The 144,179-nt window shown below is 38.7% G+C and overlaps 1 protein-coding gene across 7 annotated transcripts; it reads left to right on the plus strand.

The window, feature by feature from the left end:
• The first annotated feature begins 10,409 nt into the window (after positions 1 to 10,409).
• cdk5rap1 (CDK5 regulatory subunit associated protein 1) lies at positions 10,410 to 87,340 on the plus strand. 7 transcript variants are annotated; one of them, XM_081358256.1, is made up of 14 exons: positions 10,410 to 10,877; positions 13,581 to 13,684; positions 13,847 to 13,881; positions 13,974 to 14,074; positions 23,747 to 23,957; positions 35,114 to 35,234; positions 35,339 to 35,572; positions 46,192 to 46,289; positions 52,269 to 52,324; positions 56,620 to 56,750; positions 63,009 to 63,158; positions 65,875 to 66,015; positions 66,287 to 66,339; positions 86,019 to 87,340. In XM_081358256.1, the coding sequence occupies exons 1-13, from the start codon at positions 10,607 to 10,609 to the stop codon at positions 66,314 to 66,316; spliced, it is 1,683 nt and encodes a 560-aa protein (XP_081214382.1). In that variant the 5' UTR covers positions 10,410 to 10,606; the 3' UTR covers positions 66,317 to 66,339; positions 86,019 to 87,340. The 7 variants fall into 7 exon arrangements, with proteins under 7 accessions (XP_081214382.1, XP_081214383.1, XP_081214379.1 ...); XM_081358257.1 differs by having other exon boundaries at positions 56,620 to 56,705; XM_081358253.1 differs by lacking the exon at positions 66,287 to 66,339.
• The last annotated feature ends 56,839 nt before the right edge of the window (positions 87,341 to 144,179 follow it).

The raw sequence follows: 144,179 nt of genomic DNA on the forward strand, positions 1-144,179 counted from the left end.
GTGCCGTGTCAGTTTAGCGGAAGTCGGATGACAAAATGCGGAAGCGCGAAGTATTAAAAGTGGGCGGGGCGGAATAAGGTGAATTTTCCGTTATTACAGTTAACTACGCGAAGTGATATGGAACTGTAATGCGGTCAAGACCTGCCTGGAACTACTTTAGCCGTGCGTTTCCCTGAAAATAATGCACACCTTAGAACGTTCGTCAACCAATCAGATTCAAGCATTCAACGGCCCTGTAGTATAAGTAAGGAATAATGGACGACAGGCCGTTGAATTATTAGAAAAATAATGCACACCTGACCCGAGGTGCATTACCACCTCGGGTGTGCATTATTTTTCTAATAATTCAACGGCCTGAAGTCAATTATTCCGCTTATACTACAGTTACCACACCTCGAAACACTGTTCAGATTATGTATTTCAAGACGTTTGTAATTAAACGTGATTTGCAATGATTTTGTCATTAAAACGCTCTTGTATGTAGGACTAATTTCTTACGCATCTAATCCAATGCCTCCGTTGCTAATTCCAAAACGTCATTTTAGAGTTAGTAACGGAGGTTTGAGCCACTGATAGCAGCAGGGCAGGACTTAGGCCCCGTCCACACTACTGCGTTTTTGTTTAAAAACGGAGACCTTTTGCTACGTTTGCACCTCCCGTCCACACTAAAACGGCAAAAACGGAGACCCAAAACGGAGAAGTTTAGAAACGCTGCCGACCCGTTTTTCGTTTTGAATCTCCGGAGGGCGTTTTAGTGTGGACGGGTCAAAACGGAGGACTTTAGAAACGATGACGTACTATAGAGCTCACGTTCGGCTCTATGATTGGGTGTCATCAGTCATGGCGTATATCTTTGCTAGCAGCTGTTGTCCAAGTAAATTCTGCATTTAACAATGCTATAACTGCCTACATGCGCCGGAGGCAAGCTATTATTCGAGCGATCTGAGACAATTCCTGTGTGCAGCGGCGGTATCGACCGTTCATTGAGCGTCGGTTTTGGGTTAACCCGGGAAGAACCAGCGCATGGTGGGATAATTTTATCAATGAAGTTGTGTTTACATCGGCACGCGCATGCCCAGTGTTGGTGAATGGTCACGTGATCCGCGTTTTCAGTCGTTTTAATGTGGACGGAGATCAATTCTAAAACGCAGCTAAAACGCTGGTGTGGACGGAGATCGTATTCGTTTTAATTCTCCGTTTCTAAACGAAAACGCAGTAGTGTGGACGGGGCCTCAGGGTGGTGGGGGCCCCTGGGCTTGAGTCACTTTCGGGCCCTACCTTCTATACATTACTTTAAATAGAACAAAATGATACATACACAAGCTATGTATTAGAGCTACACAATTCTGGATAAACTGAGAATAAAAATAGAGATCACGATTCTGAACAAACAACTAAACAAAATAACATAATTTATGTTAATTGCTGAAGTCTATTAAAAATGTTTAATTAATCTGAATTATAAAAAAAAAAAACTTGGGTTTGAATGAATGATTCAATTCATCAATCAAATGCACTTGTTTCATAGATGAATCAGCATTTTTGAACGAATCTCCTGAATGAACGATTCAATGACAAATGTTTTTTAAAGTCATTTGTCGCCATCGGATGGCGTAACAATATAATCGATCCAATCGATCCAATTTGAAGTGCAAAGCTACTTTCAAAAGGTGACTGGTACCATAGACAGTGTTACATGTTAAAAAAACGTAATAATTTATTTATATGACCACTGATTGAAGCTTGAAAAAGTTTTCTTCCAATAAATAAATAATGATTAAAAAAGTTCAAAGTGATCATAAGTTTATTGCAATGTACAAATGTCTTGGTCAGAATGAGGATAAAACACTATTTACCTGGAAAACATATGTTTTGATCGTGGCATTTCTTTGAGATTTAGAATCCAGTATTCCTATAGGCTAATTATTGTTTAATTATTGTTTCTTTTACGAATTTAATAAAGAACTCTCGTATTCTGTCCAAACGATCCATCCATGTAGGCTACTTTTGTGTCCATTCATTTTTCCTTTTTTAACCCGTAATTGAAAAACGAAAAATGAACGGTTGTTGTCTTTTTAAAACAACTTTTTGTTGTCTTTTTTTGTTGAACACCAACATTTTAATTTGGCTACACCAACTGCTGCGCAAAAAAGTAAATATCGACGAATTTTCAGATTTTTGTTTATGACTTTTTGCTCCTTTATTAAACATTTAAAATATTCACAAATTAATATGGAAAACATGTCGATTTTACTGGTTTTCAAAGGCCAAATTAGAACTTGGAATTGATGTTTTTCCCGCAGTGCTGAATGAGAAGAGCCATTAATATTATTAATAAACCATTGCTTTGGCTAAAATCACATCTCCATCTCCGCTGTTAAGCAGATGCGCCTTTAGAGAGAAATGCACATTTCATACGGAGTAGCCTAATCAGAAGGTATTAGCTTTCGATTCGAATTTGTTCGTTTTAAAGTAGACATTTCAAGCTTTAGCCTACATAGGCTATATTTTGTTTCAGTTCTCGCGCTCACGGAGATCATGAACGTGCGTCTGATTGTTTTATTTTATTTTACAAAAGCACAGCGTTTTCTTGTTATTGTGAGTTTACACAAATACAAGTACCGGTAGTTGGGAATAATGTATTATTATTTTCTGTATGACCAGAAATTATAGAGTATTTTAAGTTGTTTCCACTGTTGATAGGAAAATGCAAGTGTTCGCGGCCGCGCCTCCGTGCCATGCAGTGCGCGCTCCACACTCAGCTTTGTTCCTTTTTTGCATAAAAGCGTCTTCTAAATATAGCCTATTAAATGTTATAATTAAATAATATAAAAATATTATTATTTGCGTAGCTATACATGGACCTCAAACACACCGCGTCTTCTAACTCAGGTGACTGTAAATGCGCAAAAACTGTTTCCATTGCAGTTTTGCGAAATATTCCTTTTTCAAATTGCCTGAAAAACCACCTCATGCGAGCGTAATTTTTTTTTTTTGCGAAAAACTGGAGTTTTTGCGAAATTGACGTGTTTCCATTGTGCTTATTTTCAATTCGCAATTTCAATTCAATTTGAAGGGTAATGGAAACGCGGCTACTGTCTAATGCAGACAGGTTTTTCAACGGTTCGGCAGTAATAGGCACTACGTAACTGCCAATAACCAATCAGCAAACCTCAAGATGACTGACATTTAATTTAGTTAATTAAATTAAAATTTTCATTGCAGGGCAGGGCCAGGTAACAATGCTAGACCAATCAACAAACTTTAAATGAAAAATTAAATGACTGACATATTATTGAAAAAAATCAAACGGCTCCGGTGGGAAGAAAACCGGAAGTGTCGCCTTTAATCATAGGAGAGTCGTGAATGCGATGGCGTATTGTCGTGTTTAATGATGTTTTGTCAATTCTAAAACTGTACATACATTTCTTTCATACTTTAGACTATATACAGTGAAATTCATTTATAAATAAAATATTTTTTTTATATTATTCAGAAAGTAAAAAAAGAAGCAGGAATGAACTATATAAATATCCTATATTGGATATTAACATCCAAAAGTGTAAATCGCGGCAGCAGCTTTAAGTTGGTAGTCCAAAGCCATTGTTGTTTATCTTTACTTCCGGGGTTTTTCCCACCGGAGCCTCACTTTCGATTTCAAAATGGCGGCTGCGTGAAATCAGCGTATTGGGCGGGGCCCATGGGCTTGAGCCCAGTCAAGCCCAATGGTAAGTCCGGTGTGGAATATTTTTGCCTTCGCTCTACAGACCGGCGCTTTCGGTATGTCGATCGGGGCAGGCCCAGGGGTCATCGTGCCAAATTTTCTATAAAACTCCCACCCACCCATTAAATGAATGCATTTGCCACAGTGGTTTCGCGAACACCGCTTGGAAAGGGCCGATCGACTAGGGGGAGACATTTTCCATCTCGCCACGGCCCCCTGGAGCGGGCGGAAAAGTTTGGTGTTTAAAAAAGTTTCATTCTCGTTAATTAAACCACCCCTACTGTACTAAGCACACTCGACTGAACACATCACACTCATTTTCAAGTCATTTTAGTGCTTGATGTGCATAAAAAATGCAGTGTCCGTGAAACCATTATTTTGCATCCTCTGAATAGGTTGGATCTGGGACATTTATGTGTTTTTGCTCTCCCGTCATGTGTGATATCAATTCTCGTTAATTAAACCACCCCCACTGTACTAAGCACGCTCAACTGAACACATCACACTAATTTTCAAGTCATTTCAGTGTTTAATTTGCATAAAAATGAGTGTCCTCGAAACCACTATTTGGCGGCAAAATAGTTTTTAAGCTCAGCTTTCGAAATATTTTGATGAAACCTGTTTATCAGCACTCAGCGGGCTCCCCTGAGTCCGTAGCACCAAGTGTCATCCCAAAATTCCACTGTCCGTGAAACCACTATTTTGCACAGTGTAACAAATGCTACCTGGGATCTCCATATCTCAGCTCTGGAAGGCTCTAGAGCCTCCAATCTTGCACTCCTGTCTGCGCATCAGCACCCTCTATCCGAATCCAAGGTTTCAAGAAGATCCAAGAAACTTTATTTTTCGACCCAAAAAAAACGACAGGGGTAGGTAGGCCTTATAGTTTTTTTGGGTCGAAAAATAAAGTTTCTCGGATCTTCTTGAAACCTTGGATTCTGATAGAGGGCGATGAGGCGTAGAGATGAGTGCAAGTCCTGGCTCTCTACACCTCTCCTGAGCTGAGATATGGAGATCCCTTTTTAAATATGTACAAATAACTTTTTAACATATACTTTTCTGGTAACAGGGCTGACACAATGAGCGTGTCCCTGTCTTTCAGATATTACATGAACTCAAAGAAAAGAAGAGAACACTTGTCTTCTACTACCATCAACTTCATGAAAGGCAGATGATGCAAGGAGAAGTAGAAAAATCATACTGAGGGACATGCCATTTTCAACATTTCTGCAAGATGCTGTGCACAAAAATGTGATTAAAATCCTTTAAAAACAAAAGAAACAGAAATTAATTTATTCTTATATTATTAGACATATTATGGAAACTAAATTATAAAATATTTTATTTGTTTTATGGTTTATTAAGATTTACAGAGCTTTTTTTTCTAAGGGAAACAAAATGGCACGTTTACGTATAATGACCCAACTTTGATAGGACTCATTAGATCAGGGTTCACCAATCTCGGTCCTGGAGGGCCGCTGTCCTGCAGAGTTTAGCTCCAACCATCTCCAACACACCTGTTTGAAAGTTTCTAGTATGCCTAGTGAGACCTTGATTAGCTGGTTCAGGTGTGTTTAATTGGGGTTGGAGCTAAACTCTGCAGGACAGCGGCCCTCCAGGACCGAGATTGGTGAACCCTGCATTAGATATTGCTTGATGCTGCAATATTTTTTTTTACCTACAAGAGTCTCCTAGGATCGAAGGAATGGGTGGATATTCCGGAGCAACTTGGCATTTCTGACTGACCATTTGCCATCTTGGTTTGGAGGGGGAAAAAAATCGAAGCACAACGGCTTGCCACTTGGTTTAAATATATAGGATGATGCACCAGGGTGGGTCCACTGAAGAGGATGATGTGCAACTATGCCATCAAAACCCGTGCAAATTTAAGAAATTTTTTTTTTAATAGCTGTCCACTGTAGTGACCACTATGCATGAAAGGGTTAATCCATATAAAACAGCGATTAATCTTGCAAAGTACGTTTTGGTGTTACTGCTATCATTACGTTAGTAATTCATTAAGTTAACTAAAAAGTGTCGCTATGTTGTGAGAAGGTATTCCTTTGCAGAGATCCCAACCGTAACTAAGCATTTAACAAACAGAAAAAAGTGACATCTCATTACCAGATGTTCTCCAGTCCTAAAAGTAAAACAAAAACACAAACAATCTGTATTTAAAAGATCTTTTAGAAAGTCATGGACTCTTTTGAGCCTTTGTCAGTGATACTCTGAAATACTTCCCATCCCATACATGAAAAAAATACATGCCATGTTGGTGATATCATATCATATCATATATATATATATATATATATATATATATATATATATATAAATATTCTTACATAGGCTATATAAAATAAAATGACACAACCCTGTCTCTTTTTGTTAAATTTCAGTTTTATTGATCAATAATAGCAATTATGAAAGTTTAAGTAGCCATACAAGTCAAGAAATAAAGTAATTAAACGATTCAGTCAAACATAAGTCAGCAGGCTACAACGTTAAAGATAAAAAGCCTAAATAATTTAACGTTATATAAAGTTATGAAACTAAAACTTTGCCCTCAGCCAAAACGATTTGCCAGGGAACAAAATATAGATTAATGATTTCAAAGATCGTCCCACAAGACGAATTATATCTCATGTTTAACCACTCCACTAGACTAGAGAGCAGCAGCAGCTCTAGCCGAGGTAAGGCTGTTCCAAGCGGGATACATGAGCGCTGAGCAACCGGTGATCCCTTGGATCTCACATCTCCGAAAACGTCAGATCAAATTTTTAAATAGGCGCTATCTGTATAAACAAACAACATATTTGAGCTTTAAACAACTACATTATCGACTGAAAAACTCTTAAAACTACATTTCGTGACACAATAACAGTAGTATTTTTTAAATTTCGCGGTCTTTCTCCTGCTATTGACGCAACTTGAGATTTTAAATATTAGCTATAGAATATACACGATTTACATATACAATATAAAATTTAATTCAATCTTACCTTGCATATAGCAGCGGGATTTAGCATTCTACATAAAGCTACCACATAATAACACTTAAACAGCTCACGTTAGCTACAAGTTATCGCGAGAACAGATTTAGATCAGGCATACTACTGGCATACTAATGGGGTCCTCAGCCCGGACCCATTTCTTCAGCCGGACCCGATTGTTCATCACACCCATAGACAGTAAAAGAAATGGACACAGCGACCCCATTGGAACTCAATTGAGACAAGTGAAGCCCGTTTTCAGCGATTTCTTAGCACTTCCTTTCCTGACGCGCAGACTCAAACCGAGCAAAGCGTTACACGGACCACGTGAGCAACCCGTCTGTCTTCTAGTAGCTGTGCCAAGAGAAATCTGAATCATTCCCTTCCGAATCTTGCAGAGACGGAGAGTGTGATTAGGAGCTGTCCATGAGCTTGGAGCAGGAGAAACTTTTGCTAAGTATTCTAATTATATTGTCATTTTGCCTCCACGTCTCCCCGATTGCCCGCGAGCTTCTCCTCCCGTCCATACGGTAATCTCTCTAGTGTGCGACAGAGAGTCGCGTGGTTATGACGCAATCGTTAGCCTACTTTTACAAAAACTGCTTCTACGGGGCCATAACATAAGCTACAAGGTAATGGAGCATTTTATACATTGTCGTGTTTCTTTAGAAATAAAAAATGGACAAATGGAGTCTTCAAACGCCTCAGATGTAAAGTTATTCACTGTCAAAGTGACGCCAAAATGAATGGAAGTCAATGGGATTGCTAACGCAAGTGAAGTTCTGCTACAAGATGGCGGCACCCGGTCGACTTCAACTTCCGGTCGACTTCCTTCCCGCTTGATCACACCGGCCTTGGATAGCAGACTAATGCTGGGGACACACGACTAGCTGACACATTCTCTGACTGTTTTCATCGACTGCAGCAGATTTTAAACACCGACTTTGAACACAGACTGAACGCGCTGAACACGCGTTTGGGCATGATCAGTATCAAATTACATTCATAACCGGCCTTAAAGTGTGTCCCCAGTTATTAATGCAGTTATTAGAGAGAGAGATGTTGCCATAATGAGACAGAAAAGCATGTGCGTTAATATTATTATTTATTTTTTAATTAAATTCCTTTTAATTAATTCAAATTCATTCTTTTTTTATATTATTGACAGATGACAGACTAGCCAAATAAATGAAACACAAAGCCCTTTTAACAAGTAGGCCTATCAATAATTATTTATTTGTTATATTATCTGCAATAATAATCCGTGCTGCAGGATTATCGATTTATTTAGCCTATATTCAGTTTAATTTTCTATTGATTATAGATTGGACTGTATACTTTATTTATTCAAATTAAACTGCATGTTTCCATTGATTGTGAAGCTAGACATTGAAAATTCCAGATCAAGCGCATGCGGCTAAATGCTTTTTCTTGTTATGAATTGTATCCTATTTTCCGTTATTACCGTTAACTACGCGAAGTGATATGGAACTGTAATGCGGTCAAGCCCTGCCTGGAACTACTTTAGCTGTGCGTTTCCCTGAAAATAATGCACACCTTAGAAAGTTCGTCAACCAATCAGATTCAAGCATTCAACGGCCCTTTAGTATAAATTTGTTTATAGTTCTGACCCTATTTTTACATTTTAATCCAAATTTATGTAAGCTGTATAAATTCATGCTCAATAAACTGCCCGGAATGTCAGCAGAGACCATGACAACTAGAAGCACCCTAGAGACAGATCAGTGAGACAGACAGTGAAGATCTCGTCGACATGACAGCCATCGGCACAGATCCTCGGCAAAGACCACGAGAACCAAACAAGTCCTCTGCACAGACACCTATAGCTTTGACTCCTCCCCACCATATGCCGGCGTGATGTATCCCAATCTTTAAGCAAAAGGAACTGGATGAAATATTCTGAATGATACCAATCCTCAATCTGAGTTGTGATGCAGCCTGGAATCATAATCACAACATTTTGGTTCGTCTGGCCAGAGAACTGGCCCCCCGACTGAGTTTTTCTCCATTTCTGTCACTGAATGTGTTTGGGTTCCTTGCCACTGTCACCTCTGGCTTGCTTAGTTGGGGACACTTAATGTTCAGCAATATTATTGATTTGGCTGAGCTGGGAGATGACATCAGTGTTTTCTACAGAGCTGAATTGAACTAATTTTATATTTGATGAACTTTACACAGTCCTTGAACTGAATGAACACCAAACTGGCCTCAGCTGATGAATGACACTGTTTTCTTTTTAGACCTGCTTTACAGCAGAATTGAATTCTGTTTGCATCATTGAATAATTATTTTTCTGTGTATGTAAAGCTGCTTTGAAACAATCTGTATTGTATAAGCACTATATGGGTGACTTGATTTGACTACAGTCAAATGCCTTATAAAAGTCAAGGAACAAATAATGGCACCTTCTTCAATAAAATCAGAATAATCCATCATATCCAATACAAGACAAATATAATTTGAGATATGTGTCTACAATAAAACCTGATTCTGCTGAAATAATATCTTCCAGACAGGGTTTACAACTTTTTGCAAATAGAGAAGTTAACAATTTATAGTCAGAATTTTGTAGAAAGAATGGATGCCCATTTTCAATGTAAAGATTATTTTTGGCTTAACTCAACTGCCCATGGTATTAGCCATCACTATTATATAAAAAAAAATCTAAATAATAATAATAAAAAATAGAGAATCTGGAAGTTTTTAGAGAGAGGCTCTAATATTATTTATGTTATCTTACATTAGTAAAAAAAATAACTCAAGCAACTATATGGTATTATTTTGCTGATACTATAGCCTGGCTCTTATTTTGAAATATTTCAGTGGTGTCGCCATATTTACATCGTGCTACCAGACATTATTCTTTGGTGCTACACATGCCAGTCAATCGACATTTACTTTTATTCAGTTGAGTTTTCTCTGCTTCTCACCACATTTGTTCGATTAATTTGGTATAAATCGTAGTGATGGTGAAATGAAGCTTTGGGAAGCACCGGACTGTCGTAAAATGGTTCATTACTCGAAGCTTTTCAACACGTTGCACACTAACGACATCTTGTGGTCAAAAGGTGGAAAAGCTGCCTTTCTGTCCCAGAAGACCAATCCATATTTATTTTTCATGTAATAAATCACTTTGTGATCTGTAAACCACAAAGCAATAAAATTAATAGGCTACTCATAATTCATGTGTTAAGTGTTGATGTAGTTCTTACGCAATGTATGAACAAACAACTCTTTGAATGAATTTATGAAGAAAAAAATGTATAAATGGGACAAATGAACTTGAACAGAAACAATTCGTATGAATCTGCTTTGATCAACAAATGCAGCCTTATTCACATAAATTTTAGCCTCAGTCCTAATCGTATGACTTAATAGGAAAGGCGCATGTAGGCATATATAGTCAAAATAAAATAAAATGAATGTGGAATGGTGAAGTGCTTGCAAACTGGGGAGGTGACATTTTATTGTGTGGGTAATTTAAGAAATTAAAGATTTTTATTAAGGAACAGGACTTGTTCAACGGTGTGAGGGCTAAGTCTGTTTCTTTTTGTATTTACTACTAACCGAAGAGCATTACACTCAAAACCTGCTCAAGGGGTTCACGCTATTTTTGAATCTGAATATGAAGCAGTCACGTGACTGTGTGTGGAAACGAAGCTTCGGACGTCATAGATCACGTGGTTATGGCAAAACGAATCAAGCTACGATACACTGCTTCAACGTGAGATGTTTCGTTTTTTGATACAAGCTTCGAAGCCTCGGTGCCGAACGTCACATCACTAATAAGTCGTTTATTTTAGCGTCAAGGGTCAGTGATACGTTTGCCGTTTTTTAGCTGTTAAGTGTGTTCATAAGTGAGTGAGACATGAACAGAAGCAGCAGCAGCAGTTTCAGACTCTTTAGATTTGCCCTTATGAAATGTTTGTCTCGACGCCTTTACAGATACACATATCACCGATATTATTGCTCTGAATCTTCTACTACCAGTCAAAGCAGAGTAGTGCAGCTAAAGAGTAAACTGGCAAGTGGTCCCAGTTTTCAGGACTTCATCAAGAATTCTGACAAGAGCCATTATGACTGCAATGAGGAATATGAGTACTACATTACTGAGGACACAACAGCACATTCACAGAAAGGTATGGATTTTAAAAAAAAAACTAAAAATTATAAATCGACAGATTCTACTATTCTATACTCTTTGGTATAGTGTCTGATGGATAAATGATATACAAAACTCATTTTTAGTTATTGTCTTATTTATGCTTTGCTATAGAAATAATTATTAGATCACAGCAATAAAAAGCCATCATGGAAGTATACAGTAATAAAGTACTTGCAAATCATTTGCAAACTACTATTTTATTTAATTCATAATTAATATATTGTAGTCTCTACACTTAATATAGTCCTATTAATAGGATATATATATAATTTATTCAATGTCATGCGAACAAGAGGTATTACATATTCACATTATTACATTAAAAAATAGAAATAAAAAATAGAAAAATTACATAAAATCCAGTACGTTCAAAGCATTACATGTTTTCAGGGTTTTTGTTTTTTGCTTGTTCCAAAAGATGGAACTTTAAAGCCATTTTAAAATATGAAAAATTTGGTTTGCATTGAGCCCACTTCATTTTATATATGGTATTTTCCTAATAAAATAAATAACTGTATAATATGTTGTTCTTTACATACCAAATTGTCATTCTGGGTACAAAAAAGCACATCAAATACACACATTTCTATCATACACTTCAGTTTTCTACTAATAAAAGTTTCTAAATCTTTCCAAAATAATCTTGAGTAGATACAGTGAAAAAAACAGATGCAAAATAGTTTTTTTTTTTTCTAGTGCACTGTGCACAACATTCACAGGTAAATTAAATATTAAGCTTAAATCTTTCCAAAACATGCTTAGCAGGATCAATTCTGTGAAGTAAAACACTTGTTATTAACACAAAACTTATTTGGCAATTTCCATGCTTTGACCCAAGAGATACCAAATAAAGAAGACCAAAAGAATCTTGCTGCAAGAAAATACACAGAACAAAGAGCATTTCTTAAATCCTTATTGCTACATTTTTTTTCTGATAAGTCAACGGCCCGTCGTCAATTATTTTCCTTGACCTAATTTAAAGTGAGAACTATTTAATCCTAATAACCAGTTAACAATTCCTTTACTACAAGCTAATTAAACAATAATAATTGAATCAGGGTTCCAGACTGCGACCAAAATGGTCGCATATGCGACCATTTTTTGAGAATGTGCGAGTTAAAATTTTATGTGGTCGCATTTGTGCGAGTGCATGGTCATGTAGGCCTAGCCTACTACTCAGTTATTCACGCATGAATTTTCCTGCATTGAACTTGTTTTAGCGCCGCCAAAGTGAATTTTTGTCCTGCCAAAGTCTTAATTGATCAGTGAGTAATGTAGATGAACTGCTGCGCTTGTGACAGGGCGCATGTTTAACTGAAAGAACGAGCAGAGAGAGAGAGAGAGAGACCTGGTCACGCGCGCACTCTCTCTCTCTCTTCGGAGCCAGGCGAAAGTGTAAACAAGACTTCACCGTCTCCAAACTAAGCGCTGTCTTGCTCTCTCTCCCTCGCACATATTAATCAAAATAAATCAACACGGTGGTAAAAGGTCGGAAGACCAAAGTTTCATGTGGAGCAATCTGAGTTTTTTTCCCCTGAATTAACGCTGGGTGTGAATTGTGCTAAATAAGTTGCCTTATCTTCTCTGAAAAGCGTTCCGGACATTCAGCTGACATAAAACTACACTTTAATTAAACGAAAAAAACTATCCAGTGATGAAATGTTTTCTGTGTTGACACAAATCTTGGATGTCCATGTCCTAACTGCTGGGATAATCACACAACGCGCATGACACGTCCAATTCGCGAACTAATGACTCCTTTGAACCGATTCATTTTAATGAATGGTTAAAACAACTGATCTTTCCAACAGTGAACTCAGGAGACGTCTGAATCGGTGTATAACTAATCAGTAACACTTTACAATAAGGTTCTATTTATTACATAAATTACATAAAAAGTACAGTTTGCTTACTCAAGCTTAAGCTTTAAAATAAATAAAACCACTTGTTTTTTTGAAAAGCATATGACTAAATTTTTCCACACAGTGCTATCAAGAATCGATACGAGAATCTTTAAAGAATCTGATCGATAAGCAGAATCGTCAGTGGCATTGATATTGATAAAAATGTGAAGACAGTAAAATTATAATCAAACATTAAAGAACATACATGTTTTTTTAATAGTATTTTTTGAGAGTTAAAAGATTAAAACATTTTGCTAACATGAGGTCTTGTGTCACTGTCAGTCTTTTTACATCAGTGCAAAACTAGTGTATGCAGATTAAGACCACTGTTCATCAGCATGCATTGATTAATCCCATGGCATGTAGCAAAAAAAAAAAAAAAAAAAAAAGGTGCGACCAAATCATATGCTGGTGCGACCAACTGAGAAAGTTGGTAGCACCAGTGCAACCAGTGGAAAAGTTAGTCTGGAGCCCTGATTTGTGTTAATTACAGTTACAATGAAGAACTCACTATTTGTATATAGCCTATTAATATATTAACAATGTAGAGACTATATTATGTATTAACTATTAATTATCGAGAAGCTAATAGTTTGTTCATTTGATGTACTTTATCACTGTAATACTTTATTAAAGACTATTACAGATTCAGAAGAAATATCAGTTTCATTAATCAGTAGTTATTATGTGTAATTTTGTCACATTACACTAATTTAGAAGTCTAAATTCTTTCTTAGAGAATATTTATGCTACACATGTGAAATGCCTTACAGTGTATTTTGAGACATATGGCTGTCAGATGAATGTCAGCGACACTGAAACTGCTTGGTCCATTCTTCAGAAAGCAGGATATTCTCGGACACATGAGCTTTCAGAGGTACCGCAAACTTTCCCTAATAAAAATTCACTATGGAAACACATCTGTTGAAACTATGATTACTATGGTCAATTTTTGTAAGGAGTGTAATAAAGTCAGAATTGCAGAATATGGTTAATTGCATCGAGGCTTTAATGTTGTTCATCTGTTATTCTTGTACAGGCAGATGTGGTACTACTTGTCACTTGCTCCATAAGGTAAGAAAGACTGCTTTTTAAAGCAAAGAATGAGTATAATAAGTGCAATTTGCTTTCAGATTTAGGGTTTAATGGTTTTTTTTTTTTTACAGAGAAAAGGCAGAGCAAACCATTTGGAATCGACTAAAACATCTCACTGCTTTAAAGAAGAGGTGTCAGAAACACAAGACTTCGCTAAAAATAGGTGTTCTAGGTAACTATTATAATGGTTCCACTTTATTTTCTTCTAAAAAGCTGTGTGAAGTGTGAATGTGCATGCACAGGGCTCAACAGAAAGAAGCAGTCCAGAATTTTACCATGGCAATATGTTAGGAATTAAAATGTAAATAAAAATGATACTTTTTAGCTTTTTTTACTTTTTATTTAAATAAATGTTCAGCAAAGATATACAGTATTTACTAGCGTTCTAAATCGAATGTTTTGTCACAATACTATATAACATCGATTTTCCTAGCCAGCAATATGATATTTGCAGATACCTTAAAATATGCCACGATATGATTACAATTCAGGGATGGCCTGTCATTGTCTAATCTGTGCCGCCACGGTTTCATAATGAACTGAAAATATTTTAAAACTTCTCATAATAACAGCAGAGTTTTTCCTGGCTTAAAAAAGGTCTTTGGTTGTGGCTGTAGAACACGGTCATCCACACACACAGTACACAGCTTATTTATATATATAGCCTATATGTGAGAGTGACCCGTGCTGGCAAAAGGAGTCGGAATGTGCACATGCTAATTACGAGCTTCAGGCAAAACAAGTGATAAATATAATTTTTGGTCGAATTTGAAGTTTTCACAAAAATGTGTCTAGTGATCCCCATGCTCCAGATAGCAATTAAACATCTAAAAGTATCTTTATTTGTAAGTTTTAGGAGTACCTTTTCCTTGTCCGTGAAATTTGCCATTTTACTCTGCTCGCTTTTCGATGACTGGCGCTTCCTCTCAGCACAAATTTGGTATCGTTTTAAAGCGCAGGATTCCAGTTTTGTGAATATTCATAGCACATTCTCGATGGCATGATTCTGAACCAAGGGAATGTGATTTTCAAATTCATGCGGATGTAAACAAAGCGATCTTACTCGAGCTGACTGATAGATCCGAAGCGTGTGCACAAAGACCTCTCAGACAGTGCGCGATCCCGATATACACATAGCCTACACAGAATTACAGTATTTCAAAAAATCTGTTTTTGCGAGTATTTGTGCAAACATTATCGGTTTTGTCTTAAGTGAACGTTTGGTTAACTGTTTGGGGGAAAACATCCGATATCTAACATTATATTAGTATCTCACAAAAGTGAGTACACCCCTCACATTTCAGCAAACATTTTAGTATATCTTCTCAACGGACAATACAATAGAAATTAAACTTGGATAGATTTTAGAGTAGTCAATGTGTAGCAGTATATATGTACTGTCCTCTGAAAATAGCTCAACATACAGCCATTATTGTCAAAATAGCTGGCAACAAAAGTGAGTACACCCTAAGTGAAAATGTCAAAACTGTGTCCAGTGTCAATATTTTGAGTGAGCACCATTGTTATCTAACCTTAATCCTCCTGGCCATGGATTTCACCAGAGCTGCACAGGTTGTTGCTGGGACCCTCTTCCACTCCTCCATAATGACATCACGGAGTCTTAGACACATGGCGCCCTTCCACCTTCCGCTTGAGGATGCCCCACAGGTGCTCAATAGGGTTCAGGTCTGGAGACATACTTGGCCACTCCATCACCTTCAACTTCAGCTTCCTCAGCAAGGCAGTTGTCATCTTGGCGGTTTGTTTGGGGTCGTTATCATGCCGTTCGGCCCAGTTTCTGAAGGGAGGGCATCATGTTCTGCTTCAGAATGTCACAGTACATGTTGGAATCCATGTTTCCCCTTAATGAAGCGCATCTCCCCAGTACCAGCACTCATGCAGCCCCAGACCATGCTACCAACACCATGCTCGACTGTAGGCAAGACACAATTTTCTTGGTACTCCTCACCAGGGCGTCGCCACACATGCTGGACACCATCTGAACCAAACAAGTTTATCTTAGTCTCATCAGGCCACAGGGCATGGTTCCAGTAATTCATGCTCTTGGACAGGTTGCTTTCAGCAAACTGTTTGCGGGCTTTCTTGTGAGCCAGCTTCAGAAGAGGCTTCCTTCTGGGACGACGGCCATGCAAACCGACTTGTTGCATTGTGCAGTGTATGGTCTGAGCACTGACAAGCTGACCTTCTGCTTCTGCAACCTCTAAAGCAATGCTGGCAGGATTCATGCATCTGTTTTTTGAAGCCAGCTTCTGCACCTGACGCACAGCACGAGGACTCAACTTCTTTGATTGACCCTTGCAAGGCCTGTTATGAGTGGAACCCATCTTGGAAAACCTCTATATGACCCTGTCCTGTACTGTAACTCAGTTTCAGGGTGTTACCAATCTTCTTATAGCCTTGGCCATCTTTGTGGAGAACAACAATTCTAATTCACAAATCCTTAGAGAGTTCTTTGCCATAAGGTGCCATGTTGAACATCCAGTGGTCAGTATGAGAGATTTGTACTCAAAGCACAAATTTTAACTGCTCAAATACAAGATACACACATTTGTATGGTCCTGTCAAGCAGACAAAAACATGAAAATGATGAATAGGACATGTGGTAACCTTTGCATGGTTAAACGACATACAGCTATTTTCACTTAGGGTGTACTCACTTTTGTTGCCACCTATTTTGACAATAATGGCTGCATGTTCAGTTATTTTCAGAGGACAGTAAATATATACTGCTATACAAGCAACACATTGACTACTCTAAAATCTATCCGAGTTTCATTTCTATAGTATTGTCCCTTGAGAAGACATACTAAAATGTTTGCTGAAATGTGAGGGGTGTACTCACTTTTGTCATTCTAATATGCTGATTTATGATCAATGTTGGAAACAGTTGTGCTGCTTAATATTTTTTTATAACCTGAGATACTTTTTTCAGGATTATTTGACGAATAAAAAGTTAAAAAGAACTGTATTTATTTAGAATAGAAATCTTTTGTAACAATATACACTACCGTTCAAAAGTTTGGGAACAATAACTATTTTTTTTTTAAGAAATTAGTACTTTAATTCAACAAGAATGTGTTAAATTGATAAAAGGTGATGGTAACGATTTATATTGTTAGAAATGTTTTTATTTTGAATAAATGCTGTTTTCATGAATAAATGCTGTTAACGTTTTACTCATCAATGAATCCTGAAAAAAGTATTCCAAAAAAATATATTAAACAGCACAACTGTTTCCATCATTGATAATAACTGAGTATCAAATCATCATATGAATGATTTCTGAAGGATCATAAGACACCAAAGACTGGAGTACTTGCTGATGAAAATTCAGCTTTGCATCACAAAAATAAATTACATTTTAAAGTATATTAAAAAAGAGAACCATTATTTTAAATTGTAATAATATTTCATAATATTACTGTTTTTTTTTTTTTTTTTTTTTTTTTTTATAACTGCAGGCTTGATGAGCATAAGAGACTTCTTGCAAAAGCATTAAAAATAGTAGTGTTTCCAAACTTTTGACTGGAACTGTATATATATATATATATATATATATATATATATATATTATAGTTGACAAAGGTCCAACTGAAGGTTACAACAACTGATTGACAAGACAACAAATTAAGACAACTAATTTTTAAACTAATATTTAATACAACAATAATTCCAGTGGTTTGTTTTTCTCCTTTTAGCGGTACAGTACGTCTTATGGGTCTCCAGTAGGTCACAGAATGCAAGAAACTTATGATAGGTTGAGTGTAATGGTAAGCATTATTATGTGCCGCCCTGTAGCAGCAACAGAAATGTACCCAATGTGAATCTATATGACCTGTAGCCTGTCTTTAAACCACATCAATTATGTACATTTTATTTGTGCTGGTCAAGTCACGAGTCAACCAAGTCAAGACAAGTCACCTTTATTTATATAGTGCTTTTTACAATGCAGATTGTTTCAAAGCAGCTTTACAGTGATAACAGGAAAATAATGCAACAAAGTTTGTTTCTAGAAGAAAATAGCATCATATCTAGCTTAAGTCAGTTCAGTGATGGTTAATTTTTGTTATAAAAAAGTTATTAATTTAGTTAATTTATATACAGTATACAGGGGCGGCCTTAAGCATCTGGGGGCCCGTTTCAATAACTAATATGGGGCCCTGCCCACATAAAATGTAAACATGAGCAGAAAAAGCAAGGATTCTTGTTGGTTTGCATCATTTTTTTTATTACGCGCACTTTCAGCTTCATGAACAGGCACCACTGGCATATGTACGTTTAATTTCCTATTCAAATTATTTCCCTGCTAAAAAAAAACAACGTTTTAACCTTACGGAAAAAAGGCAAAGTATAAACACATAAACTACTGGTATTTATTTACTTCAGATCACCGTTCGCGGGGGCGGTAAACGTCGCCATGGTAACCGCGGCGCGACTCAAGTTCGACCAATCAGAGACATCAGTGTTTTGCTTAGAATTATGGGTAGTGTAGTATTTCTCCAGAAGATCGCAAATAACAAGGTTGATTTTTATACTTTGTGGCTTTTATAGGAGCAGAAACTTTCGTTTCACAGCCTCGTAGCTCGTGGTCAATCTAACTTGGATGGTTTAGGGGTCTCCAACCTTTTTTAGCTACTTTTTAAAAATGAAAGTGGCCGAGATATATGCAATAATTAAATCTCTTAAATAATGTCTCATAACTCTCATATTAACAACTATGCTAACTGTTTTAGACCTAAACGAGTTATTGTAGGCCTATATATGTCACCCTTAATTGACATATAAAAAAAATTATTATACTGTAAAAACACAATTATTGTTGATTTTATAGTGCATCATAACTAGAGATGAAATGGTATGAAAATGTAATTTCATGATTATAGTGACCAAAATGAGCATGGTTATCACATAATCCTGTTCAAAAAGTACTAATACTACACAGTAAAATCAATTCACCAAGTTTTATGTCGAAAACCAGCAAATAACAAATAAACTTACCATCAATATGCACTTTTTGTTTGCATAAACATTAAAATAGTAACATTAAAAATGATGGCCAAATTTGAAAGGAGTGTCTTGCAACATGTTATCTACTAACATGTACAAGTTCAAATAAAGTTTTGACAAAAAAGTTTTTATAAAAAGATAAACCTCGCATATTTCAGCCTTTAAATCATTTTTATAAAAACAATGATTCAAAAAAGACAAAATACTGACATTTACAATGCACATTAGCTTATCTTTTATTATTAATAGTAAAATTCGGTCCGATTTTCCCATGGCGTCTGTCGTTGCTACCATGCGCTCTCCACAACGACAGAGAAGTTTTAATAGCTAATGGATTTCCACTACCGATAAACGCTTGCTGTAGCTCTGCTAGAAGATTTATTTACGGAGAAGAAAAAAACACCCGTAGTTTGGGATGCACCCCCATCCTTCAAATTGACTCGTTGCGCCTGGAAAAAATGAGCGCGTCGCTTCAATTATTTGAAATAGCGAACTTGAGCGCGCAAAAGACGCGATATGTGAACGGCCCTTGGCGAGCTACCTCCAATCAGGCCACGATCTACTCTCGCGAGCGACGTGTTGGAGACCACTTTAGACATTATGTCTGAAAATAAATATCCTAGGGAGAAAATGAATGGGATTTTCCTGTTCTGTTAGGGGCCCCCTTGGAGGGCGGGGCCCATTTCAATTGAAACGGGTGAAACATAGGTAAGGCCGCCTCTGACAGTATATAGCCACTCTTGAGAAAACCGTGATGTCATCGTCCAGCTCAGTTCAGTTCTCATGTAATGGTGTCAATGCAGGCAGATCAATAATCTTATTGAATATTAAATGTCCCCAACTAAGCTGGCCAAAAGCCAAGGCAACAGTGGCAAGGAACCAAAACTCCATCAGGTGACAGAATGGAGAAAAAAACCTTGGGAGAAACAGGCTCAGTCAGGGTGCCAGTTCTCCTCTGACCAACAAACAAACAGTGTATGATTATGATTCAGCCAGCATTACAGGTTACAAGTCAGATTGGATCAGAAAATTCAGAATATTTATCCAGTTCCATCTGGTTGAAGATCGGATTCATCACGCCTGTATGGAGACGAGTTTGTTGAGGAACAGTGCCGATGGCTGTCGTGTCGATGAGGCCTTCACAGGGGACAGTCTAGTTGACACAATCTCTGCTGACACTTCAGGGATGCGTTGTGGTCTTGTCTAGGCGCAGGTCCACCATCTGATCTGATCTCCGGTCCAGATATGAAGTGTGTTCCATGTTGTGAGTGTTAAACTCATGGCGGAGTTCCACACATAAATCACTCTTTCATGTAAGCTCTGCATGTGTTGTTACATATTAAGTATTGTTACAGTTACAGTATCGTTACATGCTTTGTGCAATAACTTGTTAAATAATGTGATATTCAATATGCGATACGATAATGCCGTCTGTTGGGGAGATGGGGCAGAGCCCCACCAAAATATTCATCCAAACATAGACCTCTATATGCAAAGAGTTAATAATAAATAATAAATGTGTTCAGCATTCTGCAACAAATATTTTTCGTTTTTTTCTAAACTATTTTAAGTCTTAAAGTGAGCAGGATATATTTAAATGAAGCGCATAGATTCGGCAGGCATGTATTTATGATACTAAGCAAGCAGCTGGTCTCGGAGCTCTCCCTAGCTCTACAATGACCCACACATTTTCAATGTAAATCTGTGGTGAAAAGTGGAACTGCAGCATGCTTTCATAGAGAGCCATTGGGGCAGATTTCTGGCTGCCCTGCTTATTTTCATGTGACCTTACGTAAACCTTGCTCCAGAACAAGACTCTATCAGTCCACTTCTGCTATGTGTCTGCATCAGGTTCGTAACTAGTTGGCATGTCTGTAATGCGATCGATTGCTCCTGTTTGCCTTGCTGCTGGTTTCATCCTTTTCCTTTTCCTATTTAGCACCTAAACTCTGGAACAATCTTCCTAACATTGTCCGGGAAGCAGACACACTCTGTCAGTTTAAATCTAGACTAAAAACACATCTATTTAACCTGGCATACACATAGAAAATTTTACATTCCTATTATTCAAATCAGTTAAATGATTATTAGGCTACATAAATTAGGTCAGCCGGAAACGGGAACACTTCCTTTAACACTCGATGTACTCGTTACATCAAAAGAAGAATGCCATCTACGCTAATGTTAGTCTTTATGCTTATTTTGAGGTTTACTGTAATCAGCCGGATTCGGGCCCTTATACAGATCAGATGGGGGACCTGCGCCTAGACACGACCACAACGCATGATGTAGTTAGCCGGATCCAGGCCGTATCCAGATCAGATGGTGGACCTACGCCTAGACATGACCACAACTCATGATGTAGTCAGTCGGATCCGGGCCGTATCCAGATCAGATGGAGGACCTGCACCTAGACACGACCACAACGCATCCCTGATGTGTCAGCAGAAATTGTGTCAACTAGACTCTAAACCCGTCTTCATACCGGCGTGATGACTCCGATCTTCAACCAGATGGAACTGGATAATATTCTGATTTTTCCAATCCAATCTGACTTCTGACCTGTAATGCTGCATGAATCATAATCATACACTGTTCGTTCGTTGGCCTAAGGAGAACTGGCCCCTCGACTGAGCCTGTTTCTCCCAAGGTTTTTTTCTCCATTCTGTCACCCGATGGAGTTTTGGTTCCTTGCCACTGTCGCCTTTTTTCCCCTTTGTTGCCATTGGCTTTTGGCTTGCTTAGTTGGGGACATTACATTTAACATTTAATATTCAACAATATTATTGATCTGCCTGCATTGACACCATTATATGAGAACTGAACTGAGCTGGACGATGACATCACGGTTTTCTCCAGAGTGGCTGGAACTAAATTAGAACTAAATTAATAACTTTTTTACAACAAAAATGAAACGTCACTACATTTACTTAAACTGGACTGTGACTCTATTTGCTTCTGGAAACAAACTTTGTTGCATTATTTTCCTGTTATCACTGTAAAGCTGCTTTGAAACAATCTGTATTGGAGAAAGCGATATATAAATAAATGTGACTTGACTTGACTCTGTTCTTCCTATGTGGAGTAGCATGTCAAATTAATGAAAGTATAAACCCTTTAGTTTAAACGTGCTCATGTAAATAGCTTTTATGTACAGTAGTTCTGTTGTGTTTGTTTTATGTTTGCTCTAAGAATAGACATGACTTTGTTTTCTTCACTGGAATTCTTAATTTACAACATTCTAAAACAACATTCGGATGCAATAAATAATACATTAAGGCAAATCTAGATGGCATTCTATGCGTTTGTCGTGTGTACGAAAGTCTGCCAGTCATCATTAGAGCGCCACCCTCAGGCTGAATAACGCAAGGACATAAGAATTCTGCCAAAAGTATGTCTGATGTACTCAGCGATTAGAATATAAAGCTTACAAAATGTGTATCATAAACTTGCACGAAGACCCACTATCTGCCCTACCTAAATTTATGTCCAGGAGCCGCTACTGTTTAAATGTATAAAATCTATTTAAATTATATTTAAATATAATTAGTAACTGAAAATGATATAACTAATAGGCCTATGTACTGTATGTTTCACATTCTTTTTGGGAAAAGAAGAATCACTACAACTTCTGAAAGTGAACAGCAGTGTTTTAGCATTACATAAAAAGTAATGTCACAAATCTGACCATGTCATTTTAACTTCAATGTAAGAAAAAAAAAAAGAAAAGAAAAAAAAAAAATATATATATATATGCTCAACTTTAAAAATAAAAACTCTTTGCTCAAATTGGTAATATATAGTTATATCAACCTGAAAACAACATCAAAAACACCTGAAAATAGGGGTGGACAATTGGTTATTTTTTTAGTTATTTTAATTTATAATTGCTATTAAAAATAAGAACAAAGAGGCAAATTACAGACAATAGGACAAATACAATAAAACAAAGATAAAAATAAAATAAACAGTGCTTTTTAGATTTTCAGGTAGGCCTACATTAGATTTATATAACAGTAGCATTCAAGTAAGAAATAATACAGAAAATGAATAATCATACATTGATTCATAGTTTTTTTTCCCCAAAAGTTTTCTAGTTAAGAGCAGTGAGTAATTTTCTATTTTTCTTTTTTGTTTAACAGGCAGCTATACTGTATTAAACTGCTTTCACTTTAAAACCTAATTCACGGATCCTACTGAGACGTATACAATTTCTTTCCCAACTGTTCATGTTCACTTAAGACATAACCACCTGTTCTCGCCAAGACATTTAGACAAAACTATGTGTATATTTGACCGTTTGAGTGCAAGAAGCCACAAAAGAACTGAATTTGTGATTGCATGCTGTCCGAGAGGCGGCTTGTTTGTGCACGCGCTGCGGTAAAGCTTTGACTTTTGACTGTAGATTTGCGATATTTGATATATCATGCTGCCCTAGTTAGTCATATTTTTCATGTGTTGGTGGTAGTACTCATGCTCCGGCCGCATTGTGGGGAAAGTACAAACACTTTTATATTACTGTACTGATAAAACATGGTCAAGTTTAAATATAGTTTTATCCAATGTCAAATTAAATATAGTTTCAGTTTTAAGACCCTGTGTTCTATTACATTCTATTCCGCCACCCTATTGACTCAGGGACAATGTTATGTGTATACGCACCTTCACTTTTTCTTATGTTTTCGCAGAAGCTCTACATTTGCATAAACTGAATTGTCAGCAGAAATGCAGTACTGTCCCAGATTGGGCAAGTTCCATCAACTGGCCATTCTTCTTGTCAAGTCCTAATATATATATATCTTCTGTCCTGCTGTAGGTTGCATGGCGGAAAGACTGAAGTTTGAATTACTTGAGCGGGAGAAGTTGGTGGATGTTCTGGCAGGGCCAGACTCGTACAGAGATCTGCCCCGGTTATTATCTCTTGCTCACGGAGGCCAGAGGGCCAGCAATGTGTTGTTATCATTAGAGGAGACTTATGCTGACGTCATGCCTGTCCATCGGACTCTGGAGGGGCACAGCGCTTATGTGTGAGTAATGCAGTATATGAGAAATGGCATCTTATGATGAAGACTAATGTATTTTCAAAAGTTAGATTAGATTTAAATTAGTTAAATTAGATTTCATGTTGGCTTAGGAGTTTTTAAATTTTTTTATCTATCTCTTTAAATTTAATAATTGTAGATGTATTTGAATGTGTAAATACACACAGATTATAGTAGATGCATCAAGTAAAGCCGCAGCCATCAGTCTGAGTACTTCCTGAGAACTCTTAAGGCAGAAACTTCTCGGCTAGAAATGAATGGAGGTATAAGTTACAAACTGTGAGCGCCCCTGTGAAATGCGAGCTTGCATCACAAGGCCCAGTTCTACTCTCTGTTTTTCTTGTTTTTTAGGATGAGAAGCAGAAGATGAGATGGTATAATCTCTCTCACTATAATCTCTACACTCTCTGAATGGACCATGATCAGTCGATCATCCAGTTTCATTCAGCGCAAGCGCTCCACCCATGTAGAGGGGAGATACCATGAATGAATGAATGAATGAAACATTCCATGAATGTTTACACAGTTTGTTCATATGAAGGGCCTGTAGTGTCTGCTAGAGGTCTGCAAGCCCGTCGGGCCCGACGGGGACCCGACACGCTAAGCCTATTCGGGCCGGGCTCGGGCCATTTATTTTTTTTTTTACAGATCGGGCTCGGGTCAGACTCGGGCTTATTTAGCTTCTCTCCTTTCATTGTGCCCATAATATATGTGCAGAGCACACGTCACATAATGTGTATGAAATATTGTTGTATTTATTATATTATAAATATTATTAGAGCCCGACCGATATATCGGCAGGCCGATATTATCGGCCGATATTAGGCATTTTCAAAACTATCGGTATCGGCATTTATAACGGCCGATAAATTAATATTTCAAAAATAAAATAAAAACGGACGAAACACCCTTCAACCATGTTATGAGTGTTGCCGTTGTATAGTTTGTCCACCAGAGGGCACTCTACACCGTCCCTGTTGGCAACACTCGTGTATAACGCGCCACACATTCAGCAACCTGTTGATCCAGCCAGAGTCGGGCAGAGAGAACCGCGAGTGAGATCAGCGGTGAAGTGTGTTCATGGTGAGTTGGTCACGACTCACGAGACATACATTGCTTGAATAACAATTAAAAGAACATCCCTATCAGTTCTCTTAACTCAAATAAGGATGACAAAATTCAGGGTTCTCAAGTTTTATCAAAAGCTTGGAGTGAGATCACATGCGGTTAGGGGAGGAGCCCTAATGGAGCCCCGCCCCCACCTGACCCCGCCCCCCAATTTTACCCATTGTTCATAATTAACCAGGACAAATTGAAAATATAACAATTGGTAAATCTGATAAATGACAGAGAAATTCATCACATCAAATATAGCCTACTCTTTAATGTTATATTTATAATATCAAAATTACAAATAAGTTACGCAAATTACAAAAATATAACAAATTGCTGCATATAGTTTGAACAGTGTCTAGTTAAAATGGTATAATGATTTGTGTGGTGGGACATTGAGAACAAATAACATATTAGAGTATTATGTTGTGTGTGTGTGTGTGTGTGTGTGTGTGTGTGCACACTGGAGTACACACTCCAGCTTATGAAATGTGTTTTGTGTTGTAAGTGTTGGAAAAATACAAATGGCAATTAATATGTTTTGACAGGATATAAAATATTAGAGCACTCTGCTTTAATACATAGCCTTAATGTAACTAGAAAGACTATTAATACAGTATAATATATAATTTAAAATAAAATAAATAATTTAAATTTATTTAAAATAAAATAAAGAAATACATTTTCATTCCTTCCCATACCCACTAACATTTCCCTTAGTTTCAGATAACGTAAGCTAGCCAAACTGAGCCAAAGCTTCTGGCCTGGTTGCAGAGTAGTTGTAGAGTTTTTGACTGCATCACTAATAATGTATACGATGGGCTATATATTAAATGTTCTAGCCTAAAAATGTTAGACGAGCTTTCTTCCAACTTACTTTCTCCATCATTCACGACGTGTGTTCGCCGTGTTCGCGCGATGTTGTTGGTTATCTACAGAGGTGGAAAGTAACGAATTACATTTACTCGCGTTACTGTAATTGAGTAGTTTTTTTGTGTATTTCTACTTTTTTAAGTAGTTTTTAAAATCTGTAATTTTACTTTTACTTAAGTATGTTTTGTTTAAAGTATTGTAATTCGCTACATTTTAAAACGTATCCGTTACTGAGTAAAAAAAAAAATCATTATTAAAAAAAATGAACTAGCCTACAGCACGCGCGCTCGTGCTCAGCATTGATTGATTGAAGGGCGGGAGAACAGACACGCAAAAACCACAAAAAATATGGAGACGGACAACACAGATTCTTTACACACACACGTGGCGAACCCCAGGTAAGTATGGGGATACTTTGGATATAGAAAAACGAACGCGTGGTTGTCCTCGAGGCTCGAGCATAGCCTATTCATTTTGCAAAAATTGTGGACGCAAATTGGCTGCAAAAGAAGGAAACCCATAGAACGTGTTCGGGAACACCATCCCTGCGTGCAGATTAAGATATGTCCCGTTTATAATTTAAGGTCGAAGGATTTCTGTGATGCAGAGGGAATCCCGGAGTTTCATTATTATCATGAAAATGGAATTTAGCCTACAATAACGCAGACGTCACGTAAAACACATGAAAGTAAAGCTGTACAATAAATCAAATTGCGACATGGTCTGTAGTCTATATATTAAAGCACAAGAGACTGCTATATAAATGTATAATCTGCGTGTCTGTGTGAATCAGTGCGAATGAGACGAGCCGTTTCGTCTACTACATACTCAAGTACGCGACGCGCTAATAGTGTTTTCAGCAGCTCACAAACAATATGAGAACATGAAAACATGAACATCTCCAGAGCTGCTCTGAGAGAATGACCTTTGAGAAAAACCTTGTCAAATAGCCTACACTCTGAAACAGGACTTCATTACAACCCATCAAAATAAAAGTTTGGTCTAACTGCGAAGAAATGATGACATAACTGTTGTGGGCCTACAATAGAATGTACTTCTCATAATAATATTAACAACAACAATAATAATACAGATTATTTAAACATTATTTAAGGATTTTTGTCCATGGTTTAATTGAGTAAATCTGTTTTGCAGCACTTTGCCAAAAAATAAAAGGATAAAAAAATGTGTTAAACTTTTATTTGATAAACCACCGTTTTGGATAATATATTTGTTTTAAATCATAAAAACAAAAAGGATTTTTCTGAATTAAATACATTTCATAGAAGTCTTGTTCTTGAACATTTTAATAAATTATTAATGATAAAGAAGTTGTTAAATGAGTAGTTCACATTAAAATGAAAATTACCCCATGATTTATCAGCCCTGAAACCATCCTAGGTGCAGGCTATTTAACTTTCTTCTTTGTTCTTTCAGACGAATACAATCAGAGTTATATTAATAAACACTCTGATGCTTCTGAGCTTTATAATGGCAGTGGATTGCAACCATCAGTTTAAAGCTCAAAAAAGTACACCATACGCAGTCTACTTACACCTTAAACGCAACTCATGACGTCAGAAGTAGTGCGTCCTGGCGTAGCATAAATATCAGCAGTACGTCGCATTACTCGCATAAGTTGCGCTTTAGATTTAAGTCGAATACATATGTTCGTTTGGCCGGAAACTAGTTATTTTACTTCATAAAGATTTAAATATGAATATCTTTCTTACACAAACTCAACGTTTTGTTTCAGAAGGCCTTTATTAACCCCCCGTTGCCATGTGGAGCACTTTTATGATGGATGGATGGATGCACTTTTATGAGCTTCAAACTGATGGTTGCAATCCACAGCCATTATCAAGCTAGGAAGCGTCAGGGTGTTTATTAATATCAGAGGCTTCCTTCACCTCTGTACAGATAAAACATTATCTAAATGATTCCAGTTCGCATGGAAATTTTTTTTTGTATTATGCAGGTCAGACAAGTAATTTGGTGAGGTCAATTTGTAAAGAAAGACTACTCGCATGCACACATTCAAATGCACATACCTATAGATTAAACACGTAATACGCATGTGAACGCCGTCAGCGTTTTCACAGATTCACATTTTTGAAGTTTAGACAGAGATGATAGCGTTTTTCAAAAATTTTCAAAGCTTGCACCTTGTAACCTATTTCAAGGTTCACATTCTCGAGCTCCAAACACTGTTGTCGTGCAAATGAACGGCCAGAACACATTAAAGTTTTCTGTTTTCTGTTAAAGCGGTGTCGTGTTAGCGGCCCCTAAGTTAATAACTAATGTGCTTTTCGCAACGAATCAATCAAAAATGAATGAATCAAAAACTAACTTTAGCTGGACAATAACTTTATTCTAGAGCGGCTGTAAAGCCAAAACACTCTCTGTTACTGTAATCTCCTATTATCTCTGTAAAGCTGCTTTGAAACAATCTATATTGTTAAAGCGCTGTATAAATGAAGGAGACTTGACTTAATATAATTCTGATTGTATTCGTCTGAAAGAAGAATGTCATATACATGACTTGAGGGTGAGTAAATCATGGGCTGGTTTCATTTTAAAGTTAACTACTCCTTTAATCAAATTCATAATCATTTATTGAAATTAGTTGATTAGACATGTTTTATTGAAATTTTAATAAACAAAACAAATGTTTCCAAAAATACTGTTTTCATCTCATTTACTGTAACTGTCATTTTAACTGATGATAATAATAACCCTAATTTAATAATACAGTTTTTATATTTAATAATTGTTTAATACCATTATATTAGTCGGTTATCATACTGTGAAAATCTCATACCTTTACAACCCTACTCGGGGGACTCCCCAACCCACCCCCGCTGTTAAAAAAGTAACTCAGTTACTTTTACTCTGAGTACATTTTAAATGAGCTACTTTTTACTTTTACTTGAGTAGATTTTTCGACCGGTACTTTTACTTGTACTTAAGTAAAAAAAAATTGTAGTAATAGTACTTTTACTTGAGTAAAATATTTTATTACTCTTTCCACCTCTGGTTATCTAGTAACGAACGTACGGTGGCCGAGAATGTTCCGTCAACTTCCGTGTGTTCGCGCGCCTATTAACGAACGCAATCTGGCCGAGATACGTGCTGGCGGCAGGAAACTTCACTTTGTGTGCCCGCGCCTCATATACAACGTTATATAAAAAGCTTGCAGGACAACTTGGTTGGCATTGCCTTTTCAGCGTGAGAAATACACGGTGTGGCGTGTGAGCGTGTGAACTGGTTGAATTGCGTGTGTCTCACGGCCAATGCGTGAGACTTGAGAACCCTGCAAAATTCGTGACTCATGTCCAGTTTTGCTGCGGTTAAATAAGCCGAGAGTGAAGCGGAACAACGCGACGTAGGCTATATTCACATAAAATGTTAACACTGCAGTTCACAAAAGTTCATAATGTGCATGTGCTTTAATGCTTTGTCGGTTAAACATTTAATTTTAAATGCTGATGCGCTGTTCTAACGAGTGCGTTTCTCAGCGCGTACATGTGAAGCTCACATGCACTAAAAGCCTTTCTAGTACCAGCGGCGCCTGGATACTGGACTAAGTTATCTTTCGAGTATTATTGTGCTAGTACTGTTAAATACACACAAGATTTACATAAACAATGTCGGTTGTCCGCTTGTCAAATGTGTGTACATTAGACGTGTCATGCTCAGCTCTTAAACAGACAGTAGCAATTGTAAACACATTGCCGCTTGTACTTAAAGGGATAGTTCACCCAATAATAAAAATGATCTCATTATTTACAGGCACTCTAATGTTGTTCCAACTGTATTAATTTCCTTCTAATATTTTTCTAATATTAATAGTTTTAAGAATGTGGAACAGTAGCTGGTTCCCATTGACTTCCAAAGGAGAAAAATATACTATTGAAGTCACTGGGGTACATCAACTGTTTGGTTACCCACATTCATCCAAATAACTTATTTTCAACAGAAGAAAAAAAACAACTTGAGAGAGTAAATTATGACAATTTGAATTTGTTGTCAATTTGAATGTGAAATTGTTGTTTTTGTTCAAAGGACTAAACGTTTAGTCTTAAAAAAAAAATCTTAAGTTTGTATTTTTATACATTTTATTTATCAGAACTTTAATATATTTTGATGTTCCTCTGTTCTGTTGTGACAATACAAGAAACAAGTTTCTTTTTAAAATGCATTATCATATTATTTTAGTTAAAACTCATAAATAACTACAAATAACTAATGTTAGGGAAATTTGTTAATGTTTTGTTGCGCGTTTCTGAAAAAAAAAAAAAAAAAAATCGTCCGATTTTAAAACCAACAAATATTTGTACCGGTATCAGCCTTCAAAATCCTTTATCAGTCGGGCTCTAGTACCCATCAAAAGTTTGTACACACCAATTGTAATGTGTGTCCAAACTTACTGTAATATAATACACATAAATAATATTGCTACTGTATTATAATATACATAATATAATATAATAATATCGGCCGATATATCGGTATCTGGCTTTTTTTTTATCGGTATCGGCATCGGCGCCCAAAAATCCATATCGGTCGGGCTCTAAATATTATACATCGCCTAAGCAACACAAACGCAATACGCATACGCACGCATACGCACGCGTCACTCACGTGCATTAACATGTGACAGTTGACCATGCAGAGGATCAGGGAGATTATTATTATTTAACATTAGCCAGTTGGCGAAGAGTTCTTCATTTTTGAACATTGTTCTTCAGTTACTTAAAAGCAAAGAAAGGTAGGCCGTTTATTTACTTATTTTTGCGATTGGATCCCGTAGCGCTGTATTCTCTACTGCATGCTTATGCTTCTCTCTAATGGACAGTCTGTTCAATATTTGTGGGCATGATGTTTCAGGCTAATAATAAAAGTTTACCTTTTAGTAGCGTGTGACGTGCATGTGTTTGCGTGTAGCAGAGACAGCGCGCATCAGAGAACGCGCATCAAAGAGCGCACCAGAGAGAGCTTAAAGTGATTTTGATGTTGGTCTCTTCTCGTGTCGGGTCGGGTTCGGGCTGAAAAAATTGCAGCCGTTGTCGGGCTGGGGCCGGGTAGGGCTTGAACACCACGGGCCAGGGCTGGGTTAGGGCTGGAGTTTTTGGCCCGTGCAGGGCTCTAGTGTCCGCCTCACTTCGGCTGGGTACCGGACCTAGTTGAAACACCAGTCATCTAGCTGGTAGGGGGCCAAGACGGCGTCTTGAACACCACCCTATTACAGTCAAGCAAGGCTGGACTAATGAAATGCAGAGCGTGGAATAATAAGCAACAAGCTACATTTAACCAGCTCTTACGATAAGAAAGCACAGAACTGGGTAAAAATAAAATGCAATTTGAAAAAAAAAAAAAACATTAAGAATGTCATTTTTGTTAAACTGTTAATAAATTGCTGTTAAATTGTACAAGTTATTACGCATGCTTTTTGATTAATAACATTTCATAGGTGTGATTGGCAAAGGACAAAAAAGCAGGAAAATATACGGCGCAACAACCATGACGCGGTCGCGGCGACAGAAATTGACACGTTTTCACAGGTACCCACACGTCCAAAATTCTTAGCACACTTTAGATAACCTTCCGCAACGAGTGCAGGCTCTTTGGTGGAGCTCTGCTTTGAATGAAGCTCCATCGTGACAAATGAATGAACTACTTGCGGAGTGACATGAAGACATGAATCAGAGGCACAAAAAAAGTTGACAGCGGTGAGCGGTCATTATGTTTACCAATACCCGACCCGTGCCTTGCGCGATCACGTGCACCCCAACTAAAAAAAAGCGGATTTGCATGATTTACAAGAGCATCTTTTTCAGATCGGAAAAGCCGGATTTATCCTGAAGAATCACTCCCCTGACATTTAATTTAACCATCCAGAAAAATTTTAATGGGGGAAAAATACGGTGGAAAAAATACGGAATCCAGACAAATTTAAACGGGAAAAACGGAATTAACTCGCATTAAACTAGGCATCTTGTAAAGTGTGCTTATCCTTAAGGTTAGCTACATTAACAGTTTAGGTTTTTTTTTTTTCTCTGCACATTAATGTTACTATCTCTGCTATAACATTATCTGTTCATAAAATTGGTATCGAAAAAAGTATTGTTCAGGAACCTGTATCGAATTTTTTTTGAACGATACCCAGCCCTAGTCAGATATAGGGAGACATACAAAATGTGCTGGGCTGGTGGTACTCCAGCACAGGTTTGAGAACCACTGGTTTAGAAGATATATTTTAATAAGTGTATGGAGCCATGGCTACAAAATGAATGGGCTTATATCTTCTAAACGATTTGACTAATTAAAATTATTTTGATAACGTTTTGCCATAAGTGTCTAAAGATGATACATGCAAAATTTCATGTGAATCAGTCAAGTGCTTTAGGAGCATTTAGAAAAATAAATTTTTGCCAACTCAAAATGGCCTACAGACTACAACATGTTGTAATAATGTTGTCCACTAGAGGGAACCAGTGGATAAGACCTCTATTTTTTCCCATCAGTTTGAATGTATGAATCCAAATCTCACAGAACTTCATACACATGGACAACAAGACATTCTGAGTAAGCATGCAGTTTCATGAGTTTGATGAACTTCTGATGCTTGGTGTGCTAATGGCAATTTTTAAAATATTAGCCATTTATATCAATGGGATTCAGGATATGATGGCCACAATACTAATATTGTCCACCAGAGGGAGCTACAGGATAACAAATCATTTTAGATTTCATAGTTTAAATCTGCAGTCTGTAACTTTTGGTGCTCTAGCGGTTAATAAACAGAACTGCATGTGTCTTGCAGAATAACATTGTAGCCGTTTATCGTTTAGCCGTTAACAGAGCTACTTATCTCTGTTTATGTCAATGATGAGTCACGCAGGTACTGGGCTACTCCACAGTGGTACGACCCCAACCAGTCTAAAATAGTCAGAATATAAATGCTTATTATAGGTGTACTGTAGTGATTCAGGCTAAGACAAAAACACTGTTTGGAAAATGGATTCATGATGTACTCACTTATTATATACATTTTTTTACAGTTTGAACACAAAAAAAGTTATGGACTGCAGTTATAAAGTCTGTGTAAATGGTTCAATAGATTGACTTGTAGTTAAAAAAATGCATATAAATTCATTATAGCTTCATAAAATTTAATAAAGCCCAATATAACCAGCTTGCAAAAAAGAAAAGAAAAAAAAAACCTGTGTAATGCATATAGGTCATTCAATGTTCAAATAACTTTTATTGTCAAGTCACCTTTATTTATATAGCGTTTTTTACAATGCATATTGTTTCAAAGCAGCTTTACAGTAGGAAAATAACAGGAAAATAATGCAATAAAGTTTGTTTCAGCTGTACAGCAGATTTAGAAGAAAATAGTGTTGTAGTCCAGCTTAAATATTGTCAAAATTCATCTTTGTTTTTGTTCTTACTTTCCCCTGTGTGAAGTTCATGTTTACTTGGTTGTCATTTCTGAGTATGCCCTTGTTTGTTGACATAGTTTCTGATTAGTTAATTGATAAGTTTCACCTGTGTCTAGTTTAGTGCCTGATTTTGTATTTATACCTCGTTTAGTTCAATTATTTGGTGTTGCCTATTGAATTTTGGTGTGTAGTTTTTTTTTATTTTATTGCATTGAGTAAAAGGAGTGCTGCATTTTTATCCAAGCATCATGATTTCCTCTCTTCTGTCATTGACCTGTGTCATTTATATATCCTAATAATATTGAAAATATATGTCAAGTAAACAGACATGACTAATTGTATTGCTGTCAATTTAAAATGAAGACCATTTTATTTGTTATATCCATTAATCCATTCATCTATTCCGCAAACCGATCTTGAGTCCATCCCAACATCTCGGGCAAGAGACAGAAATATATTAAATTATTAAAATCATTTTTGCAGACTGAAATACACTATATTGCACATGAACTTTAATGACATCCCATTCTTAATCTGTAGGGTTTAATATGGAGTTGGCCCACCCTTTGCAGCTATAACAGCTTCAGCTCTTCTGGAAAGGCTTTCCACAAGGTTAAAGAGTGTGTTTATGGGAATTTTTGACCATTCTTCTAGAAGTGTGTTTTTGAGGTCAGGGACTGATGTTGGACAAGAAAGCCTGGCTCTGCTCTAACTCATCCCAGAGGTGTTCTATCGTGTTGAGGTCAGGACTCTGTGCAGTCCAGTCAAGTTCCTCCACACCAAACTCGCTCATCCATGTCTATGGACCTTGCTTTGTGCACTGGTGCGCAGTCATGTTGGAACAGGAAGGGGCCATCCCCAAACTGTTCCCACAAAGTTGGGAGCATGAAATTGTCCAAAATATCTTGGTATGCTGAAGCATCAAGTGTTCCTTTCACTGGAACTAAGGGGCCAAGCCCAACCCCTGAAAAACAACCCCACACCATAATCCCCCCTTCACAAAACTTTACACTTGGCACAATGCAGTCAGGCAAGTACAGTTCTCCTGGCAACCGCCAAACCCAGACTTGTCCATCGGATTGCCAGACAGAGAAGCGTGATTCTACACTCCAGAGAACACAATTTCACTGTTCTAGAGTCCAGTGGCGGTGAGCTTTATACCACTGCATCCAAGCTTTGCATTGCACTTGGTGATGTAAGGCTTGGAGGCAGCTGCTTGGCCATGAAAACCCATTCCATGAAGCACGAAGTTTGGAGGTCTGTAGCTATTGACCTCAGCATGCGCTGACCCCGCTCTGTGATTTTATGTGGCCTACCACTTAGTGGCTGAGTTGCTGTTGTTCCCAATTGCTTCCACTTTGTTATAATACCACTAACAGTTGATTGTGGGATATTTAGTAGTGAGGAAATCTCACGAATGGACTTAATGCACAGGTGGCAACCTATCACAGTACCACGCTTGAATTCACTGAGCTCCTGAGAGCGACCTATTCTTTCACAAATGTTTGCAGAAGCAGTCTGCAACCTAGGTGCTTGATTTTATACAACTGTGGCCATGGAAGTGATTGGAATACTTGAATTCAATGACTTGGAGGGGTGTCCCTATACTTTTGGCAATTTAGTGTTAGTTCCCACATCAGACATAAGTAAATATAATACAAATCACATACAGCAATGACAATCTCACATATTGGGTTGGTTTTGCAGGTCCATCATGCGTGGCTGTGATAACATGTGTAGTTACTGTATAGTGCCTTTCACTCGTGGCAGAGAGAGGAGCAGACCCCTGTCTTCCATCGTGGAGGAGGTCCGCATGCTTTCAGATCAGGTAGAATGGTAGTTTGCAATATGTATGTAATAAACCTACACCAAAAGCTCATTACTGTTTTCATATATTTGATGGTGAGATAATGTTTGTTTGTGTGTGTGTAGGGGGTGAAGGAGGTAACCCTCCTGGGTCAGAATGTGAACAGCTATAGAGACCTATCTGAAGAACAGTTAATCTGTTCTAAGGGCAATACTAAGCTCAGCCGAGGATTCAAGACAGTGTACCGCACAAAACAGGGAGGCCTCCGCTTTGCAGACCTTCTGGACAGAGTGTCCCTCATCGATCCAGATATGAGGATACGCTTCACCTCACCACATCCTAAAGACTTCCCTGATGAGGTAGGTACCATGAAGTTACAGTACTTTCGAGTCAGGAATTCAATCTGCTTTTTTGTTATTATTTTCGACAATTCTACTTAGGTGTGATTTGTTGCTTTTTTTTTGACACAGTCAGGTCCCAGTAAAACCCTACAGGTTTTTCCTCAAAGAATGGGGGGTGAACCTCGACTCAGCCCCTCTACGGTGGTCCAGGTGCATGCCCCACTTTAGAACATTTTGTGCATTTTAGAATTAAATACCGTATTTTCCGGACTGTAAGTCGCACTTTTTTTCATAGTTTGGCTGGTCCTGCGACTTATAGTCAGGTGCAACTTATATATCAAAATTAATTCATACTGACTGACATGAACCAAGAGAAAACATTACCGTCTACAGCCGCGAGAGTACTCTATGCTGCTCCTGTAGCCTACCCCGGAAAAAATTAACTGAAAACAACTGAAAAACTATTCACTGAAACATTAACCTAAAGACAACTGAGAAAGCCTGAACACAAACAAAGTGCCCCCAAAAAGAAAAAAATCTCCATGTTTTCGGTGCTGATGCGGTGGTGACGCGTTCATGTAACATGTAAGGGTGGCGCTGCCAATAAAGCACCTAAAAGCTGTCACAAAGAACCGGTAAAATGAATGATTATGAATATGTCAAATATAACAAGGAGACATTTTAATTGTTTACTAATAAACAAGTGTTTTCTGTGTCAGTGTCGGCTGCAAAGATGAAGTTGACGATGCTGTCTCGCGATATTCGCCGTAGTGAACGCGCCAGAGAGAAATGCACATTTCATACGGATTACATAAGCAGAGAACTCATACGGATTACATAAGCAGAGAACAGTCTGTTTTCTTTCGTTTTGAATTGTTCTGTTTAAAAGTAGACATTTCAAGCTTTCTATAGATATATTTCTCAGGTCTGTGAGGCAAATAAGCTACCTCATACGCTGAGTTTCGGTTAATTTATGAGACTAGCTCCAGTTCACGAGCCGGCGCCTCCGTGTCATGATTATCTATTTTCTACTATATTATCTTATTTATTAAATCCAGGCAATTGGTTGATGAAACATTGATTAAAATTAAGATACAGTTAATACAAAACGAAATTAAATTTAAAGACAGGCTTTGTGCTTTCTGTTTGAGGTCTCTGTGAAAGTTTTAAAGCAGTATTTTAGTGCCGCTTTCAGAGCGCTCACGTCCGTAACGGATAACTTTCCCGTCCGTAACACTGTTTTTTTTGTGAAATAAATTTCTAAATAAATGCGACTTATAGTCCAGTGCGACTTGTATGTTTTTTTCCACTTCATGACGCATTTTTTGACTGATACGACTTATACTCCAGAGCGACTTATAATCCGGATAATACGGTACATAATTCTAGGCACATTGGAAGGAAATTAAGCTCCAACCTAGTTTCTGTGACAACAGGATTACAAACACTTCTCATTATAAATCTAGCGAAATTCTGTAATCATTTGTCCACAAAAATGTTATGCACAAAATGAATGCACATGTAAAAATAAAGCGTAACTGGCATTCTGTTTCCGAATGCATGTTAAACTCACAGCACAAGCAGAGATGGATTTCCCTGCATTCACTGTGAACTGAGTCGCAAAATAATTGCAGTTAGAATTGCTAGAGTGTGACTATTGTATTGCAATAATTAGCACTTCAATGTCAATATGGTCTGAAAACTAGTTTGCACAAATTTGTAATTAAAAGTTTAATAACAGTAATGATTTATGGTCACATATGGTCGTGTATATATATAAGATTTGTACCACTGAATGTTGATAAGGGAAGAAGGAGGCGGGAATGCTTTAATAAATAAACATAAAACGAAAGTAAAAGCGTCAGCCCCTCACGGACAACTGCACACACATAAACAAAACATAACATAAATGTCCAGGCCTGGTCATCTCTCATTCTTTACTGCCGTTGCTCCTCCTTTTATGCTTCAGTAGATCCTCCATGAGATAGGAGGCTGGTGCGGCATGCAGGTGACGCTCATTATCAATCGCCACCGCCCTGCTTGCCACAGAAATGGTAAAACATGAACAGTTAATTGTACCCACCATGCATATAGAATGTTACGTGAGGAAAAAGAGAAGTAAAGAAAGTGAAGCTTTATAAAAGAGAAGAGGGAAAGAAAGATGACATCGAGGATGTCTGGCTTGTGGCCTTTAACCCAGCTGTCCAGGAAGACAGAGCTCAGGCAGAAAAAGAGAAAGTCCAGGAGCAGAGCCCCAAGAAATAAGCCACAGAAAAAAAGACAGGGCATCAGTTTTTTTATTTTCCCATGCGACTAATTTCTAATAGTCAATACTAAAGGTGTGACAATTAGCAGACCCCTGAAGAATATACATCTTGGCCTAAAGACCTTGATCATTAGCAGCATCTCTGGGCCTTCAGGAATTCCAAATGAACCTTTTGGTAAAGAAGAGGGGGTTGAAACAGGAAAGCCAATCTCTTTGTTAATTTTCAACCCTACACTGTATTTTCCTTATTTTAGACATTACTGCTTGCTTTCAAAGCCACGGCTTCACTTTAGTTGTCCGGTCTGGGCAGCATGCTGTCCTGAAGCTAACCAGTCCAACCTCAAGGTATAATATAATATAATATAATATAATATAATATAATATAATATAATATAATATAATATAACATAATATAATATAATTGAAGTATTTGAACTGATATAATATAAAAATCAGTTTAAATGCTTACATTTGTTTTAATATTATATATTATTATAATATGAAAACAAACGGAAGCATTTAACAGATCTAATAGCTAATAGCAGATCTCATGAACGTGATTTCTTTTATAGTTATCTAAACATCCCTGACATACACTCACACACAACAATTTAAACTGACGTATGAAACTGAGGTATTTTGAATTTGCATGATGCACCTGTGGTGGGTGTGTAACTGTAAAAGTTTTATAACTGTGCTATGCCCATCTTCCTTGATCTTCCACCACTTAATCTTTGTGTTTCGCGTTGCCTCTCGTATTGAGCTAATTGGTCCACAAACTTTAAAGTACTCCTACAGCGACTGATTTGGCTCACTGCCGCTCATATGCGCTCATATCATTCTCTTGCTATGAATCCTGTAAACCTAGGGTGACCAGACGTCCCGAAAAATTCGGGACAGTCCCGAAATCTAAGCTGTTGTCCCGAATCCCGAATCCGGCCCTAATTGTCCCGAAAATTATACTAAAGCAAATTCTTGAGTAGTTATTGTCTGATAAAACATTAAAAACTGTCCGTGGAGGTTGAGTCGTCCTGCAGCCAGCCCCCGCCGGCTGCTTATTGGCTGCAGCATATTTTTCTTTTTCTTTTTTTGAAGTTCAACAAAGATACCGTAGGCGCGAATTAAAATGCATTGATAAGCGAGCGCGAGTTGCCGCAACCGCGAGGACAGTGAATGTGCAGGCAGCCAGTAAAGGAGTGATTGATTGGTCGCGGCACTGTGTGCAAAAAAAAAAACTTCGGCCTAATGTCTGATGTTGGGTTACACAAAGCAAATCATCTACACAATTATTTAGTTTTCTTATTTAATGACCGACAATTTCGTCATAATAATAATTTTGGCATAAGGCTTATTAGCGTTAGACTTTAGCCTGAAATGTCTGATTTACGCACTGTTACAACAGTCTTTTTTTTTTTTGGTCACAATGACATTTGAGTTCATGATTTTAATATTGTTTTTTTGTGGCAGACTAAATATTAATGACAAACTGTTATTGATCTTTGAATAAAAATATGTTTGGTTCAGGTTTGAAAATTCATTTTATTATAGGCTATGTAGTCTAATATCATAGTAGGACTACCCCAAAACCTCCCCAAACAACGACCCCCCCCCCCCCCCCCCCCCCCCCCCCCATGCAGACAGCTAAGAGGGAGCACAAATTTTTGCCCTTGTTGAGATTTGCCAGATTTACTAAACAGAGAAAATTTGCGTAAGACTGCAATCCCATAAATGCACCGGTTCCAGTTCTGCGGGTGATCTAAAGACAATGCGCTATTTACATGCAGCCAGCTCCGTTTTTTTCTTATGACCAATGCAATCTACCTGTCACTGCCTACGTTTACATGCAAAATAAACCGTTAGTAATCAGTCCGAGTATTGTGTATTGTCACAGTACTCCAACTGATTACACAGTAATCAGTTGACGGCTCAATCAGACTGAAAAGCCTTCATGTAAACACCTTAATAGATCCGATTGAGCTCGATCCGAATGAAATTTTGTCGGATTAAAAGGGGCGGTTTATTCCTTTTCTAACCCGATCGAGAGAACATGTAAACACTTGATCTGATTGAAAACCGAAACTGAAAGGACTGTTGTTCCTGTTGAATAAAGTGTCATATAAATGAGTGTCCCATCATCCTAAAATTCTCCTTTCACTCAGCGTCTGTGAAGTGAAGCATGACAATGTCCCACCAGTCCTTGTTTCGGATTTCATCCACAGACGACTGGTTTTGGGCGCAGGGAGGGGAAGTTTTACTGCGTGATAAATATAAGCAGCACGTCAAACCGGTTAATATGCTCATTTACTCCAAATTATGAACAGAAATGGATAAATATTAAGTCTGCTGTTTAAAACAAATAAAGAACCAATGTAAGAGAATAGTTTGTATGCGCAACAGCTGGAAACTGTATATTCGTCCAGTGTGCGCATGTCAAAAATATATATTCAGATTTGAAGCTTGTGACATATAAATGCGCACATCAACCCGACCACATATTTAGCGTTCATGTAAACACTACATTCAGATTCATCAATCGGAATAAATTCAGTTCGATTGAAACCAAAGTTGTGTATGTAAACGTAGCCACTGACACACCAGGCTTTCCCTCCACACACACACACACAGCGTGTGATTTTTCTTTTTTTTCTTTTCCCAAACCAGTTCAGCAGAAATCCCGCCCTGCAGCCGATTCTAAAGATTTCATTGGTCATGTCAATCACTGTACTGATTGCCTACACCAAACACTGATCCCTAAACCTACCACTGTACCTATGAAATAAGCTGCAGGGCGGGATTTCCGCTGAACTGGTTTGGGTGAAAAAATCACATGCACACACTCTCCCCAGACTAATCACTTGCACCTGCAGCTCATTGCCATACTCATCAGCACTACCACAAAAGCTCCTCTCACTCCTCACTCAGTGTGTTGTCACCAGTATGGATCTCAGGCTGTTACCCTGCTCGATATCTGCTGCTAAAGCAACTTACCTGTTTCCCTGTTATCTTGGATATACTTGGATATACTCATCTCCAGCGATCTCCTTACCTGTACTCCTTGTCTCCAGCGATCTCCTGTGTAATCCTCCTTAATCCATCATTAACAGAACCAAGTGTGCTGCACAAGTCCTGAAAAGTGAAGCCAAAGCGTCTCGATCGCCCTCAGGTGGTTGGTCCCAGTGTAGGTCATAAACACCGCCCTCCACGTAGTCTAATGGGACGTGAGGCAAACTAAACAATCAAATTACACTTAAAATTATTTTTTTTCAAAGATGTTTTCTGTCATTTTATGTAGTTTTTATCACACTGATGTTTTCGTTTTTTTAATAAGTTTGGTTGTAGTTAGTTATTTGATGCTATAAAAACGGGAGTGTGACGTCATGTTTGACAGCTGTGATTAGCAGCTTCTCTGAGCGAAGTAGTCAGTGACACCAGAGCTGCCAACTCTCACGCATTCACCGTGAGACTCGCGCAATTGACACTTTTCACACGCTCTCATGCCACACATCCATTTTGTCACGCACAGAAGAATCGCGAAGCAAAGAGGACACGGAGACCGACAGACTAGACAGAGCAGGTTACTTATGATATAAAAAAAATTCAGCTCTCAGATTCTGTCAATTTTATTACGAAATTCAAACAATAAATACCGTTTTGCCGCTTGTAAATTTGACGTGACAGATCCCTAACGGCACGTGAACCGAGCCTTTCTACTAGCTAATAGTAAATAAACACGATTGAACAATGTTAAAAGAAACAGTACAACTTACCGAAATGTATATTCATCATACATAATATCGATCAATCAGTGTTTTTCATCCGCGGAAAGGGTCAATAAAACAGCTGGAGAACAATTATGTCACATAACATTTACCTCAGGAAAGCCATTTGATGACCATAATATAGGCTATAGCACGTTAGTTGGCTAGAAAAAAAGAGCTATAGAGAGTATTTTGCTAAATATGTGTACTATATTACATATTTATTATATTTTTACTTATATCATTAAATAAAGTTGTTATTATAATAAAAAACGCATTATATTTAATTTGAGTTATTTTTAACCTTAATACTGCCAGCTGATAGGGCTCTCTGTATTGTTTACAGCATTAGGTGAGATTTATTTTTTTTTTCTTGAGAAAAATTAACTAATATTTATCCAAATTAGTCAATATTAAATCAAATCACAAAAATTAAACTGAATTGAAATTAAAATTGTAATTGAAATTGTACCATATAAACATTGTAACATGTTGTCACTAAACCTAATAAAATTCAGTTTAGTTACAAAAATGTGTAAGATAATTTAGTAATTCTGACAGATCAATTTAGCTCAACGGAATTATTAATTAATTTATAGGGAATTCGAAAGAATCACTTATTACAACCAAGCAAATGACTCGTTCGCGGTTCATTTGAACTGGCTGTAACTATCAGCTCTGCAATATATAAATATCCAAACTATAGTGAAACACTATAGTTAGCAAGGTAACTTAGATCAGCAGTTTAAGACATTAAATTCGTAAGCATATAACACAAGTAACACTTCTCTTTAAAAATACAAACAAGACTTTATTGATTATTCTGACTAACACATAAACTAATATCTAACACAAACACACGCACACACACATTCATACGAGTTGCAGAAAGGAAGAGAGTGAGGAAAGAGTGAGATGATGAGTGAGATGATGAAATCTCAAGATTCTATATGCACTTATAAGACATGACCTGAACAAACCATCAAACATTAATTTAACCTTTCTATCGTTTCGTAGGTTATTAAATCTATATCAAATACACCAGTTCAGCTTAAGAGCCTGGAGGTTACTTGCTCGTTTTGCGTTCCTTTTTGGGAATTCCTTTGGTCTGCGTCAAAGGGGGTTTCCCGAGTTCGTTCGTTGGCTGGTGTCCCCGTGCTTGGATAGATGTCTGTGGCGGCCACTCACGTGGTGTGGATGGCGGATGGATGGAAAGTCTTTGTTGAAGCTGGCTTTGCAGAAGAAACGTGGACCGAAATCTTGCCGCAAAACTTAACTTAGAACCGAGACTCACAACAGAAAAGAAAGGAAACTAAGAAAAGAAAGGAAATTGAGACGAGAGTAGATGATGGCTTGAATGAAGTTGTTTAACCCATGTTCTTCTGATCTTGATTTGGGTTCTTTCGTCTGCGTGTTTACATGGTTACTAGTCTCTCTGGTCTCTTCTCCCTTCGCGCACTTTTTCTAACCTTGTTGAGAACTCTTCTAAAACTTTGTTCGGGTCTAAGATTTTAAACTCACATGTTTGTCCGGCCTCCTGGATCAGTTCTGACCAATTAGACACTGTCTTTATTTAGGAGGTGACGTTCTCTTCACTTCTTATCATAAATCAAGCTTATCTGTGCTCTCCTTACTCTCTAAGCTCTAGCAGAGAGGACAGAGGCCACAGTTTAGACATTATTACTATTATAAGAATACGAAACATTTTACACAGATTTCAATCAAGCCATCTTTTGAATTAAGAACATGCGATCATGCTGACAGGAAGCACGACACACTTTCATTCACACACCTAATAGTTATAACAATTACATGAATTATATGGCATCTAAGCATATTAGATACACACATATATTGTAGAAACAACATAGAATTATGTAGTTGCATGATGTTTGATTATAAGTCCACTGAAAATTGTTCTTGACTGATTTTGTGTATAGTTATAGGTAAAAGCTCAGTTCTGTGGTTTGAAAAGATTTTACACCCTGAGGTCATTCAGAGGTCCTTAAGAAGAAGATGGTCTGTTTTGTATCTCTGTCGTGGGGGTCCAGCAACTTCTGCTGTTATCTTGATCGAGCACCAAGCTGTGTCATCTCTGAACCAATCAGACTTTCCAACACTATCAAACGCTGACAACATTTTTCTTTTAGTTGGGCTCATCTCTTTGAAGCTTGAATAGCCATAAAGTTCTTAGCTGGGGTTTTTCGTTGGTTAGCATAGACTGGCTGGAGCCTGATTTTATGGCCCTGGACTGGTAATTTGGGGTCTGGAATGTTGGGTTCTGTGTGGAATTATGTTTGAACAAATCACCTGGAAGATTCTTTTGTGTATGATTCGCACTCAATCCTACAAATGTTTTGACAATCACAATACACTTGTTGTGATGCAAGATTATTTTTTTACATCCCCCCCCCTCCCCACCAACAGACTTTTTGGGGGATTTTCAGGAGATTGGAGCTTCAACTTTAATTTGTACATTTCCATAACTGTTTATTTCACACTAACATAATGAGATGTTCTGCAGTACATCTGTACTAACTGTTTCTGCGGGAGTGTGGGCGGGGTCTTGATACCTTGACTCCACTTCACGCTCACTACTGCGCAGACTCGGGTCCCGTGTTCACTACTGCACAGAATCAGGTCCCAAATCAGCGTAAGATGTCAGCACCATATTGGGACATTGGGACTTCACCTTTATTTATTTTTTTTTACAATTGAAGAGAGTGAAGGTGCACCGTCCATCTATGAAGTACAGAAACCCTGAACCGCAACAAAAAAATAAATAAAAAAAATTCGAGATTAAAGTTGAAACATTTCGAGAATAAAGTCGAAATATTTCGAGAATAAAGTAGAAACATTTCGAGAATAAAGTCTTCCGTAGAAGTTGCGTGTGTGCTTGCCATTATTTCACATTGCCACACAGGCATTCATGCGTGTGCGTGTGTGTGTGTCAGTGTGTGTGTGTGTAAACTGGATCTACACAAAATAATAGCTTTTTACTTTTATCTTGGCTTTCAACAAAAGGAAAATCTACAGGTCTACCAACATGGCATTAGGCTATAGGACATTATATACTGCGCCGGAATAGATTTTAGCCTACAGGCGAAAACACTTTTCAGACTGGATCAAGATAGCCAGCTTTATGAATGAATGAATGCATGAATGAGGCATTTATATAGCGCTTTCATATGTCTACTACACTTATATTTGTATTTATACACATATTTCATATGTAGGCCAACACTTAAAAGCGCTTTACAATCATTTCAGGGAATCTCTCCTCAACCACCACCAATGGTTATTATACTTGAGGAAATCACGGGATCCGGCCAAATGATTGGATAGGATGCACATAAAATGTATCCAGAACGTATTTACGGTGAAGAGGGAAACAGTGCGGTTACTGTTAATTGTTCTCGACCCAGATAGAGTTGCCTATTATAGACGAGCACGAAAACACGTCAAAAACACTGCCACATAAAGTTTCGACCAGATTGTGAACCTACTCCGGCGGAGTCTGTGTGCTCGTCTATAGGCAACGCCATGGTAATGCATGTTGGTAGATTGGCACCTGTCGAATTTTCTTTTTGTTGAAAGCCCAGATAAAAGTAAAAAGCTACTATTTTGTGTAGATCCATGTCCTAGGCAGTTCGACTTTTCCTCTTCCTTCTCCGAGGAAGCGCATTTCTTTACACACACACACACACACACACACACACACACACACACACACACACACACACACACACACACACACACAAAATTTCAGAATTGGAAACACGCCCTATGCACCAGTGGACGCGCGCCATTATGAATGCACACACACGCAACTTCTGCAGAAGACTGTATTGTGGTAATGTTTCGACTTTATTCTCGAAATGTTTCGACTTTATTCTCGAAATGTTTCGACTTTAATCTCGAAATGTTTCGACTTTAATCTCGAAATACTATAAATTATTATTTTTTTTTGACGGATTGTTTTTTTTTTTATGTTGCGTTTCAGGGCTTCCGTAATGAACAGAACTGTAATCTCATCCTGCATACCCTCAAATAAACTGTTACATTTACCTCACCTGCTATACCAAGGGTGTCCAAACTTGGTCCTGGAGGGCCACTGTCCTGCAGAGTTTAGCTCCAACTTGCTTGCCTTAACACACCCACACACAGTAAAACCTTGATTAGCTGGTTCAGGTGTGATTAATTGGGGTTGGAGCTAAACTCTTTAGGACTGTGGCCCTCCAGGAGCAGGATTGAACACCCCTGTGCTATACTTACCTGCCATGCTCACCTACTTGCTATATAACGTCACGTATGTCAGTTTGACCTACTCTACTTACCAGTATTAAGTATTTTGTCACTATCATCTATGCTGTTGTTTTCTCCTCCTGTGCCATCTGACAATAAATACTGCTTTGGGTCCAACTTAACCATCGTGTCTGAGTTTTCCATAACACTACCAAGAGCAGCACAAATTAGTGTAGAGTCGCAAACAAGCAGAGTTGATGATAATCAGGTGTGGGTAATCTACTAACAACACAGGCGTAGGCTATTTAAAATGGCCCTTTGCCAGTAATTACAGTATTTAATTTAACTTTTTTTTGTTGTTAAATCAGGTGCTACACTTGATTCAGGAGAGAAGGAACATCTGCAAGCAGATCCATCTGCCAGCACAGAGTGGCAGCAGTCAGGTTCTTCATGCTATGAGACGTGGGTAAGAATCGTTTATAGGGCTGTGTATTGTCAGCTAAACTTATTACACATATCATAATAGAGACAATAGCTGGGATGATTATGACAAAAGTAATTTATTTTGGTCAATATTGTAATTACTTTAATTACTTAACACAATTATGAGTGGGTGATATGATCAAAACCTTAAATGAGTAATTTATTTCACAATAGTGATATATAAAAAGTATATTTTGATGGAAATAGCCATTAAAATTCACAATTCTCTATACCACAGCAGAATTCTAGGCTAACTAATGTAAGAGAAAAAGTCTTCAAAAAGTTAATGAAGACAAGTAAACATACAATAAAAACAAAAAAGCAAATTACAAACAATAACAAATTATTTATTAGTTTCAGACCAACATTAAAAAGAGGGGTAACACTTTATTTAAGGGTCCAATTCTCACTATTAACCAGTTGCACATATTAATGTCTTATTCTGCATGATCATATTCTACATCCCTTAATCCGACCTAATACCTAAACTTTACTACCTTACTAACTTATAATAAGCAGTAATTAGGAGTTCATCGAAGTAAAAGTCATAGTTAATAGTTATATAGTGAAAATTGGACCCTGAACTAAAGTATGACCAAAAGAGGAAATACAACCAAAGCATAACAAGAGACAACATTAACTGAGAAAAAAAGAAAATGGAGTGGCCTAACAGAGTAATGAATGTGCACTTTCTGCATGGTAAAAAATTAGTGAATGCTGGAGATGAGATTCAAACAATAAAACATATTGACTAACATATTTTAAAAGCCTCTTCAAGATTGTTTATTTTTTTCTATTTTAAAGAAAAAGAGGACATATCAAATCCATTATGTAGAGGTTAGAGGCCTCAGATCCTTCTACCTCAGCCATATAAATTGTTTGGCTAAGAGCATAATAAAAGCTATTACAATCAGATTGTAGTTTGTAAATTTATATGATTCTAGCCTGGTCCTACCAGACTCTCGTACATTTAATTTGTACAGAGAGCTGACAAGCGTTAACTTCCTTGAAGGTGGGTACTCTGTTGAAGTTTAAAACTATTGAATCTGCCCAGAGCTACTCTGGATCTGCCATAAACAATCGCTAACGTTTGGTCATGATGTAACCCTACAACTCAGACTAGCGCACAACATCAACGTCATCGTTCTCAGCCACTCCCTCTGTTCGCTGATTGGACCGGCAAAAAATTGGCCAGAGAAAACCCAAGAATATACCGCAAACCCAGACGATGTACTGAAAGAAAATGAAAATTGAACGGAAGTACGTAGGAGGGCGGAGCCAGGCTAATATGATTCAGGAGTAATTCTAAAAATTGCTTTCAGTGGACAAGGGGAGATCGATCTGCCTAAGAAACCAGAAAATGGTGGCCCAGAAAGTCCCAAGCTTTATACAGGATCAAAACAAGGCTGGGGTAAATCTACACTGGTAACAAGCAGGATCCCTATGTTAAAAGTCTTAACACAATTTTGGCTTAGTCTAAGGACTCAAAAATAAGGTCTGCCTGGTGGCCTGGGGCCAGCATGAAAAACAATCAGGACAGTTGACGGGATTAATAAATTTATACAGTATATATTAAAGTACCCCTATAATGCCTTTTATAATATTACCTTTTATGTAGTGTGTAATTATAGCTGTTTGTGAATGTAAAATGTCTGCAATGTTTAAAGATCAAAGTGCATAACAAAAAATGCTATTGTCTCTCAAAAGAAAAAATCGATTCTGAACTGCTGAAACGAGTTGTCAGTTGTCAAAATTTGACAGTTAATGATACAGTTCCCACATGTGCACCTCAATAAATTAGAAATATACATGGGTTTATTTATGAACAAACTTGTTAATGCTGTTGTAGAGGAATTACACAGTTACAACATATAATGAACGACAAACTGAGCGATATAAAGCGACAAACGATTTATATAGCGCTTTTAACAATGTAGATTGTTTCAAAGCAGCTTTACAGAGATAAACGTATAATTTAAGGTAACAGAGATTGTTTTGGCTTTATAGCGGTTCTTTAATAGAGTTATTTTCCAGCTAAAGTTAGTTTTGATTTATTCACTTCCGTCGCAACGATCATTTGTTATTAAATTAGGGGCCACTAAGACGACACCATTCTCTCTACACAGACTTTAAACGCGAACCTGTGAGAAACGCTGATGGCGTTCACATGCGCATTAAGAATTGGTACTATAGTTATGTGCATTTGAATATATGTGCGCAGGTTTGTAATTCCCTACAAACCAAGCCTAAACAAAGTACTGGTCTTTCCTTATAAATTTTAATACAGAATTTTTTTTATTTTGTCACTTCGGGGTAGGTACGCGAAACGAATTTTCCCGACAGCGCTTTATCTGTAGAGTGGTAAAGGGATCCTCCATAGGGAGAGAGTAGTTGGCACTTCAGCACTGCGTTGTCATCGGGTCCAGGCGAAGGTCCTTCGTCAGATCAGGATACGGCCTGGATCCGGCAGGCTACGGGAAAACCTCGGGATAAACAAAGACACTAAAATTAGCGTAGATGCCATTCTTCTTATGATGTAACGAGTACATCAGTATTTATGGGAAGTGTTCCCGGTTCCAGCTGACCTAATCTATGCAGCCTAACATTGAATTATAGAAGTCTATAATGTATTGTGTGAATGCTAGGTCACAAAGATGTGTCTTTAATCTAGCTTTGAACTGACAGAGTGTGTCTGCTTCCCGGACAATGTTAGGAAGACTGTTCCAAAGTTTTGGTGCTAAATAAGAAAAGGATCTACCGCCAGCAGTCGAATTAGACTTGAAAGACTATAATTCGTTAAGAGCTTGCTCAAGTACTGCAGAGCTAAACCATTTAGTGCTTTGTAAGTAATCAGCAATATTTTAAAATTTATGCAATGTTTAATAGGCAGCCAATGCAGTGTTGACAGAACCGGGCTAATATGGTCATACTTCCTGGTTCTGGTAAGAACTCGAGCTGCTGCGTTTTGAACCAGCTGTAATTTGTTTATTAAGCGTGCAGGGCAACCACCCAGTAGAGCATTACAATAATCTAGCCTTGAGGTCATGAACGCATAAACTAATTGTTCTGCATTTGTCAATGAGAGCATATGGCGTAATTTAGATATATTTTTATGGAAAAATGCGGTTTTACAGATACTAGACACGTGACTTTCAAATGAAAGATTGGTATCAAAGAGCACACCCAGGTTCCTAACCGATGACGAATACTTAACAGAGCAGCCATCAAGTGTTAGACAGTATTCTAGGTTATTACGTGTGGACGGTTTTTGTCCAATAATTAGAATCTCTGTTTTTTCAGAATTTAGAAGTAGGAAATTACTAGTCATCCAATTTTTTATATCAGCTATGCATTCCGTTAATTTTGTGAATTGGTAAGTTTCGTTAGGTTTTGAAGAAATATAGAGCTGAGTATCGTCAGCATAACAGTGAAAGCTAATTCCATGTTTTCTAATGATATCTCCTAAGGGTAGCATGTACAGAGTGAACAGCAGCGGTCCTAGTACTGAGCCTTGTGGTACGCCATACTGAACTTGTGATCGATAAGACATCTCTTCATTTACTGCTACAAACTGATAACGGCCAGATAAGTATGATTTAAACCATGCTAGTGCAATTCCACTAATGCCAACATAGTTTTCTAGTCTATTTAAAAGAATGTTGTGGTCAATGGTGTCAAATGCAGCACTAAGATCGAGTAACACTAATAGAGAGATACAACCACGATCGGATGATAAGAGCAAATAATTTGTAACTCTAATGAGAGCAGTCTCGGTACTATGGTACAGTCTAAATCCTGACTGAAAATCCTTGCTGATATCATTTCTTTCAAGAAAGGAAAATAGTTGTGAGGATACTGTGTTTTCTAATATTTTTGACAGAAAGGCAGATTCGAGATCGGCCTGTAATTGACTAATTCTGTAGGATCAAGTTGCGTTTTTTTAACAAGCGGTTTAATCATAGCCAGCTTAAAGGTTTTTGGTACGCATCCTAGAGACAAAGACGAATTAATGATATTAAGAAGAGGATCTATGACCTCTGGGAGCATCTCTTTCAGTAGCTTAGTCGGTTTGGGGTCTAACATACATGTTGTCGATTTAGATGAATTAACGAGTTTGCAAAATTCTTCCTCTCCTATAGCAATAAATGAATAACATTTTTCCTCAGGGAGACTAAAATGCACTCCCTGATGCGATACTGTAGTAGACGTTTGCATAGTTATAATTTTGTCCCTGATATTATCAATCTTATAAGTGAAGAAGTTCATAAAGTCATTACTGCTGTGTTGCTTGGAAACTTCTGGGCTTGAAGCCCAGTTTGTTTGGCTTGTGGTACTTTTAAAAAGCTGCCTTATCTCCAACTACATCTGTCTTGTAGCCCATATCTTACAGGTAGTATCATAAATATTTTAAAGTTTACCACACTAACAAACAAACAGTCACACTAACAGTTGGCTCCCATGCCTTTTCTTTTGCATTTTCGTAATGCAAGAAATACTGCTGTAATACAGAACTTTCACCTTGTTTTTTCAAATGTGATTTGTTTTCCTTGCTTTCCTTGTTTTACCCAGGGCAGGAAGTCATATGTTGACTGTCAAGTCACATTAATTTATATAGCGCTATTTACAATACAGATTGTTTCAAAGCAGCTTTACAGAGATAACAGGAAAATAATGCAAACAAGTTTGTTTCCAGAAGAAAATAGCATCACAGTCCAGCTTATGTCCAGCAGCTTCAGTGATGTTTCATTTTGCTTGAAGGACATAAATTACCTGACATAATAAATTGTTACATTTGATTATTCTTAGCCACTCTGGAATACACTGTGATGTCATCATCCAGCTCAGTTCAGTTCTTGTATAATAGTGTCAATGCAGGCAGATCAATATTATTGTTGAATATTAAATTAGATTTAATGTCCCTAACTAAGCAAGCCAAGCCAATGGCAACAAAGGTGGGAAAAGGTGACAGTGGCAAGGAACCAAAACTCCATCAAAAAACCTTGGGAGAACCCAGGCTCAGTCTGGGGGCCAGTTTTCCTCTGGCCAATGAACGAACAGTGTATGATCATGATTCAGACTGTGAAACATAGACTTTAATTATATGCATTTATGATGAAATTTACTATGTTTTGTGTTAATCCATGTTCATTTTGACCATGAACAATGCACTATCACTTTAATTCTGTGCATGAAGCACAGCAAAAATAGACAACAATCGCTGCACTGATGCATCTCCACTGCTCCTGGAACTCATTGCCAGACTGCATCTGTGTGCTCTAGTCTAACCTGTTAATATTGGCACTGAAAAAAATATGTACTGCATACATACAGCAAATGGATCCTAAAACGGACGCAAAAAACTAGGCGCTGCATGACTCTGGCAAACTACTTCATTTCTGCTGAGTTCCTTCTTTGAAATCTGAGGACTGATGGTGTGGGTGCACCCTGATGAGGCCAGTTAATTGCTGTGATTTTTTTTACTGGCTTCAGGCAGTCGTAACACCTGGAGGATGTTTTCTTTTGCGTCAGCTACTGATGCAGCATCTCATTCCTTACTCAGGAAACCAAAGTTACATACACAACTGAGGCGTTCAGCTCAAATTTCTCTCTTGCCTAATAGAAGCACCCTGAGAAACACCGGTCACAGATCATTTAAACAACCTGCTTTTTGATTATTGAACTATAGGACATGATGTGAATGCAATAATACATGAAAAAAAATATTGATACAATCATCTAAAATATCAATATAAAAAAATATCACAATATATGATTGTACCGACACCCTATGCGGTTATGAACTGCCAATTAGAGGATATTTTGTTGCCACTGTATAAACTTGATCTTTTTAGAGAATATGTACTTAATTTAGCTTTAGTAAATTTGTATTGAAATCCAAGACTTTGTGGATGTGCTTTATAATTTCATTTCCTTCAACCTGGACATTTGTTTTCTTTCTCAGTTACACCCGAGAGGCATATCTTGAGCTTGTGGAGAACATTCGTAAAATAATACCAGGTAACTTGTCACTATGAAATATACCAATTGAATATACCAACTGATTCTTGAGTAGTGGGACAAAACTGCCTATAGAACTGATCAAATAGTTGTGTATGTACTAAGGAATTATTTTGTATTAATCTGTTAAACATGTACAGATGTATATCAATTCACATTTTAATTCAATTTCGATTTATTTGTATATCGCTTTTCACAATACATATTGTTTCAAAGCAGCTTTGCAGAAAATGTCTACATTACAATTTAAAGGTCCCATTGCATGAAAATTTCACTTTATGAGGTTTTTTATCCTTAATATGAGTTTCCCTAGCCTGCCTATGGTCCCCCAGTGGCTAGACGTTTTGATGGGTGTAAACCAAGCCCTGGGTATTTTTGATAAAATGAAAGCTCAGACTGGCGAATCTAGAAATCTTCCTCTTATGTCATCATAAGGGGAAAGGTTACCTCCCCTTTCTTTTCTTTGCCCGCAAACAGATTTTGGCCCGCCCATGAGAAAATGAGCTGCGCGAGCGAGCACGATATTGGTTTTTCCTCGAGAGACATCATGGCTTGCAAACGAGCGAAGCATGGCAGTTGCTCAGTGTTTGGATGTACAAATGAACACAAAAGTATTTTTTTAGTTCCTTCATCCGAGCCTCTGAAGAACCAGTGGGTTATGTGAATTTCTGATGTGTAATTGTTCAAGTTCAGACAGATAATCTTTCTCTCAAATTCATTCAATACTGTTTATGCATCAGTAAATCAAGCCAGTGACTAAACGATCAACTTCACGTCATTTCTCTTAGTAGGATGAAAATAATCTTACTTAAACTGTGATTAATATATATACAGAAAGCGATCAAAGAACAATCCCTTTCCATTTGCCCAAGCTGTCAATCACACAGGGCGAGTTTATCTAGACACTTGCCAAAACTCGTATGAAATCAGTGACGCTGTTACGCTGCACAACGAAGCTCTTACTGTACTTACCTCATGTTTGCATTGGTGAAATCATTTAGCCTGGCTAACGTCAGACCTCTTTCTCATTGAGACGTGGTCTGGGAACCACATGTTAATTTTCTCGTATTTGAAGCGTGGTTTACGAATGCCCAGAGCCGTTTATTGGGCGCTACGAATGTCTATCAAATGCGCCTGCACGTGGCTCATAGCCAATCGTTTCAATTATACCAGATGACGTATGTAGAGCGACAGAAATTCGACGAGGAAGAAGACGAAATAAACTTGCGTTCTAAACTACTTAGAACACTATATAAGGCTGCATCGAAAGGTAACTTCGCGTCTGATGCCATGTTGGATCCATAGATATAAACAAACTGCTTCGGTCTGTCGCATGATAAGATCTTCATTTACGCGATCAACAGGCTGTCATCTGTTCAGTGCTCATCACTGCAACCTTTTATGTGATGAGAATAGATCTAAATCTATTCTCATCACATAAAAAGATCTAGATCTAAAAAGATCTAGATCTAAAAACAACAAACTGGACTGGACAAACAACACGGAGGCAATTTATAAGAAAGGGCAGAGCAGACTCTTTCTGTTGAGGAGATTAAGGTCTTTTGGAGTGCAAGGAGAGCTACTGAAGACTTTTTTTTTGACTCTGTAGTGGCCTCAGCCATATTCTATGGAGTGGTCTGCTGGGGCAGCAGCATCTCTACTGCAGACAGGAAGAGACTAGACAAGTTGATCAGGAAGGCCAGCTCAGTCCTGGGGATTCCCCTGGATACTGTACAGGAGGTGGGAGAAAGGAGGATGGTAGCAAAACTATCGTCATTGCTGCAGAATGCCTCTCACCCCCTGTATGTAACCGTTACATCACTGAGCAGCTCCTTCAGTCACAGACTGATACATCCTAAGTGTCTGAAGGAGCGGTACAGAAAGTATTTTCTCTCTGCTGCTGTTAGACTCTACAACCAAAGCTGTTCTCAGTAGACCCAGTAGGGGGCTCTCCCCCCCACCCCCCTTTTTTGTATTTATACATTCTACTGTGTATATACTGTTATTATAGTATGTGTATATTCTCTTTTTTATTTATTTGTATTTATTTATTTTTATTTCTAAATTTTTGCTGCTGTAACACTGAAATTTCCCCACTGTGGGACGAATAAAGGATTATCTTATCTTATCTTATCTTAAATACTTAAAAAACTTCTCACAATTTGTTAATCCCGATAGCTGTAATAGTAAAAACGTATAATATCTGTAATAGTAAAAGTTTTCGAGAGAGTTCCACATGTAATGCTAGATATTTAATATGCAAGCATGTCAGCCAATCACAGCAGTGGGCGTTTACACTGAAGTCTCACAGCAGACACGCCCCTTCAAACAGAGCGTTCAAATCAGAGGCTAAAATCAGGCTAGGAAATATGCCTTTTATTTCTAAATTATAACAACTTTTGATCTAAAAAACATACTAACATTGTAAGGGCACCCCAGGAAACATTCTAAAATAATAAAATAATCCATGCAATGGGACCTTTAAGTGATCTGTTATCAGAGGTGACTGTGTCCAAGTTATATATTTCAGAAATGTACGTACATATAAAAATCACACAGTTAGCTAACAATGTATTAATTTAAATCAGAAATCAGAAATATTTCAGAAACAATGAGTAAAGTATACATGTTGTTAACGTATGATATGGATATACTGTATAGAAAAAAATAGCATTGGTGCATGTTGATTCCGAGTCCTCGCAGGAGTTGCAGCCATCTGTTCAGAGGTGTTGGAGCATCTGAATATCATATAAAATCATTTGTAGAATAATTATAAATAATGACAAATCTATTTTCAAATCAACATTTGTATAAATTGACACTATAGGATTATTTCAAACAGACTTCATTTATATGAAGTCTTTTTGAAATAATCCTATAGTGTCAATTTATACAAATGTTGATTTGAAAATAGATTTGTCATTATTAATAATTATTCGTAAGGTCACACAGGTATAGTTTATTTTGAGGTTAAAAAAACAACACAAAATAAACTATACCTGTGTGACCTTTTTGAACTCATTGCATGTGAAATGTTAAAAGATGACCTTCAGGGTAAAGCTGATTATAAAGCTGACGTTTCTGTTAAGTGTGAAGCCTAATAAAAGAGGTAGACTCACTTTATATTTGGTGTTTTGGTAACACTTTATAATAAGTATGTTGTAATAAAGTGCTTACAAATCATTGTAGTCTCTACATTGTTAATATATTAAAAGGCTATAAACAAATAGTGAGTTCTTCATTCACTGTCAGTGTAATTAACCAAATTATTATTGTTTAATTAGCTCATATGTAAAGAGTTAGATAATTATTGTTACGCTTTAACAACTTATTAACTAAAATTAACTGTTCTCTTTAGATTAGGTCATGGATGTGCTTTAAACCAACCTTTATTAGGCATTAATTGCATTAGTAGTAAGTGTTCCTTTAAAAAATATATAAATAACAGTAGTCAACATTTGAAGTGGATCAAAAAAGTAAATTCCTAAGTTCCTAAGACAAGAACGTGTATTGTTCAAAATTCATGTATAACTTTGATGAAAGGTTTTGATCCACTTCAAATGTTGAACCAATGTGTTACATGTGAGCACTTTCACTCTCGAAACAAAATAGTAATTGTAGTTTTAAATTAAGTTTTTAAATTAAAATTTTATCAAATGTAGCCGTAAGAATTCTACTCTTAATTTGTTTGATTAAATTTTTTTGTGGTATACTGCTATTGTCAGTTGTAGTTACATTGTTGTTACTTTTAAAGTAACTGAATGTAATTACACTGTTGACTGTTGCATCTAACCTTAAACTTAGACATAATGTCTATTGTCTACACCTACCTCTAATCATACATGTATCCTAAACTCAATAACAGCAAATAGCTATTGCAAATCTGACAATAGTTTTGCTGAACAAACACAATAAACTACATTATCAAATGCTTAATTTTATAATGTAAGTGCATAGTATTTAAAGACACCTAATATAAAGTGGGACCAAAGAGGTATATTTTAAAATGAACCATCAGGGTGTAATAGTAAATGCTATTTATAAATGCTATTTAGGATACATGTATATACTTTTTTTTTTAGTTTAACTTCTATTAATCTATATAAAATATTGAGTTATGTTTGAGCAGGTGACAGATGAGAAATAGTGTCATAATTTTGATGAAAATACTAAAATACATGTCAAAGAATGATTTCAAATGTTTTGTCCCATGTATTGTCAAGTTATGATGTGATGTAAATGGAAGTGCTGTGGTTTATGATGTTCCTCTATGTCCCTGATAAATGCTGTTTCAGGAGTCAGTCTAAGCAGTGATTTCATCACAGGCTTCTGTGGAGAGACTGAAGACGACCATCAGCAGACCCTATCTCTCCTCAGGGAGGTGGGCTATAACATGGGCTTTCTCTTCACCTACAGCATGAGGAAGGTCTGATCTACCTTTTGCTCTTCATATCAGATACCTGCCAGATTCATGTATCTCTTGTATTCCTGTTCATAATGATGGCAGTCATTATACTTCAAAAAGTAAGCTAACCTGTTCGTTATAGTCAATTTGACAAAATCTACAGAGAATAATGATCAAAACAGCATGCCTCTTTATAAAAAATTACGTTTTCGATTGTAACTTATAGGGATGGTTCGGAGTAATTTCAATCTAGGGTCCTTTGCAACATGACCTTGAGCCAAACACCCCCCAGAAGCTTTTTTTCCCTTGGTCGAACATAATTAAAGTTAGAGCTTATTCAGAGATATCAGCCGAATGGCTTTGTGCAGGTGCTAAAGGATCCTATGATGTATCTCGTAAATTACCCCACTAATAATGCCCGGAATGGTACCAAACTTCTACAGTAGTACAAATAGGTTCTGTACTCATAAAATGAGGCATTGGAAAGTTTATTTTTGGCTACAGTGCTCCTAGTAAAAACAGTTAGTCTGGAGCCCTGATAATATTGTTGAATATTAAGTGTCCCCAACTAAACAAAACAAAGGTGAATGAACAGTGTATGATTATGATTCAGGCAGCATTACAGGTCAGAAATCAGATTGGATCGGAACATTCAGAATATTTATCCATCTGGTTGAAGAGTCATCACATTGGTATGAAGAAGGGTTTGTTAAGGATCAGTGCCCACTGGCTGTCGTGTTGATGAGGCTTTCACAGAGGAGAGTCTAGTTGACACAATCTCTGCTGACACTTTAGGGATGCTTTGTGGTCTTTTCTAGGCGCAGATACACCATCTGATCTGGATACGGCCCGGATCCAGCTGACTACATCATGCGTTGTGGTCGTGTCTAGGTGCAGGCTGACTACAGTAAAACTCGGGATAAACAGAGAGACCAATATTAGCGTAGATGACAGAACCAGGCTAATACGGTCATACTTCCTAATTCTAGTAAGAACACTAGCTACTGCATTTTGGACCTACTGGAGTTTGTTTATAAAGTGTGCAGGGCAACCACCCAGTAAAGCATTACAATAATCTAGCTTTGAGGTCGCAAACGCATGAACTAACTGTTCCGCATTTGTTATTGAGAGCATATGTCGTAATTTAGATATATTTTTAAGATGGAAGAATGCGGTTTTACACATGCTAGAAACGTGGCTTTCAAATTAAAGATTGGTATCAAAGAGCACTCCCAGGTTCCTAACTGACGACGAAGACTTGACACAGAGCAGCCATCAAGTGTTAGACAGTATTCTAGGTTAGTACGTGCAGAGATATTTGGCCCAATAATTAGTTTTTTCTGAATTAAGTTGTAGGAAACTACTAGTCATCCAATTTTCTATATCATCTATGCATTCCGTTAATTTTGCGCATTGGTAGGTTTCGTAGTATCAGCTGAGTATTAGCAGCATAACAGTGAAAACTAATGCCATGCAATTCGCCTTATTCGCGCGTGTGCATTCACGCGTTTGCGAATTCGCGAATTCGCGTCTGCCGCCCGAGTTGAAAAATCTGAACTTCTGCGTCAATTCGCGCCGCGTTAACCAATCAGGAGCCTGCTTGCTGCATCACGTGGTGAACTGACAGTTTATAATGTTATTTTATGTTTGGCCTCAATCAATTATTTTGTAATATGACTAAAATGCACAACAAAGCAAATCTTTCACATAAAAACTCGATTTCAATATGATAAATACTCATTTTTTATTGAATGCTATTTATTCCATATCTATTCTAGATTATATGAAACTTTATTAATCTATGTAAAGACAACAAACACAATTTAGTGTATAAAAACTTAAAAAAACAAAAAAAATCACAGGACAGGTTTCACTTTTGGAGGCTGGCTCCATTTATTATCAAAACAAAAATAAATGACAGATTAGGTGGGTGCGGGCGAGGGTGAACCTCGCGCCGGGCTGTACAGCGCAGGCTCGTCACGCAGCGACCACCACTCGAGGCCGAGGCTTATACGGCCTATGCTGTCCTCGTCAGCGTCCTCTTCGTTAGGTCCACCAAACCTACCTCCTGGAGCAAATTGTGAAACTCCTGAAACCCTCCGGAGGGTTTGGTGGACCCGAGTACAGCGACGATGTCCCCTACGCTGCTGTTTCTGCTCTCCAGAGCATATGCGAGCGGTGACTCTCTCGATTAATGCTAATGCTCGATAAACATCTAAAAAAAGATGGCCGCCAACAGGTTTCGAAACTTTTGCCTCTGACGCGCGTAAATTTCGATTCAAACTTTTGATTTTACGCACGTCAATTTCGCTCTTGACGCGCGAAAGCACACAAAGTGGTCAAGCGTATAACTAGATGCGGCAGGCACGAATTTGACACGCTATTCGCGTCCGGTGTGAACGCACAGTTAGTACTATGATAGGGTCTAAATCCTGACTGGAAATCCTTGCAAATACCATTTCTTTCTAAAAAGGAACATAGTTGTAAGGATACTGCCTTTTCTAGTATTTTTGACAGAAAGGGTAGATTTAAGATCGACCTGTAATCGACTAATTCTATATGATCAAGTTGCGTTTTTTTTAATAAATAAATAGTTTTCAGTACATATCCTAATGACAAAATGAATTAATGATTTTAAGAAGAGGATCTATGACCTCTGGAAGCATCTCTTTCAGTAGCTTAGTCGTATAGGGTCGTATGTTGTTGATTTAGATGATTTAATGAATTTAGATAATTCTATCTATGGATTTTTTAATTAATCATAACTAACATTTATTTTTCTTGCAGGAACAACATTCATATGCTTTTGAATCTTAAATGTTTCCAAACCTTTTGGTCTAAAACTTGTGACTTTGAGTGTGTGAGTGTTTAAATAACAAATAGAGGAAATGAAACTAGACAGATGTCTAGGTTTGAAAACTTGTGATTAACAATGAAGTAATCAAGAAAACAGAGTTTGCTTCTACCTAGTAACAGAAGGGTTTGCCTATGAAGAACCAATCAAATTGTTGGGAAATTATGTAATGTATCATGTCATTTTTGCCATGCTCCTATTTTATAAAAACTGTTGTATTCCTTTTGCGGTTGGGATTCTCTCTGAAATTTGTCTGAGATCCTCCGGCCGTGATTAAAGCATATTCGAAGGCATTGTCTGGAGTCTGTCTAGTTAATGCTGCGCAGCAAGTTAGAGTTAGGGAACTCAGCCGACGTCGATGAGGAGACGCACTAGATTATAGAGTTAGGGAACTCAGTCGACGTCGATGAGGAGACGCGCTAAAGTATAAAGTTAGGGAACTCAGTCGTCGTCGATGAGGAGACGCGCTAGAGTATAGAGTTAGAGGACTCGGCCGGCATCGATGAGGAGTATAGAGTATAAATATTATAGGAAACTAACGTCGACTGTAGACGAGACCCAGGTAGACTTAGGTCAGGTGCGAAATAAGAAAAAATCTACCACAGGAGCAACTGTGTCTAAAGTGTCAATAGTTTCTGTTGCAATATCTTCTAAGCTATCTGGGATGCTGAGGAGATTAAACTGATCAGGAAGATTATTTAAAGCAATCTTTAGTGGTAGTTCTACCATATTAGTTCTAGTGATAATTCTACCATATTTATAACAGGGAGTCGGCTTTGCAGCCTTGGCTAAATGAAGTATACACAAGACTAGATAATGATCTGAGATGTCATCACTCTTCTGCAGAAATCACAGCATCAACATTGATTCCATGTGACAATATTAGATCTAAAGTATGATAACGACAATGAGTGGGTCCTGACACGTGTTGCCTAACGCCAATAGAGTTTAGTCAAGTCAAGTCAAGTCAAGTAACCTTCATTTATATAGCGCTTTTAAAAATATGAATTGTTTCAAAGCAGCTTTACAGTGATAATAGGAAATTACAGTAACAAAGATTGTTTTGCCTTTACAGCAGCTCTAGGATAAAATTATTTTCCAGCTAAAGTTGGTTTTGATTGATTGATTCACTTCCGTTGCGAAGATCATTAGTTATTAACTTAGGGGCCGCTAACAAGACACAGTTCTAACAGAAAACCCTCAATGCGGAGCCAGTGCCGCCCATCCGCACAAAACAGTGCCTTGCGGCTTGAGAACGCACTCCCGGAAATAGGTTCCAAGGTGCAAACGATTATCTTATTATTATCTCTGCGCAAACCTACGCAACCTTTGTGCAAACCTCTGCGCAAACACAGATGTAAACTGTTTGACGTTAAACTGTCTGAGTTAAACGTAACTCTGTGCAAACACACACATATGCATCACGTATTCAGTCGATAGGTATGCGCGTTTGAATATATATGTGCGCTGGCATGTAGTCCTTCTTTACAAATCAACCCTCAACAAACTACTTGTCTGGCCTTAAAATTTTATAATACAGAATTATTTATCGCGTCCGTGTAGCCACATGGTGACTCTGTACAGATAAAACGACAACTTTTTATCTGTACAGAGGTAAAGGGAAGGGAGGGAGGCCTTCACAGGGGAGAGCTTAAATTAAGTTATAATCTGTTATGATCTAGGTTATGATCTGTAATCATATCATTAACAATAAGTGCTTTTAAAGAAGGGGATCGAATATTTAGCAAACCAAGTTTTATCAGTTGTTCATCTGTATAATATCTTTTTTTTATTTGTTGAACATCAATTAAATTTTTACCCTTAAATGGGTTTGGTAGTTTTTTTGTATTTACTAATTCGGGGAACAGACACAGTGGGCCCTATCTTTCACCCAGTGCAATTGACTTTGTACACCGACGCATGTATCATTCCTATTTTGCACCCGCGCAAAGCGCACTTTTCCCTCCACAGAAGCACGTCGCTAAACTAGGGAATGAACTTGCGCTCCCTGGGCGGTTCAGCGCAAAAAAAGGAGTTGTGTTCCGGCGCAAACGTTCCTTCATGCTATTTTGCAGGTTTAGAAAACAATTGCGCCACTAACCAGGAAAAAATTGTTTAAAGTCAGTGGCGCGTTGCGCATGTTATTCATATGCTATTTTAAGTGCGCATGCTTGGCCATAATCAATGTAGCGTGTGCACAACGCGCATACACTTTGATTCTCTCATATACACAGAAGCAGCAGTTTTCATTTTTGCAAATCATACATTATTACGATAGATAGATAGATAGATAGATAGATAGATAGATAGATAGATAGATAGATAGATAGATAGATAGATAGATAGATAGATAGATAGACAATTTATTATAAAAGCATACATCTAGCTTACACATTTACCCAAATTATCATACAGTACGCCTTTTTAACCGAAGTTAATTTGGGTGGGTTTCTCCATCCCCAACGTCCCTGACGAGAGCGTTGCTCTCCTTGGCTGTGAACCGCTGCTGGCGCCCGCCTGGCAAATCCGCCGTTATAATAGGAATCCACTTTAGAACAAGCGCGCCTGCTCTTAAAGGGAATGTGAGATGACGCTCTGATTGGTTTATTTCACGTTACACCCAAACCACACCTATGAATAATGAAGCTACTTCAGACCAACCCATTTTAGATTTGCGCCTGGCGCAAGAGTCATTTATCCCGCCGGGAAAATAGCAACAGCGCCAAGACCCGCCCACAAAGTTACTTGCGCTTTGCGCTTTGACACTTGCGTTTCAGATCGTTAAAATAGGGCCCTAAATGTGTTGGGATTTCTTACTTCTGTGATGTGAGACAGCTAGCAGACGGTCGGTTTAGCCAGTCTGTCTAGCCAGTCTGACTGCTTCCTGACCTGGGCCCCAGTTAGGTCAGGTCAAGGTCAACTCCAAGACTATGTGCCATATTACTATAGAGAAGGGCGGCACCATCCCAGGAGGGATGAATACCACAACTCTTTTTAACAGGTCAGGTCTGCCCCAAAAACTTTTCCAATTGTCTATGAACCCTATATTATTCTGCGGACACCACTGTGGAAAACCGCTGTGCAACAGTAAAAATGGGCCATCCCCATCATAGTGCTTTAATGGCAAATAATGTCACTCTTTCCAATGACTGAAAACAATTAAAATCTGTTTATGATGTTTTGTCGAGTTTGATCAATGTTTCAGCATGATAACATCAGTCTGTTCACTGATGGTCATATTAGATACATTTATTTACTAATAAGTATAACCTGCAATTAAATCCATTTGTTCAAAAAATTGGTACCAAACATAAAGTTTAAGAATAATTGATTAAAAACGGGGATAGAAAAAAGTATTTTAATATTGAAAAAAATAAAACAACATTTATTAAAATGACAATGGCTTTTTTCTTGTTTATTTTTAGAAAACCCATGCGTATCATCGGCTGCAAGATGATGTTCCTGTGCCAGTGAAACAGCGTCGTCTGGAGGAACTCATCTCTGTTTTTAGAGAAGAGGCAACTAAAGTCAACATGGCTTTTATTGGCAGTGCACAGCTGGTGTTGGTAGAGGGAGTGAGTATAACATCATACTTCATGATGTTTTGCCTCATTTTCTCCACCTCAGGTAGGGTTGCTTGAGGATTGTTTCAGTGACTTTCAGTGTATGGACAAAAACATTTAAAACGCTTTTAACAAATATATTCTTGTGGAAAGTCATACAGGTTTGGAACAACATGAGTATGAGAAATTATGAAAGTATGCTCTGGTATGTCATCGGAGTATTCCATGCATACTGAATATTTGCACAGTTTGCATACTATACAGCTCTGGAAAAAAATTAGACCACTACAAAATTATAATTTTTTTTCAGAATTTGCTATTCATAGGAATGTTTTTCCAATATTTATTATGTTCTATTGTATTTATTGTGGTACATTTAACAAACTTGTTATAGAATTTATAATAAATTATATGTTAAGGCAGTGGTTCTCAACCTTTTTTGGGCAAGCGCCCCCTATCCATTATCCAGGTCCCTTATCATTTTAAAATGGACAAATGAGTAGACATTTAAAATTGTTATGCAATTCTTGTTTTATGTTCGTGTTAAATGTAAAAATGTTTAATAAAATAGAACAATAAATTAATAAATAGTTGGCCTATATTAAAAATAAATAGACATATGAGACTGTTCATTCACGTTTAAAACATAGTTTAATAAAGCCAACATTTAAAAACATTTTGGCAGTTTTTTTTTCTTTATCCATTTGAAAATGTTAAAATATGCTATTATAAACTCGTAGGGGCAACAAATGAACTTCCAACTCTCTCCCATGCCACTCAAAATAGATATAAGATGGGCTGTCATTGGACAGTAAAAACAACCATAGGCTAGGCGTAGGCTAAAGCGGTAATGTTTGCACTTTTATTACGCATTTAGGAGAGCATTGCAAGAAGCTGCTTACATTAACCTTACTTTCGAAAAAAAAAAATATATATACAATCATGATTTTTCATGAAAAATTAGAATTGTAGGCCTAAAATACCTTGGTATCAGCTTGTTTTCATCAATGGTATAATTAATACAATTACAATTAATTTGGTTTGTCATTATTAATTTGTGTTCATAATCAGTAAAAAAAAAAAAAAAAGTCTTCTAACAAGAATAAACACATACGAACAATTAAATTATTATTTTATTAATTATTTTTAACGATCTTGAAACTACCCAAGCAGCGTTTCGCGCTCAGATGTGACGGCGGAATTAATACATTACCAAAATGTGATTACAGAATATATTTAAATTATCCAACAAATTGTCATTTTCTCCTTACAGTCTTGCGAGTTAATAATGCCTGACCAGTAAATTACTTGGTGAACAAAGAAAACATTTTGGCATTAGGCATTGGCATTAGTTAATGACTAAAAATATAAAAGTTTTACCTTATAAATAGAATTTGGTTTAATTAATTTAAAAATTCATTGCCGGAGTGAATGGGAACATGATTTATTTAAAATATTTGAAAATATATAAGTGGTTCTTAAGTCAATCCTTTTTTAATGGCTTGTCAACTTTCCATTCCTCTGCTGGTGATTCTAGTCATCACTGGATTCTAGCCACCACCAGATTGTTGTCAGCGCGAAACACATTTTTGAGCATGTGAATGCTGATTCTTGTCAGCGCTGGATTCTAGTCAGTGCTTGAGCGCTGGTCTATGACCAGAAAAATAATAGAGTCATTGCAAAAGAAACGATACATAGTTACATGTCGCATTAAACTGTAAAGTCTGTACCTTCTTGAATTATTTACTAAACAATTGGGTTTCCCATGTGTAAAATGTGTTCTGCTAATAATGACAGATATTAGGAAAAACCTGGCAGATGACAGGAAATTAATATTTTCACTATGAGAACAATTTAAGTAAAATTCTTTAAGTAAAATTCTGTCAAACTGATAAGGTTTTAAATAATATAAAATACATGCAGTTATGTTATTAACCAACTTTGCATATGGATGATGCCCTTGGACCCCGCTAAACAGTTCACACTTCAACCCTTTTTTTGTGGGTCACTTGATGTCATCCTACAGTTCTTCGGTGACATTCCAATAAGTTGACGGTCAATCCTGGTCAGTGGACAGTAAAGACAGAATTGAACCCTTCTTTTCTGCACTCAAAACTTTTCTTTTAACTGGTTTGGCATGACCAATAGTTTTTTTTGTTTTTTTGTTTTTTTTTTGCAATTACCTTCAAGGTCCTTCTAGCAGAGTTTTTACTATCCAGCTCGTCATATTACAAGAGGATAGTGATGATCACGTCAGACGTTTCCTTGTTAAATATGATTCAGTTCAGGTGATCACCTAATTGTTAGCTCATTAAGTAGAATAAGCGTGCTTTTTTTGGAATTCAGTAGACACTGGAGAGGAATGCCTGCCGTACATGAAGAAATGCTGATTAAAGTATTTTTTTTTTTTCAGAGCTATATACTTAATCAGTAGCCAGGTAGTATTTTACTCCAAATATAGCCTTATGGAACCATGAAACATTTCACCAAATATACTTATTTATTTTCTTTTAAATTGCTTCTGATATCAATTTTATTTTATCAGTTTCATCTGATTACAGATTGCCTTTAGTGAGAAGGGGAAATTGTTGTAGATTTACTCTTAGATACTTTTGTAATACTCTGATGCTCTAGCGATGTTTTAATTCCTAAAAGACTTACACCCCTAAGCATTATGCATGATTAGCTTTTTCAGAATTTTGTTTTTTTCTTTCTTGATATTTTACAGGAGAGTAAAAGAACCGCTGAGGAACTTTGTGGTCGAAATGATGGAAATGTGAAAGTAATTTTTCCTAAAACAGATTTGCGTGTTCAACCGGAGAAACTTCAGATGGTCCCCATTAAACCTGGAGATTATGTGTTAGTCAAGGTATGCTGCTAATTGTTCTTTCTCTAATATTGGAGTAATCAATTTATTGTTAATGACAAGTAAATTATATTAATTTACTCTTTTTACATTACACATTGTTTCAAAGCAGCTTTGAAAAAGTTTGTAGCTGTAATGTTTTTAATATCTTAAACCTTAATGCCTAATTATCCACACTGAGCAGTTTAGAGCAGGCCGGTAGAATAATTAACATATGGCAACAATATGAACAATTTGCTATATGGTATGGGTTTATATGCAGTGCCTTCCTTAGGGCGGTCAACCGCACCAGGCCCCGCGGTGAACGGAAATGGGAAACTGCTCAATGTGAGGACTAAACTTGAAAATGGCTTGGCAATAAACAAACATGAACTTGAACAAGACTCACCGAACAGCAGTTACACAAACAAGTAACAAAGCAAACATGAGGGCTTAAATACACAAAGACTAATGACTTCACAAGGAACACCTGTGACAATCAAACAATGAACCAATGAGAAAACAGTACACTACACCAACCAATGAGAACATAACACATGAAACAAGGAGGCACATGAGGGCAAGGGAATCACATGACAATGGGAAATCTTCAAAATAAAGGACATGCAACATGAACATAAAACAAAACTCAAAACTAGGCGTGACAAATCCCCCCACTCTGTGGGCAGCTCCCAACGACCAACATAAAACCAAAACAAGACTAACAGAAAGTACAGGAGGGTGGTGGAGCAGAGGAGGTCTTTGGGGAGGGCCAGGCCTGTGAAGGGGGACAAGACTTGGACCATGGCAGGCTAGGACACCTCCAGGGAGACACCAGCAGTGCAGGGAGCCAGGGAGGTGCAGGTAGTTCAGGGAGCCAAGGAGGTGTAGGCAGATCAGGGAGTAAGGAGGGATCACCTCCGTGGCCTTAGCAAGGCTAAGGGCTAGAGTGGTTACTGGATGCTCAAAACACAACTCAAAACTAGACATGACAATTGTAGAGTCCCCATGCGCAGAATTCGCTCTAAATGGATCTGCACAAGCTTTATACTTTTGCAAAACCTCTCATTATAACCAACAAAGTCTAGACACGATGTAAATAAGAGATTCACTGTGCAGCTTCATTGTTTATGAGTTTTAATGAGAGTGCAGAACGCAGTAAGTGACTGCTTAAAGAGAGTGCTATTGACAGTTTGAATAGTAGTTTTATTTTTCATGCTGTTTCGAGGACCAGTGATCACGCTCACACTGCAAAGTTTAGCAGTGATAACTGCATTTATATGTGGGAGTGAATCATCCTGCTCACCATAATGTGTAATATTCATAAATATTGGCAAGCATTTGTCCCCCCTCAAAAAGTAGCTATATTAATGTAAATACTATTAACCCTTTGGGGTCTAAGGTGTTTTTGGGGTCCTTGAGATGTTTTGACATGCCCTGACATGCTTTTTTCAGTTGCTTATAAACATATTAATGGCAAAGGTGTAATTACACTCTATTTAAACAGGGCTACCATAATATGTGGGCAACATGTATGTACATGTTTGTATTTTTGAGAGAATAATGTTTATGCATGGTTATTGAAAACAGTAAAAATTAAAGTTTCTGAAATAAGGCCACAAAACACATAATAAATATATGTCCACAAGACTTTTGACTAATGGATGTTGTCGCCTAGAATTTTTGCTTCAAAATGATCTGAAAATCATCCTGCTTAATCATTCAGATAAAACAATATATTTTGGCTTTAAATTTTATAGGTCACTTTTTGTTTGGAAAGACAATATGTGTGGGGGTGTGAATGATCATGAATAATGATGTGGTTCACACCTGGGAAGACAATGACCCGCATAATGAGCTCCTCCCGAGTGACTGAGCTTCTCACCCTATCTCTAAGGGATCGCCCAGCCACTTTGCGGAGAAAGCTCATTTCGGCCGCCTGTATCCGGGATCTTGTCCTTTCGGTCATGACCCACAGCTCATGACCATAGGTGAGAGTAGGAACGTAGATTGACCAATAAAGCGATCACCACGACAGACCGGTACATCAACCGCATTACTGCAGAAGCTGCACCGATCCGTCTGTCAATCTTCCGTTCCATCCTTCCCTCACTCGTGAACAAGACCCCAAGATACTTGAACTCCTCCACTTGAGGCAGGAACTCTCCACCAACCTGAAGTGGGCAAGCCACCCTTTTCCGACTGAGAACCATGGCCTTGGATATGGAGGTGCTGATTCTCATCCCAGCCGCTTCCCACTCGGCTGCAAACCGCCACAGTGATCGCTGAAGGTCCTGGTCTGATGGGGCCAGCACGACAACATCATCCGCAAAAAGCAGAGATGAAATCGTGTGGTCTCCAAACCTGACACCCTCCGGCCCCTGGCTGCACCTAGAAATTCTGTCCATAAAAATTATGAACAGAACCGGTGACAAAGGGCAGCCCTGCCTGAGTCCAACATGCACCGGGAAACAGTCTGACTTACTGTCGGCAATGCGAACCAAGCTCCTGCTCCGGTCGTACAGGGACCGGACAACCCTTAGCAAAGGGCCCCTGACCCCATACTCCCAGAGCACCCTCCACAGGATGCCGCGAGGGACACAGTCGAATGCCTTCTCCAAATCCACAAAGCACATGTGGACTGGTTGGGCAAACTCCCACGAACCCTCCAGCACCCTGGAGAGGGTATAGAGCTGGTCCAGTGTTCCACGACCGGGATGGAAACCACACTGTTCCTCCTGAAACCGAGGTTCTACTATCGGCCGTATTCTCCTCTCCAGTACCCTGGCATAGACTTTCCCGGGGAGGCTGAGAAGTGTGATCCCCCTGTAGTTGGAACACACCCTCCAGTCCCCCACCACCCCGGTCTGCCAGCCCAAAGGTACTGTCCCCGACCGCCACGCGATGTTGCAGAGGCGTGTCAGCAAAGACAGCCCCACAACATCCAGAGACTTGAGGTACTCAGGGCGGATCTCATCCACCCCCGGTGCCTTGCCACCGAGGAGCTTCTTAACTACCTCTGAGACTTCAGCTTGGGTGATGGACGAGTCCACCTCCGAGCCCCCAGCCTCTGCTTCCTCAATGGAAGACGTGTCGGTGGGATTGAGGAGATCCTCAAAGTATTCCTTCCACTGTCCGACGACATCCCCAGTTGAGGTCAACAGCTGCCCATCTCCACTGTAAATAGTGTTGGTAGGGCACTGCTTCCTCTCCTGAGGCGCCGGACGGTTTGCCAGAATCTCTTCGAGGCCAACCGATAATCCTTCTCCATGGCCTCACCGAACTCATCCCAAGCCCGATTTTTTGCTAATGTGCTAATGCACGCAGCTGATGCGCGGGGGGTGCTGATGCGCGCAGCTGTAACCAGCACTGTGAATTAGATTATGAAGAATGTTGAAGAGCATGCTTTTCCTTTAATGCATCCTTTCCGCAAGTTATTTAAATTACTTTAAATATCAACCCTGGCAAATATATTCCACCCGCAAGCCTCTGTACCTTAGTTAACCCTCTGGGGTCTGAGCTGTTTTCTGGGCCCTGGAGGTGTTCTGACATGCTCTGACATTTGTGCTTATTTCTGTTACTTGTGACATTTTCATGGCTAAAATCTGATTACACTGTATTCAGCACAAACTCTGCTACAATAATATATCAGCAGCATGTGTGTAAAAGTTTGTTGTTTTGAGATAATGACATTTATGCGTGGTTTGTGAAAATACAAAAAAAAATTCTTACTGAAATAAGGTCATGAAACCCATACTGATTATTTCTTCAGAAGACTTTTGAAAATTGTATGACGTAGCCTAGAATATTTGCTCCAAAACTGTGAAAATCACCCTGACTGCTCATTCAGATAAGACAATATTTTGATTTAAAAATTTTACGACGTGTTTTGTGTGAAAAACCTTTATGTGGGAGCTCATTAATATGTAAGCTTTTCACACCTGAGAAAGACAAAGACACTCCCTAATGGCCCTATTAGGAGCTATCAGGCCCTATCATTCTGAGCAACCTTGCACAAAGAATGAGGAGATTTAAAAAATAATGGCTTTTAGATTTTTTTGATTTTTTGGATTTATTTACAACACAACATAATCCAAAGATACAAAACAAATGACAAAAAAGCACTCATTGAAAACAATTATCCAAAGACAGAGACCTTTGTGCCATTCCTAAAAACATTGTACATACCTTTCATTTCCAAGGTGTTTGATTTTCACTTTACCATGTTCATGTACAGAGACTCATGTGAATGTTGAAGTCAGCAGGAGTGGCATCTGGGCCCTGAAAAAAAAAAAAAAAAAAAAAAAAAGTGAACATACTGATATCAAGAGAAACTATAGGCCTGCAGGATTTTGGGAATGAATTTTAGATTTTTCTGGTTAAAATTGCTTTTTAAAATTCACAGAATACACACACATACACACACATAAATGTTTCCAACAATAATGAACACCAGGTTTGTTGTGCCTTGTAGGCATAGGCTATGCGCAGTGCTGCATAAAATAATAACAATAACCATATCAGCCTATAAATCTTCCAAAATATTTCAGTAACAACTAAGCTAGAGAAAAATATATTGATTATCATGTTACTTCAAATGTTTCCATTCGTTTTGATGATATGAAATGAGATAATAGTAAAAACATGAAGCCGTTTGGTGCTTTTCAAACGCGATCGCGATCCAAATATAATACATTCAAACGCTATCGCGCTCAAATATAAAACATTATGGTTACCATATACATATCTACATTTGAGCAGATATCCACAAACACAGTAACAGTAAACACGGGTCTAAATATTATAATATTCACCATATATCTAGCAACAGTTCAACTGCAATGTGAAATTTATGAAACAATAACAAACTAATATGTAAGAATTTCTTACCTTACATCTTTCTTGTCTTCAAATCGCGTTCTTCTTCTTCTGAGGTATTTCCAATGTAAGCTCACGGCGCGTCTTTCAAACTCGACGAAAAGCAGAGACTTGTGAAGTGTTTTGGTGTTTTGTTTTTGAGGTAACAAGCGCGTTCGCGTCCCATGTGGAGATTTGCATGTGAATGTCTTTTGCGCGAGTGGGCGTGGCCAAATTAACTGTAATGAGCAAGCGTTTGAGAAGCTGGACATCTTGTTGGTTTTATACAAATTACTTAAACAGAGAATATTTGTTTTCAGTATGAATCCGATCATTTAAAAGTACACACTTAAATGTTTATAAAGGTATATGGCTCATAAATGTGTGACAAGTATTCGCTGAGTTTTGTTTCAGTTTATTCACCTTATTTTTAACGGAAATACGGACGCAGCCAGTTGACGGTATTTTGTGCGAGACTTCCGGTCACTGGCGCGCTGATCACTTTTCACCATATCGGTTAATTAAACAAGTGTTCCTAACAACTAACTCATCGTCATGGCTTCGGGGAAGACCGGGATTGTGCAGTTAGAGGTTGTCATAAACTGATACAAAAGAAAGGTTTACTTGGAGCAGGAGTGTTTTAATCATCGAAATCATTTATATTTTAATCAGGCGCCCTACGACCAGAGACACACTGGCTGCGTGGCGTTTCTGTTGCGTGGCGTTTTACATGTCTTTGCACACCAGAAACGTGTCTGACGCGGCACTGCTAGGTGACATATGATAAGCCTCATTCATTGGTGATTATATTCGACATAATGGGGAGAGAGTTGTGGAAGGCCTTTAATGTTAAACATATATATAGCAGCAAAGACAACGTCGGCAGTATTGACGGCAAAACAGGCTACAGAATATTTCGTTCTGTATTGACAGGTGCAATATTAGAAAATCGATTTTTTTTCATTGCATTTATATCTGCATTTGTCAAAACCTAAAATTTCAAACATCAAAATGTAATTTATTAATATGTATTCATGTAAAATTAAATACAAAGATCTTTTCCTATTCTATTTTGTCTGGAAACGCTTCCAAAACGCTTGCGTGTCGCGTGAAAAATAGGCGTCGATTCTATTTATAGCATGCACGCGTTTTCCGCGCCTGTGAGACGCGCGTGTCACGCAGGCAGTGTGCACGTTCTAACCTGTTAACATGGGAGCCGAAATAAAAACGGACACACGCAGCCAGTGTGTCGCCGGCCTGAGGAATCCCTTCGCCTGTGGTTAAAAGCTTTACATTTGAAGAAACCATCGAAACGACCGTATGTTTGTTCTTTTCATTTCGTGAGCACCTATAGAAGACCACCCGATACCAGAAAAGTGGCTGGGCTATGAAGTCTCAATAAAAACCATGATAAAAACTCCAAGGAGAAACAAAATCATTATAGTAACCCCTGTATAAAATCTAGTGATCATGGCATAATGGCATGATCATGGCATTTATTTTGTATGATTTACAACTATTTATAGCCATCTACTTATTGCTATCCATCCTATGCTTTGGTTGCATTCTTATGGCATTATTAATACATTTGACATGACAAAATACCTCCATATTAGTCCAGCGTTGGCTCGACTATGTTTAGGGCGGGGCTGAAGGCGCCGGTGAAGTTTTGGCACTCTGCCAGCTAGATGCATGAGTGTTTTCAACCAGGTCCGGTACCCTAACTGAGTGAGGCGGGGCTTTAGTTCTTTGTAGTATTCATCTGCTACGGCATGTGTAACATTTTTCTATCAACTCTGCATAATCCTTCGCGATCGATATGTTATTTAGCCCAGGGAAGCGAGGAAACGGAAGTGCCGCACAAAAACCGGATATTGGACCCATGTTTACTTCCGCGTTCGAAAATAAGGTGGATAGACGTGCTCAAGAAAAAAAAGTTCACCGCGACTGAGAGGCAGAACGCACACCCTGTTTATTTTCTTTATTTTACAAAAGCACAATGTTTTGATTTGATTGTAAGTGGACACCTACAAAAGTAAAAATATCACAGATTCTTTTTTTATATTTCTTTTTTCTGTATGACCATAAATGACGGAGTAATTTAAGTTTATAGTGCTACAATGTGAAGAAAATACGGCAAAACGCGTCGGCGCGTTTGCCGACCTCAGAGGGTTAATTTACATTTTATGTAAAAATTAAGAAATGACAAAAACAAAGAAATGATGCTAAAACATTCGTACAAACGTGCGTGTTTATTTTAGAACTTCCGTCAATGAAAAAACACAATACAGCCTATAGGCTGGTTAAATAAGCCTTTAAATAATAAATTGTACTGCTTGTAACAGTATAATAATACTTAAACGTTAAATATTGAATAACTTCACAAATTGTAACAGTGGGCCCAAGTCACATGCTGCAACCTTTAAATAATAAACATTAAAGAACTTTACTAATCAGTAGGCAATATAGCTAAGAAGAACAACAAAAAAATAATACTAGCAACAATTTAAGTCAGATGCTGGGAAAAAAAACAGCGTATAGGCCTACTAACTATTAAAGGTTTTAGTCCACCTTGGTTTTCTATTCTGGTTTTAAATTCTTTGCCAGAAAAACTAGCATGTTGACTTTGTTTAAGCGAAGACCTAATTGGGGTTACAATGTTTCCAGCAGCACTGAACATGCGTTCAGACGGTGTGCTTGTAGCGCAAATGCGCAGATATTTTTTTGCAACCGTGGCCAGGAGAGGGTATCTTGCCTCATTGTTCCGCCACCAAGCAAGTGGGTCATCGCTGGTATTGATTGTCTCTTCTTGCAAATAGCGCGTTAACTCCTCAACGGCACGCACTCTCTTTGGAAGAATTGTGACCTTCGCTTTTCTTTTGCAGAGTAGCTGTGCGAGATTCATTTTCTTTAAAGCAGGTGCTGCGCTGTTTCCTTCCCCTGCATCCAGTGACTCCTCAGTTTGATTGTTTTCTGGTTGATCTTTAGTAACGTGCATTATTTCGTCGATGAGTTCGTCTCTAATATCTTCCACTTCAAAATGATTCCTGTATCGAGGATCCAACGTAGTTGCTTTTGATAGCATTTTTTGCCCTTCTAAATCTTTGTATTTCTCCTCCAAGACAGTGATCATCTTTGCTTTGATGTTTTTTGTTAACTCGCTGTCTTCTGGCGAAGGGTCGAGGAGATCATTGGTCAGCAGTCTCAGCACAGGTCTAACCGATGACGCAGTAACAACCTTCTCGTTCGATAAAACATCGGTAAATTCTGCAACTGGTTTAAGTGCTGCGTTTATCGACTCAAGCACTGCAATGTCCTGCCATGTCAGGTTCAGGTGGTGATGCTTTCGGTCATCCAGCGCTCTTTTAATTGCGAGGGCTTGCTCCAATACTCTCTCTATCATTTTTTGTTTGCTTCCCCATCGTGTGGGACAATCCTGTTGGCATAGCGAAGGAACAAGAGAATACAAAATTATTATATAAATTGTTCTTAGATGTTATTTCGGTAAAATTTTCCTTACAGACAATCGACGCTTTTTAATCCTTAATGACAAAATCAGAATGTTAAATTACGTTGGATAAGTGTGTGTGAATGTGACCCCTTTAAAAATAGGCCCTACCACCATTGTTTTCTATATTTTTCAGGTTTAATTTTACATTAATTATCATAAAACGAATAAAATAAATAGGCCGACAGAAAATATATTTTACTTAATAATTGACATATTAACAAAACCAAAGAAAAAAATGTGGGACAAGTATTTTTGTGACCATAAAAAATTATGGATCATTTAAAAAAAAAATTCGTATAAACAGTTTAAAATTTCAAATAATTTAAAATAAGAACAAAATCGGTGATGGCGCCGGCGCCATCATACATTGTTATTTGTTATTTGTATTTGTATATATATGCTATCCTAACCTAAATATAACATGAAATAATAACTAGCCTACTTTAATTATTGCAACTCACCAGTATCAGTGCGTTGGAAGGTTTAAGGCAGGGGAGCCCAACCTTTTTTGAACAAAGATCTACTTTTAGATTTATCAGTGTGCCGAGATCTACCAGTCCAAACAGAAAGCCAGTCGCTACTCACAGCGCATCTGCAGATTTAATATGCACAAAACAAACAGAAAAGTAGCTGTAATCCATATATAATGGAGAAGAGCCGACTCTATTTTTAAAAATATAGCCTATATAGAAATTAAATAAATATGTAATAAATATTGAATAATTTTATTTAAAATAATAGTGTGTGTTCATGCTAGTTATAATGCTAGAGTGCTGGTTATAACATGGCAATAAAGAAGAGAGAAAAAGAGGGACCAGTTTAATCCTTTCAGTTAGGCCTAGGCCTATTTATTTTTCTGAATTTTTTTTTTTTTTTTTAATATGGGTTCTATTATATTATTGTTTTGAATGTTGTTTCTATACATTAAAAATATGTAATTTAAATGGAAAGGTTTAGTTTTTTTTATAACAAATCAAGGCATTTAAAAAAAATTGTTAGACATTGTGAGTCTGATTTCGATTAATAATTTAATTAGAATTATTTTTTTACACCTATATCATAGTCAAAGTCATAGTTAAAACATTTATTTTCTAAAGAGCCGTTTGTGACCCAAAATATATTTTCAGTGAGCTGAGTCAACGAGCCGGAATGCCAGGGAGTCCCTACTAATAATGTAACGTGCCTAGCTAAAATCCTGGCTGAATTCAGATTAGCGTCCTAACATACTACTCTTGCTATTTCTGATATGTATTTGAAATAGTATCAGGCGCGGATTTATGGGTGGGCATGATTGATCGGTGCCCCCCCCCCCCAATCAGATTAATAAAAACAATTTACATTTTTTATTTTAATAATAATGAATTATAATTGAAATAATTTGAAAATAATACAATGAAATAATTTCATTGTAATAGTTTTTTTTAAAATGTTTAATAGTTTTTTTTTTAGTAAAGTTTTTTTGTACAGTAGCTACGAAAAATAGCTACAAAATAAAAATATTATGTTGACATATCGTGTCAGTCCAGTGATGCTATCACGCAAAACCGCAGGCGCGCTGCGGACCAAAAGTTTTCCGTCGCAGCGGCAACCTAACTGAGCTATGGCTAAACAGCTGTCATTGACACACACAAAAAAAAAAAAAAAAAAAACACGTCTAGATGATGATATAGGCTACTTCTGGACCATGTCATACCTGAGGAGGAGGGGGAGGATGGTCGTGAGACACTTAACGTTAGTGGCTTTTTCATCAAAAACATACTCAATATTTGTATTTCAAATGATTGAAGTTATTCAGCAACTTTTATTTAAAAAAAAAGTTTTGTCAGCATTGCGATTCTCTTTGTACACATACACTCTTTAATAAACGTTTTAACTCGATTTAAACAACGTATCATTCAGTGCTACTTCTATAAATAGTTGCTCAAGTGGTAAACTATTTAACCATGTATTATATTAAAATCACAAAGATTTAAAATTAAAACTTAAAATTGACAAAAACAGCCGACTCTCATGCCTTTTCTTTTGCATTTAAGTTTTAATACAATAAATCTTGCATGTCACAAAGAACTTGTTTTTTCACCTCCACGAATGAGACAAGTGTTCATTATGTCGCCTTGTTGAGGTAAATTGTAGTTTTACTTGCTTTACCCCGGTCTTAAAGTTGGCTAGCCTTAAAAAGATGACTGTGAAAAAGAGTATAATTAAATTAAATGCATTTATGGTGAGATTACTACATTTTATTTAATTAAACGCATTTATGGTGAGATTATTATATTTTCATGTCAATCTGTGTTCATTTTGACCACGAACCATGCACTTTAATTCAGCGCGTGCAGCACAGCAAAAATAGACTCGGTGCGGAAACGATCTCTGCACTGCTGTATACGCACCGCACATGGAACGCATCGCCAGACCGCATCCACGCAGAAAGCTCTAATACGGAGCCCGGGAATCAAGTGTGTATAAGCTTAAAAAACCCGAGGCCCCTCCGTATATTCACCAGGCCCACCTATTAATGACGTTCTGTATCCGTATGTATGTTAATATGCGATTTCGAATTCAGCCCATCATTTCTTCGCGGTTATTTTTTTAATAAATCAATGCTATTGGTCAAACTTTATGTATGTCAGTGAATTTTACAAATATTTAACAACCAATGAAAAGCATTAAAACAGCTTGTGTTAAATCTTGTTACTCGATTAGACTGTCAAGCAAAACCTCACAGCTAGCTCCTCGTAGCTCCGCCCCTCCTCCTCCGGCCAGCGCATAGCTGAACGTAGGCTAATCAGTGATCTTGTAAGATTAAATAAAGAACTGTTTTTTTTAAATAAGTACAGTGTTTTCTTTACTCAAGAAATACTATGTCTATAAAGGTTAATATTTTATGTTTTTGAGGTCTGAGATGCGGGAGCGGTGAAGAGAGAGAAAGGGCAAACCAGAGTACAATTTACTCTCGCGATCGACTGGAAAGATCGACAGGATCGACCGCGATCGACTGGTTGGGCACCCTTGGTTTAAGGCCTCTTGCTCTTCACGAAGTTTCTTCTTTCTCGACCAGCTGTGGGCGAATGCAGTCACCATATTTCGGCACACCCCATGGCCCTGGATGTCCTCTCCTTCTCGGCTGACATTGAGTTTGTGACTGCCAGGTTAAGATTGTGGCCGAAACAATTCAACCATGGCCATTCTAATTTCCTAACAGCAGCCACGATATTGGCCCCGTTATCTGTCGTGATGCATGCAAGATTTTTTTCATTTAACCCCCACTCTTTGAATGTGCTGCGGAGAGATTCTGCTAAATTATCCGCCATATGACTTTCTGATGTGAACGCAGTCTGCAAGCACCTGCTCTTCAGCTACCAATTTTTGTTGATGAAATGTACAGTCAGGCTCATATTAACGCTGGACCACATGTCAGTCGTGGCAGAAAAGAAATCAAGGTTGTGTAGTTCCGCAATTATTTTCTCTTTGGTTTCGTTGTATAGTTGAGGAATGACAGTGTTTGAAAAGTATTTTTTGCTCGGAAGTTCGTACTGTTTATCAAATGACTGAAGCATTTCTCGGAAAGCAGGTTTCTCTACAGTGCGGAGCGGCGCGTTCTCATCTACCAAAAATGTTGCCACATTTCTAGTTAATGTCTTCCATTTATCGCTTTCTCTTTTGTATTTGGCCATTTTTGAGAAGGCCTCTTCGATACCCAGCTGACTAGCTGGGCGTTTGCGTTCAGACGACATGAGTTCAGTATACGCGGCTGGGTGACATGACCGGAGATGGCTCTGGAGATTCGAGGTGTTTGCCCTTTTAACACTTGTTGTTTTCCCACAAAGCCTACAAATGGCTTCATCTAAATTGCTTGGTTCGCCTTTCTCGTTTGGCACGAATCCAAAATATTCCCAGATCGGCGATGTAACATTTGGTTTTCCAACAAGATCCACGACAATGGAGGTGGAGAACATGGTCCACTCAGACTCAATATCTCCAGACTTGAAGATCTCTCTGACAGGGGACTCCGCCAAACGTTCCCAACAGACCCTCACAGTATGTTTGGGCCTGCTGAGTCTGTCCAGCCTCCTCCCCGGCCATCGGATCCAACTCACCACCAGGTGGTGATTGGTTGACAGCTCTGCCCCTCTCTTCACCCGAGTGTCCAAGACATACGGCCAGAGGCCAGATGAAACGACCACAAAGTCGATCATCGACCTCCGGCCTGGGGCGTCTTGGTGCCACGTGCACTGATGGACGCCCTTATGCTTGAACATGGTGTTCGTTATGGACAAGCTGTAACTAGCACAGAAGTCCAATAACAGAACACCGCTCGGGTTCAGATCAGGGGGGCCGTTCCTCCCAATCACGCTCCTCCAGGTGTCACTGTCGCTGCCCACGTGGACGTTGAAGTCCCCCAGTAGAACGACGGAGTCCCCAGTCGGAGCACTTTCCAGCACCCCTCCCAGGGACCCCAAGAAGGCCGGGTACTCTACACTGCCGTTTGGCCCGTAGAGAAGAGTCCATCGAGATGATGGACTCTTCTCACACTCCTGGATTCAAGGAGTGTGGTTCCAGAGCCCAAGCCGTGCGTGGAGGTGATCCCGACTATCTCTAGTCGGTACCTCTCAACCTCACGCACAATCTCAGGCTTCTTCCCCACCAGCGAGGTGACATTCCTAGTCCCTAGAGCTAGTTTCCGTGTCCAGGGATTGGGTCGTCGAGGCCCCCGCCTTCGACTGCCGCCCGATCCTCTAAGCACCGGCCCCTTACGGTCCCTCCTACGGGTGGTGAGCCCACAGGAGGGCGGCCCCACGTCGCTCCTTCGGGCTGAGCCCGGCCGGACCCCGTGGGGGGAAGCCCGGCCACCAGGCGCTCTCATATGAGCCCCAACCCCGGGCCTGGCTCCAGGGTGGGGCCCCGGCTGCGCCATGCCGGGCGACGTCACAGTCCTTGATTTTGACTCAATCATAAAGGTTTTTTTTTTTTATAACCGCTCTTAGTCTGACCCGTCACCTAGGACCTGTTTGCCTGGGGAGACCCTACCAGGGGCATATAGCCCCGGACAACATAGCTCCTAGGGTCGTTCGGGTACTCAAACCCCTCCACCACGGTAAGGTGGCAGTTCAAGGAGGGGAATACAATTTTATTTTTATTTTTCACAAATTGCGTATTCTTGCAAATTGTATAATATCCAAGGTAAACATTTCTAGTAATTGTGCAGTTAATTCTCATACTGTATTTTTAGAAAGTTTTGGAATATGTATGCTCTCCCCAAATTTGTCAATAATAAAACACAATCAAAATAATTTAAAGAGAAGGCTTATATTGACCTTTTAAGATTTTGTTTACATCTACCTTGTAAATATAGTTTTTGCTATTTTATTAAAAAGGTTACAATTACAGCAACAATTAACATTTTAACAATATTTCAGGTGTAATCTTTCTTTGTAAAAACTAAAGTATACATTTGATCATACATTTCAAAGTTAAGGATTCATTAGTTTGAATATAGCCCACATTGGAACAAACACTATAATAACATCTTAGTTGATGGCTTTATTTTTGACAAAACATACTATATATATTTAACATATGAGCAGAAATTGGCGAACAAAGGCTTATTTGATGTGGCAGTCTTTTTTACAGTTAAAACTTTATAATCTATCCAAAACTAGTCAACGAAATGTTGTCTTTCATATTTTGTCTGTAACATAGGCCTATCGTTTTTATGATATATTATGGCATATAAATGTCAATTTGCAGTTTAATATGTTGCTTATACATAGACATTTTATTTCAACATATTTCAGTCGATTTTTACTCATCTCAGTATAGCAATATAGTTTGGTAAAAGTTGTTCATTCATTCACACACAGAAACGCGATTCATATTTAAACAGTCTTTTTGCGAGCTGTAGTAAACAACAGCGCGCATCTCTGCCATTCATTCATTCACACACAGACACGCGATTCAAATTTAAACAATTTAACAAATTTAAAAGTCTTTTGCGGTTTACAGACACTATTCCATATCACGATTAGAACAAAGCACTTAAGAATAAAGAACTTACTGTTCCTCCGCTGCATCCGTTGCTCCTCAAAATGAAACTACCAGCACTTCTGAGGTAAATTTTCCAGGATTATTATAATAGTATTATTCCTCACAGCGTCACGAGACGGTGTAAACAAGTACATTAATCTGATTAAACTTGATGTGTTTTATCAAGCTGATGTGGGCGTTCACAGGTTTGCATGTATTGCCTCAGATCATTTGCATTTGAATAGCGTGCTCTCCGTGGGTGTGTTCATATTAGCAGATAATGAGTTGTAATGAGCTGTAATGAGAACGACTGACATCTCTCTCTTTTCATACAGATTACATAAACAGAGAATATTTGTTTTAGTTTTGAATTAGATCATTTAAAAGCAGACAATTAAATTATTATAAAGATATATAGCTCATGCCTGGGTGACTAGTATTCGCTGAGTTTTATTTAAAGGGGTACTTCACCTCTGGAAAGATGAATGTGTATTTAAATTGGGTCATTTATGTAGTAGAAATGTGAAATTATTTTTGAATTTGGAGCCTTCTAGAATGAGAAAATTCAGATTCACCAATCGGAATGAATTCAGTTAGATTGAAACAAAAGGTGTGCATGTAAACAATGAATGCCAACCGCAGAAAGCAAAAGCTGAATCCTGGACATTTTGGACGATCTCGATGGCCGGACATGTCCGGGAAAAAGAGGATGTATGGTAACCCGTACTACTCAGCTTTCTCCACAGAATAAGAACCCGTTAGCTTAGCTTCCAAATAAAAGATGGCTGACACTGTTTGTACATTCTGTGAGTGAGATCCCACCCTCTATGGGTGGGTTGAAAACATGCAGAACTAGCTACTACTACTGGCTGTAGTCTCTAGCCTCTGGCCAAATAATCCTTCAATGATGCAAAATGACGATTTTCTGAGGATCTGAGGATTTTTTCCAGACAAAAAATACATAAATCTCTCGTCTCAGGGGCATATGAGGGAGGAAAGCATGGTAATTCGAAAATACTACAGGTTTTCTACTGATACAAAGCTTAATGCTAAATCCTGAAGTATCCTTTTAAGTTTAGAGACGTGCTCCAAAAAAAAGTTCACAGTGACGGAGAGCCAGAAAGCACACCGTTTATTTTCTTTATTTAACAAAAGCACAATGTTTTTTTTCGCTTGTAAGTGGACACATAAAAAAGACATTTAACAGTTTATTTTTTCATATTTCTTAAGTCTGTATGACCATAAATGACGGAATATTTTAAGTCTATTTTGCTGCTATGTGAAAAAATCAAGCAAAACGCGCCGGCGCGTTTGCCGACCCTAGTATGATCATCATTGGAGATATTAAGAAGAGGATCTATGACCTCTGGAAGCATCTCTTTCAGTAGCTTAGTAGGTATAGGGTCTAACATACATGTTGTCGATTTAGATGATTTAATGAGTTTAGAAAATTCTTCCTCTCCTATAGTAATGAATGAATTGTTTTTTCCTTAGGGACACTAGAATGCACTCCCTGATGTGATACTGTAGTTGACGGTTGCATAGTTATAATTTTCTCCCTTATATTATCAATCTAATAAGTAAAGAAGTTCATAAAGTCATTACTGCTGTGCTGCTTGGAAACTTCTGGGCTTGAAGCTTTATTTTTCATTAGTTTAGCCACTGTTTCAAATAAGTACCTAGGGTTTTGTTTATTTTTTTCTAATAGGGTTGAAAAATAAGCAGATCTAGCAGCTTTTAAGGCCTCTCTGTATGCAATCGAGCTCTCTTTCCATGAAATGCGAAATACCTCTAGTTTTGTTTTCTTCCAGTTGCGCTCCATTTTTCTGGCTGCTCTCTTAAGGGCCTGAGTGTGCTCGTTGTATCACGGCGTTGGACTATTTTCTTTAATCTTCTTTAGGCGCAATGGTGCAACTGTGTCCAAAGTGCTGGAAAAGAGAGAGTTAAAAGTTTCTGTCGCAATATCAAGTTCTTCTAAGCTATCTGGGATGCTGAGATGATGATACTGATCAGAAAGTTTATTAATAAAGCAGTCTTTAGTGGCAGAAGTGATAGGTCTAACATATTTGTAACACGGAGTCGGCTTTGCAGCCTTGGCTAAATGAAGTTTACACAAGACTAGATAATGATCTGAGATGGCATCGCTCTGCTGCAGAATTTCAATGGCATCAACATTGATTCCTTGTTGATAATATTAGATCTAGAGTATGATTACGACAATGAGTAGGTCCTGACATGTGTTGTCTAACTCCAATAGAGTTAAGAATGTCTTTAAATGCCAATCCGTAGATAACGCTTTTTCGTTATCTACATGTATATTAAAAACACCAACAATTAGGACTTTATCTGCAGCCAATAACTGATAGAAAGTCAGCAAATTCTTTGATAAAGTCTGTATGGTGCCCTGGTGGCCTATACTGTATACAGTAGCTAGCACAAATCTCAAACGTGATTTATCATTTACACTATATAGTTACATTAATCACCAACATTTCAAAAGAATTATATTTGAAACTAGACTTCTTAGTTGTAATAGCAATTTTCAGAGGTTAATAAAAACCGCATCAAAAGGTGTAAGAAACTTTCAAGAGGCAAATTGTAATAAAGAGAAAAGGTTTATTCTTTGAGAATTCTTTTCACACAAGTCGCAGCTACCCAACTTGGAAACAGAATGCCTACTAGACTCAACAAACATAGACATTTTATACAGTTTTCTGGCATCATAACCCCTCCTTTCCCAGTTTCTGTAGTTTTCCTTAAAGATATCCCATATCTTTAGCTGGTTTGGACTGGTTTCTGAATTTTTCCACAACATAGTAATTCTGAAAATATTACTATAAGTTACAGCAACACCTTCCCCTTTGCCTTTCAGACGAGGTTCATGTTTATAACAGTAATGTTGGGGGGTGGACTCATTTAAAGTCATGTAATCGTTTGGTTTTAGCCAGGTTTCTGTCAAACACAGCATATCTAGCTTATAGTCTGTAATCATATAATTAACAATAAGTGCTTTTGAAGTAAGGGATTGAATATTCAGCAACCCAAACTTTATCATTTGCTCATTTGTATTATATCTGTTTTTTAATTGTTGAACATCAATAAAAATTTTACCCTTAGATGGGTTTGTAAGTTTTTTGTATGTCCTAATTCGGGGAACAGACACAGTCTCTATATCAGGGATGGGCAACTTCGGTCCTGGAGGGCCACTGTCCTACAGAGTTTAGCTTCAACCCTAATCAAACACACCTGAACAAGCTAATCAAGGTCCTCAGGATAACTAGAAAATTACAGGCAAGTGATTTTTTCAGGGTTGGAGCTAAACTCTGTAGGACGATGATATCTAGGTGAAAGAGTCTCTATGTGATGGGATTTATCTGACCTAGGTGAAGTGAGACAGCTAGCAGACGGTCGGTTTAGCCAGTCTGTCTGCTTCCTGACCTGAGCCCCAAGTCATGTTTGAGCTTTAAGACTATGTGCCATATTACTAGAGAGAAGAGCAGCATCATCAAAGGAGAGATGAATACCATCTCTTTTCAACAGGTCAGGTCTGCCCCAAAGACTTTTCCAATTGTCTATGAATTCTATATTAATTTGTGGAGACCACTTAGACAGCCAGCCATTGAGTAAGGACAATCTACTAATGCCTGGTTCAGATTACACGATTTTTTTGTCTGTTACGATAGTCACTGTGTCAGATTACACGATTTTGACTCCTAAAAATCTTGTCATGTCGTGGACAAGAAACATGTCAGACTACACGTTGTTTTCCGACCAGTCATCGCGAGCCGTCTCACACACTCATTCACTCGCACATACACACGCTCACTCACATAGCCTACACGCACTCACTCAATCACACACACACACACACACACACACACTCACGCTCACTCACTCACGTACACGCACTCTCTCTCACACACGCACACACACACACATGCTCTCTCACTCACACACTCACTCTCGCGCACACACACTCGCGAACACACACTCTCACTCATTCTCCCTCACTCGCGAACACACACTCTCACTCATTCTCCCTCACTCACTCACTCGCGCGCCGTCGTCGTGGAGGACCGTTAAAAAATTAAACATGCTAGTCTTTTTGTCGTGATGTCGTGAAGCATCGCAGACGCGACGTAGGTTGTCGCCCACTATGACACACTATACGAGATGAAACGATCGAATCTTGCGTCCCGACGCCGGTTGTCGTTTGCGAATCCCCACGACACCCTACGTCAAACGGATCGTGCCAAAATCGTGTAATCTGAACCAGGCATAAGTATCTTATCACTCCTGGTGAGAACAGGAAGGGGGCCAGGGCAAATTACAGTGCCTGACATCTTACTTGCGAGTTCACAACCCTCTTTAACGTTAATTTTAGTGTTCTCCGACTGGCGGAGTCGAACACCATTAGTGCCGATGTGAATAATAATCTTAGAGAATTTACGATTAGCATTAGCCAGCACTTTTAAATTTGCTTTGATGTCAGGCGCTCTGGCTCCCGGCAAACATGTGACTATGGTGGCTGGTGTCTCTATTTTCACGTTCCGTGTAATAGAATCGCCAATAACTAGGGCACATTCAACAGGAGTAACAGTGGGTGTTTCATTGAGTGGGGAGAATCTATTTGTTATGGTAATCGGAAAGGAAGGGCGGTGTTTTGTCCCGCGACTACAGCATCTCACCATCACCCAATTGCCCTGCTGCACAGGCTCTACTACAGCTGGAACCGAACAATGTACAGAGTTCACTAAGCTAGTCGCATCCAAAGCAGTATCTAAAGCCCTTGCACTCTTACAAAAAAAAAAAACCTTGATTAAAGTTTGGATGCGTGTCTCTAGTTCTGAAATCTTCTCCGCCAGCCTGACTAATTCCCTGCATTTATCACATGTAAATCCTGTGCTGACAGAGAAGGCTATGCTATACATGTTACATGAAGTGCAAGTGACAATAAGAGGAGAAGATGACATGACTCACCGTGTTTGTTGACTGATCCTACGCACCTAAGTTGTTTGATGAAAAATAAATAAATAAATAAGAGCGCATGGATGGCACGCTAACAGGCTAGAGAATTACTAGCGTGTTGTGCTAGCAATAATGATTTAGATTGAAACAAGTGATGTCAGGTTAATGTGTGTTGTTGAATAAGCTATATTTAGCAGTATAAACAACAAGGAATGATCAACAACAAGGAATGATCGAGTGACCATAACATGATTGAATGACTGAGTTAAGGACTCAGACTTTAGTCCAACTCGGACCCCTTTGGACTTGATTGGTTAAGGACTTGGACTCGACTCAGACTTGACAAAGGTGGATCTACTGTTGTAGGTAGATATATATTCAGATATATATATGTATATATATATATATACATGTATATATATGTATATATATATGTGTGTGTATATGTATGTATATATATATATATATATATATATATATATATATATATATTAATATATATACTTTCCATTTTCACACAGTAATTTTTCACCTACTAAGGCGAGTGAATTACTTGTACTGTAGGGAACTGAAACAAAGCAACAGAAAAATTATGTAACCACTTTTGCTCTGTTGTAATGAATGTTTTGTTTCACAGAATGTCACTGACTGTTAAATGTTCCAACAGATCACATCAGCTAACTCCCAGAGTCTGAGAGGGCATGCCTTGATCCACTCCTCCCTGAACGACAGAAATTCATGGTCATCAAAGCATCTTCTGAGCGAACAGATAATTTCATGCTGACCCTAAGATATCATGTTGCCTTTCTCAGTACACTATATGCATGCTGTAAATTAAAAGTAAAGAAATATTGTTCATTGTATTCAAGCAAAATGTCTATAAAATGCAGAGTAAATACAAAGAAATGCAAAAGATGTCATGTATTGTTTAGAAAAATAAAGTTTCTCTCAAACCAAGGTGCAGTATATATGAAGTATCATATTGCTATATAAGTGAGTTTACAATACTTTTAACCAGTAGTTGGGTGTTTACAAGCTGCAGGAAGATGTTAACCATCTTCTACACAAGCCAAGAGTGCAAGAGTTCATGACTCCATATTCCCATATTTGCATTTATCCAAAATGACTTATGCTGATGACACTCTTAAGGCAGTGCTTACAAGGTATACTTTTTGCCAGCCCAGTTATGTTTGTCTAGAAAATCAAACCAAAGGCCATTGGAGTTGCAATGGAACTGGAATAAAATACCTCTTATCACTAATCTTGAGGATCACAGCTACATTAAATTAAGAGTTGTGAGACCTGTTAATTAGACATTACTGAATAGTTTTGTTTTTTCTAACACACTTCATTGTACCGCCTAAGTTAGGTATGTAACCATGGTTCCCTGAGTTGGGAAAAAGACACTGCATCAGTAGCTGACACTATGGGAACACAGCATTGGCTGATGACACCACACAAATATCCTCCAAAGACACACCTTTAAGGCAGGGACACACCAAACCAATATCATAGAATAAGTGCTGATGAAAACCGACTGTATTGTCACCTCGCGTCGCCTGTGTAGGGGGAAAAAAATCTGTGCTTGAACACTGTGATGGATTTTTAAATTAATCAGAACTAACATTTATTTTCCTTGCAGGAATAACATTTATATGCTTTTGAAACCTAAATGTTTCTAAACACTTTGGTCAAAGTCAGTCAGTCAGTGAATCATCTCCGAATATAATAAAAGGGGAAATGAAACTAGACAGATGTTTAAATATATAAACTCATGACTTTGAGTAACAAAGCTTCTACCTAGTAACAGAAAGGTTTGCTGGATTATACATATGAAGAACCAATCATATTGTAGGAAAATATCTAATGAATCATGTCACCTTTGCCATGCTCCTATGTTATAAAAACGGTTGTATTCTTTTTGCTAGTGGGATTCTCTCTGAAATTGGTCTGAGATCCTCCGGCCATGATTAAAGCATATTCGAAAGCATTGCCTGGAGTCTGTTTAGTTATTGCTGTGCAGCAGGTTAGTGGAACACTAGAGACATTATTCCCAAATGATAGTGTTCAAAAAGGAACGAGACATTGTTCGACTCCGTGTGATACTCTTAGGTGGGGTTAGATGCGGTCAGGTAACTATCATTTTATGGCATTTTATGCGGTCAGAGTAGCTACACTTAGGCGTCAACCAACACGGTCAGAGTCAGTCACCTTAGTATAATTTTGTAGGTGTCAGGGACATTTGGTTGTGTCCGTGCATTCTGCGCCTGAGTCTAAAGGAGATAACTGTCTATTTATTGTATGTTTATTTGACTGTATTGTCTGTTCCGATTTCCTGGACAGAAATTCATCTTTAACACTGGCATAAAAAACAAATACAACACTGTACAACCACATCATATACCACATAATAAAACACATGGTAAACACATTTGTCCCCATCAAAAACATGCATAAAACAAATTAATACAATATATACATGCATAAATACACGCACACATTCTTATGCATACCTGTACAAACGTACATACACCTATAGTAACTACACTGTTAGAAAAATCTGTAGAAATTACAGTATTACTGGCAGCTACTTGCCAGTAACTTACTGTAGATTTAAATTGATGTTATTTACTGGCAACAGTTTGTTCAAAATTAAATGAACATTAAACATTAACAAGTCTTTATCTTTACAGAATAAAACTAAAATAACATCCTCATGCAAAGCATTCTGGGAACCAAAATCTGAAGGAAAAAAACAGAAAAAGGTTGATGAAGATTTCTGGTTCCCAGAATGCTTTGCATTAGATTATTTTATCATTTTATTCTTTAAAGACAAAGACTTGTTAATGTTTAATGTTCATTTAACTTTGAACAAATTGTTGCCAGTAAATAATATACATTTAAATCTACAGTAAGTTACTGGCAAACAGCTGCAAAACTACAGCAATTTTTTTACAGTGTACCTCAAATAAAGATTCGATTTAAAACAGCCACGCCAGTGGAACAAATTATCTTTTATAAATGTTCTTTTTAGCCAACGGTATATATATGATTCAAGGGGTGTGTTGTGTCTCTTGTTATAGTCAAAGCTTTTCTCTGAACAGCAATTTCATATAACTGATCGACTGACTTTTGCTTGGATCCTATGATTTTACCTGCTACTCTTGTAATTCAGTTTAATTTTACTTTATTCACAGATGTAACTTGTCTGAACCACACAGTTATACACTCTCAATTAAACTAATATAAACTCTTTGCAGAACCTGATTTACAGAAAATTCTCTCAATTTACATATGTAAATTAGCTCAAAATAAATATTAATAATCAATCCTGACTTGTAGTAATTAATTATGAATATTTGGATCAGTTAATATAATTAATTTAATGTAGTAAAATTAATATTACAATCAATCAACCTGTTCGTCCCATGAACACAGTGTTAATTGTTTATATATTCTAAGAAATGTTCATTTCCGGGGGAGGGAAATGTCTTTCTTACTGTATAGTACTACTAAGAGCCTGTACTCAAAATCTAAATCATAAAATAAATTTTGTTGCAAGCAGAGAATCAGAACCAAATACGTATTGTGCGCAACTTTTATTAACTAAATCACAAACATAGCCTAATCTAAACGCACAACATACAATCGCACGAACTTGGGTAAAATGGGAAGTGATAGAATGAAACCGGAAGCAGGAAATGGAACTATGGAAAAGATCCATTTAACAATGAAAAGAACCATCAGCTTATTATTTTCAGAGTACCTCATTAAATATATACTTGCATGGCCTTTGCTGTGAAAGCATTTCGTGAAGTTTCTGAAGAAGGATTTTGATGGTCCCCTGAGTCTCAATCGATTTCTTCTGCGTTGAATAAAGAAGAGGTGATGAGCTTGCATGGTTTGTTTGACTCTGTTCTGGTTGGAAGTTGTCTCTCTCTTCATGAGCACATGACTGGAGCGCAGATTGTGGCTTGCCGGCCCTGGGCCGGAGAGGCCACGCAGAGCAACCAGAAGAAGGTAGGAAGTCGGAAGAGTTGATGGTTGGAGTTGCGATGGCACAACTTCTTCATTCGATGCAGAAGTCGTCCAAACTCCTGATGTTGTCCTTGATTCTGTTGTGGTTGAGAGAGTCCTCTCTCTCTCTCTCCTGAATGAGCACATGGCTGGTTGTGAGGGAAGGGCTTGTGTAGAGGCCATTTAAAGCCTGAGAAAGGTCCCACCTCTCAGGTTTGGCCTGACCAATAAGAAAGGGGTAATTTCCAAGCGGGAAATTCCTCTGTTGGGAGGATTTATGACTCTGTCTCAAGTGTGGGCCTTGCCATTTGTGTCCATTTATACTCCGATAAATATCACAAACACACACTGCATTCTATGAGAAGTACACCAAAGTCTGAGTTATTTAATGAGGATTAATTATATGAGACACAATATAGGTGGGGTTACATTAACTAGTAGTTCTCTCATAAAGCATTTCTGCTTTCTTGAGGGCCCAAGTGTGCTGCTTGTATCACAGCTTCTGACTATTTTCCTTAATCTTCTTTAAGCACAAAAGAGCAACCGCGTCTAAAGACCTGGGAAAGAGAGAGTCAGTAGTTTATGTTGCAACATCCATTCTTCTAATCTATCTTGTATGCTAAGGAGTAGACACTGAACAGGAAGATTATTTATAAAGCAATATATAATGGTAGAAGTTATAGTTCTAACAGGAGGTTTGTTTTGCAGCCTTGGCTAAATACTCAAGACTAGAAAATGGTCTGAGATGTAATCGCTCTGCTGCAGAATTTAAATGCCATCAACATCAATTCCATGTGACAATATTAGATCTAAAGTATGATTACAAAAATTAGTGGGTCCTGACACGTGTTGTCTAACTCCAATAGAGTTGAGAATCAGTATGTAAATGCCAATCCCATTGCGTCTTTTTCATCATCTACTTGTATATTAAAATCACCAACAATTAAGTCTTTGTCTAGCCTGTACTATTTCCTTTAGAAAATCAGCAAATTCTTTGATAAAGTCCGTATGGTGCCCTGTATATAGTAGCCAGTCGTCAAATGGGATTTATAACTTAGCCTACACTAGATAACGTTACATAAAGGTCAAGTCAAGTCATCTTCATTTATATAGCGCTTTTAACAATGTAGATTGTTTCAAAGCAGCTTTACAGAGATAAACGTATAATTTATGGTAACAGAGTTTGTTTTGGCTTTATAGAGGTTCTTTAGTAAAGTTATTTTCCAGCTAAAGTTAGTTTTGATTGATTCGCTTCCGTCGCAACAATCATTTGTTATTAAATTAGGGGCCGCTAAGACGACACCATTCTCTCTACACAGACTTTAAACGTGAACCTGTGAGAAACGCTGATGGCGGTCACATGCGCATTAAGAATTGGTTCTATAGTTATTTCCGTTTGAATATATGTGCGCAGGTTTGTAATTCCCTACAAGCCAAGCCTAAACAAAGTAATGATGCCTTATAAAATTTTTAATTTTATTTAATTTTGAATTTTATTTAATTTTATTTAATTTTATTTTATTTTGTTACTTCGGGGTAGGTACGTGAAACGAATTTCCTGAAAACGTTTTATCTGTAGAGTGGTAAAGGGATCCTTCAGCACTGCGTTGTCATCGGGTGCAGGCGTAATATACTGTTATATTATCTGTGCATAATATAGGTTTTAATAGCTTGATGCTCTTTAAATATTTTGATGCACTGTAAAAATGTTCGGTGCATAGGACCTATCCGCGATCGCTCTCCATGGTTCTGACCAAAGAAGAGTGCTTTGGAATCTCCATCACGCATCATCATACGCATCATACCTGGGCTGCGTTTCCCGATAACGTTGTCTCTTAGCGCGCTACAAAGACTTTTAAGTTATAACTTAACTAAAGGTATACTATCACTAAAGGTATATCATTGCTAGGCGTCTTGGGCTATCATCCACTCGCGAGGCAGAGGCGCTGGCGCCCTCATAGCAACGGCGCTAGCCGCGCTAGCATCCTGGGGTGGCAGAGAATAAAGTGTGCTAGGTGATATGGATCTCAGCTCTCCTTCATCTCCTGGTTGCAGCGATGACTCCGAGACTGTACGTGCGCGTTTAAGGGACCTAAACAACGATTGTTGCAACATTGTCCTTTACTGGAAATTATTTTCACACTTTCACTTTTTTAACTGGGTTGGAAAATATGTGACGTCATTGTTTTTTTAATTTAATCAACGTTGGTTATGAAAGTGAGCATGCAGCATGATAAAGATATGATACATCATGAGATGCGCAATATGAGACATGGAGTGGGTAAAACATGATTTTGACCACTTCATTAAGTTTTGTTTTGTAGAAAGACTCTTTTTAAAAGAAACTGATGCCCATGCACTCTGCCAGCTAGATTCACGGGTGTTTCAACCAGGTCCGGTACCCGAACTGGGTGAGGCGGGGCTTTAGTTCTTTGTTGTATTCATCTGCTACGACATGTGTAACATTTTTTGTCAACTCTGCATAATCCTTCGTGATCGATATCGCACGTTTGTCAATGGAGTGGTTTCAGACCATACTAAATGTTCTGACCGCATTTGTGCAGGACAAAGTTCTGAGGACATCAGAAGTTAGAGGGACTTATGGCAGCTGTACAAAGTACACAGGCTACACCGTAATTTTAATTTTACATTAAAATGGACATTAAAACAAAGGCAGTACATAACCGTACATTCTGGTAGGTAGTATTATTTGATAGAACACCGGCACAGTAACTACTCGGCTAAACAAAGGGCAGAGTATACCGTAACTCAATTTGAGCGTTCCAAAACAAAGCCAAAGAGCGGTAACTGGTGTTACCCTGTTCTGCCTTGGTTTCTCATCATTATTTTCTCGAAAAAACAACGGAATTGATTCAAGATACTCATCCACATGATAAAGGAGGTCTTGAATGTGCCAAAAATATAAATAATTAATTTTCAACCAAAAACGAAGTTATGGTCTTTTGCCTTTGCACGGCAGAGTAAGTTTTGTCAGTTATTTATATGGGTATATACATTTCTTACTCATTCAAGTTTCTGCTCATTCAACATCAGATACAGATAAAGTAGTACTGTAAGATTACATTTGTTTGAATGCATTAGTGAGAGTGTGATTACGTGTATGAATAAGTGCTACCCGTTTAAAATGTGCTTTCACCCGATCATATTCCATATCTAGAAGGTACAAAAAATTCATTGATAACATAACCTCCCGCAGCCACTCATGTCCATCGCTGTCATCATAACGTACTCGGTTACTAACGTAACCTCGGTTCTCTCTAGAAGAGGGAACGAGTACTGCGTTTTATCAAAACGCTACGGGAAAAGTCTCTTTTCACGAAACACTGAAGCAAAAAATTATCCTTTAATTTTCATATATGTAAAACGCGTTGCGGCAGCAGCAGTCAGCTATGGCGAGACGGCTTGCTCGCTCATTGGCTGCTCTGCGGCAACTGCTTAAGCCTATCGAGCGAGGCCTGAGATGACATCAGGCCAATGAGGGCGCTTCGCGCCCTCCTCGCCACTTCCCGCCGAAACGGGCGTGGCTTACCTCTATAAAAGGAGCTCGAGAAGGCTGATTTACTTGATTTTGATCGCCGAAGCGAACCAGAGTCAACCGTACGCACGGCAGAGAACGCAGTACTCGTTCCCTCTTCTAGAGAGAACCGAGGTTACGTTAGTAACCGAGTACGTTCTCTTACGAGAGTCCTCTCGTACTGCGTTTTATCAAAACGCTACGGGAACCCCTTGCAAAACGCCGTGCGTGCTGGGATAAAAACACTGATCACCGGAAGCTATTTCAGGCATACAGTGCATAATCACCAGATTGACTCACACAGAGTCAGGGAATAAGGGTGGAGCCTTAATTCCCTATACTGTAGCGTCGTAGAATAGACATGTCCACAGACGCAAGTATAACATCACATAGACAGGGTAGGGAACCTGAACTAATGTGGGAAATGTGGGTCTTACACAGTTCTGCCCAAGATAGTCGGTAGCGCATTGCGCATGGGTTTCAGCGGTCTGACTAGACGGCTGAACAGATTACACCGACAAAAGCTTAGCCTGTAAGGCGGGAACCTCTAGGTTATAAAACCTGATAAATGTAGACAGAGAGGCCCAGCCCGCCGCCGTACATATATCCTGTAGGGAAATCCCGCTGGACCAAGCCCACGAAGAAGCAACGCTTCTCGTGGAGTGCGCTCTGACTCCCAACGGGCATGGAATGCCCTTGGCAGTATAAGCCAGCGCTATGGCGTCAACTATCCATCTGGATAGACTTTGTTTCGAAACAGCCATTCCTTTGGAACGTCCGCTGAACGAGACAAAGAGCTGCTCTGTCTGTCTGAAGACAGCAGAGCGGGACATATAAGCTCTTAAAGCCACATACACTTTGAGCGTGGAAGGGGATCTGCCCTTATCCAACAGCTCTTGTAGGAAGGAGAGAACCTCCGTTACCTCACATTCGAGGGGTGAAAGGCTCCGGGCTGTACACCAGCCGGAGAAAACCGACCACTTCGAAGCATAAAGCCGCCGAGTCGACGGCGCTCTAGCCTGAGTGATGGTATTCACGACTCCCTCTGCGAGACCAACGGGTATCCGTTGAGCGCCCACACATGAAGGGACCACAGTGCTGGGTGTGGGTGCCAAATCGAGCCCCCGGCCTGCGAGAGGAGATCTCTCCTCAACGGCAGTGGCCATGGAGCGATATTTGCCAACTGCATCAGAACTGGGAACCATGTCTGGTTCTCCTAGAACGGAGCTACAAGCAGCACTGGGCATTTTGTTTTCCTGACCCGTTCCAACACCTGTGGCAGGAGGGAGACGGGGGGAAAAGCGTATAACAGGCAGCGCGGCCACCTTCGGGACAGCGCGCTGTCGGTCTTTGAAAAGAATGCGGGGCAGTGCGCGTTTTCGTGGGACGCGAAAAGGTCCACCTCCGCTCTGCCAATTCTCTCCCACAACAGCCGGACTGTTTGTGGGTGTAGAGACCATTCGCCCGGGGGAACATTGTTCCTGGACAGTCTGTCTGGGCCCACATTCTGAAGCTCAGGTACATGCACTGCTCTCAGCGAGCGTAAGTTGTGCTGAGCCCATAATAGGAGGCGTTTCGCCAGTCTGTACAGGGATATGGATTTCAGACCGCCCTGGCGATTTATGTAGGACACCACAGCCATGTTGTCCGAACGGACTATGACGTGTTCGTCTTTGATGTGGGGACAACAAAGCGTCATCGCGTTGTGCACTGCCAGCATTTCTTGGCAGTTTATGTGTTGGAGCTTTTCTCGTTCCGACCACAGGCCGAAGAACGGTCTGCCCTCGAGCAGCGCTCCCCATCCCGAGGTGGATGCGTCTGTCGACACCATCCTCACTCTCGAGGAAGTCCCCAGGCTTACACCTGATCGGTACCAGTCGTCCGCCATCCAAGGCGCCAGGGCTGAAACACAGCTCTGATCGACCTTGAGGTGTAATCGACCGGTCGCCCACGCTCTGCGCGGTACCCGCGCTTTCAACCAGAACTGCAGCGGGCGCATGCGGAGCAAGCCCAGCCGGAGAACTGACGATGCTGAGGCCATGAGACCCAGCATCCTTTGAAACTTCCTGAGCGGGGTGAAAGCGCCGCGGCGGAAAGATCTCGCCGCGCGCTGAATGAGCAACACGTGCTGTGGTGACAGCCGCGCTGTCATAGACTGTGAGTCCAGAACGACGCCCAGAAACAAAATCGTTTGACTGGGGTTCAATGAACTCTTTGTCCAGTTGACTGTGATACCAAGATTCTCGAGGTGATCGAGTAAAATGGTTCTGTGCTCCACGAGCTGTGATCGTGATTGAGCTAGGATCAACCAGTCGTCCAAATAGTTCAGCACTCGCTTGCCTCTGAGTCTGAGAGGAGCGAGCGCTGCGTCCATGCATTTCGTAAATGTACGAGGTGCCAGGGACAAGCTGAATGGCAGGACTGTATACTGGTATGTCTGACCCTCGAAGGCGAATCTCAAGTATCGCCTGTGATGTGACGCTATCTGTATTTGAAAATACGCGTCCTTCAGATCTATCGACATGAACCAGTCTTCTCGGCAAACATGCGCGAGAATTTTGCTGGTTGTGAGCATTTTGAAACTGCGTTTCACTAATACTCTGTTCAGCCGTCTTAGATCCAGTATGGGTCTGATACCGCCGTCCTTTTTGGGGACTAGAAAGTATCTGCTGTATAGCCCCCCTTCGCTTAGAGCTGGGGGAACGCGCTCTATCGCCCCTTTGCTTATCAGTTTTGATATTTCGGCTCGAAGTAGGTGTGCTACTTCCAACGAAACCGTAGTCTCGACGCGCGCTATGAAGCGGGGAGGGCGTCGACAAAACTGTAGCGAGAAGCCTCTCTTTATAATGCCTAGCACCCAGTCCGAAACCCCTGGAAGCGCTGCCCATGCTTCTGCATGGCTGGCTAGGGGCTGGATACGGAGCGCGCTCTGTTCGCCGTGCGACAGAGGCGCTTCGGGGGATACAAACATAGGCGTTATGCCTGTGGCATTTGAGGCGGGCGCGCGCTTAATACAGCGGGCGAAACGCTCGTCCTCGACCTTACTACAGTGCTTAGCTGAGTGAGGGAGGACTGAGAAAGTCTCATAGGACCCATGTGAGCGAGTAGATGTGGGCTGGGAGCGGGCACATTTACTGCTTTGGGCGCGGTGTCTGCCTGAGCAGAGCGCGCGCTCACAGTTCTCGTTTTTACAGAGAGCCTGTGATCTGTTAGACATAGTGTTCGTGGGCACTGGGAAGTGGGCACTCTCACTATGTTGGAAGCGCAATCGACCTGAGTCGATTTTATGTGCGCGGGCCCTAAGTGTAGGGCTGTGCTTATGTGTAGTGATGGGCACTGAGGAGTGGGCATCGAGACTACATTTATAGCACCATCGGCCATGGCCGGGACACCAGAAAATACACTCTTTTTGAGATTTATCTGGGTAGCCGTGAGAACGGCTTTTGTGTGCAGGCAAGCGGGCAGCAGTGCGGACTTGCTCTCTGCAGAAAACGCTGGAACAGTCGCAAATCTTGGGACTGAAACAGCGGGGCGCTTGGGTGAGAGGCCGGCCGCAACGGGACTCACACACCTGCGCTTTCCTAGGCTTGCTAGGACTTCTTCGGGACTTCCGGTTTTACCACAATCCTCGATCGCGGCCCGCGCGAAGAGGGGCGCCGGGCGCTGGACCGAGAGCGGGGCCTCGAGCTGCGCTGTTGTGGCTGCTGCGAAGAGGCGGCCGAAGGTGGGGGCTGAGGCTGAGAGCTCCAATTCCAATTAATTAAATGTTTTTCCCTTGTGTGATATGTATGCTGGGGGGAATATGAATGTTGGTGTGATATGGTGTGATATGAATGTTGGGGGGAATCAGCATTTGTTGATTTGGAAGGACCAAGTGTCAGTGTCACTGGAAAGACCATAGATGTGTAATTATGAAAATAGGTAGTTAGTCTATATTACTAGCCTATAAATTATATCTCTAGTTTCAGCTCTAGATGTCTTTTTATTTATTTAAGATGTAGGCTACTGATTACTCAAAAATGTATATCATTAGAAAATTATATATTATTTTATGTAAAATTGAGACATTTTCAATACTCACTTGTTAACCGCAAACTAGTCAATGAGAAAGTGAGTTAGGCAAAGGCACAGGTTTTTAAAAAAATGTTCCCATATTTTTAAGTGCATCTTTTGTTTTTTAACTTAACATCAACCACAAAATTAAGTCTGTGTGAACAGGTCCAGATAGTTACCACAACACTAAAAACACATGTGACCAAGATACATAAACAATAAAAATAAAACATTATTTAGAGTGCCTTTAAAGGAATAGTTCACCCAAAAATGAAAATTCGCTGTTAATTTTCTCACTGTCAGTCCATCCAAGTTGCAGGTGACTTTTTTCTTTCTTTCCTTCAGTACAACATTAAAGGAGTTTTTTTTTTGTTTGTTTTTTTTTTGCTGAAACCGTGGTCCTTGATTCATAAAATGCAAGTCAATGGCTACTATCCCTTCAAAAAAACATATACAGGCAAAACAAAAATAATACCTGTGGCTGTGGCTCTTGATAATACATTGAGGTCTTATGAAGATCAGAGTCATGAGACCGTTTTTTAAATTAACAGCAAATTAAAAAAAATTGGGCTAACTGTCCCTTTAAGCAAAGAAAAATACTTACCTTGAAAAAAGATGGCAGGAAAAACTGTGGAGGGTGATGCGAAATCTAATAAATTAAAGAAAGAACAGTAATATGTTACAATTGTTGACATTACAGTACAGACCTTACCAAATGTTGAGAATTATATTATGAATATCTAAGATAAATCAAAGTCAAACTCTAAGGACTCAAAAATAACTAGTTTATTAAAAAAAAAATTTTTAACGACACATTGCTAATCATTACTTTTGCCACTTTATGCGTGATAGTGGAATATTCTTAATATTTAAGCCTATAAAGTATTATATTAGTTAATTTAATATAAACGTGCTAGTCGAATAATGGCCTAAATGAACAACTAGTCAACTAGAGAAAATTTTAGTTGGGGACAGTCCTAGTCAGAACATATACTTACAAAGAAATGCCAAAGAGATGCTCTGTGCAGTGGCTCTTAAAAGAGCCTTTGGGGTGTATTTTAGCGGCTGTTGAGACGAGCAGAGGGGAGAAAAAGAAGAAACATGACAGAATGTTAGCAAGGTATTGCAAATGTCTGTACAAGTTAAAAATGCATTCAGTTTTCAGTGATCATATTAACTGATCAGTATGGCAAATCAGAAATGCAGGATGACTGCTATATTGATCACTTACAAAAATCAGACGGAATAGACACTGAAAAAAGAGAAGAGAAATATTTTCATGGTATAAATTCCCAAAGTTAAAAAAAGCTCTGATTAATGAATATGTGCAAAAAATTACCCCCACCCCCCAAACAACCAAGAAGCCTTTAAATCACAGTAAGATGTATTTTTATTATTGAAAATTATTATTGGTGTTTTGTATTATTGGTAACCTCGGTTCTCTCTAGAAGAGGGAACGAGTACTGCGTTTTGTAAAAACGCTACGGGAAAAGTCTCTTTTCACGAAATACTGAAGCAAAAAATTATCCTTTAATTTTCATATATGTAAAGCGCGTTGCAGCAGTAGACAGCTATGGCGAGACGGCTTGCTCGCTCATTGGCTGCTCTGCGGCAACTGCATAAGCCTATCGAGCGAGGCCTAAAGTGACGTCAGGCCAATGAGGGCGCTTCGCGCCCTCCTAGCCATTTCCCGCTGAGACGGGCGTGGCTAACCTCTATAAAAGGAGCTCGAAAAGGCTGATTCACTTGATTTTGATCGCCGAAGCGAACCAGAGTGAACCGTACGCACGGCAGAGAACGCAGTACTCGTTCCCTCTTCTAGAGGGAACCGAGGTTACGTTAGTAACCGAGTACGTTCTCTTACGAGAGTCCTCTCGTACTGCGTTTTGTAAAAACGCTACGGGAACCCCATGTAAAACGCCGTGCGTGCTGGGATAAAAACACCGATCACCGGAAGCTAATCCAGGCGTACAGTGCACAATCACCAGATAGACTCACACAGAGTCAGGGAATAAGGGAGAGGAAACCTTAATTCCCTATACAGTAGCGTCCGCAGGCTTAAAATGACCTCACAGAGAGAGTCTAGAGACGAGAGGGGATTCCCTCCGCCCTTATATAGCCATGTCCGCAGACGCGAATATGACATCACATAGACAGGGTAGGGAGCCTGAACTAATGTGGGAAATGTGGGTCTTACACAGTTCTGCCCAAGACAGTCGGTAGCGCGTTGCGCCTGCGATATCAGAGATCTAGTTAGACAGCTGAATCGACTACACCGATAAAAGCTTAGCCTGTAAGGCGGGAACCTCTAGGTTATAAAACCTGATAAATGTAGACGGTGAGGCCCAGCCTGCCGCCGTACATATATCCTGTAGGGAAATCCCGCTAGACCAAGCCCACGAGGAGGAAACGCCTCTCGTGGAGTGCGCTCTAACTCCCAACGGGCACTGGATGCCCTTGACAGTATAAGCCAGCGCTATGGCGTCAACTATCCATCTGGATAGACTCTGTTTCGAAACAGCCGTTCCCTTGGAACGTCCACTGAACGAGACAAAGAGCTGCTCTGTCTGTCTGAAGACAGCAGAGCGGGACATATAAGCTCTTAAAGCCCTAACAGGGCAAAGAAAACTCGAATCCCCTTCCTCACTTGATTCCGGTAGGGCAGACAGGGAAATAACCTGAGCCCGAAACGGCGTGTTGAGGGATTTTGGCACATAGCCATGCTTAGGTTTGAGTATGACTTTAGAGTCATTAGGGCCAAACTCTAAGCACGCTGGGCTCACGGAGAGCGCGTGCAGATCGCCTATGCGCTTCACTGAAGCGAGAGCCATCAAAAACACTGTTTTGAAAGACAAATGTTTGAGGCTAATAGACTGGATAGGCTCGAAAGGGGCACCTTTCATGGCCGCCAAAACCGTAGAAAGGTCCCACATAGGGACTGAAGGAGGTCTGGGCGGATTCAGCCTCCTAGCCCCCCTGAGGAAGCGGATGACTAAATCGTTCCTTCCTAGTGACTGACCCAGCGTTGACTCAGAGAACGCTGAAATAGCCGCCACATAAACCTTGAGCGTGGAAGGGGATCTGCCCTTATCCAACAGCTCCTGTAGGAAGGAGAGAACCTCCGTTACCTCACAATTGAGGGGTGATAGGTTTCGAGCTGTACACCAGCCGGAGAAAACCGACCACTTTGAGGCATAAAGCCGCCGAGTCGACGGTGCTCTAGCCTGAGTGATGGTATTCATCACTCCCTCTGCGAGACCAACGGGTATCCGTTGAGCGCCCACACATGAAGGGACCATAGCTCCGGGTGTGGGTGCCAAATCGAGCCCCCGGCCTGTGAGAAGAGATCTCTCCTCAATGGCACTGGCCATGGAGCGATGTCTGCTAACTGCATCAGGACTGGGAACCATGCTTGGTTCTTCCAGAACGGTGCTACAAGCAGCACTGGGCATTTTGTTTCCCTGACCCGCTCTAACACCTGTGGCAGGAGGGAGACGGGGGGAAAAGCGTATAGCGGGCAGCGCGGCCACCTCTGAGACAGCGCGCTGTCGCTCTTGGAAAAGAACACGGGGCAATGAGCGTTTTCGTGGGACGCGAATAGGTCCACCTCCGCTCTGCTGAATCTCTCCCACAACAGCCGGACTGTTTGTGGGTGTAGAGACCATTCGCCCGGGGGAATGTTGTTCCTGGACAGTCTGTCTGGGCCCACATTTTGAAGCCCAGGCACGTGCACCGCTCTCAGCGAGCATAAGTTGTGCTGAGCCCATATTAGGAGGCGTTTCGCCAACCTGTACAGGGATGTGGATCTCAGACCGCCCTGGCGATTTATGTAGGACACCACGGCCATGTTGTCCGAACGGACTATGACGTGTTGGTCCTTGATATGGGGACGAAAACGCGTCAGCGCGTTGTGTACTGCCAGCATTTCTAGGCAGTTGATATGTTGGAGCTTTTCCCGTTCCGACCACAGGCCGAAGAACGGTCTGCCCTCGAGCAGCGCTCCCCATCCCGAGGTGGATGCGTCTGTCGACACCATCCTCACCCCCGAGGAAGTCCCCAGGCTTACACCTGATCGGTACCAATCGTCCGCCAGCCACGGTATCAGGGCTGTCACACAGATCTGATTGACCTTGAGGCGTAACCGACCGGACGCCCACGCTCTGCGCGGTACTCGCGCTTTCAACCAGAACTGCAGCGGGCGCATGCGGAGCAAGCCCAGCTGGAGAACTGGTGATGCTGAGGCCATGAGACCCAGCATCCTTTGAAACTTCCTGAGCGGGGTGGACTCGCCGCAGCGGAAAGATCTCGCCGCGCGCTGAATGTGCAGCACGCGCTGTGGTGACAGCCGTGCTGTCATAGACTGTGAGTCCAGAACGATACCCAGAAACGAAATGGTTCGACTGGGGTTCAGTGAACTCTTTGTCCAATTGACCGTGATACCAAGATTCTCGAGGTGATCGAGTAAAATGGTTCTGTGCTCCACGAGCTGTGATCGTGATTGAGCTAGGATCAGCCAGTCGTCCAAATAGTTCAGCACTCGCATGCCTCTGAGTCTGAGAGGAGCGAGCGCTGCGTCCATGCATTTCGTAAATGTACGAGGTGCCAGGGACAAGCCGAAGGGCAGGACTGTATACTGGTATGTCTGACCCTCGAAGGCGAATCTCAAGTATCGCCTGTGATGTGACGCTATCTGTATTTGAAAATACGCGTCCTTTAGATCTATCGACATGAACCAGTCTTCTCGGCGAACATGCGCGAGAATTTTCCTGGTCGTGAGCATTTTGAAACTGCGTTTCACTAATACTCTGTTCAGCCGTCTTAGATCCAGTATGGGTCTGATACCGACGTCCTTTTTGGGGACTAGAAAGTATCTGCTGTATAGCCCCCCTTCGCTTTGAGCTCGGGGAACGCGCTCTATCGCCCCTTTGCTTATCAGTTTTGATATTTCGGCGCGAAGTAGGTGTGCTACTTCCAACGACACTGTAGTTTCGACGCGCGCTGTGAAGCGGGGAGGGCGTCGACAAAACTGTAGCGAGAAGCCTCTCTTTATAATGCCTAGCACCCAGTCCGAAACCCCTGGAAGCGCTGCCCATGCTTCTGCATGGTTGGCTAGGGGCTGGATACGGAGCGCGCTCTGTTCGCCGTGCGACAGAGGCGCTTCGGGGGTTAAAAACATAGGCGTTATGCCTGTGGCATTTGAGGCGGGGCGCGCGCTTAATACAGCGGGCGGAACGCTCGTCCTCGACCTTACTACAGTGCTTAGCTGAGTGAGGGAGGACTGAGAAAGTCTCATGGGACTCATGTGAGCGAGTAGATGTGGGCTGGGAGCGGGCACATTTACTGCTTTGGGCGCGCTGTCTGCCTGAGCAGAGCGCACACTCACAGGTCTCGTTTTTACAGAGAGCCTGTGATCTGTTAGACATAGTGTTCGTGGGCACTGGGAAGTGGGCACTTTCACTATGTTGGAAGCGCAATCGACCTGAGTCGATTTTATGTGCGCGAGCCCTAAGTGTAGGGCTGTGCTTGTGTGTAGTGATGGGCACTGAGGAGTGGGCATCGAGACTACATTTATAGCACCATCGGCCGTGGCCGGGACACCAGAAAATACACTCTTTTTGGGATTTATCTGGGTAGCCGTGAGAACGGCTTTTGTGTGCAGGCAAGCGGGCAACAGTGCGGACTTGCTCTCTGCAGAAAACGCTGGAACAGTCGCAAATCTTGGGACTGAAACAGCGGGGCGCTTGGGTGAGAGGCCGGTCGCAACGGGACTCACACACCTGCGCTTTCCTAGGCTTGCTAGGACTTCTTCGGGGCTTCCGGTTTCACCACAATCCTCGACCGCGGCCCGCGCGTAGTGGGGCGCCGGGCGCTAGACTGAGAGCGGGGCCTCGAGCTGCCCTGTTGTGGCTGCTGCGAAGAGGCGGCCGAAGGTGGGGGCTGAGGCTGAGAGCTCCGCGGAGTCTGTTTATCACGACTCGCTGCAGAACCGGAGCGCTTCGGTAGGAAGTGCTTGAAGGCTTGAGACACTTTCTGGGCTTCGGTAAATCTCTCCACGAACTCGGAGAGAGAAGAACCAAAAAGGCCAGTGGAAGACAGCGGGGCATCGAGAAACGCGGTGCGCTCGGAATCAGCCATCTCCGTGAGCGTCAGCCATAAGTGCCTCTCAGCGACAGTGGCGGAAGCCATACACCGTCCCATGGCTTGTGCGGCAGCCTTAGTAGCTCGGAGCGTGAGATCAGAAGCACTCCTTAAGTCCGCGATGCAGATAGCGTCAGGTCCCATCTCGTCCAACCTACGGAGGAGATCACCCTGGAAAATCTGCAGCGTAGCCATGGTGTGTAGCGATGACGCGGCCTGCCCAGCGGCGGAGAAAATTCGCGCGAGCAGCGTCGACGTCATGCGGCAGGCTTTCGAGGGCAACACCGGTTTAGTCCGCCGTCCAGCAGAGGGCGGGCAAAGGTTGGTCGCTATCGCCTGTTCCACCGGCGGAAGAGAAAGGTAGCCTCGGTCTTTGGCATTATCCAGTGAGGAAAATGCAGGCGACACAGATGAGCGCGTTCGCGCAGAGTAGGGCGCGTTCCAGGCCTTCGCAACTTATTCGTGTAACTCAGGAAGAAAAGGAGCGGGCTTTGATTCCGGAGAAGTGCGCTCACCAGGGAGGAAGCTACCATCCAGCCGGGTTCGAGAGGGGGGCTCCGGTGCAGACCACTCGAGGCCGAGGCTCGCCGCGGCCAGCGCGAGTACTCGCATGAGCTCCGTCTCGATGTTGGCTCTCGTCGTGGGCTTGCGGGCAGGAGGCGCGAGATCCTCGGAGCTTGCCCAATCCTCGCTGCCTGAAGCCAGCAGAGAGCAGGAATCCTTTTCCCCCGACGCGGCCTCTGAAACAACTTCCTCTGATGAAGCGGCGGCAGACTGCGGGCGCTGAGCATCAGGAAGTGATTCGAGAGAGGCCGGTGAAGCTGGCGGGCAAACCGGCGAGCTTGGTCGGGCTGGAGCGGGTTCCGGGACCCGCTGCGAGCGGCGCTTCTTACGGCGCGGCATCGCGGCGGTGAATGCAGGCTTCGAGAAGGATGCCAGACGAGTCCTCAGAGTCACCATCGGCAAAAGCTCGCAGTGAGGGCAGCCGCCGTCAGTGAGCGCGAGCGCTGCATGGTCCTCACCCAGGCAGGAGACACAGATGACGTGACTGTCTCCCTCGGCGAGTGGGGCTCGGCACGAGCCGCAGGAAGGCATCTTTACAAAGACGCAGCTCTTTTAGGGGTGAGTGTTGCAGCGAACACACACACACACACACACAGAAAACAGAGCAATATGCGATAAAGGATATGGGCATCGGAAAGCGCAGCAGGTACGGCTGTAGAAGGCGGCGTTGGCCAGCGGCTTCGAGGCCTCGTCCCGCTGAAGTGCTTGCTTCAAACGACGCTTGCTTCCGTGATCCAGCGATGCGTGAGCTTCGCTGAAGAGGTTAAAATCAAGTGAATCAGCCTTTTCGAGCTCCTTTTATAGAGGTTAGCCACGCCCGTCTCGGCGGGAAATGGCTAGGAGGGCGCGAAGCGCCCTCATTGGCCTGACGTCACTTTAGGCCTCGCTCGATAGGCTTATGCAGTTGCCGCAGAGCAGCCAATGAGCGAGCAAGCCGTCTCGCCATAGCTGTCTACTGCTGCAACGCGCTTTACATATATGAAAATTAAAGGATAATTTTTTGCTTCAGTATTTCGTGAAAAGAGACTTTTCCCGTAGCGTTTTTACAAAACGCAGTACGAGAGGACTCTCGTAAGAGAACTAGTTTGTGTGAGAAGTACATGTGGTATATTAACTGGAAAAGGCAGTATGTCAATTTTATGACCATTCATTGAGTTTGGTGTGAAAGCGGCCGTTTTTACCCTGAGAAAAACGAACTGATCCGCTCAGACGGTCCTTGTGGTTCAATTTTATTATCCTGTCTACACATTTAATGTTATTTTGTTTCGTTGTGGGCTTATGTTTTAAATTATTGTACTGAAATAAAACGGTTAAGTAAAAAGACCTTTAACCTTACCTAAAAAAAACTGGCGGTAGGGGATGTCCTCTGCAGAATCGAGTCAGGTGACTGTGTGCACGCGAATGTCACAGACCCCAGCTTTATATTTGGTGCTGCCAGGTTTCGCGGGGTTGGCACGCGAGTAAGGATTTATTTCACAAATTAAATTAAAGTTTATATATTTTATTTTTGGAAAGTGTAATTTACATTTATATAATGATACCATGTGTTATAGTACTAATAATTGCGTTATATACTTAATAACAAACAAACATATTTACCCTGTCGTGCTCCTCATTTGTATTCTTCGTGACGTGACCGGACACCTGAAAATGAAACTTAAGCAAAAATCAATGTAATATACTTTAGTTCAATAATAGTTTTGTATTTTGAGAACATTTTATGATACCAATTCATATTTATGAAATAATTATGGTCCATTTTGCCATTGAAATAATAATATTCTTTTTTAAATCTAATTTAAAAAAATGTTTCAATTATTGCAGTATTTCAGATTAACATAGAGACTGGGCCTTTTAAATCCATTGTTTTTGAAGGCAGACTAGCGCCATCTGTTGAGAGAGAATAAAATAAAACATGTAAATTCATGGTGTAACCACTAGATCCCTGTGCATACCATTCCGATGAAGCTAAGGATTTTAAAAATTGAAAATACAAAACTTTTCGGTCAAAAGTGACCAAAGACCACCAGAGGGTTAATGTGGTCTTTCATTCACCGCTATACAAGTTTACAAGTATGACGTTCTGCTTTTGAGAAACCTGGAAATGTGAAGTCAAATATATATCAAACTTTAGATTTACAAAGTTAATTATTTTTTTGATATTATCATTATTATGTATTGAATATTATTATTGAATATTATGATATAACTCCTGCAAAATGGTTAATTATTTTAAATGTGAGATTTTAAATGTTTTGCCTGATTCTTCATCTTGTTTTCTAGTGAGATGTGTATACGAAACACACTTTGTGGCCACCACAGATTGAGTCCGTGAAGACTTTGAAATCTCCGTCAACTTAAACAAGTGGCTGCTGTCCTGACCTTATGAGTCGCTTGAGCTTTGCAAGATTAGTTCTCAAATGGAAATGCACTGCAAGCATCAAGACTGCCAAAATTCTTCGCTTATTCAGATTTACAATTGAATGGATGTTGTACACCATGAAGTGGTCGCCATATAGGTCTTTCTTTTGTTGTGTTTTGCCCCGCAGACACTTGCCCCTTTTTGTCTCTAACCTACAACTGGTTATTGGTCACATGGTATACATTGGCTGCCAGTGTATAAAGAGCAAACTATCACAGGTCAGTTCTTTTCACTTGTCAATGTCCCCTCATAAATGTACATCTCTTAGAAAATTACAACCTTAGTGATACTAATGTTGTGTTTTCTTTTTAAACACCTAGGCAGGTTTGATGCATGTAGTCAATTGGAAATTGCTTTATCCACTGGAAGCCTCAGTGGTGCAAAGTGAGGTTATCCACCACTAGGCCGGTCCAACACCTATGTGTCCTTCTGTGTGCATTTATCACAACAATAGTAGCTACTTGTTTACTACTGGCAAATAACCTTAGGAGCTAAACCATTTTCACATCCATCCATTCTCCAAAACCTAGATGTATTTTTATGTTTTTAATCTAGTCTCTACTTTTGCAAGTGTTCATCTATTCCTCAGTTTCTCATTTTGCTTGCTTGGGAGGAGGCTGCATTACATGAAGGACACAGATGGGTGACAGGTGAATGATGCAAAATAATGTTTCCCCTGTATTCAGCAGTTGGGGTTCCCCTGAGGAACACATCTGGAATACAACAGAGGCAGTTTTTTTTTAGTTTTTTTTATTGTTCCTGTTGAAATAAAACCTCCCCTCCCATTTTTTTTTTTTTTTACTTTTCACAAAGAACAAAATAACAACTAGAAGGGTACTACAAATACATGTCTTCCATTTGTTTAATACATTTGAGTGAGTTACATAAGTCAATTTCCACCATTGTATTTTACATTTATGTGCTTCCAGTCTCAGGTCATGGGTCATTTTTTCCATTGCAAATATTCCTCCATTGGTCCAGACTCAAAGGTTCACTTTTCAACCAATTCTTCTTTATAACTTTCTTACTTGATATCAGCATCACTTTGATTAGATAAATGTCTTCCCCTTTAACAACATCTTTAGTTAACAGGTCTAAATACAGAGTCTGTGGGTCATTCGGTATTTTGTAACCCAAATTTTTTTCCATTTCTGTTACAATAGATTCCCAGTAGGGGCGAATTTTTATACATGACCAAAATACATGAGAATGATTGACATTGACATCATTTGTTCTTGTTTTAATAAAACTATTAAACTTTGTAGTGAAATTGTGTGTTGTTTTGTTCAGTCTTGCCAAATAGATTTCAGCCCAACAATGTATGTAATTGTAAACCATAAAAAATGTACAAATCTTTCAAATAAACCATGAAAAATCTTTAATATTTATATAATTTCTATATTTTAATTTTAGGTATAACATACCTGATTCAAGTCATCAGTTGAGAAGTAAATTATTTAAAGACCTGAAACCTTCCAGGAAAATGGTAAGGAAACCCTATAAATATTAAATAAGAGCGCCCTCTACTGCCTGTTAATGGTGATATTAAAATAATAACCTGCAGGGAACGTTCTGGGAAGGTTCTCTTTAGGTTATAAAATAACAACCTGCAGGGAACGTTCCCAGAACGTTCTCTTTAGGTTGTAAAAGTAAACCTAAAAATAACCTGCAGGGAACGTTCTGAGAAGGTTCTCTTTAGGTTATGAAAAGAAAAGAGAACGTTCCTAGAATTAATGCAAGCCATTTGCCTTCATATTCAATTGAGCAGTGTGTGATTTTACTTTTACTTTTGGCCGCTGTGCAACAATAAGGATTAAGAATGGTTGCATTCTGATGCTGGAGTGGACACTACTGGTGTGTGCCTGTGCCGCGCTTGTGTGTGTGTGCGACGTGCATATGCACGTATGTATATGTGTGTGTGTGTGTGTGTGTGTGTGTGTGTGTGTGTGTGTGTGTGTGTGTGTGTGCGAGAGAGAGAGAGAGAGAGAGAGAGAGAGAGAGAGAGAGAGAGAGAGAGAGAGAGAGAGAGAGACTGTGAGAATACACGATATACATCCTGATTTGTACATTTCTTGATATGCTGCGCTTGTGCGTAAAGTTTACTGTTATTATGTATAGCCTAAACAATAAATCAGGTAATCTGGCTTTCATAACTCAGTGCCTAGCCTCTTTAAGACATCACCGCACGTCACTGGTAATAACTTCATCTGTGAGCTATCCCTATTTCTCCTCCTGACAGAACGCGTTACAAAGCGTCGGACATCGAACAGGCACTGATAACCTCTGAAGATGTCTACTAGTCCATCAACAAGAATGATATTTAGCCTACTCGAGTCTGACTCCTTGCTCAGTCAGTCTGCCGTTTCCTCTTTCTTTCTTCTTCTTTTTATTGGCGACTTGCAACCACATGGAGCATTATCGACACCTACTGTATCTTAATTACTTTAACTTAAATCCTTGTGTTCAGTCCAGTTTGTTGTAAAAAAGATGAAATGTGTTTAAGTATCATCTTTCCAGATTTATTTGAGAAAATAGTTGTAATGTCCATTTGTTTAATTCCTTCATGTTCCAGTCCATTCCTTAAAGCCAGTCTTTGAGTAGAGTGTTTAGTGCATTCAAACATCACATGTACAACAGTTTCCAGTTGACTGCATGTCTCACAATTTCCAGATGTTTTCCTATAAGATGTAGCGATGCATTTAACTTTATATGACCCAGTCTAATTCTGCTAAATTGACACTGTTCTCTCCTGCTCTTCCCCAATGACTTTTCTTCCCCCACTTTCTGCTGTATCTTATATAAATGTCTTCCTTTATTTCCATTATCCCATAATCTCTGTGTTAATTTGTTTACTTAGGACTGTATTGCACTGGTTCAAACTAGCTGTACTCGCACTGGTGTGTCGGTCAGAACACAGGAGGCAGGAATCAAAAGTAACAGTTTAATTAAGTCCAGCATGAATAATCAGCACAATGAACGGCACAGTCAGACCTACGGTGACGCATTGCTGCCACATACATATTATTTTTTCCCCCCAATTATGTCGTAATAACGAGATCTTATGTCGTTTTAACGACATCTTTTCTCGTAATTACGAGATCTTATGTCGTTTTAACGACATCTTTTCTCGTAATAACGAGATCTTATGTCGTTAAAACGACATCTTTTTCTCGTAATAACGAGATCTTATGTCGTTAAAACGACATATTTTTCTCGTAATAACGAGATGTTATGTCGTTAAAACGACATCTTTTTTTGCCCTTATAAGGACATTATGTGATTTGATGTGTTCTTATGAGCTGTTTAAAAATATTAGCCTTATTCTTTCAGCTCGGCCGTGTCTGCGTTTCCACATTAAAAGACTGGGGCACTGTATAAGTGGTCGTTCACCTCACTTTGAAAAACTTTGTCACTTAAAAAATGAGATACATTGTTTTTTAACACACGCAAAAGATTTCCAAACAACAACGACGAAACAAAAAGTCCATTCATGTCATAAAATGTGCTCAAATGAATCTCAACATCTAGGCTATTGAAAACTCACCTCATTACCTGCGCCCACATTGCAAAAGGTGGGGCGGAACATGACCAGTCTCTGTGATAGACTTTAAGATAGCTTCTAACCTAAAATAATTAGCCTACGTTCATATTAAAATGTAGTAGTCTATTTCAATATCCCTACCAAACTGCTCATAATATTCATCCTCACATAATAAATATGAAACATTTATTTGAACACATTTCATAGCAGTTAGTAGGCTTACTGTTAAAACCTGTAGGCCTACAATAACCTAAGGCTTTTAATCAGTCTCTGTAGGATGATCTCGCTTTAGAGAAGACTTTCTCCACATCACCACAGCAAACAAAGCAGCCTATAAAACAATCTGTGGGATTTCCTACAAAGTAGATGGTGGATGGAGCTGATTGGTTAGTAGGCAGCATTTTCATGGAGTTGATCTCTTCTGGAACATAACCTGCTCCGGAGCAGGTGTGTAGTCATGTACAAAATATGCCTTTATCCACATAAAATTGACAGCCTATCGCGCCTTTATCACACGTTCAAAAAGCTTAAGCAAATAGTAGCAGCCCCATCATGCTAAATTAATCAATGAGGCTTTGAGGCCCTTTTTTGAAAATATATTTTATATAGGCTTTTTTATATTTTATATATGTTTTTTTTAATATGATATATTATATAGGCCTAATAAGATTTATTTTTGTTAATAGGCTATATCTTCATCTTCATTACATAGAGATATAATTAAACAAAAAGTAGTCAAAACACATCTAACAGAACATAGCCTAAGTTGTTTATTTTTTACAACTTTGTGTTCTTATTTTGTTTAATTAACGAAATGTCAATCTTCGTCTTTATAATAAACTAAACTAAACTAAACTAAACTAAACTAAACTAAACAGAAGATACAATACAATACAAAAATCTTCAAGATATAACGGATTGTCACCTTATAAACAGTCCTTTTTTTAATGGAATAGCCTAATACACCCTTATAATAAAGAAAAAGCTTCAGTAATAAAGAATATGTTGTCCTTCCACAGAAACCCTTTATTATAAAGAAAATAGGTCGCTCTTAACGTGTCTTTCTATGGGAGGATGGCATTGCGGTGCATATTCAATGCATTCAATGCAAATATTCAATGGTATTCGATGCAAAGCAAAAATGAAAAATACAAGTAGCCAATAAAATAAACAAATTATTGTGGCATTAATTAGCCCATAAACAATATTTATTTTAAAGCCTAAACGAATTTGTTTAAAGAAAAACACCAGCGTTGGGCGTTTATCTGTATAGGCTAAGTGTTTCAGCCACAAACTGGCGCAATAAAATGCAACAGAATTTGATTAGTTAAACATGAAGAGGATTATCCGTCTGGCTTGGCCGCTCGCTCAACCTAGATAAATGTTTGCTATTATGAAGCGCATAATAGTGTTTGTGCGGAGTGTGGAGCGCGCAATATGTCATGGATGGAGGCGCCGGTGCCATCACTCGCATTTTCCCATCAACAGTGGAAACAACTTAAAATACTCCATCATTTCTGGTCATACAGAAAATAATAATACATCAGTCGCAACTACTTTTATTTGTGTAAACTCACAACAACAAGAAAACGGTGTGCTTTTGTAAAATAAAAGAAAACGAACAGGGCGCGCTTTCATGATCTCTGTGAATTGGAGCGCGCATCAAAAATGAACTGGAAAACAGTGTATAGACAAGCCTCACAGACATGAGAAATATAACTATAAAGTTTATACAAAAAAATGTCCACCAACGAAAAAAAATCCAATCGAAAGCATATACGGTATACCATCTGATTAATCCTGTCCGTATGAAAGGCATTACAGCGGAGATGTATGGAGTAATGGAGATATGTATGCAGGCAGCCTACACTGATTTAGAAAAGACTAGTTCATTAATAAACAAATAATTGCTTCGTTATTTTTTTTTTCAGATACATTTATCATATCATTAGCATACTTTTGCCGGCGCTTTGCGGCAAGTTTTATGCATGCGCTTGAGCGCGGAATACAGCGTACATGCACCCAACATTGAATATAAACGTGCGATTAGTCCTAATTGTTTAAATGAATGACTACTAGTCTAGAAAAATCCTTTAGTCTATGGCAACTCTAATCAATAGCCTACATTTAATATCTGACATTATTTCATTAGTAATTAGTATCCAGCTCTTCACATTTAATTAGTTGAGTTAGTGTAGCAAGTGTGCTTTAAGAATAATTTGTGATTCCACTTGTCATGACCATTTTTGGGTCTTCCTTTCCGTCCGCCATGCTGATCTGGGGGTGACGCACTTTATTTCTTCCCAGTCTGCATGAGAAATCATAGCGGTAGGTCACGCAAGTTTATGTGCTGATTAAACAAGGCCGTATTTCTTGTAACTGATTGTTTTATATGTAATACTTGTATAATCGTGACTTTAACCCCCGCTGTAGTGGACACACATATGTTTTATTTATTATTTTTATTTCTATATTAATTTTATCCTTTATTAATTACAGTGTGTCGTGCATTGCTGCCGCACGCTGCTCTAAAGTGCTGAACAAGTCCTCATATACTGTTCTGTTACTGCAGGTACATGAATTATTGTTGTATGTTCTGAAAATGTGTTTTGTAAAAGTTTATGCCCAGTCTGCATGAGAAATCATAGCGTGTGTCGTGCATTGCTGCCGCACGCTGCTCTAAAGTGCTGAACAAGTCCTCATATACTGTTCTGTTACTGCAGGTACATGAATTATTGTTGTATGTTCTGAAAATGTGTTTTGTAAAAGTTTATGCCCAGTCTGCATGAGAAATCATAGCGTGTGTCGTGCATTGCTGCCGCACGCTGCTCTAAAGTGCTGAACAAGTCCTCATATACTGTTCTGTTACTGCAGATCAAATAAAGAGAATTGAGAGACGAACTACAGCGTTCATGAGTATTACTCGAAGCCTAACACAACGCAGATAACACACCGCTACAACTGGTGCCGTGATCGTTGCTTCACTTTTCGTGGGACCAGGCTGGTACAGACGCGAGTGAAGGAGTTGCCGGGGTGATGGGCGAACGAGCGCCGCTGCAACGTGACTGAGCGCTGCACGTGACTGAGTGGATGAGAGGTTCGCCTTTGGTATATGAGATGTGAACTGAACGATCTGATTCCAGGAAACTTTTGAAGTGTCAAAGGGGACTGAAATATTTTGATGATTGAAGTTAATTATAGCCTATTGTAATTTTTTATTTTTATTTGGTAATTACAAAAAAAAAAAAAAAAAAAAAAAAAAAGGAAAACAATCAGAAGTAGTATTTTAATTTGATTGTCAGAGACTAATATGGAGGGTTTTAATGGACAGATGAATGTGGGCAGAGGGAGAGGTGTACTGAGGTTCATGCAAGCCCATCAGACAGGTGGGGCTGATAAAATAAGTCCACTTTCATCAACCCCTATTAACACAAGACATGCTAATATGCCGACGCCCACTGTGTCTCAGTCTTGTGCCATTTCAGATGATTCTGTACAGTTCTCTGATGTAACCACTGTACCAGTGACTCTGATAAATGACATAGTAAAACAAATAGGTAGCAGCATTGGGCAGAACATCCTTTCCTGTCTTGAATCTGGGGGTTTTGGCCAAAACAGGCAAAGTGATTCAACTATTAATGTAAGTGACTTGTCAAAAGTCAGCTTAGTTGTTAAGCAAGATGTAAATGAGCCCCCGTTTTTCAGAGGTGATGGGGAAGAGAAAATTTGTGTTGACGAGTGGGTGGAGACCGTAAAAATATGTTTGAGAAAACATGCAGTTCCCTTGAAAGACCAAGCCGAAGAGGTACTGACAAAGCTAAAGGGCAAGGCACGTGATGTAGTTAAAGTAGGGCTGAGAAGTAACCCACTGATTGACCTCAGTAATGGTCCAAAGCCAATTTTTGACCTGCTAAAACAACACTGCAGTGATACTGTATATTCATGCATGCCGTTGGCAGATTTTTACGCCACTCTGCCTTTAAAAAATGAGAATCCATTCGATTACTGGATTAGGCTGCATAATGCGATCGACATTGCTGGGGAAGGACTGAAAAGACAAGGAAAAACTCTTGATGACCCCTTGCATGAGGTCACTGTAATGTTTATTCGGAACTGCCCTGATCCAGAGCTGGCTCTGATATTTAAGTGTAAGCCACTGGATGAATGGAATGCAGCTGATGTGCAGATTAGACTGGATGAGTATCAGAGGGAGAAGAAGCTAAAAGAACGCAAGTCTAATGTGCATGTGAGTAACATTGTGTGTCATGCCCAGTCAACCAATGCTTTGTATGCTCAAGGTATGGAGAAAAGTGCAGCAGTAGCTCCAACTCAGGATACCGAGCGCAGTAGTCAGGATCAGTCTTTGAGTCACATGATCAGACTGTTGGAACGAGTTTTGGACCAGAGTTCTTACCAGCAGCCGACTAGAGTGAACAGACCTCAACATAAAGTACGAAGTAGTGTAAACAAACAAAATGTTGCATGCGAAGTATGTGGGGATGCAAGTCACGATACTTTTTCACACTGTCGAATTAACCGCTTGTGCTTTAACTGCCATGCCCCTGGCCACAGAGCATCATCCTGTTCCGCCGGGACCGGCCCTAAACCAAATGTTCAACAAAGCGGTCCTGACTCAGCTCAGTTGGGAAACTAGATGGCCCACATGCGGAGGGGACTAGTGGTGGGCCGTGCATAATGTCCCCTGATAATGAGGATATCGATTTAGCATCTATATATTCTGAGTTTTGCAGTACTGTTGACGACAAGACTAAAGTGATTTTTCAAAATGTTCAGAGACTTAACACAAATGATGATCTGTTCTTTACTGATGTTTTAATACAGGATGTTATTTTGCTTCGAGCCATGCTTGACAGTGGGTCTATGGCCTGTACAGTTAGTACTCAAGCTCTGTCCAAACTCATAGAAGCAAAAGTACTTACCCCAGATGACATATCTCCAACAATACTCACACTGATTGGCTGTGGTGGTCAGAAAACGAGCCCACTGGGAGTGTGTGATGTACAGATGAAAGTGTTCGACTGCTCCTTTTCTGTACCTGCTTTAATTGTTGAGGGGCAGAATGCTGACTTAATTTTGGGGAGTAATGTCATAAAACATATCATTCACGACATGAAAATCTCTAGTGATTTCTGGGGGAGGGTATTTGAATCACAGAGCAAGGACTCTGATACAAAAGCTTTGATTCAACTTTTGAGCAATGTTGAGTCATGGAAAGGGGCAGAGCCACCTAATAAAGTAGGAACTGTAAAGCTGAAACATGCTGTCACTCTTGAGCCCATGAAAGAACATATAGTGTGGGGAAAATTAATTAGTGACAAAACCCTATCAGCAGGCAGTACAATTGTTGTGGAGCCCAGCACAGCGCGCACTGCACCGAGAAATGTGCTGGTGGGCAGGATAGTTGTGTCCTTATGGGGGGATGGTAGTACGCCAGTCAAAGTTATTAACCCATCGGACAAACCTGTCTGTCTGAAACGCAACTGCAAGTTGGCTGATGTGTACACCTGTATGGCTCTTGAGGACTTTGATGTCGACTATCTTTGCATGTCTGATCAACCGATGAAAAATTTGGAGTGTAATGGATTAGAGACTGACAGCCAAATAAAATGCAGTACTGTGAAATGTGAGACAGGGAGTCAACACTGTGCGCCACATGGGCTCGCTGGCTCAACGCTGTCTAGCCTGGGACTCCATGACGTTGACATAAGCTCAAATTGTTTGTCGCCTTACTGGAGAACGAGGTTGGCTGAACTATTGATCAAGTACGAGTCGGTATTTTCACGTCATGGGCTAGACTGTGGTAGGGCCAAAGGCTTTGTTCACAAAATCTGTCTAAGTGATACTAAACCTTTCAGGCTCCCTTATAGAAGGTTGTCACCATCTCACTATGAGAAGTTACGAGAGGCATTGAACGACATGGAGGAGCGTGACATAATCAGAAAGTCAACAAGTGATTATGCATCGCCCTTGGTGTTAGTCTGGAAGAGGAATGGTGATTTGAGACTGTGCACAGACTTTCGCTGGCTGAATGCGCGCACCGTCAAAGATGCACATCCTCTTCCGCATCAAGCAGATGCACTTGCGGCTCTCGGTGGTAATGCATTCTTTTCCACAATGGACTTAACATCAGGCTATTATAACGTAGAAGTGCATGAGAGCGACAGAAAATTCACAGCATTTACTACTCCATTTGGTCTTTACGAATACAACAGGCTTCCGCAGGGCCTATGTAATAGTCCTGCGACATTCATGAGGATGATGATGAGCATATTTGGTGATCAGAACTTCATGAGCATGTTGTGCTATCTTGATGACATCCTCGTTTTTGCTCCTGATGAACAGCTTGCTTTGGAACGACTTGAGATGGTATTCCACAGACTTCAAACTCACAATCTGAAGCTGTCTCAGAAGAAGTGTCATTTCATGAAACCTTCAGTTAAATTTCTTGGCCACATTGTGAGTAGTGAAGGAGTGACTACTGATCCTGAAAAGGTCAAAGCTATTGTAGACATCACAGAACAGGATCTTATGGAAGATGGCACCGACATTCCATCACAAACAAAACTAAGGTCATTCTTGGGGATGGTAGTTTTCTACCAGCAGTACATCGAAGGCTGTTCTCGCATTGGTAGACCCCTCTTTGCATTAACATCGGGCATGAGGAAACCAAGGCACACCAAAGGACAGAAACGTGTGATGGCAGGCAGAAAACTTACCTCTTCTGACTGGACCCAGGAATGTCAAGATGCATTTAACTCACTGAAGCAGGCTTTACTTGAAAGAGTCACTTTGGCGCACCCAGATTTTAGCAAACCTTTCTTGCTGTCTATTGATGCGTCCAGTAATGGGCTTGGTGCAGTTCTTTCTCAAGTGGTGGCGGGTGGGGAGGTTGCTCGTCCCATAGCCTTTGCTAGCAAGTCACTTAATTATGCCCAATCAAGGTATCCAGCACACAGGCTAGAGTTTTTTGCTCTGAAATGGGCAGTCTGTGACAAATTTAGTCACTGGCTCAGGGGTCAACAGTTCTCCATATGGACAGACAACAACCCGCTGACCTACATTCTTACGAAACCCAAGTTGGATGCTTGTGAGCAAAGATGGGTCGCGAAGCTCGCACCATATAATTTTGACATCAAATACATCCCTGGGCCAAAGAATGTAGTCGCTGATGCCCTCAGCCGTGAACCATTTGTGCGACCCAGTGTGTTCCACCGACTTACCAGAGTTCCCTATGATGCTCTCTTGGAGGAGTCTCGTGCAGTGAATACAGACAATGTGCAAGATGTGTTTCGCTGGTCATGTCATCCCTTTGAGAGGCAAGCACAAGACAAGCCCTGTTCAGATGTTGAGATGAACAATGCTGCTTTGTCAAGTCAGGCTGGTATTTCTCAAGAAGACATTTCGGCCATTCTGCAAAGCAGTAGACAACAAGAAAATCATGTTCAGCCATATGCTTACCTGCTTCCACAGCTACTTGAGTCAATCATTCCATCTCGGTTGTCAGATGATCCATTGCTGTCAAAACAGGAGCTGATGGACTTACAACATGCTGATCCTCACCTGAACAGAGTGCTTTTCTTTGTGGAGCGCAAACGTAGGCCGTCTAGGAGGGAAAGGAACAAGGAAGCACCTGGTGTTCTTCGGTTTTTGAGAAACTGGAACAAACTGTCAGTAAGAACAGGCTTATTATATCGTGTCTCCAAAGATGTCGTCACACGAAAGAAGACTTTTCAGTTCATTGTGCCTGCTGCTCTCCGTGATGTAGTCCTCAAGGGAGTACATGATGAAGCTGGACACCAGGGACAACACAGAACTCTCTACCTAACCAGATGTCGGTTCTACTGGCAAGGGTTGGAAAAAGATGTAAAGGAGTATGTGAGATGTTGCAAAAGATGTGTTGTCAGCAAGTCACCAGAGCCTGAGGCCAGAGCTCCACTGGAAAGTGTCAAAACATCAAGACCACTTGAGCTGGTTTGTGTGGATTTTTGGTCAGCTGAAGACTCGTCCAATAAGTCTCTGGATGTATTAGTCTTGACTGACCATTTCACTAAGCTGGCTCAGGTTTACCTTTGTCCTAATCAATCAGCGAAAGTAGTTGCGAAGCAGCTATGGGACAATTTCTTCTGCATCTACGGCTTTCCTGAACGAATTCATTCAGATCAGGGAGCAAGTTTTGAAAGTAGCCTGATTTCTGAGATGCTTCAGCTTGCTGGTGTTCGTAAATCACATACGACTCCATACCACCCAATGGGAAATGGGAGTGTCGAGAGGTTCAATCGAACATTGGGGAACATGATCCGTGCCTTACCACCTAAAGCAAAGCACAGATGGCCTCAAATGTTGAAGTCTCTCACTTTCTGCTATAATGCAACAATACACGAGACAACCAATTTCCCGCCATTCCAGCTGATGTTTGGTAGAACTCCTAGGTTGCCAATCGATATGATGTTTGACTCTGTGCTGCTTGATGACCAGGTGGTTGATTACAACCAGTATGTGCAGTCTTTCCGAGATGATCTTGCACAAGCAATGAAAGTGGCCCAATGTTCAGCTTCAAAACAACAACAGAGGCAAGCCAATCTCTACAACAAGAAGCAGAAAGGTGCTCCAGTGAACATCGGTGATAGAGTGCTGCTGGCCAATAAGGGTGAGCGTGGCAAGAGGAAAACCGCTGATAGATGGGAGAGTCACATCTACATAGTGACAGAAATGAACAATGAGGTCCACACGTTCCGTATCAGAAATCGTGAGACGGGAACTGAGAAAGTTGTTCATAGAAATCTCATCATGCCAGTGAACTTCCTACCTCTTCAGAATGAAATGTCAGAAGATGATTCTTCCATGAATGTTGCCTCGAGCAGATCAAGTCTGTCTGTGAGCGAAAATGCAGAGTTGAGATTACCTGTCAATGAATCAGAAGAAAGAACTGTGGCGTGGGTATCGGAACTCCCAGGTTCCGAAGTTGCTCGTTCTGAGTCTGATTCTGTCCAGTTGATTGCAGATGAACGGTCTACTGTCCTGTCGGCACCTAATTCTACAAGCCTCAGTGGTCGAATGACATGCAGATCTTTGACAGGTGAACTTGATGTTGATAGGTGCAGTAATCAGGCAGAGGCTGATGTCGATACTGCCGTATCCACTGACCATTTACTGGAGTGTTCCAGCGTACCTGCAACTCAGGGCGGGTCATTTACTGTCAAAACCAGATGTGAGAGAGTGGTTAAACCAGTCATTAGACTGATCCAGAATATGCACCAGAAGGTTATGTCTGGGTTATAGATTTTTTTTTTTTTTTTTTTCTCCTGTTTATAGAGGTATCATATATGTGAATAATTAAATACTGTGATTAAAATTCACGTATCTGTGTTTGTAGTACCTTGAAAGAAGGGAATTTGCGAACAATCTAAAGTAGATAGAAATGTATAAAGTGCTGTACTAAAATGACCACTAGAAGTATGTAATATGTAACAGGCATATTATTCCTTTGGGTGTTACGAGGCTTTGCAACCCTCTTACATTACTATTTCTGATAAGAATAGTCTTATGACTGGAGTTTAGTGTGTCACTTGATTTACAGTATTTTCTCTTGGTGCTATGAAATGATTTTGTTTCTCTTAGGGTCCTCTATTATGTGCTTATATGTACCTGTTTTGTTTTGAGTGACTTGGTAGCATATTGTGTTATTTTGTTTTGTCATGTACAAGCGGAAGTCAGCAGGGGGGAATGTAGCAAGTGTGCTTTAAGAATAATTTGTGATTCCACTTGTCATGACCATTTTTGGGTCTTCCTTTCCGTCCGCCATGCTGATCTGGGGGTGACGCACTTTATTTCTTCCCAGTCTGCATGAGAAATCATAGCGGTAGGTCACGCAAGTTTATGTGCTGATTAAACAAGGCCGTATTTCTTGTAACTGATTGTTTTATATGTAATACTTGTATAATCGTGACTTTAACCCCCGCTGTAGTGGACACACATATGTTTTATTTATTATTTTTATTTCTATATTAATTTTATCCTTTATTAATTACAGTGTGTCGTGCATTGCTGCCGCACGCTGCTCTAAAGTGCTGAACAAGTCCTCATATACTGTTCTGTTACTGCAGGTACATGAATTATTGTTGTATGTTCTGAAAATGTGTTTTGTAAAAGTTTATGCCCAGTCTGCATGAGAAATCATAGCGTGTGTCGTGCATTGCTGCCGCACGCTGCTCTAAAGTGCTGAACAAGTCCTCATATACTGTTCTGTTACTGCAGGTACATGAATTATTGTTGTATGTTCTGAAAATGTGTTTTGTAAAAGTTTATGCCCAGTCTGCATGAGAAATCATAGCGTGTGTCGTGCATTGCTGCCGCACGCTGCTCTAAAGTGCTGAACAAGTCCTCATATACTGTTCTGTTACTGCAGATCAAATAAAGAGAATTGAGAGACGAACTACAGCGTTCATGAGTATTACTCGAAGCCTAACACAACGCAGATAACACACCGCTACATTAGCATAATTAATGAACTAATAAAATAATAAAATAAAATTTAAATTAAGATACTAACCATATATTTATACATATCATTGCTTATTCCACTACACAAAGGACTGTTTATAAGGTGACAATCCGTTATGTGAAGATTGTAGGCTGTATCTAGAAGATTTTTGTATTGTACGTATCTTCTGTTATAATTTCGTTAATTAAACAAAATAAGAACACAATGTTGTAAAATTTTCTGTTAGATGTGTTTTGACTACTTTTTGGTTAATTATATCTCTAGGTAATGAATGAAGATATAGCATATTAACAAAAATAAATCTTATATATAATATATTATATAGCCTATAAAAAACTTATAGGCCTATTTAAAATATATTTTCAAAAAAGAGCCTTATTGATTAATTTTGCATGATTGGGGGCTGCTACTATTTGCTTAAGCTTTTTGAACGTGTGATAAAGGCGTCAATTTTATGTGGATTAATGCACATTTTGTACATGACTACACATGTCCTTATAAAGGCAAAAAAAGATGTCGTTTTAACGACATAACATCTCGTTATTACGAGAAAAAGATGTCGTTTTAACGACATAAGATCTCGTTATTACGAGAAAAAGATGTCGTTTTAACGACATAAGATCTCGTTATTACGAGAAAAGATGTCGTTTTAACGACATAAGATCTCGTTATTACGAGAAAAGATGTCGTTAAAACGACATAAGATCTCGTTATTACGACATAATTGAGGGGAAAAAATAATATGTATGTGGCAGCAATGCGTCACCGTACAGACCACAGGGCATTGCATGGAATTATCTTATCAGATGTGGTATCTGAGGTGGTATGTTGTGTGGTCTGAAACAGTGAATAATAAACAATAATTAGCTAATATCAAACATTTCCATCATTATTAACAACTGGCATTTACCCCAATATCGTTCTATTATAAACATAACATTACTTACAGTAATACCGTACAGTAATAAAAAAAATTACCACTGGGTGGCGCATAGCGCTCATAAATGGAATTATCCGAAATGTCTTTTGTTGAATCATTACACAATAGGCTAACACATATAATTACAGAACGACGGTCTATACATTATTCAAACATACATTTATACACAGGGAAAGCATTAATCAGTGATCAGTTTATACTGAACTCAAGTGTATTTGGAATATACATATTAAATGAACATCTTAGGCTAGACTCTAGGATAGTCGTCACCTCATAGACAAACGAACTCACATATGTTTTGATTATTCATCGTATGTGACACTCAATAGAAAACACTCATTACATTACTTACATGGTATCATTGACGCACAACTTAATCAAATCCATTTACCTTCTGTTTCTGCCTGTTTCTCAGCATCACCACCACCTGCTTTTCCGTATCGTTCAGTCTTCTGATTTTATTTTTCTGGTCCATTAGTAAGCGAGTTAAAGGGTTAGTTCACCCAAAAATGAAAATCATGTCATTAATGACTCACCCTCATGTCGTTCCAAGCCCGTAAGACCTCCGTTCATCTTCGGAACACAGTTTAAGATATTTTAGATTTTGTTCGAGAGCTTTCTGTTCCTCCATTGAAAGTAAATGGACGGCATACTGTTCTGTGTTGTACGTCACACGCATCACACATGACCAGCGTCGGCCAATAGTGAGCCTACGTGTGACGTACAACACAGACGCGCTACGCTGAAACACTACGCGAACTCACTTGAGGCAGAGAGAAGGAAATGAATAGTGGCATAAAGTCGTTATTTTTGTTTACTTTTTGCGCACAAAAAGTATTCTCGTCGCTTGATAAATTTAAGATTGAGCCACTGATGTCACATGGACTACTCTGATGATGTCTGTATTGCCTTTCTGGACATGGACAGCAGGCCCGGAGTGGGTAATCGGGAGAATCGGGAGAATTCCCGGTGGGCCGCTTCACTTTTGGGCCGGTCGAGGAAAGGTTTTTTTTTTTTACATTTCAATGTCACGTTAGTTAGCCTACATAGGCTACACACGTTTCACATTCTGACACCGCAGCGCACAGCCTCTGCATGGGTTGTACCATGTGAGGGAGTTCTCCCCTCCTATAGAGTTGGTTGGGTCCATAGTCCGTCTTTTCCAAAACGTTTTCTCAGGTGGGCTACCGCGGCATCGCCGGCGCCTACCAATAGCTGGGCCGGCCCTACCGTAACGGTGCGCATCAGGGAGGATGGATGGGAGGAAGAGGCCAGGAGGTATGGAAGCTTTTTTCCGCCACAGAATAAAACATTTTAAAAGATAATTGCGACTTTTTATCTCACAATTGCGAGTTTACATCTCGCAATTCTGACTTTATTTCTCAGAATTGCGAGATATAAAGTCAAAATTGCGTGAAATAAAGTCGCAATTGCGTGTTATAAAGTCAGAATGAGAGATATAAAGTCAGAATTGCGTGATATAGGCTAGTCGCAATTGTGAGTTATAAAGTCAGAATTGCGAGATATAAATACAGAATAGTGTGAAATAAAGTCGCAATTGCGTCTTATAAAGTCAGAATTGCAAGATATAAAGTCAGAACTGCGTGAAATAAAGTCGCAATTGCTTATAAAGTCAGAACTGCAAGATATATAGTCAGAATTGTGTGATATAAAGTCGCAATTGTGTTATAAATTCAGAATTGCGAGATATAAAGTCAGAATTGTGTGAAATAAAGTCGCAATTGCTTCTTATAAAGTCAGAATTGCAAGATATAAAGTCAGAACTGCGTGAAATAAAGTCGCAATTGCTTATAAAGTCAGAACTGCAAGATATATAGTCAGAATTGTGTGATATAAAGTCGCAATTGTGTTATAAATTCAGAATTGCGAGATATAAAGTCAGAATTGTGTGAAATAAAGTCGCAATTGCTTCTTATAAAGTCAGAATTGCAAGATATAAAGTCAGAACTGCGTGAAATAAAGTTGCAGTTGCTTATAAAGTCAGAACTGCAAGATATAGAGTCAGAATTGTGATATAAAGTCGCGTTATAAAGTCAGAATTGCGAAATATAAAGTCAGAATTGTGTGAAATAAAGTCGCAATTGCTTATAAAGTCTAAGTGAATTATTATTTAACCTTTACATTATTTGTTATTAATACAAACTACACAATAGTAAGAGCTGAACTGTTGCTTCATTTATCCAATTTAGAAAAAGTGCTAATTTAGAATTCCACCATGGAAAAAGTGGACCGGTCTTGGGCCTGAAACTCCTGGGCTGAAAAGTGGCCCCACTCCGGCCCTGGCGTTTGCCATTTGATGTTTCTCATACGCAACGCAAATGACAGCGTATAATCAAAGAGAGTTGGGTAATTTTGTAGAGGCAAAAGTTCAAATTGAAACGTTTAGTTGAAAAGGTCGCAAAATTATACCATTCGAAGTCTGGAACCCCGACGGCAAGTTGGGGCTATTTATAGAATGTGTTTAGCGGGAAACTCACAGGCACCACGTTGGAGACCACTGCTATTCAAATATAATGTAAGCAAATTTAAAAGTGCGGCCTTATAAAACTAACTTTCTGTCAGTGGCAATAGGCCGACTCTTCTTCCTCAGTTGTTGTTTTTTACACGTAGCATATAAGTGATCATATTATTGCCCCTGCTGTTGGCTGTTCATATTGCTTTATTAGACTTTTTTTTTTTTTTTTTTTTTTGTGCAGACGGCCCTCGGTTGGACGGCCGTTCTGGACTTTTCCAGAACGCACAGATTGTCAGTCCGTCCCTGGACACGACCGGAGATAAGAGATTGTGAACGACACGAGTGATATTAAAATCAATTGAGTGAGTTAAGAAAGAATAAACTGTGATAATTTAGCAATAAGTTATTAACAAGCACAATAGATTTATGAGTTATTGGTTCTGTTGAGAGCTCGCGTGTGTAAAGTGCCTCGTGAAAATTGAGCGCGCTGTGCAGAAACTATAAGTTACTGAAGAGATAGGAGAAATTTTCTAATCTTTCCTTTGGAAAATTGCTTTTCTTTTCCTTGATCCATATTTTCTCCTTGGTGAGTACTATTTTCTTTGAGAAGTGTGTTTGACTAATGAGAATATTGTTTTTAATAGTAATGTGAACAATGCATCGGTAAATTGGGTAATAATATAAAAAAAATGTTGAAATTGTTTTATAATATACTATGTGATTGTATGTAGTTATGTTAAATAATGCAGAGACGTATTATTTGTTGAGATTGTGTATTTTTCTCTATTGGGAAGTGTGTGCCATGCGGTGCTAGCTTGCTAGCTCTGTATATAGATTAATGTGTTAATCGAGCACATGGTGATTAGCATGCATATGTATTTTAATGATTGAAGAGAGTCATTGATTGTTTAAAAAGGTTTATTTGAATGAGATCTAATAATTGTGTTTGGCTTTGTTTTTCAAGGCCGGGTTTTTTGTTTTGGTATATATTTTTTCTTTTCTTTGATCTAATTCTCTGTTGAGAGTTCCTGAATTGCTGCTGAGGTTCCGTTCCGATTCCGTGATTTCTGTCCTGCTGTGGATTTCCTATCCTTGGTGGACTGGCGAGCCATCCCATCACTTCGTCCCTGGAAACCTGTAAAAAGTGTTGTGAGAAACAAAGTTTCTGAGTGGGTAGGACAGAACTACACACATTGCATATTTTTCCAATTTACCTGGATTTTCCTGAAGACAAGAATTCAAGTTTTTTCTTCTTCATGGACTGAACTTTTTCCATTTTGATGAACATTCTAATTTCTTATTTTTGCAATTGAGACAACAACTGTTGAATCTGAAATTGAAATATTGAGGTTGAGATTTAGAAGAGTGACATTGGGAACTTTTGATTGTGTTTTCTGGTATATGTCATTTAATTGAAATACTGTATATTTCTGTCATTTAATTGATTTATTTTATTTCATTTCTAGAATCATTCCGACAATCAACAAAGAGAAAAAATATACTTACCTTTTATATAATTAATTGCATTCCAGTAGTCTTGAGTGATTTTGTTCATTTGAATTTGTTATTAATATATATTCTGCTAGTTTTGCTTCAGTGAGTCGACCCGAAAATCTTCTGAATCTGGTCCATAATCGGGAATTTATAAGATCTAGAAAACGAGCCATGCGCTACATAGGGAATATATATGCAACAAACAATGTTGTAAAGAACAAAAGTTTACTACAAGACTTTGAAGAAAAAATCAGAAACATCTTGGATAGTTATCCTGATGCTAAATTAATTATTGGAGGGGATTATAATTCTATCTAATACCTGGACTGTATTCCTCCTCGTGGAAATAGTTTAAATAATTTCAGTGAATTACATAATTTGTGTTTGGGATTGGATTAATTGATATTTGGAGGATCTGAAACCCAAACAAGAATTTACATGGTGTTCTGGTGACAGGAATAAACAGTCTAGGATAGACTTTTGGCTTATATCCAGTGTACTAGAAAATCAAGTACTCTGTTACTCTATGTTACTGTGGAAACGTCTGTCCTTACTGACCATAAAGTCATTTATCTAATTATTGACTTATCTGGAAGTATTGATAATTATGTAAGAACATGAACACACTGGAAATTAAATAAGGCAATATTGGAAGATGACTTGTTTATTAAAAACGAAGTAAAAAAAATATTATTTTAAGTTGCTGAAACAATGCAAAAAGTTCAAATAAATATGGTAGCAATTGGGAGTACAGCGGGGGAAATAAGTATTGAACACGTCATAATTTTTCTCAGTAAATATATTTCCAAAGGTGCTCTTCTGATTATTCTTTTCACTCCTCTATCAGAAATCTTGCGAGGAGCACTGGTCGAGGCAAATTTATGGTGAAATTATTGTCTTTCCACTTCCGTATTATGGCCCCAAAAGTGCTCACTGGACCATTCAGAAGCTTAGAATGGTGCCTATAACCAATGCCATCATTATGTTTTGCAACAATTAGGTTGCGAAGGTCTTGAGACAGCTCTTTGCTTTTACCCATCATGAGATGTCTTGTGTGACACCTTGGCAATGAGACCTTTTTGTAGGCCATCATTTGGGACTGAACCAGCTGTTATTAATTTCCACTGACAGGGGGCTGGATTGCTTTTTAATTACTGTAAGTTTTCAGCAGTTGTCTTGGCTTTCAATGCCTTTTTGCACCTCCCTTTCTTCATGTGTTCCATACTTTTTCCCTGTGTCATTTCATATTATTACACATAACTTAATTTCTGAACTTATTTTTGTTTGTTTCTTTGTATGTATGGCTTACTTGGGTTGTTACCAACATCTGGTGAAAATTTCATGTCAATAGCACCTTTGGAAATATATTTACTGAGAAAAATGATGACGTGTTCAATACTTATTTCCCCCGCTGTACATGAAGTATCTTATAAGAAAACAAGCCATTGTTACAGGAAAAATAATAGCACAGGCTAAAAGGACTAGAGAGGAACAAGTAATAAAAGACATAGTTAATTTGACAAGTAATAATGTAATGAATCAGCAGGACAAACTCAGGTTATTTGAATTACAGTTACAGTTAGACGAGATATATGAATATAAAGCCAAGGGGGCATTTGTAAGGTCTAGAGGGAAATGGCTTGAAGAAGAGGAGAACAACTCCAGATATTTTTTTAACTTAGAAAAAAGAAACACTGAGCTGAATTCTGTATTAAAACTAAATATAAATGGGGAGGTGTCTGAAGATTCTGTAAAAATTTCTAATCATATATCATCCTTTTATCGGACGTTATATAGCAAAGAGGATGATGGCAATACAAGACAATTCCTAGATAGCATTAAAGCAAATGCCAAATGTATACGTCCGGATTGTATGATGTTGTGCGACAAAGATATTTCTATAGAAGAAGTTAGATTTGGGATCAGTAAACTAAAAGATAATAAATCTCCCGGTAACGATGGTTTGGATAGCGAATTTTACAAGGAATTTCAAGAACAATTATCTCAATTTTTATTATGTGAGTTTAATGAAGCTATAGAACGTGGCAAGTTACTTCCTTTGTTACGTCAGGGATTGATTAGTTTGATACCAAAAGCTAATAAGGACACTACCCTTATCGACAATTGGAGACCAATTACATTACTTAATAACGATATTAAGGTATTTGCTATTATTTTTACAGAAAGATTAAAAAAATGCTTAGAACAAATTATAGATGATTGCCAATCAGGAATCATGAAGGGCAGACATATAAGTAATAATATTCATTTGGTCCCAGATTTAATTGATTATAATGAGTATATTGATAGTGAAAGTTTTATATTTTTTGTAGATTTTTATAAAGCATTTGACTCCGTTAACAAAAAATTTATGTTTGAGTCTTTAGATTTTTTTGGCTTTGGTAATTTTTTTAAAAGGGCCATTTGTTCTTTATATAATGGGTGTAATAGCTCAGTAAAACTTGCAAATGGCACTACCCCCAGATTTCTTTTAGAAAGAGGCATAAGGCAGGGATGCCCAATATCACCTTTTTTTGTTTTTACTTGTAATACAGACAATGACTCTTTATATTAAAAAAAAATATCATTTTTATGGCATCAGGATTTTAGAAAGAAAAATAAAATGCTGTCAATTAGCAGATGATACAACAATATTTGTTTGAGATTCATTAGAAATTAAAAGTGTAATTGATTGTTTGAATAACTTTTCTTTAGTCTCAGGGTTAAAATTAAATTTAAACAAATGTGAGTTGTTCCATCTAAAAAATAGTGAACTTCTTGATATTAATGGCATCCCTGTAAAGAATCAAATATGTAAAGATGAAAAGGAAAGGGGTCAGCTTAATTTTCAATCTGTAGTTCAAAAACTTCAAAATAGATTGAATTCATGGTTAATGCGAGACTTGTCAATTAATGGAAGAATTATTTTATCAAAAACTGAATGTTTATCTCGTCTGCTCTATCCTGCTATTTCACTAGAAGTCCCAAATAACATCATTAAAGAAGTCGATAAAAATCTTTTTAATTTCATTTGGAGAAACAGATCTCATTACATTAAAAAAGGTACCTTAACTAATTTGGTTGGTATGGAGGTTTAAATGTGCTTGACTTCAGCACTTCAAATACAATTAAAAAAAATAAATGGCTCAAGCCCAGATGATCATTGGCAAACTTCAGACGGGCCTGGACATCCGCTGGCTTGAGCAGGGGTCCTTGCGTGTGCTGCAGGATTTAAATCCATGACGGCGTAGTGTGTTACTAATGGTTTTCTTTGAGACTGTGGCCCCAGCTCTCTTCAGGTCATTGACCAGGTCCTGCCGTGTAGTTCTGGGCTGATCCCTCACCTTCCTCTTGATCATTGATGTCCCACGAGGTGAGATCTTGCATGGTGCCCAGACCGAGGTAGATTGACCGTCATCTTGAACTTCTTCCATTTTCTAATAATTGCGCCAACATTTAATGCCTTCTCACCAAGTCAAGTCATCTTCATTTATATAGCGCTTTTAACAATGTAGATTGTTTCAAAGCAGCTTTACAGAGATAAGCGTATAATTTAAGGTGACAGATTGTTTTGGCTTTATAGCGGTTCTTTAACAAAGTCATTTTCCAGCCAAAGCTAGCCCTGATTGATCTGCCTCCGTCGCAACGATCATTTGTTATTAAATTAGGGGCCGCTAAGACGACACCATTCTCTCTACACAGACTTTAAACGCAAACCTGTGAGAAACGCTGATCACATGCGCATTAAGAATTGGTTCTATAGTTACTGTATGTGCGTTTGAATATATGTACGCAGGTTTGTAATTCCCTACAAACCAAGCCTAAACAAAGTACTGGTCTTTCCTTATAAATTTATACTTTTAACTTATAAAACCAAGCTGCTTGCCTATTTTCCTGTAGCCCATCCCAGCCTTGTGCAGGTCTACAATTTTATCCCTGATGTCCTTACACAGCTCTCTGGTCTTGGCCATTGTGGAGAAGTTGGAGTCTGTTTGATTGAGTGAGTGGACAGGTGTCTTTTATACAGGTAACGACTTCAAACAGGTGCAGTTAATACAGGTAATGAGTGGAGAACAGGAGGGCTTCTTAAAGAAAAACTAACAGGTCTGTGAGAGCCGGAATTCTTACTGGTTGGTAGGTGATCAAATACTTATGTCAAGCAATAAAATGCAAATTAATTATTCAAAAATCATACAATGTGATTTTCTGGATTTTTGTTTTAGATTCCGTCTCTCACAGTTGAAGTGTACCTATGATAAAAATTACAGACCTCTACATGCTTTAGAAGTAGGAAAACCTGCAAAATCGGCAGTGTATCAAATACTTGTTCTCCCCACTGTATGTAGAATTTCTTCAAAGGTATAATATTCCAATAATCCCAAAAGAATATTGTATAGTGTTCGATGCAATACCATCCGGTTTAAAATATCTGTTTAAAGGAAATGTGAATAAGGAGACTGAGTCTCAGACCTGATGTTGCAATTAATGGAGTTAATATTATTTATAGAAGATGGAATATTTACTTTATTAGAAAGTTACTAACTGAATACAGCCCAATATCTTCTAAAACATACTGGCATTCTAAAGTTGAGTGCATTGACTGGAAATATATGCATGGTTGTTGCCAAAAAATACTGCATAACAAATAAGGTGAGAGAAGTACATTTTAACTACTTCATCTGGTATACCCAGTTAAAACTCTTTTTCTTATAGGTTTCGCACTGATGTAGATGTTAAATGTGATTTCTGTGGCACTGAAAAAGAAAATGTTGTCCACTTATTTTTTTAATTGCATTTACAGCAAAATGTTTTGGGTAAATTTGGAATGTTTTCTTTGTAAATGCTTAGGGATGAAAGTTTATTTTTCTGGAAAATGTTTTTTTTTTTTTTTTTTTTTTTTTATAGACAAAGATTGCCACCAAATGTGGCATTTATTGTTAATCTCTGTTTAATTATGGGAAAATACCATATTCATAAGCAAAAATGGGCTAAAAAAAAACCCAATTTGTTATTTCAGATAGAAATGAAGAATAAGATTGAGTTATTACTTGGGTTGAAAAATAGTAAAGCAAAACCTACTAGGTCTTTATGTGAAGCTTTTATGCTATTTATATGATGATCTCATACTTTTTCCTATTTCCATTTTCCATTCTTTTTAATCTTTTTTTCTTCTTGTATTATTAATTTTAATTACACTATATTTTCTTTTCCTATTTGTTGTAATGTATAATTATTGAATATTGTCTGTATTATTTTTGTATAATATCTATTATTTGTATGTGACTGGCATTTAATAAAAAAATAAATAAAAAAAGAGAGAATAAAAGTGAATGGACAGGCCAGTTTTTTTCTGTCTGAGCGTTTTTTAAAGATGGATTTCCCTAATTGATGGCGAGCCTCTCACTTCGACTCTGAAAGGATCACGAACTTAGAGGAAATGACAATTTTACGTTCTATTATTTCTCCTCAGATAAGTTTAAGAGAGACTGATTTTTATTTTTATTTTTTATGGGACTGAAACATCCCAAGAGCACAACTGGAAAAATTTTAACGTTTGTAATTATGATCACTGATAATAAATGATAAGTAATTTAAAGGGTGCACCCAGGGTATATATATATATATATATATATATGGGTCAATGACGTGACGCCTAAATTTTCTGTCCGATTGCATTTTTTCAGGCAAAAATGGGTTTAAATGCATAAAAAGATACTGTATATTTGTAGTACCTCTCCCATGTATGTACTCACTTTAACTTTTCAAAAACCTTTACTTCCTTCTTTGTTACTTTTTTTGTTATTTAAAGTGTCAAAACATCATGTGGTGCGACCAGTGCCGGCCCGTGGGGTTGTGGGGCCCTAGGCAAGATCATGAAAATTGGCCCCACTGGAGTAAAAAACTCTCATAACAATTTTATGAAGGAAGAGATAGCACATGATACGACAATTTCAATATTTAAGTTTGTAAATGTGTATTAAGTGTAGCATTCAAAAATGAAAAAAATATTTACATGAAACTCAAATAAATGAAATAAAATGTATGAATTGTACATAAATTAATATATATATATATATATATATATATATATATATATATATATTAAAAAAATTAGGCTATAGATGGCTCAATATATAAGTTTATAAAAGTGTAACATTCAACGTACATATGAAAAAACACTAAGAAACTAAGAGATTTTTAGCATAGCCCTAGCCTAGTACATAAAAGACAGACAGCACACATAAAAAATAAAGCATATAAAATAAAGCATAAATTAAAGGTATTTTTGTAAATGCAGTAGTAATTATGCATAATGACTAGAAATGCAGTAGGCTACTACATTTTAACTTTTTACTGATGATCGCAATAATAAAAATGTTTTGTATTATTTAGAAATGTTTAAATATTAATTTGGAAAGAGGGAGAAACCTGTTTTTAGCGGGAAGGGAGAATGGATGGGGTGGGTTAGGACTGCATGATAATAATGGAACTGATAATCACAATTATTTTGCTCAAAATTATAATAGTGATTATTAATGACCATTATTCTCAGTTGAGAAATTGCAGAAAAAGAGACAGTTAATATAAATTAATTGCATAAATAGCCTATCAAAAGGGGTAAAACGGCCATTTTGAGGTCTGAGATGGTCCACCTTAATTTAAAAAAACTACGATAACTTCATCAGAGGATTAAAATCTATACAAAATGCATGGGTAGATAATTCTTAACACGCTGAATGTGGCCCAATTTTTCCATGTCTGTCTGTCTGCGACTGCGATCATGGGCATTGTTACATTTATTAGTAAAACTAATAATACAGCAATAAATAACGCACTATTTATAGAAGTCAGAAGAACACACCTTTACTTTGAGCTTGTCTTTATTCCTCAACCATTCTCCTCTTCCTTTTTTCAGCTCCAGAAAGATGGCGTTTGGATGCCATTTCTACCACAGTTTAACATATTATTATTTCAATTTACTAAAAATAGCATTGCTGTATGACTACGACTCTGACGAGACTTCGTGACGTTATGACAGACAAGAGGCAATCCAAATATGTGAAGTCGATATTACCATAGAGATTATAATATTTGGTATTTCATTTTTGACATCACATTTTCTGTCATGCAAAATGCCTCATATAGGCCTAAGAAATTAAGCATTACTAAAGGGTAAGAGCACCACAAAAAAAAAAAAGTCTCTTGTTTCTAAAACGTGAGCATTTTGGAGAGAAGTGTGGTGGAATCCGTATGTGTGAATACTGTGATAATTACGGTACTCGAGGTCTCCCACTATATTTCGGGCGGTATTATGCAAATTAGCATGTGACGAGCTACTATGTATATTTCTTATGTTTTCGTATTTTATTCGTTCTATTGTTATGTATTTATTATCTTTTTCGGACATTTGTCATGTTTGAACTATACAGAGCTATCCTTTTTATGTATGTTGTAGGTCTGGGTAATTTATTAGATACTCACCGTCTCTGTGAACTGTATCATGATTAGTCAGGTCCATGCAATGTCGGGCAAATTTGATTGTTAAACGTGAGATGCACGCACCTGAGTGAATTCTCAAAGTAATGCTTAATTAACGATTAATAAAATATAATATTTGTTAGATACAGGGGCCCCCTAGGCAAGGCGGGGCCCTAGGCGACCGCCTATGTCGCCTAATGGACGGGCCGGCTCTGGGTGCGACCGTCCGGCCATAACTTCTGTTTTGAAAACGTCTTTGAAATGAATTTATTCAAATTTATTTTCTGCACTATTTGGCATGATTTCCAAAATGTTTTGTAATCCTTTCAAAAAATTCAAAGCATTTGTATTTATATTTCCATCATAATATACAAACAAACTTTGTCCGATGATGTCCATTTTATGAAATATGTGGTGCGACCATCAAAGAACTACCATTTTGGGACTTTTATGTTGAAAACTATTCAAACACAGGAAGTTACATCATAAACCAATTTACCAAGGACCCATGGAAACAGCAAGCAGGTTTGTAATTCTCTCAAATTGGGAAAAAAATAAACCTTTGTAATGGTTGGCATGGGCGAGGCTAGCCCCTTTTTAGGGGTGCTTCAGCACCCCTAAAACTTGGAGTAAGAAATGTTGTTATTCTAAAAAAATAATGTCCAAATGTAATGTAGTTTGTGGTTTAAAATGTATGTGTTAAGGATGAAAATGAAAACATCCCCGCTTAGCAAATGGTGTCATCCTCTTCTCTTCTTCTACTTCTCCTCTGTACCTGCACCGCTCAGCACGACCGTCATCCAGCGCGAAACACACTCAGAGTGAGAACCATAGGCGTCACTAGGCCCTTTTTAAACTTCTGCCTAGCCCCCCTAAACATTTGTGATTAAGTGTAGGCTACACAAATTCGTGTTCGCAGAAGCTGCTGAGCGCGAATTTTAGCAGCACGACTGACGCTTCAGTTTACGGTCAAGTGCGAGTTAAGAAGATGTAAGTAGCTAAACTAAGCATTTTATATTTGACAGTTTTTTAGGTCATAAATGTTAAACGAATGACAAAAATAATTAGAAAACTAATAAACTTTTGTCTCATTTCGCCATTTTGAGCTGAAAATAGGCCTATATAACGTGTAATTATGTCATTGTGAGGGGACAAGAAACATTAACAAAGCCGTTTTCATAGGCACAAGATTAATAATGCATGTGTACATGTTGAGAATTAATATAATACAATTTGTAGCCTTCAGTAAATTAAAAAAGTTCAGCTTTAGGAGGGGAAGAGACAGGGCAAGATCAGGAGACTGAGAGAAAAATACAGAGTGATGGAGAGAGAGTCTTGAAATGCACATATCAGAGAAATAAAAATGTTTAACCCCATAACAACCTCAAATTTATGACCTCTTTGATTATAAAGCCCTGTCTACGGCCATGTATTAGGCCTAGATCAATAATGAATGTGTAAATATTGTGAATGAATTTAATAAACTTAGTTACCTAGCTTTCCTGGGGGCTGTTCCATAAACCAAGATTAGCCAGGCTTATTTCGGTTAGTCAGGCTTATTTTTGGTAGATTCGGTTTTCATAAAGCAAACTTAAAATAGTTCAAACTCAGTTACCCTGGCAACTTATGCTGGGAAACTAGCCTGGTCCAGGGCAGGCTAACTGTCAGGCTTAGCCTCAGTTGTTACACAGATCCTCTAACACTGACCAATAGGAACACAATGATATTACCACTGACACTCTCTCATACCATTATTGGACTTTATTAACCACTATTAGTCCAAAAATAAATACACAGTATACAGAAAATCAACTTAAATAAGGCTACAATGATAAATTAGACAATATAGACCAGGGATGGGCAACTTCGGTCCTGGAGGACCACTGTCCTACAGAGTTTAGCTCCAACCCTGAAAAAATCACCTGCCTGTAACTTTCCAGTAATCCTGAGGACCTCGATTAGCTTGTTCAGGTGTGTTTGATTAGGGTTGGAGCTAAACTCTGTAGGACATTGGCCCCCCAGGACCGAAGTTGCCCATCCCTGATATAGACCTATATATATATAGATAGATAGTTAGGCCTAAATACAATATATATACTACAGGTTTTTTTACTGGCTGAATGTTTTGTGCCCAAGATTTAATTAGATTGTTTTAAAGATTTATGAATACATTTCTCTCTGGTTTTTGTTTGGCAGCTGTAGTACATGTTTATGATTATTAGAAGAACATTAGAAGAACACAATCTGAAAAAAGCTTTGTAAAGCAGAAGTTAAAATCACAAAATTAAAAATAAATAATTACAAAAGCAGAGTATAAATTTTTACTGGTAAGATGAATCTGATGTCCAAATAATAAAAATTTTAGTATATATATATATATATATATATATATATATATATATATATATATATATATATATATATATATATATATATATATATATATATATATATATATATATATATAATGTACTTTATTATGTCTTTCAATTCAAACACATTTAACACAATTATACAAATTGACAGTTCCTTTAAAGACATCATATTTTCCCCCAATAAATATTCCTTATTTTTCCTTCTACTTTTTTTCTTTTGTGATGATACCCACCAACACATAGCCTAAAAACACACATGATTAGAACAATAACCAAAAAGTACATAGACACTTTTACATATGATTTAAGGGGGAAAAGACAAAAAACAATAAATAAATAAATAGTAATAAAAATTTAACATTAACATATTTATATCAAACTTATTTTATGGAATATTCTTTGATTTTAGAGTTGCACATATCTTTTCAAAATGTATACATTTGCTCTTAATAATGTTGTCCTCTCTCCATAATGTACTTAAATCTACTCATTTAAAACTGGGGATTCTTGCTTTCTCCAAAAAAATATTGCATTAAAAGCTGTAATTCTCAGCATTCTAAATAAGTATACATCATCTTTATTAAGTAGCATAGGTCCTATACCCAAAACTATATTTTGTATCTCTATATATTTAGTTTCTTAAAAAAAATCTTCCCTGAATTATAGGCTACTTCACTGAAGTACTTCTGTTCGCTAGAAGTTCACTGCAACTTATCCAACATCCTAAAGATAAATGATTATAATTAGAAGATATTTCTATTGTTATAAAATATTGCATATTAATTTTCCAAGCAAAATGTATATTTTAGTCAGAATTATTGCGCTCCTATTTGGCGCGCAGCACCGCTCGTTCAATATGAAGATTAGCAGCAAAATTGATACATTTGCATGACTTTCGAACATTTACAGATGGAGAATATAACTGTAAAATGTCAGTTTTGAACTAGGGGGGGGGGTGTCACAAATGCATAAAACAGCACAAAATATACGCTGTTTGATGGTGGATCGATTTGATCCACGATCGACCTCTAGGGCTGCTTAAGAACGTGCACACGCAATTATCTAGACTTGATAAACCTGGATCAAATTAGTGAGATTGCGTGAGCTTCAATTCCCTTTTATGGAACCACTTTAGCCCCAAATCATTTGTTAGGCTCATTCAAGTCCGGTTTTGGAGTTTAATCCCCGCTTTTCTAAGCGGCTTTTATGGAACAGCCCCCTGGTAGCTTTGTCTGAGAAAATGATTCATAAATCAACTTATCAGTTGACCCTATGTTTACTTTCTTCACTGACAGACAAAAATGAAAAGCCTATATCAGTCAAAGCTCAGCTTTATATGGAAGCTTGTTTCCGCCACAAAATAAAAAAAATAAAAGATAATTGTGACTTTTTATCTCACAATTGCAAGTTTACATCTCGCAATTCTGACTTTATTTCTCAGAATTGCGAGATATAAAGTCAGAATTGCGTGAAATAAAGTCAGAATTCTGAGATATAAAGTCAGAATTGCGTGATATAAAGTCAGAATTCTGAGATATAAAATCAGAATTGCGTGAAATAAAGTCAGAATTCTGAGATATAAAGTCAGAATTGCGTGATATAAAGTCAGAATTCTGAGATATAAAGTCAGAATTGCGAGATATAAATTCGCAATTGCGTCTTATAAAGTCAGAATTCTGACTTTTTTTTCTCGCAATTGCGACTTTATATCTCAGAATTCTGACTTTTTTTCTCGCAATTGCGATTTTATATCACGCAATTCTGACTTTTATATCTCAGAATTCTGACTTTATATCACGCAATTCTGACTTTATAACACATAATTGCGAGTTTATATCTCGCAATTCTGACATCTTTTCTCAGAATTGTGAGATATAAAGTCCAATTCTAAGGGGGAAAAAATTTTTTTTTTTATCTCAGAATAGTTTATATCTCACAATTCTGACTTTATAACACGCAATTCTGACTTTATATCTCCCAATTGCGTGATATAAAGTCAGAATTCTGGGATATAAAGTCAGAATTCTGAGATATAAAGTCAGAATTGCGTGATATAAAGTCACAATTGCGAGAAAAAAAGTCAGAATTCTGACTTTATAAGACGCAATTGTGACTTTATTTCACGCAATTCTGACTTTATATCTCGCAATTCTGACTTTATATCTCAGAATTCTGACTTTATAACACGCAATTGCGACTTTAAAACACGCAATTCTGACTTTATATCTTGCAATTCTGAGAAATAAAGTCAGAATTGCGAGATGTAAACTCGCAATTGTGAGATAAAAAGTCGCAATTATCTTTTATTTTTTTTTATTTTGTGGCGGAAACAAGCTTCCATAGCTTTAGGAGGGGAAAAGACAGAGGAAGATAAAAACAAAGAGAAAAAGAGTGTGATGCTGATGAGGTGAGAAAAATAAACAGCTGCCCGCACATGGTTTTAAAGCTATTGTTATCCAATTTTTTTGGCCTTCAAAACATCTTAAAATGCATATATGTAGATCAGAGAAATTAAAATTTTCGCGGGGGACCTTGCCCCCGAACCCCCCTAAATACCTCACATTCGGGACCTCAGTGATTATAAAACCGTGCCATATGCATGTTACTGGATGAATGAAACTAGTTAATAATGAGCATTAGACCATAAACTAACTTTTTTTTTTAAATCATACCCTCATTGGGGGCTGAGCCCCCCTAAAATGAAAATCCTTGAATCGCCCCTGATGGTTGGTATGTAGTTGCCACATTTGGATGTCATGTGGTATGACCTAAAAAAAATTGTAATATTAAAGTTATTTCTACAAATATATATTTTTATTATAAATTTCATTGTGACCTTTTTCGGCAAGCTAGCTTGTTTTGTTTAGGTGGGCAATTCTGTGCCTGTAAATTTTGACTGAATTTGAAAATATCATGTGGTGCGACCAAATATCATGTGGTGCCACCACTGCAGATTTTTTTCCATGATAGATATATGTCCTAGATTGGCAGTTTTATGCTTTTATATTCAATTGACGGCTTATATAAAAAAGTAGTTTACTTTAGTATCATTTGGAATAGATTTTTATGCAATTTGGGATATTTTTTTTATATATTTCCCAGTTTATATTTACTCTTTGTACAATATGAGAAAAATGCAACCAAAAAAAATTAGAGCATGTAATTTCAGTTTAGTAATAATGCAATTATTAGTAGTGTATTTATTATTGCCTATTTATTTATTTAAAACTATTTTAATCTATTTTACCAGATGCCACTGCCAAGCGAAAAAAATTCTGACCCTGCAGCCAGAGCAGAGTACCTTGATAGGAGAAGAGTGAAACATTATTACTGTTTAAAATATCTGTTTTCTATGTGAATATGTTGTAAACTGTAATTTATTTCTATGATTAAAGCTGAATTTTCAGCATCGTTAATCCAGTCTTCAGTGTCACATGATCCTTCAGAAATCATTCTAATATGTAACCCTAGACCACAAAACCCCTCAATGGGTCAATGTCACATGGGTCAATTTTTTTAAATTGAGATTTATACATCATATGAAAGCTGAATAAATAAGCTTTCTATTGATGTATGATTTGTTAAGATAGAACAATATTTGGCCGATACAACTGAAAATCTGGAATCTGAGGGTGCTACAAAATCGAAACATTGAGAAAATCGCCTTTAAAGTTGTCCATTTATGTTTGCGATATTGCTATATTCACTCATAAAAATAAATGTTTATACATTTATGGTAGGAAATATACAAAATATAAAACATGATCTTTATTTAATATCCTAATGATTTTTGGAATAAAAGAAAAATCGATAATTTTGACCCATACAATGTATTGTTGGCTATTGCCACAAATACCCTTTGGGTCCGTGTACTTTTTCGTTCATTCATTATTCTATTTCGGAATGAAAGATGAAATTTAAAAAAGGGTGCAGCTTTGTTTTTTGTTTAAAATAAAAGAGCAGAAATGGCTATATTTTGTTTTCAAAATGTATTGTTGTCATCAAATCATAATAATAGAAAATTGGACGACATTTCCGATCGTTTTTTAATTTGTAATATTTATTTGTACGTTTATTGTATTTCATTTGACTGATCCTATCTGTACCCGAAAGTAAATTCTACCGTCGTGCGAAGTCATAGATAGCCGATATGTCGGACATGTGACACGGTCAGACATGTATTTATCTTTGAGTCCAGAGAAAATTTGGTTGCTAATGCGGGGCTAGCATGTGTTGTGGTGTCTCATGAATGGCTGTGTGCTGCCCTGAGTCAAACTTGTGTTAACCCCATCTCTTTATGATGTTCTGATGCAGAGACCTATCCCTGCCTCTGCTTAATAATTTTTATTTTTAAAAATTAAAATAAATGTATTAAATGATGTTTCTGCACAAGTTCAGCAGACAGTGAGGTTCGGGTTTGTTCCGATCAGAGCTCGTGAGCGGAGAGCTGAATATTCCGCTCCGCTCGCTCATTCCGCTCAGGGTCGCTAGCTCGCTCAACCCAGAATGGCCTGAGCCTGGTTCGAAAATATGTGGAATAAGGGCTGCCTCCGACTAATTTTTTTTTTTCTAGACGACTAGTAGGCTAGTTGTTCATTTTAAGCCATTCGTGGACAATCGCCTCTTTTAATTAGCCTACTTAAATATGCTATAAATATGCAATTGGTTGATAAAACATTGATCAAAATTAAGATACAATTTATACAAAACGAAAATCTTTTAAAAAGAGTTTTCTACAAAAAAAAAAAAAAACTTAATGAAGTGGTCAAAATCATGTTTAACCAAAAACAGCGCCGTTGCTAGGAGGGCGCCAGCGCCTCTGCCTCGCGAGTGGATGATAGCCCTGAAGACGCCTAGCAATGATATACCTTTAGTGGTAGTATACCTTTAGTTAAGTTATACCTTAAGAGTCTTAGTAGCGCGCTAAGAGAACGCAGCCCAGGTATGATGCGTATGATGCGTAATGGAGATTCCAGAGCGCTCTTCTTTGGTCAGAACCATGGAGAGCGATCGCGGATAGGTCCGTCCTATGCACCGAAACTTTTAACTATGCAACAAAATATTTAAAGAGCATCAAGCTATTAAAATCTAGATTACGTATACGCACAGATAATATAACAGTAAGCTATATTAGTCTTTTTTTTATTATTAGGTTAAACAGTGATTGGATAATGTTTTTAATTTAAAGTTTTTAATTTAAGGCCCACCCACAATTGGTCTGGCCCATCCAAAACTGGAATCCTGGCGCCGTGCCTGGGCTAAAGCAAAGTTTTTTTGACTGCTCACTCACTATTGAGCGTCTGGCGCGAGTGATTTCAATGTTAAGTCAATGTAAGACGCGTTTACACGCGTCTAAATGTCCTGAATGAGGCGTTGAATGAGGCGTTTAGCGCGGAGCGGTAGACGCGAATGAGGCGAATTGACTAACACAGATTTATAATGCATCTGTCTTTTCTATCATTTCACTGTATCTCAGCATCGCGATGTAAAGTTTACGTTATTACTTTAACAGCAGCAGTAAAACTGTTTCTACTGTGATGGTTTAACTTTGCAATCAATCCGTGGTTCAGCAGAGGCCGATATGACAATAGATGACATTGCGGCTAATTTATCTGATCCTGTCCATTAGCTTTGATCCATGTACGGCTTTTCAGAATGTCACCAAGTACAAATATTTAGGCCTGTGTAATATTTCAGCGCGAAAACAGCTAGCTAGCTGGGAACAATGAAAAGGGTCCAGAGCAGCATCATCATATATTACAGGACCGTCACAAAAAAAAAAAAAAAAATGCAAATGAGAATGTTACTACAAGTACGATGGACGGCAACTCCCAACTTCAGCAGAACTCACAGTCCCAGTTTGACTCAAATGAACAAGGACCACAGTGTTGGGAAAGATAAGCTATTAGAGTAAAAATATTGCGTTAGGCTACTTCATGAGTTAATAAGAAAAAAGATTTTACAATTCCTGCAAATGCAGTGATGAAGTTCATGTTCTCATGATTTATTTTTATGAATAAATGTTTCAAAACACCCCCCCCCCTCTGTTTTTTCTCAAATCGCACCCATATATATATATATATATATATATATATATATATATATATATATAAGTAGCGATAGTTCATTCTAAGTTTATTCAAGTGGAAGAATGTGACTAATAAACTAACTCAATGATAAATACATGTCTGACCGTGTCGGACATTAATAGGTTACATGTCCGACATATCGGCTATCTATGACTTCGCACGACGGTGTAATTTACTTCCGGGTACAGATAGGATCAGTCAAATGAAATACAATAAACGTATACAAATAAATATTACAAATTAAAAAACGATCAGAAATGTCGTCCAATTTTCTGATACTATTATTTGATGACAACAATACATTTGGAAAACAAAATATAGCCATTTCTGCTTTTTTTCTTTTAAACAAAAAACAAAGCTGCACCCGGTCCGTGTAACGCTTCACAATTCAGTTTTCAGACCATACAATGCAAATGCAAAAATGAAAAATTGAAACCAAACATTCTTTTTTGTTGGTTTTCCAGTTACATTATCAATGGATATTCGCCTTTTTCTCCCCTTTTTTGAATTTTACTTTTGCTAAATTGTGACTTCAGAAACAAACATTTGAATAAATGAAATCTAACCGATTTTCTATTTTTCCATTTTTCGTCTTGTAATTTGCGCCGTGGGCGGTACCATTAGCACGGGGGTGTGGCCGTGGACTAACTTTACTATCATTTCATTGATGTAACTGCTTTATTTACACTGCATGCACGTTTGAGGAGTTTAAAAGTTTAAAAGATGGAACACAGGACAATATTTTTCACCCAAAGTGCCATAACTTTTATTATTAGGCTAATAGTCTACGTGTGCTAAATTATAAGGCAGTCTCGGACCGGCCATCGGGAGCAGCCGGCAAAAGTGAAATCCCGGTGGCCTGGATATGATTTGGCACATTGCCCTACCTGTTTTGTATTGACCTTATTAATAAAAATACTACCAAGCGAAAATATAGGAAAAAAGCTTCTTCTTTTTTTTTTTTTTTTGTTAGGTTTTTAGCTCTCGTTTCTCGCCTAGCCTACAATACAATAAAGATGCAGATGTTTTCACTATAGCGGGCATTGTTCGTTACCACGGCATCCGCTTCGAGTTTCTGTGCTTCTCGTTCCCGTAAAATGCCCTTAAATCTAGCACAGTTGTAGAACTTTCATTACAATAGAAGCAGTTCGCTGGGATATGAGGCGATAGGCTATAGCTAACTATGCTGCAAATCAAGTGCAATAATATTTATTTATTTTCAATAAATAAACAGAAATATCTTGCTACGTTTGGCACATTGCCCAGCTTGTTTTTTATTTATTTATTCGAGCACATTAAATTCGCCATTCGATAATGAATCAGTACTATAGACATTAAATATTGTATTAGCCTACAAACGAGAGGGGGGGGGGGTATGGTTATTTTTTTCTATATTTTTGCTTAGTAGGCTATAACTTTTATCGTTATTCTAGATTCCCGTGAAGGATCTCGCGAGCCACCCCCGTTCTGCTGCACTGAAAATGAACTGTCTGGATCTCATGGTTGTGGCTGCCTAGGCTACTGTAGGCCTACCATGTAAAATGAACAACAACAAGGATAGCTATATATTAATAAAATAAAGTAAAAATGGATAGGTAAATACAAACAAGGGCAATGTGCCAAATCATACCCAGGCCACTGGGATTTCACTTTTCCCGGCTGCTCACGATGGCCGGTCCGAGACTGCCTTATAATTTAGCACAGACTATTAATAATAAAAATGATGGCACTTTGGGTGAAAAATGTCGTCCTGTGTTCCGTCTTTTAAACTTCTCCTCAAACGTGCATGCAGTGTAAATAAAGCAGTTACATCAATGAAATGATAGTAAAGTTAGTCCACGGCCACACCCCCGTGCTAATGGTACCGCCCACGGCACAAATTACAAGACGAAAAATGGAAAAATAGAAAATCGGTTAGATTTCATTTATTCGAATGTTTGTTTCTGAAGTCACAATTTAGCAAAAGTAAAATTGAAAAAGGGGAGAAAAATGCAAATATCCATTGATAATGTAACTGGAAAAACAAGAAAAATTAATGTCTGGTTTCAATTTTTCATTTTTGCATTTGCATTGTATGGTCTGAAAACTGAATTGTGAAGCGTTACACGGACCGCACCCTTTTTTAAATTGCATCTTTCATTCCGAAATAGAATAATGAATGAACGAAAAAGTACACGGACCCCTTTGCAACTTGTGACTGGTTTTGTGATCCAGGGTCACTAATGATTTGCTGCTCAAAAAACATTTCTGATTATTATCAATGTTCATATTTTTGTGGAAACTGTGATACATTTTATGTCAGGATTATTTGATGAATAGAAAGTTCAAAAGAACAGCATTTATTTGAAATAGAATATTTCGTAACATTATAGCCTGCACCTGAATGTGACACTGAATGTGTCCTTGATTAATAAAAGTATTAATTACTATTGACCCCAAATGTTACCTGTATAGAATACTTTTATGAAATAATTAATATTTATAACATTATTATTTGTTAGAAAGAAATTCTAAGTCAAGTTAAATTAAATGCACTTGTGTTTGTGATGTGATTTTTATAAAAAAAAGTTTCATGTTCAGGAAAATTCTGTGAAATTTGTATAAAATCTGGTTTAAATCTATTTTTTTGTATAAAATGTATTGTTCATTGATCTCTTTAAATAGATTTTTAACTATGTAAGGTCTTCGTGTCATTTGGAGCGACCACTTATCATGTGGTGCGACCAATACAAGCAATCACTGTATTAAATTAAAAATAAAATATCTTATTTCTGTGGCTGAAATATGAATCACTGATACAGTATGCTTTAGTAAATTATATTTTTTAAAACATTTCTATCAGTTTTATGTGATTTACAGGAAAAATAAGTCTGTTAACTAGATTTAAGAAGGCAACTCAGAAATTATAGAACAAAAAATGAGATCATTATTTACAAAAACTCAAAAGAAATGCAAATACTTGGTTTCTAAACACTTTAATTACCAAGAACTTGTAAAAAAATGTTTAAGCATGTTAAGGAAATGAATTCATTTTAAGATAAATCATGGTCGCACCACATGACATTTTTTAAGGCTACGGACAATTCATCTAGGTGAAAAAAAAACCTAAAATCACTTAAATTAAATTTTTAAAATGAATTTAGGTGTACACAACATCCTTAATGTTTGAACAATTGCAACAGG

Source organism: Scardinius erythrophthalmus, assembly GCF_964197995.2.
Source record: "Scardinius erythrophthalmus genome assembly, chromosome: 25".
Taxonomy (NCBI): domain Eukaryota; kingdom Metazoa; phylum Chordata; class Actinopteri; order Cypriniformes; family Leuciscidae; genus Scardinius; species Scardinius erythrophthalmus.

What these genes read in the sequence shown, in the direction of transcription:
- cdk5rap1 (XM_081358253.1), top strand. Translation starts at nt 10,607, where the DNA reads ATGAACAGAAGCAGCAGCAGCAGTTTCAGACTCTTTAGATTTGCCCTT. An exon ending in GAGGGGCACAGCGCTTATGT is followed by an intron (nt 23,958 to 35,113) that starts GTGAGTAATGCA and finishes TTGGTTTTGCAG; the next exon opens with GTCCATCATGCGTGGCTGTG. An exon ending in CTAAAGACTTCCCTGATGAG is followed by an intron (nt 35,573 to 46,191) that starts GTAGGTACCATG and finishes TTGTTAAATCAG; the next exon opens with GTGCTACACTTGATTCAGGA.